At 40.0% G+C, this 144,179-nt stretch overlaps 3 protein-coding genes across 3 annotated transcripts; 2 read left to right on the top strand and 1 right to left on the bottom strand.

Moving 5' to 3' along the window:
• Positions 1-5,159: 5,159 nt before the first annotated feature.
• Positions 5,160-92,417, bottom strand: OXCT1 (3-oxoacid CoA-transferase 1). The gene is made up of 17 exons (XM_074166867.1): positions 92,148-92,417; positions 89,183-89,291; positions 87,736-87,826; positions 71,965-72,100; positions 69,640-69,789; positions 67,791-67,897; positions 63,012-63,072; positions 44,632-44,739; positions 41,865-41,976; positions 41,284-41,378; positions 40,603-40,651; positions 37,691-37,763; positions 36,849-36,924; positions 22,593-22,682; positions 17,401-17,481; positions 15,385-15,486; positions 5,160-8,978 (listed from the first exon to the last, which is right to left on the bottom strand). Exons 1-17 carry the CDS (start codon positions 92,229-92,231, stop codon positions 8,943-8,945), a joined length of 1,560 nt encoding a protein of 519 aa, XP_074022968.1. The 5' UTR covers positions 92,232-92,417; the 3' UTR covers positions 5,160-8,942.
• A 14,469-nt stretch (positions 92,418-106,886) lies between these two features.
• RIMOC1 (RAB7A interacting MON1-CCZ1 complex subunit 1) lies at positions 106,887-110,750 on the top strand. The gene is made up of 6 exons (XM_074166360.1): positions 106,887-106,995; positions 107,541-107,641; positions 108,053-108,199; positions 108,577-108,708; positions 108,893-109,007; positions 110,292-110,750. Exons 1-6 carry the CDS (start codon positions 106,887-106,889, stop codon positions 110,555-110,557), a joined length of 870 nt encoding a protein of 289 aa, XP_074022461.1. The 3' UTR covers positions 110,558-110,750.
• On the top strand, positions 110,666-117,250 carry FBXO4 (F-box protein 4). The gene is given in 9 exon segments (XM_074166358.1): positions 110,666-110,689; positions 110,692-110,835; positions 110,838-111,092; positions 111,225-111,460; positions 113,176-113,396; positions 114,282-114,357; positions 114,853-115,031; positions 115,929-116,104; positions 117,161-117,250. Coding segments are annotated over 9 exon segments (1,401 nt in total).
• Positions 117,251-144,179: the final 26,929 nt, after the last annotated feature.

Consider the following 144,179-nt stretch of genomic DNA (forward strand, 5'->3'; position numbering starts at 1 on the left):
GGCTGGCTCTCCTCCTCCACAGGCTGCAAACAAGTGGGTCCTGCTGGAGCCAAAAAATCCCTTTCAGGCCGGGATGCCTGTTGTCTGCCTTCCTCCAGCCTTTTCCCCTAAACCCATGCTCCCAGGGGACCCCAACCACATGCTTACATCTTTTTAGATTTGAAGATATGCTTAAACTAAACACGTGCTTGTGGAGATCACCCCGAAGAGGATCCCATCCAAATCAGTGACCTCTGGTGGGTGGGTTTGCTGCCGCAGGACCAGCGATGCCATGATGGGGGGCGTGGGGCCATCTGCCTGCGAGCCCCCGTCTGCTGCTCCCGGCTCACGTTTGCTGCTCCCTGGTCCCTCTACCCGTTTCAGCTCTGCCGTGAAAATAAGCCCCCGCATACCTGAAATCCCCATAGAAACAAGCTCTCAGGTTGAGACATTCTCAGAGGGATTGTTTTGCACAGGGCCAAACAGCTTGTTAGGTAGAGATAATTAATTACCAGCCCTGACCCCTCCCACTTTTTAAGTGAAGCCATGAGTGATTCTCACCATCTCTCAGTTTCCCTGTGACAATATAGATTACTTCTAGGTTTTTGTCCTCATTAACATATGGAGACTTTTCTCAGATTGGATGAATTTTGCAGCTCCAATCCCAAACTGGTCTGTGACGTTTTCTTTGTGACTGTTCACCTCCCAAAGTACCGAGAATGACTTTCCTGCACAACTGAGGGGAAGTACTTTGGAAATTATAGATGGGGTCTTGAGAGGCTGTGGTTTATTTTATATTGACCTGCAGCCTCTTCTCCTCACTGCAGCAGTTAACATGCCTTAAAAATGCTGAATTGCTCTTAATGAGAACATGGATATGCTGTTGCAGGCTAATTTCACCATCCTTCAGGTTTATAGCTAGCAGATTCATGCAGCTGGCTCCCCCCCACCCTCACCCTCCCCCAGGCTGTAGGTTGCCTGAAGAAGAGGAATCTGAAAATGTCAGTATTAATCGATACAGCAGCAGAGGATCAACAAATACCAGCCTGTAAGCCCAAAGCAGACAGAAGTAACACCAACATTATCACAAGCATCTCTTTGTGGAACTGAAACATTTTTTTTCTGTGCCTTTTCATCCCCAGATCTCAGCCCTGCCTTTTGCCCTGAAGAAGTCCTGAGCCCTCCTCAGCCAAGGTAGATGATGTGGTGGTACAGCCATGTTCCCTCGCCGCTGTAAGTGCGGCCCATACAACGAGCATCCAGTTTTTGAGGAGAGCCATGTCCAAGCCTGGTGTCTTCCTCCTCACCCTGGCGGGCATTGCAGCCAGGAGTATGCCCAGGGCTTGGGCTAGCCAGCCCCCACTGTTCAGAGAATCATAGAATCATTTAGGTTGGAAAAGACCTTGAAGATCATCAAGTCCAACTGTTAACATAACACTGACACGTCCACCACTAAACCGTGTCCCTAAGTGACACATCTACACATCTTTCAAATACCTCCAGGGTTCGTGGTTCCACCACTTCCCTGGGCGGCCTGGCCCAATGCTTGACAACCCTCTTGGTGAAGAAATATTGCCTAATACCCAATCTAAACCTCCCCTGGTACAACTTGAGGCCATTTCCTCTTATCTTGTCACTTGTTACTTGGGAAAAGAGACCAACCCCCACCCCGCCGCAGCCCCCATCGCAAAGATGCACCCACTTCACAGGAGAGCCTTATTTTCATTTTTCAAACACAAGCTTCCACGTGACCTCCAAGTTGAAATGGAATGAAAAGCCGGGAGAAGAACATACCACGCGTCCTTTCTTTTCCCGGCAGGAGCTGCATGAGCAGCAGTGCATTGGAAACAGGCCGGCAATCGGGACTGGCAGCGGCTTGTCGGTAGCTCTGTAACGCCGACCCCCGGCACCACCTCTGCCCACGCTGCCCCCCCAGACACCTTTTCTCTGAGAGCAGCCAGAGCGAGCAGTGCCCCCCAGCATCCATACACCAGCCCCGCTCTTCTGGTCTCGGCTGTCCCCCTGGCACGGCTGGGAGGACGCACGGACACAAGCTTCTACCTTCCCTCCTTCACAAGGAGAACAAGCCCAGACGAGCAGGAGGAATGGTGAAATCTGAGCAGTCTTCCTCAGGCAAAGGGAGCTTTAGGATTAGCAGGGTGCCAGAAGGACGAAAGCACAGGTGATGGGTTTTATTGGAGCAAGTGGAAGATGGAACCAGACAGAAACGACTGTCAAGCCAGAGTGCCTGGTTACAGCTTTAAAGTTTTTATTTTTAGGGATATTTATTGGACAAGACAGCTTTGCCTGCTATAGCCTCGCACAGCTTGCTTTATTCTTGGACAGATCTGAGAGAAAGTGTTAATTGCTCATACGGCCAGATTTTCCAAACGGGTGGGGGAAGCACTATTTTGCAGGATTTGGGCAGCAGATCCAATTTATAGTCTTTATTCACACACCATCTAAACCGATGAGACTGAATTTGTCCTAGAATTAATGTATACTTTCTGTAGGTGGTACCAATGTGCTTCTTCTGTGGCTTGCCTTTATTTTCTTAGGGTAACATATAAGTTTGCTTTTCATGTTGCTTTTGCTCAGTTTATGCAAACTAATTCTCCTCATGGCTGCAGATTTTGTGCTTCTTGTAACACGTTTTCCCTGCATTTACAAGTTTTCAATTCCCTTTTCTGCCTATGCATTACGTACTTTCCAGCTGACAGAACCAAAGGGAATATTTAGGAACTCAGCCAAAAAATAGAAGTAACTGACATAGGCACTTAAAAGAGGATTTGATTGATTTAGGCAATCTAATCTTAAAAGGGAAAAATCCGGCTCTGTAGCCTGCTTGACCTGCCAGTTCTGTAGGTGCCTCCGGGGTTTTGTTCTGTGCTTGCCCTGGGACACCTGGCTCAGTGCAGGGGGGTGTCTGCACGCAGGGGAGCCAGAAAGTTGCTTACAAGGTCTAAAGCCCATGTTAATAAAACAAAAGCCGTTCTTCAAAGGACAACTCGGGCCTCGCCACTGCTGGGTGGAACAACTTGACTTACACAGTAGATGACCGTCTCCTGCTCCTTCCTGACTTCTCAGCCTCGAAGCCCTTGCAATCCTGGCTGCAAAGTTTCCCCCAAAGCTCACCCCGCAGCGTGGTGGGGCGGGTGCTCTCCTGGGACGAGCGAGATGTGCTTCCAATCTGCCTGGGCAGAGCTGTCAGGAGCTGAACCTTCACAAACACTCTCCCTGCTGGGTTAACACGGGCAAAGCATCATCCCCACGTTTTCAAAGGAGCTGTGGCTGCGCCTCTTCTGTGTTGAGAACTGCCCGAGGTGGATGGACACCAGCTTGTGCGTCTCGCACGGGCACAGGCTTGTGACAAGCATGGCGATTTGCACTGCAGCAAGGGCAGCACTTCCCACCCCCTGCAACGGCAGCCGTGGCAATGCCCAGAAACGCTGCAGCAGCTGCAGCCCCAGCATCTACCACAGCCTTACACAAATTTAACAGTTTTTCTCTGGATTGCATGCTCAGGGGACAGCTCTAAGAGCATGGAAATTGAAATCCTAGTTTTAGACTCTGCTGCTCCCACAAATAAGCAATGTTCTACTCGCTTTTGCCAGACATTGCAATCAGAAAATACAATACAAGAAAATATATAAGTACCATGGGCGGCAGATGGAGAACGCACTGGCCTTGAAGGGAAGAATTTCCTCCATCCTCTTGCTGCTTCCAAACATGTACACAAATATGTGAACAGCCCCAGCATCTACCACAGCGTTACACAAATTTAAGTTTTTCTCTGGATTGCATGCTCAGGGGACAGCTCTAAGAGCATGGAAATTGAAATCCTAGTTTCAGACTCTGCTGCTCCCACAAATAAGTAATGTTCTACTCGCTTTTGCCAAACATTGCAATAATAAAATACAATTAAAAAAAATATGTAAGTACCATGGGCGGCAGATGGAGAACCCACTGGCCTTGAAGGGAAGAATTTCCTCCATCCTCTCGCTGCTTCCAAACCTATACACAAATATGTGAAGCAGGCACGGCAAGTTCTCACAACACAAACAGGATAGCTACTTCTACCTTTGCTGGAGCCTCAAAACCTGATGTTACATAAATACGTTCAGGAAAGGAATTTCCCACCATGCCCCGGGTGTGCCCTGAAGTTGTTCCATCAAAACCTGCCCCACATGCTGCGGTATAGGTGTATTCAGACCCCTGGTCTACAGGAGCAGATGTGTATGGGCAGAAAAGGGGCTCTGAATACCGCAATACATGCAAGAAATGACGGGATATTGCAAAATAGGCAACAACAGGAGATAACACAAGATAGCACAAAACTGCCCAGATATGCCTGTAACCAACTTTCTCCTCTGGTCAGAGGAAAACTTTACTTTCTACATTTGTATGAGTGGATTTTGGAGCTGCAAGACTGTGTATTATCTCAGTGTTTTTGGCACTTACCTTGTAACCCCCTCCACAGGGGTGACAGACCGTTGGATTTTGACCACACATAAATTACTGAAGAGCTGCATTTCAGAGCGAATCATCCAGGTTTTTTTCTGGGCCTAAACATTTTTCTTCACGTTTATCAACTTGCTTTCTGATGATACTGAAGATAAAGCGATATTATGACATATTTACTCATGACCTTATGACACGTATGGGAGGATGACCCCACTATCCACAGACAAGCATTTTCATCACTTGGCCACCATCTGCTTTGTCATTCACCAGGTGGTTAATGGAATTTGTCTTCATGTGTCACCTCGCACTATTTTCAGAGCGTAGCCATACACTAACATCAATGATTAACATCTCCAATGCTATCGTTTCTACAGCAGTTTTAATCAAAAGGTAAAAAATCACTTCTCTAAGGACTACATATGTAGTCCATTATTTGACTTGATTGAAAAACACGTAATTACAAAAATGAATGTGATAATTATGTTTGAGATTGACCCAGCAGACACCAGTGAGAAGAGAGAACATGGAGAATTCAGCTGTTACCTGAGTTTCAAGCTTCATTATTTCTGTTTATCAAATCCCTCCACCCTCAGCCAAGACCCTGAGGTTTTTGCGTGTGCTTGAGGTGTGATGTGCTGGTGTGAACACAACCTAATCTTCTACTGGTCCTCATGGCAGAACAGAATGCCACGAACAAAGTAACAAGAGATGAAACTCAAGATTTTTAATCTTTATTTTATTGATTGTTTTGCAAATGCATAGAAGGACTTTGAAATTTAGTTTGCAGAGCTTACAGTGCAACTACATTTCTATAATATTTCATTTTTCTGCTTTTTCAGGGACAAAAGTCAATAAAATAGAAACTGAAGTAAGTCCAATGTGATAATATAGTAGAATCTGCTTCTTCAGGACAAAGAGTACCCACTGTCCCTGTCTTGTGAAGTGCTGTCAAGCAGGGGACGATCTCAGTGATGCCCCAATAAAACTTCATGCACACCATCAACCACTAAAGAGGAACAAGAAGCTCTCACCCCTGCAACACCAATCATTGCAACTACTCCTCAGAGTATACCTTACCTATGAACCACACTTGGGGTCCACAGAAAAGGAAATACTTAGGAGTGCTTTAATTTCTAATCCTACTTTACAAATCAAAAAGTGGAATCACGGCTTGTTGCAATTAGCTTGTGCGGATACATGATGTTTTCATAACAATACCAATACTCTACCACAATATATTGTCCGCAAGATAAAAAAATTCAAGTGTGACATACATATATTTGCACCACTGTTGTATACGGAGAAAGCCTGTTCTCCTTTTCCTCCCCGGTTTTCAGCATCATATTGACTTTTGCTCTCTTGCATTAACAGACACGCATAAAAGAAGACACAGAACTCAAATATCCAGCATGTATAACAATCTTCAAGTACTATTCCATACTCTTGATTGAGTGTGATCCCCAAGCTGAAGAGAAAAAATGACCTGTTGTACAGACCTTAGCTGGTTATTCCCCACAACGTCCCTGTGAGGTAGGAAGAACAACATCCCCTTTTCAGCAACAGGACAAGGCAGAGAGCACAGGTGGCATTTCCAAAGGCAGTAAGTGGAGAACTAGAAAAGTTGAAACTCAGGAGTTTTTGGCTCCTAATTCTTTGCTTCAGAAACCAAAGTGCTGAACTCCCAGACATTACCAGGTCATAAGTCTTTTTATAGCCATACATTAGTGACAACGATGGCTTCTGTGCGTATGCCAGCAAAGCGTAGTTCTATGGCAGAAGCAGCAAACATGTGGTGCTGCCCTCAGACACTTCTATGGTACTTTATGTATGTTCACTGTAATTAGCTCATCAGTCCTACAACTAATGTTACATAGGTAATTGCAATAGATCAACATTTCATTTATAGGTTTCTTTAAGACATCTCCAGCTATTTAATCATGTTATTTTTTCTCTGGATAAGTTAACAGTAACTCCCTTCCCCTGTGTAATAGTTCTTATGCTCCTCCCTCTAAAACCAGAATCCATTCTGGGTACTCTGTATGAGAGCTTTGAGTGACAACAAGAAGACACCCTTAGGGGTCGCACCCGTCCCCTCAGGGTAGCTCTTCACCCATCCTTGGCCCTGAAGGCATAGGTAGGCACCTTTTGCTGTGTACAGCACCACAAGGGTCAGAATTGTCACTGAAGTGTCTTTATGGACTGGGGAAGAGGCCTCTGGGCTGCTCTGTCCAAAACCAAAACTGTTTCACACTGAGCTAAAATAAAGTCAACTTTTGTTGTATAGAGACTTTAAACCTGCAAAACCTCTGTGAGCAGGACTTCAGTCCACCTCCACAGCAATAGAAATGGCCAAACTCTAAGAAACTAACTTGTCTGGAATGAGTGAATAACATAGAGAATACACTTAAATAAAGAAAACAGGTGAAAACTAAAGCTAGGTAAAAACTCACTTGTGCTAATCCTGGGTTAAGGTATTCTGAGACACTTTGATCTATGTAGTTTCATCTTGCATGCAAATTAGATATCAACCACATCACTGGTATATGTTTAATCATTAAATTAGCATTAGTCTTTGCACAATGCTTTTCTTTCCCATGGGTTCAGCATCAGGTCTTGCCTATATATGAAGACTATACAACCGCCTACCACCCATTAGCATGTGTGAGTTCAAGTCATACAACCTAGTATTATGGGAGTACTTTTGTACCAGCAAAAAGGTGCTTACAAAGGCATTTTGTTTATTCCTTTGTGGGAAGCAGGATAACCCATTCTGGTATTGACAAGAGACTATCAAAGAATTGTTTAGAGTCAGTGCAACTAAACAAAATAATCTCTCTAAGCAAAACAGTTTTACTGCTATAAAACCCGTGTGCAGATCAAGACAAATTGTATGACTGACCCATAACAGAGATGGAAAAATGCAGTACAAAGGCGAGTACAGGAGCTCAATACTGCAGGATTTTCCTGTCTGGTTCCTTAGAAATGTGTTACATTTCTTCTGCAACATATACCAACTATGGTGAATACCTCATTCATCAAGTATTAGAATGTCCTTCTATACCATATCCCCACACTGCTTATCACACGTATGATAGGCGCGCATATATATATATATCTATCTCTCTATCTTTATTTGTGCATCCATGTTTTACGTGTTTTTCAGTCACTTAATCTGCTCTGGTCCTGATGTCAAACATTATGTCAGGAATTATTTTAACTGAAGTGTTTTACGTGTTCCTATTTATATGAATGACAGAAACCACTATACTTGGACAGAATACTGTATTTTAGTAAATGCGGACTTCCAGTAAATTTTCATTGTGTATAACAAAGACACACTGTGTTGATTTAGGATGTGAAATCCAATACTGTCATATTACCTATTTGCAAAAATAGCAGTCATTTTGTAATTAATAACAGGGAAAGGAAGATCTTTATCAACTAGCAGAACCAGCATGAAAGAATGACTTTTCATTTTGATTGTCTTACGTCTTCATTCTAGCTATCGTGAGTCCAAACTCTTTAGTTTTTGCCAATGCCTTGATCAGCAAGTGGGGTAAACTTACTGCTTTTACCCTTAACAAAGTATATTACCTCCCAAGTGCCCACAACATTCTCTTCCCCCATTTCTCTACGTAACACTGGAAGAACAGACCTCACTCCAGAAACAATCTGCATTTACCTTCGAATGGGGGCTGAGGGGGAGAATTATATTGAGGGAGTAAGAGTGGTTCATGCGGGACAATTGTGCAGCTACCAGTTGCCTGCATGGGGAAAGAGACTTTTTAATATTCCTCCTTCATATTAGCTTCGTTCTAGTTTGTATGATTTAAATAGAAGGAGTCAGAGTTGGACTTTGGGAGGTGTAGGCTTCTTAATGCCAACAGACACACACCATGGAAACAGCATACATTCAGGCCTAAAACATCAGTTTTTTCCACCAGTATAAACAGTTTTGTCACAGACTCATTAAAAGGTTCAGGAAAAGGGAAGTCCATATTTCTGATGTCTCTCCACAGCTGTCTATGTTTGCTATAGATCACTCCAGAAAAAAACCCCACACCTTTACAGGAGAATGGACATGGTAAGTGCTGTAGTTCCAGAGCAATAAAGTGACTTGTAAGTTTAATGACATCAGGAAAAGCAGAGGCAATCATAAGTTTTGCATGGTCATTTTCTGAATCTATGTAAAAAATGTAGTATTTGGCAGAGACTACAAGGCATTTTTTGACCATGTTCATTAACATTTTAGTACAACATTATTCAAAATTCAGGGAATAAATTCACCCTTCCATTAAAATTGGTAATGTTATGAAAGTAAAATACAATTTAGGCTGATAGTCACAGTCTGAGTTTAACTGCCTGGAAACTACTTACAAAGCCCTTAAAAAAAAAAAAAAAAAGACGTAAAATTGCAAAACAGTCATGGATTTCTCTTCGCTGAGCTCCCATTTGGAAACAAGCCTTCTGGCAAGTTAAGCTCGGTCTGTATTTCACGTTTAAATCTGCCTCATCGGTATTAGTTTTGGCGAAACCTAGCAAGAAGGAGGGAAAAAACACAACAGTTGGCATACAGATATAGCAGTACAACACACCGTTCAATTCCACCTCTATCAACTATGTGCCACTGAAGACTAGAGACACTGTATTTATTTAAACTGATATATTTGCAGCATTTCAGACATAAACACTCCCACAACTAAATTTTCTGATGCAGGAATAGAAAATATGTGCGGCGCTAGTAGCTAGCCTCGAAACTTCATTTATTTTGAGTTGATTTATTGACTTAAGAATGCAAGCAGATTAAACTTGGACAGCCAAACCTCTACTTGCCCCTGCTAACTGCACGGTTTTCTCAGATGGCTTCCAATGCCAGCAGAAGGGACAGCTGAACTCTGGTGAAGCAGCTCCTCAATTATACAGCATCCAGGATGGCATACGAAGGCAAATCACAAATAGGCCATGGCTTAGTTAATGTACTGGCTGATAAATGGTCATAGTTTGGGTACAGTGGGGCTGTGCTTGCCATGAACAGCGATAGGAGAGACAGCTGCAGATAGGCAACAGCTTCAGCCATCACCTTCTAATCCCCTTGCATTCACGCATCAATAAACTGAATGATGTAGAGGCAACAAAACAGATTATATTCAATATACGATTGATTCGCCACTGCAATATTAGCGTGCCAAGGAATCTTAAGCTGCTGATTCCCCTTCTTTGATCAACAGCCAAGATCATTCTGCTTTTCCTCCCCACCCACCAGGAGATAGGATGCTGTCTGTCAATGCTGGGTCTGTACAGAAGTAGTCAGTATGTTTTGGAACATACATATTAGCAGGTGATATACAATTAAATGTTTACATATTATACAGATACTGTACCTACAGTATATGTATACATTTCATTTGATTATTTGTTTGATGATTATATTTCAATACTTTGTATTAATTAAATGCTTATAATTTTACCTATTTTTTTTAAATTTGCCTTCTTCCGTTCACATTCATTTGACTTGTTTAATGATGATATAGTTTAATACTTCTAATTTTACCTTTTTTTTTTAAACGTGGTTTTTTCCATTCACATTCATTTTTGTGTGAGGACATACTTATGTATTCTATTGTTTTAATTCCTTATACTTGTAAAAATCAACTAGTGGTATTATAAGATATCCAGCAGACCAAAAATAAAGCACAGTAAGCCTAAATAGGAAAGTATATGAGGAAAGAAGGTGTAAATGGGAACAACACGCAGAGAAGACTTTAAAGAGTAGCAACAGTTAACATCTGGTTGAACCCTGACTGCAGGTTTACACAACTATTCTGAGGAAAAGCTCTCCACAGAAGATTCAAGCCTCGTTAAGTATCTCCTGTTCCCAGGAATATCCTATCTAAATAGGTGCCTCAAGATGAAGATCAAAAATAACTCATGAGATCTTACTTGTTCAGGGTGAAAAACAGTTCCACAGATAGCCTGGCTCCTGGTTGATTACTGTGTCCCACTGAATCATGTAATGCATTCCCTCTGCCTCCTTATCCCATCTTTTTCACTTAACAGTACTGAACAAGCTAACTCGTGAAAGAATGATATATAAGGGCCTTTCCTAGCATTAAAGCCTCTTGCTTTTAGAGGTACAGGGCTGTATTTCCTGTACCAGTTAAGAGTTCTACGTTATCCTTCCTCTAGCCACTGTATATCATCATTTATAACCCTATGAGAATAGCCACCAAGGAAAGCTTACTTCATGAAGCATATGTTTACTGTATCACATGTTAATGAAACATTTTCAGTGGATGGAAACTGTTCATTGATTTTTCAAAGTTGTGTGTGAACTAGGATAATAAATAGATGTAATAGGTACAAGTGTAGAGGAGCTGGAGAAACTCCATGAGTGCACCAGCATTCCTGGTCTAGCTCCAGAAATGTTTCAATGTTTCTGAACTGCCTACGTGCCTCACTTAATTTGGGCCTATTTCTGCCTCACCCAGGGATTGGTTCCATTGAAATACAGGCAAAAACTGCAGGATGAAGATAGCACCATTAAAATCTGTATTCTGCAAAAAAAATGACAGAAAGCCATTACTGGAGGAGATTATTGTTTTTCTGCTGCCGTAAATTTTGGTGCCATCAAAACCTCAAGTGTTTTACATTTGAATGAGCATTTTACGTTAAATGAAATGTCTGCACATCTGATGCTAGCAGCTGTCATTTGTGTGTGCCACTGCCCGCTTCGGAAGGGGTCCGATCTCCCTGAGCGCTGAAGCGCCACAGTGCCCGCTGAAGATAACAGAGGTGGCGAGAGCCCAGTACCACTCAGAACTGGACCCAAATAGTGCTGTTTGCTCTAAATAAAATGTGATTAACTAAGCAGAAAAATGCTAACATAGCAAAAGGGATGGTTTGTGCTTAGAAAACAAGGAGTAATCAAGTTTGAAATGCAGAAAGCCCCCTGTGTCCACTGCTTTAAATCCCAGTAGAGTCAGCCAATTTGGTAACACCCTGTGCTAAGAGCACAGCATTTGGTAAGGGTTGGATGTGTTTAATGAAGACTATATTACGGAACAGTTTTCAAAAGAAAAAAAAAAAAAAAGACCACCAGTGTTAGCATATTTGTTAAAATAATAAAGTTGTTTCCTTATTAACTCCTAATCATTTGAAATTGCAGCTAAAAGCAAAGCACAATACCAACATCGGCTTTTGTACCAAAACCTGTTCCTAATGTGACTTTTGCAGTGGGGGTGATTGATCAGGAAAAAACACAACATCCATTTAAAAATTGACTCAATCCTGCAACAGCCTGTTTCCACGAAGGAAAATGTACTTCCAGAAAATAAAACCATATCCTCTATTATTTTGTACTCACTGGCTTGAACCTGGACAGTCAATTTCTTTTTAAACGTAACACTAGTCAATTGCTATTAAACTACCCAATGTTTCCTTGGCAGACGCTTTTCCTAAAAGGTAACATGGAGTTTAAGATTATTTTGTAAAACTGAACTTTTACATTAAGAAAAAAAAAAAGAGGGGGGGAATAAGTAAGAGGGGGGAAGCAGTTTTTGCCAACAGACTTATCCTGATTTATTTTATAATGAAATACATCTGCAAAAGTATGGTTCTCGATCTGTTCTCTTATGGTCTCATCAACGGTATAAGCCAGTACAAGCCCAAACAGATTACCTGCCAGGGTGATCGATACGCTAGGCTACAGCAAATCTGATTTAAGCATACAAGATAAGCCAACACCTTGTCTTCACAGCACAGTAAAATTGAGGGCAAATTGTTTATTTTTTATATGATGCCAGTCTATAAGGAAGATTTTTGACTCTAAGTCACGTTTTCTTTGACATTTTGTTGTCGCAAATGTCCTTTAGGAGATGTTTTTCCAAATAAGCAAGCAGGCTGTGGTGAAAATGAGACTGTATAGCCAAATGAGTATCCAAGAAAGCTGTTTAGGCTATGAAGTTCTCTCCTCCAAAAAGGAGTAATCTGCATGGGGACGGATAGTTATATATAAAGGTACAGCCATCCCTTAAAATCTCACTTGTAATGAACCTAGAGAAAAGTTTGTTTTAGTTCAGATCATTCACTGCATCCACTGAAAAAAGCTGCTAGGAAAGGGGTCAACTCCTCATTTTCCACCCATTAGCTCTGCTTCAAACTAGCAAAACATATGATCCAAAAAAACTGCTTTTACTGTAGCAATACAATATCACTAAAGTTCCTGTCATCGATATGAACAGGAACAAGATGTCTCATTCAGTGAACATAAATAATAACAAGCACAACTGCTACTCTTGCAAGGAAGTCTGAGGCAGAGTCTTGAAATGTAGAAAAAGGGACTGAGGATGCTGCTCTCTGAACAAATGCCTACTGCAATGCTCAAATCTCTGTTTTCTGAACTCCAAACCTAAGGAGCTGTAGGTGTTCGCTGTATATGAAAATCAGGCCATCAAGGGTCCAGTATTACATAGCAGTGATCACAGATCACTGCTGTCACAGATGTCAATAGAAGTTTGGGTAAAGATTTCAGTGAGAGGAGAACTGGGTCATTGTGGCCTGGGAACATTCTTTACAGGAGGCAAAAAAAAATTAAAAAGAAGAAGGGTATAGCCAGTGCTCTTCTGTGTCACAGCTTTAACAAACAAATCACTGTGGTTCATTGTTTCCATCCGCAGCACTACAGAGATTTCAGGCACTTTTGGAACTACCAATCAGCCAGTAACGCTGACCCCTGCGCATACCTTGGCAGAGGTACATGCTTTGCAAGCATTTATGCAAGCCGCGTGCTTTCAAGGTAAGTACATGAAAGTGCATAAAGCAAGCAGCATCTACATTTTTCATGCCCACATCTCCCTTAGTGCAGCTCAAGATTCTGTGCATGACCACAGCAGCCACATGAAGCAGACCGCGCTGGAGGTTGCCTTTAGGAGAACTAGGAAGCGGTGCCTGTGAAGTGTCCCTTCCTGATCCCAGCGAGGCAGATCCCAGGGACCCAGGTGGTGGATTGCTGCAATACCTCTCATCAATTGCTAACTTCAGGCTACCCTAATGATTAAAAATTTATACTACTCGTTTGTAAAATCTACAGGAAAGCACTAAGGGACAGTGGGTGGTGCTAATCTTTTCTTTGGTCCTAACAGTCTTGCTCTACCATACCCACCATGCTGCTACAAAGCTTAATCTCACAGCCCATCATTTTAGGCTTATCCCTTCTTTTTCTGAATTCTTTGGTTGCTTCTGCTTTCATTGCCTTGAGCCTAGGCTGCTGGACTTTACTTTGGGTAACACACTCTCAATTAAATACGTATCTATTGGTCACCAGAACCGAAAAGAAACAAACTCCTTCCAAACAAGCAAGTTTGGAACACTTAAGGACTGGTGTCCTCTGACAACAAAAGTATTTTCCTGTAGTTTCAGTCTATTTAAATACCTACTAAACATGGCACCTTCAAATTCATCATGAAGTTAATCCCAAATTAAAGAACAAAACAAAGTGACTGACTGCAAAAGATACGAACCTACAAGGTCAATTTATGTTTTAATTCTGGACGCTAGCTGTTTGGCAGGGCTGATCAGCCAAAGAAAAAGAAGTTCCAACATTACTGAAGTTTTAAAAAATTGATCATTTTTTCCTAAATCAGAGTCAGAGGATGAATGAATAATTTCTTTTGCACACAGAATGGCTGAATATGGAAGGTTGTTTCCACTGTAAATTAAAAAATCATAATGACTTCCATAAAAAGTTACATGGAAAATTAATAATGGAGCAAAGTGATTTTGTAGAAGTTTCCTGCACATTGCAGTTGCAGGTCACTCATCTTTAACCGAACAATTTTTCTCAGATAAACGACTGTATTTTCAGAATTGAACAGCTCTCTATTTAAAATATTTAAAACTCCACAAGAAGAACATACACTCTCATATTTAGTTATCAGAAATGCTCCTTATGGACACAGGAAATGAATGAAATTCCACAGGCTGATTGCTCAGAAAGTTTTACTTCCTGCCAATAGAATGTTTAAAGCCTTAATTACAAACTCTTTCACATACTAACTACTCTGCCATCTTTCAGTAATGTGCCCTAGCTCTGCCATGAAACTCTGCAAAGTGGAAGAGCATTGCCCTTCATTACCAAATATTCCCCAACTATTTTTACAGCACAATTTGTATACTGTCATACTTGCTGTCCCCACGGAAGCAGGGCTGGCCTGCCCCAAAAGACTTCAAGACACAAAAGAAAAAATTTCATAATGTGCATGTAGGAGATGGCCATGAAGAAACTCTATGTTACCAACCCCACATATGCAATCAGTTAAAACCTGATGCAATACAGTTCTCTCTTAATAAGCCGGCTTTGTGTTAGCATTAAGTAAGACTTAAGAACGAATGTGAAGATCAAAAGGCAGCGGATTTCCAGATTAATGCTGAGCCTCAGTTTCATTTGTACAGGGCAATGAGAGAGAATAAGCAAAGATATCAACAGCAGAGCATTTAATTGATTGGCACTAGTGACACAGAGTGGACACGTGTAGTCACCCTTGTTGAGAAGATTCACAACCCCACCTAAACATAGCATGAAAACTTAGCAACAGAGAGTTAGGTAAATTAACTTATACAGTGGAAAAATAAATATTCACCTACCTCTGAGATATGAATCAGCTCCCCTCTTCAAAACATCATAAAAGTTCCCTTTCTACATTGTCCTTTCAGTCATTCCCCATCTCCTCTGTTTTTCCTAGCTTCTAATGCTTCCAATATAATCATACTAGGTTAGCCCTAAATTATCTTCTCATTTTTATTGTAAACTCTACAGACAATCTAACTCAGCCCCCACCTACGAGGAGGAAGAAACTTACTGCATTTACAAGTCTTCATGTGATATTTGTGGAGAATATTTGTTCTGACACCAGACTAACTATATTTGTTCGTAAAATGACTTACTGTGAAGTCACAGCCAGTGCTTTTCTTGATATCATCCACTGTCAGTCCTTCCCAGATTTCCACAAGGGTCAATCCCTTCTTCTTGTCCACATCAAAAACAGCCTGTCAAATTCAAATAGCACACAATTACTTTTTATTATCAAAGCAGAAAATGTAAGCAGAGGATGTAAGTAGTAATATTGTAACAAAATGGTGTGCTGAAGTAGGTAGCCTTGCCTCAGTAAGAAAAGATGCCATTATCCATTGCCATTCTCACTTTTCTGACTGACCAATAGAGATTTCTGCTACATTTATCTGTACCTGAAAGAACCTAAAATATGACATGTGTTAGTTTTGTGGGAAAACCTGCAACTGTTTTTCATTGCATGAAATGAGGACCATGCCTCCTGCTCCAATCTGGTGAGAACTGGAGGTCCGAAGGAAAGGGCTGAGACGCTCTTTGCTGCAAGACAATCCAAAGTAGGGCAGTACAGAGATGTTGTTCACCTTCATCAGATTATAAGCTTCTCCAACAGCTATTGCACACCCAGTTCAAATTATAGTATTTTCAGAAGCTAACAACGAAAGGCAAGATTTCTTGTTGTATTTTTAATAGAAAGCCTGGGAGGAAGTGGCTGAAGGAGCAAAGGCTCTTCTTTCTGATATCCTCATAAAATATGCTTTCCACTTCCAGGGCTTACAATCGCATCAAATAAAAACACCTGTAAAACAATGTGCACTTTTAACGGTGCCTACCAGAGGGAGACACACAGGTTGCAAGCTAGTTGCCAAGGAAACCATAAGGTCTATAGTAATTTTTTTTGGAAAAAAAAAGAAAAAGTAATGTCAGTAGCAAAAGACCAGTGAAGACTGACCTTGAAATCAAAGTGAAGTCTTAAACTCATCACAAAAGTGTACTAAAGTTCAGCTGTCCTCTAGGCACATGAGACTGATTTATGGGACCGAAAATGACAGCTCTTATAAATCTTAAAAGAGAAGCTGGCCATAAGGAATATACGCACTAGGAAGCTAGTATGGAAACAGAATTTGCAACGCTATCTAAGTACTGATGTGCATTTGTGTCATCTCCTAATAAAGCACCCAGATCTGAAAAGTGGTGACTCAGAGAAATTTCTGCATGTTGTTTATTTTCTATCAGTCCTTGTTCACTCTCAATTTTTTGTACCTTACATTTGTATGTGGTCAGTTAGTAGAGGACTGGAAAAACTTCCACATTTTCATTTATTTTCCCTTACTTTGTGGAGAAAAAAATTCTTTAAATTACAGTAGCAATGTACCACCAGGAGAAAGCAAATTCTACATCAGCACCTTTGATGCATTCTACTTAGTATGATAGATGGTTCACAGAAGGACTACTCTAAGCCCTTAAAAATGTAAACACTGATAATAAAAGGAGTATGATTACAGTAAAAACCTTAAGTTACTTATCCTTTGTTGAAAAGATCCACTAATGTACTTTGAGCAGCAGCAATATGAGATGCTCACATGTACTTGCACTGGAGGGTAAATTGCTTCACAAAGGGAATCAAGTAAGGACAAAAGAGAAGCCCTGATACAGCTACAGGTTGTGTTTCTCTGAAAGAGTCTGTAGCATGCACCAAGGAAGATGCCAACTGTCTGACACATACGTGCTATACAGTTGTTGCTCTGCTGGGAAAAAAACGAGCCGTGATTACAGCTGTATTTGAGGATTTTCAGGAATACTTTGGGAAAAATAAGGAGATACGCACTTTGCATACTTCTCAAGCACGGCATCTTCGTTCTGAAGGTGCCTAAAAGTACAGTCCAGTATGCTAGATGTCAATGGTGAAAGCTTTAAAAGGAAAAAAGAGCCCCCAGACCTCTGGAATTGAACTCCAAGGTAATCTTTGCCCTTCACTGGCAACAGATACTAAATATATCTTTCATTTTTACTAAGTTTTACTACTTTTTACTAAGCTTTACTACTTAACTGAGTGTCCCTGCTCAGGAGTAGAGGAGGAAAGTATTGACAAGGATTCAAGAAAAGTACTTTACCTTCTCTGTAATGATGCGGTTTACACATTGTTTCCCAGTAAGTGGTAGATTGCACTTTTCCAAGATTTTATGGACGTTGCCCTGTGTTTAACAATACACAGACAAACATTAATTTTCAAAAACAACAAAGCTTACTCAGAATTCAAATATGTACATGAAAATCACAGCTGTAGCCATTTGGTGTTATTGATACATTCACTGTACTCAGAACACTCTTTGAATTCACTTCTGTTGCAGATTACGTCTTTGGTAATTTGGGACAGTTATTACTTAAATCCCACATATAGGGAGATGACTAATAAGAATCTCACTGTATCACTGAGTGGGCTCCTGAGTTTAGAAGTTCTGCTTAATAATTTGTCTTTCCAGCTGCAATGTGAGTATAAGAGTTACATGGGACCTCACTGATGACACATAAAGGAGAAAAACTAGGGAAAGACATTGCGGGCACAACATTTCTGTGTCTTACACTTTATAACAAACAGTATGTGCAGGATCAGCCATACAGACAGGCATTTCAAATCCCCAGGGTTCAAGTGCATACTAATGCTCTGAAAATAATAAATCCATTTTTTTTAACCACATTGAATTCCCATTCCCTCCATCTCTCCAGGAAAGCCCAAATTCAGACTAAGAGATGATTACAATCATCTTCAAGCACTACACAGGAGTTACGTTATCTCTGTTTTAGAACAGATCAGCATGCAAATATAGAAAAGAATGCATATACAGAAAACATGATTTACTTTAAGGCACTTCCTTTTCGGGAGCTACTCTACCTTTTCTGCCAGCTACTCTAAATCCTGGGAAAAGTATTACCTAATGTGAAGCCATAGCTTCTGACATGAAGCTGGGCAGGTAAGGTTTGGGTAGTGAGATCTGTTCTTTTTTTTTTCCCCCTTTTTTCTTTTCTTTAATTTTTTTAATAGGAGTTCACAAATGGCATTAGATCCTGCTAAATGAATGTAGGCTGCAAGAGCTCTGAATGGATAAAAGAGATGGATCACTACATTTTTAGTCAGTATTTGTAAGCGTTTTACAGAGGTAGCATTAAGTGCACATTTCTCCCATTATTACATCCTTTTATTTTTTGTCTAATTATCAATTTTCAGTTACACATTTCAAAACTCTCAGAGTATTACATCTCATTTAACCATCTGAATGCAGTACCTTTTAAATTTACAATCATCAGTTTGCCTTAAGGCTTAATACAAACTCAGGAACCACCTCTCAGACAGTTTGACTCCTGAGTGATAACAAAATGAGCAATCCATGTGCTTCTGAATTTATCTTTTTCTGTGAAGAATTATTTCTTCATTCTAATTCTAATTATACCGGCAAAATCGACATTTGGTATCAAGGCAACTACTCTGATGAAACTCACTCACTCTTAATGAAAATAATGACTTGTGACAGAGTTATTTTCAATTGATCTACTTGTATCTTGTCCATCTCAAGGACCTTCCTATGCACTTTGCCTAACAGCCAAGATTAATGTGTGCTATTTGTAATACCTTCAGTAGCATATCAGGTATACTTCTCAGTCATATGAAATGAAGTGTCTCTTCTTGGTACCCAATTGAGATTGAAACGCATGGACTTGCAGAGGTGACAGCTTGAATGGCTCCTGTGACCCTGAGAACTGATGCATTCCAGCCTCTTAACACTTGAACTGAAGATTATTGTATTACTGCTTAGTATTAAAGGCGACTTTTTGAAAACATCCATCAGGGCACTATCAGAATAGGAATCCAAACGGAACTGCATAAATTTTTACCCTCTGAGTTTACATGGGATTTATTCAGATAAAGGAAAAGATTGTTGTGTAGATACATAAAACTTTAAGGTGTTTCAGTCTGCTTTAAGTAAAAAACTCTGTTGTTGAAGAACAAAGATATCTTTAATCTTCCACAACACATTAAAATCAAAACTATTCACAATGATGGAAACATGTTTTCAATACAGTGCTCCATGGTTCAATCACATCCAGATCAAGTACGTAAAACTAGTCTCCATTCTACTTTTCTGAATGGTGTAGCAACTCATTTCATAACACGGAACAATTACCAGCCAATGATGTCAATGATGGTATGGGCGTAAGAACTTGAAGTTTATTTCTCTTACGCAGTATTTAGCAGATTAGGCACAGGTGCACAGTGACTGTTTAGAGATTAAACAACAACCTTATATTCTATTATTTTTCTTCATGGTTATAAACAAAAAAGTAGCTTAGCAAAAAATACATTAAGAAATATTACAAAGAAGGAGACTTAAGGTCCATTTGCAAAGTGTCTCATGGTGGCCTAAGCACATGGAGCAAAAATTGAGGCCCCCCTTCCACAGAGATGCCCTCCTGGCATGCTGCAATGTATAGACATCCCAAGCTAGAGACTGCTTCTGGGCAATGCTACTTAATTGCCACTGATGAACTTAACCTCATAAAACAGTTCAGCCCCCTTCAAACAGACTTAATTATCTGAGCTCCTCCATCCTCCTGCTGATCACCCACAACTTCATTAGCTGGCTGTGAAAAATGTTTCTTGTTGTTTTAAACATGCTGGTTGCTAATTTCAGTTTGCTACCCCTACTTCTTTTATAAGATGCCATTTTGCATTGATCTTCTCCATGCTTAATATTTTGTGTATTTCTATGTTGCCTTTCCCCGATAGAGTTTCTTAAGCTGAAGAGTCTTCTACAAAACTCATTTCATCTTCTGTCATCTTTCTTCTGTATCTTTTGGTTTTCATTACATGTAAAAATTTAAGGAATTAAAAACTGAAATAATTTGAGGCACAGTGTATTTAGTTTTGTTTGTAATATATTGCACATCAGAATTTAAACAGAGGAAAATTATTTGAGTATTTTTTGAGTGTTAAGACAGATACTAGTTTCACCCTCATAATTAAGTGTAAATTATATTTTGCCTGCACTGCAAGGACTCAGCCTATTGTTATATTTAAGAACTGCATCATGTGTACTGAAAGGAGAATGCACTTCTAAATTCTTAGAAAACTTTAATGTCTAACAAGCCATTACTATTACACAAAAACACTTGAAAAGAATTAAAAGATCCTTCACAAGATCACAAATCAGACAAAACTGACTGCAAGAACTACCTATAGCAACTTTTGAACAAGTCCATTGAAAGTGTTGTGTATATCCCATAGCCTTCCACTGTATTTCCATCCATCAAATCTTGACTGCTGTTGCTTTGGCATCTAATGATAGATTTCTTATTATTTATTTGGAAAATAAGGTGACAAAAATGTCCCCATACGAAAAACCCAGCAGAGACAGCAGACTGTCACAGTACACGCAGATATTTCTTTCACTCAGTAGCACACTGGGCTTTGAGCAGGATGAAAGATTGCTCCTCTGACGCAGAGATGCAGATGGAATAAGTTTGTGAGAAAATCTTTGGTGTAAAGAATTAAAGAGCTGTGAATATAAAGTCAGTGCTGTAAGAAGCAGTCATACCAAAAAAAAGCTTCTGACTTTCAGAAGCGGTCTTATGGGTGCTACATTTGTTGTGTATATTTAAAAAAAAAAAAAATTGGATTTCCGTATTTCATCATCTTCACTTTCATACAAACACAAAGAAGAAGTATGAAAACCTCAAAAAGAAGCTAGGTAAGAGGAACAAACATAGTATAGTTTTGCAGTGCCTTCACACAAAAGCAGAAGTATTTATGAAAGCCTGTAACTGGCTCTCTTAGAAGTGCACACCAGGCATCCCATGTACATAAGAGCCCAAGTTACATGTACGTACGCCAAATATAGTAAGTCAGTCTATGCCTGGACTGTTTGTAACAGTGAACCTATCTGTGTTTCCATCTTTTTCAGGTTTCAGAATCCCTACCGACAAAAAACCAACTAGCAAACAACTTCCAAGCAGTGTACTGAAAAAAGATACTGGTAATAGTATTTTTAAGAGAAAAACTGGCATGAATAATTACACTGTGTGTGGACTCTGAGCTTTAACCAAAATCTACAGTAATTAGAAATTTAGCATAAATATTTTTTCAGATCACATGAATACCTAAGTGTGTGTCTGAGCAAATGGATAATTGTATATCACAGTTTTTGGGAGGCTGTGCTAGGGATGCGAGCTGTATAGATGAATTTGCTTTGTACTTTCATTTACTTATTTACATATATGCACACGAAAAATATTTGGTCAGACTCAACTCTGTTACTGAAAATGTGCCCCTTGAGATCACAGCTTATTGTGAACTGTGAAACTACTATAGTTTTCAACAAATTTTTTTTAAAGGTTAAATTTTTAAAATATTTTTTTAATGAGAAAATTCATTCTTCAAATCACAATTAAAAAACATAATTATTAATATATTTAGCTTTAATATATACGTATTTACTATAGCTTACCACGCAAATCTCTTATGCCTACAACTTATGCATTCTCATACGGGTATTATCTTGAGCAATATGCAACTAATTCTCATTGCAGACATACAACAAATTTGGAATAACAGAAACAAAGAAATTAAACAAAAAGTTCATTTTTAAACATTTGATATAGTTCCTTGAAAATAGAAATTTTTGTCCTCCAGTACATTTTTCTCAGTTTGCACAGTCCCATTTTAGAAGTTTCAAATGACAAGTTTCCTATGAATTTCTGTGGGAGATGACTGTTTATATCTATAAAACTTACCTCACAAAGAAGTCTCTAGATTAACTTCTATCACATAATGATGTAAGGCAGCATGCATCTCATCATGCCAAAAAGATCTATTCTATTAAGCTGTCAGTACCAATTTGACTGGCAACTTCAAAGGTAAGTATCTTTCCATCATAACAATTATTTAACTATGGGGAACCTCACTTTTCAAATTATTCTGAGGCGAAGAGTAAAACCTCTGCAGTAGCATCTACTGTGGCTCTGGCAATTGCCACTCATTAAATTTGCATGAAGTAACTAAAAACTGTGTGCATCATTTAAACATCAAGTTAATATTTCATTTTTTTCCATGGTGAATGATTCACGTACAAGAGGAAAGGAACTCCTAACTAACTCCTAACCTCGCCCCCTGTTGCCCCTCCATAGCTAACAGCAAAACTGTCAAATCCTCGTGAAGTAGAAGAATGAATGTAAGATGTCTTTTTTTTTTTTCCTTCTTCCTCTTTTGGTACAGCATAAAACACTTATTTAGAAAGAAGCAGCAGAGCCTTACCTTGGCTGAGTGCTCCATGGTGACAACCACTTTGGTCTGTGCGCTGGATACCAGGTCCATGGCACCCCCCATTCCTTTCACCATCTTGCCCTAAAATTAAATTTTTAATGGAAATGTCACATTTTTACAATTTAAATCCTGCAGAGAAAGCCTACCTATTTCACCACCACTGTATTCAAACACTAGCAGAGCTTCATCAGAGCCACAGCAGCTGCCTCATTCTAGGCTCTGTACGATGCAAATAGGAAACGAATGATGAGTAGAATAAGGATCTACTGCCATGGCTGGTGCCCTGGGGTGTAACTTAAATCTGAGTAGTACCATTGGCTTAATGGAAGCCCTGACACTGAGGAGCAATGAATTTAGTTCCAATGGTTCTGACACTAGAAAAGCAAAGTGTTCATTCTTCTGTTGATAGAAATGTCATTAAATCCTGCCAAGGCAAGGAAAACAAATCTTTGCTTATGAAATGTAGCAACAAGAACATCTGAGCACTCTCTACCTGCCAGTGTAGAAACCCATGGCTCATATCACTGTATCAGCACAAACTGACCTTTTTGTTCTATTCCAGATGTTTGTGGATGTCATTTCAGAATACGGGCAAATAAATAAATGTGGATTGGTGTTCACTTCTGTTTGTCCCTCAAACCAAGCAATGCTTTCTGACTCTGTGACTCATTCAAGAGTGTCAGAATTGCACCTGTATTACAGCTTGGTGTTCAGATACCTCTATTTTTATTTTCCACAATGTTACAGCATTCAACCCTGGCCTGCTTCCACCACGGCAAACAGAAAACATCTGATCTTGGAAGGTAAGAGGTCCAGGCTTGGCAAACTTCTGACAGGAAATGACCGTAAGTACAAAGTTCTATCAGTATGAGCAGAGCAGTCATTTTTGGACAACAAGCACTAAACCCCAAAAACCAAACAAGGCAACAACCTCATATGCCACTCAAGAGCTGGTGAGGAGGGCAGAAAGGGGCGTGGAACAACAAGGCACCTGCATGATAGGGGAGGTTAGTAGGAAACACGAGGCAAGGAGTTTTACAGATTAAAATAAATTAATTTCTCTCTCAAGTGTCTTGTATTTACTCTCTTTTGACTGGCTATTAGCTGTAATTAAAATAAATTATGGAAAATAACACAATGGATGCTGTTTTATACATAAAACCTAAAAGCATATGGCTAAATGACTGAAAAACTTACTAGCATAAAACTTTTCTCTTATCCTTCTTTTTATTACCTATGTGATTCAGTACCTTACTAGTATCAGTACTTAGGGCCCATGATCTAAAACATATGGAAAATTCTTGTCTCATTAAGCTGCCAGGCCAGCAACTTACTCGTCTCCTGATCATTATGGCCTCTTGATCATAATGAATGGAATATACAACCCCTTCCCCCTCCAAAAAAATATCCTATTTTCTTACTGTTTGCACAGTGAAGAATAAATCACATCTTCCTATATTTATAAACAACCCCTTTAGAATTTCTCAGGTCAGATTAATATTTAATATTAATGATGTTAACTAACATTACTACTAAATATTTCTTTGCAAATATAAACCTGAAAGGGATCAGAGGATTTACCTCTGTCCTTAACTTCCTGGCACTGCTCAGATCATTCTCCATCCTACCTGGAAATACAGAGCTCGTACAGAGACTGCAGTGAGCTCTCACCTGCCTGCTGGAGGCTCACTGACAAGATAATGCAGAGTAGCTGAAGATGATGGATAATCTCCCCAGTAACTCAGAATGTGTTTGCATGGAGGACTTAGCTATCAATATACCTGTCCTGACCATGCTGTTAGTTCATTTTCCAGCCTTTTAGCTCTATTAAAGACCTACAACAACCAGGAAATATCTGAAGTAAGCGCCAATGAAGGACAGCACAAATCTACTGCTGGAGAAGTTGTCATACAGGACTGAGAGAACAGACTTCATCCCTTTGCGTAGTACGCAGAAGCAGGAAAATTCAAGTTAAGTTGAAAAGAAGGACTTAGGGGCCTTTAAATTGCTACATCTGCTCCTCCTCTTTAGGCAAACATCACTGTAAGGTGCCAGGTAAAGCAAATCAATTAAGCGTTAACTAGCCAAGTAATTACATGCTTTTATTTTGAGGAATATCCAAAGCATAAGAGCCTTACATTGCTCTCAGTGCATTTACCAAACTCTCACAACTTGCACTTTCCTCCACACTGTACTGGCATAGGGGACAGCTGCATCCTAAATTTGAATTAAAATGCTTGAGTCTGAAAAGTGATTCCCAAAAGACTTTTTGTTCCTTTTTGCCTGGGATAAGCATGCAAACCAAAACAGTTCTGAGATTTATAAACACTGCACATTTATAAGCAACAAGCCATTTCTGTTTCTTTTTAATTTTAATAGCATATTTAATTGCATTTGACATGTCAGGCTGTTTTATTTGAATACTTTGCATGTAAACTGCAGTCTGTCTATTATAAACATTTTCACCTCCTGAAGACCATTTGCAACAGCCACCTCTGCTGTGAAATCTCTGAAAAAAAATTAAATTGAGTTTACAGTGCTGGACACCCGCTGAAGTGGGAACTATACCTTTCACTTCAATAAAATCCTAGTTTTTATTTATTTTTGAATGAACAGGGCAAATTGCAGAAGGTAAACCTGTTCACTCTTGGTTACTTGATAAGGCATTTAAGTGTAATGTAATAACCTGTACAAAGCTCAAGTGTTTTAAACAATTCATTAACCCGCCCACCCCACCCACCCCCATTTATGTATTTAAGATTATTTTCGTTAGTTCCCAATTACACTGGTGCTGCTAGCTTAAGAAACCAGAAGGAAAGATTTAGTTCAGTGGCAGAGCACTGGTAATTTGAAGCACTATTATAGCGCCCACTTCATCAGCAAGAGCTTGAAGCAAGAAAAGCTTTTTGAGTTAGCCATATGCTTCCTGGGAGGTCCAATGTTGGTAATATTTATACAGAGGGTTAGGCAGAGGACAGAAACCAGCTGAGTTTCCTTGTAGCTTTGCAGTTTCCATAAAAGGTCCACATTGCAGAGAGGAATTCTGCTTTTCCCGTAGTGCTTCGTCAGCAGTCCTCACTAAGTCTCAGCCCAAATAATCTTGGGATGCAAGAGGTGGACATTCATGGACCTGATCAATTTTATTTTATTTTTTTTTAATTAGGATATTCAGCTCTTCTGCTTCTTCACAGCCATAAACCCACACAAAAATTATGAAATTTCTTATAATGCCTATTTATAAAAAAAAGAATTATTTTGTTATTGTGGTGATGGGGCATCTTTAAGAAAATATGAAAGAAGGGTACAGATTTTCTCATCTGATATCTTCATATTGGAACATCATTTGAGTGGTCAAAATGTAACATTAAAGAGCCTGAGAACATAATTTAGCCTAATACTAATTCCAAAACAGAAACATCCCTGTTGTTCTGGACACTTGTGGCATCCCAGCAGAAGCTTGTGAGTACTCCAAGGTGCACAGAACAGTCAAGATATGTGTTGGTTTGGGGTTTTTTTTTTGGAGGGGTGCACATTAGCACAGATCTTAGCTTTGTACAAAAAAGATACCAATCAGAAGGTAATATTAAAAAAATACATATGCATAAATCTACTCTAACTACACAAAAATGTAGATGACAATCCCTTGCCCATTGCTAACAGTTCAGTCCAGTGTTTAAAGGAAAGGTATGTTTACAGTTGATTCTAAAATGAAAGGCACAACTTTCCCAGATTTCACTTTTTGTTTCTTCAGTGCAAAAGACTGGATGAAGGATGTAACAAAAAAGATGGATAAAGGTGAAGTTCAAGTGTTTTGAAATGTACTTCCTTGTCCTATTTTCCACTGACTTTACGTCCTTATATGGCACAATTACAGAATTATTGCAATTATACTGTCAAGTATGACAGCTAAATTAGATTTTAGTCTGAGAATAAGACTAAATAAACATTACCAAGAAACACTGGGAAATCATTAATGGGATTTTTGAATCAGTAGAGTTGATAATGCAGCAACACAACAAAGAGTTAATACTGGCTGGATGCAACAAAGCTGAGCACACTCTACAAGCACAAGAAGGTGAAGATACATGTTAAAGGATGTCCAAAATAAAGATATAGTTGTATGGCTTAGCTATACAGAAAATGACCTGATTTCCAAGAATGCTAAGGATGCCAGGCATCTCCTAACACATACATAATGAAAGGAAAAATTAAAAACTAAATATAATTTTCGAAAGAATGGAACATAAGTTCTTGAGTGACTGATACTTCTTGGCAAAAATTTATTAATAACTCTTCCCTAAAATGTAGCATACACAAATAAGCATACTAACAATATGTATATTGTTACTTTCCATAACCAGAAAATTTAGGCTATATAAAATGCATGCAAAGAAAGTTGGTTAAATTTTATTCTTTTGTTCTCCCATAAAACTGACTTGAAATAACTGTTGGCAACAGATTCAAATGACTTAATGAAATTCAAATGAATACATTGAGAAACTGAAACTTAGGAGCAACTCAAAACAGTCTGTGACGTGGTTCATTGAAATGGATTTGCTTTACAGCAAAGAACATTATTTCAGTGTAGTGGGACCTTTGCATACTGTTTCCAAAACACACAGCATAGCATGCAATAATTAAATATTACTGCCAACATAACACTAGTCTTACTTGAAAGTGACGGTTCCATACTACAGTCATAATTGTTACCACTAACCCACAGATCAGGAGTCTTTAGACATATGCATATAATTTTAAGACAGGCAGAATTTCTTCAGTTGCGCTCATTATACAGATGCCTAATGCATAGCTGCCAGTTCCCACACTGAAAATTTAAGAGAGCATGAATAAAACACCAACAGTGAGCTCTTACATTCCTTCCATGCAGTCTGAAGATAAATAAACACAAACAAAATGGATAGAAAGATCCCTGAAAAGGGTGAAAAAAGTAAAGCTAACACAATACTCTCTCCTTTGAGGCTCCAGGACTCTTCCTATGGTGTTAATTACGTGCTGCCAGGGCTCTGTAGGGCTTCCAGGCACATGTTTGTTGGCAGCGAAGCAGTAAGCTGATATACTCCTGTAGGCTTCATTCCAAGATGCGTCCACAAAAATATAGTATCTCTTCATATTAAAATAATACCCCATTGAAATGCAGACTTCCAAGGAGACTCTAGGTAACTGCAGATCCTGTACTTCTCCTTTGTTCAGCTACTGCTCTAAAAGCCGTACTCAGTCATGCCCTAGGTATCAGTCAACTTCATATTACTAGTAAGAGAAACCCAGTCATTGAACATAATTAACCTGCATACTTTCTATTCATACAGAACTTAGCTAATTTGTAGCAACAGGGCTCCATGGAGAAGACCTACAGTGCTCTCAGGCATTCAGGGACACGTGTCCTTTCTCCCATCATTAAAAATTGTAACTTCAAGTCAGAAAAGCTCTTGCTGTGGAGCTCTCTGCTCTCAAAAATAATAAATAAAAACAAAACCAAACCCAAAAATTCCTCCCACAGTCACATACTCAGCTGGCCTATGCCAGTTTACTTTCATTTAAAAATGTCTTTACCACCGAACATGCAGTTCAGCTCGTGGTCAAAGTGCCCCAAACTGCACAAAAGATGTACTTTGAAGGCCTGTAGGAAAACTACCAATAACATATAAAATCATATTCCTAACGCTTTAGGTTATACTGGCCTCTACAGATGGTAAATTAAAAGATTTATTACTAAATTTTAATTGGGTTTCCTCATGTCTTCCTTTCAGATAATCTTTGATAAAGCTTAAAATTCTTGTATCATTTTCTTTCAATTTATTTCATCATTAAGGCTTTAATACTTTAGGTTTGGCTACTCCAAGTCACAGCATTAAAAATTAAGGCTGTTGCTTCTAAAAATCAAGGATTGCTTATTTATTTTTTCCAAGAACGATCCAGCTTTATTTATCCAAACTGCATCATCCTGAACAAATTACATCACCCTCTTCCTCAGCCCCCTAATTGCATTACCTTAGCTATCAAAACAAAAATTTTATACTCCAGCAGAAGAATATACAAAGCTAGAGTTAATTTCCTTGCTCAAAATTGTATTTGGTTTATATTGTTTGTAGGGAAAAGAGACATTAAATATTATCAGTCCCAGTACCATCCCTGAGGCTGCTACTTCTTAACTGAACTGCTGGCCACCAGGCTTTGAGCATGGTGGTTTAGGACACCACCAGCTTTCTGGGGCCCTTTGGATGTATCCTGTCTGCCCTCGTGGACTTACACATGCCCATTTTTCTTAATCAGTCCTCAGCCCTCTTCTACAGTGGGTACTAGCCATCCTCCACAAAATTCTACCACAAGCCATAAGAGGCCATGCCACTAAAGTCCAAGGCAAAGATGCTGAGTACCTCAGCCTTAATACTGAACCGTGGAATCATAGAATCACAGAATCATTTAGGTTGGAAAAGACCTTGACGATCATCAAGTCCAACCATTAACCTAACACTGGTGTCAAAACCACCACTAAACCATGTCCCTCAGCACCACATCTACATGTCTTTTAAATACCTCCAGGGACAGTGACTCAAGCACTTCTTTGGGCAGCCTGGTCCAATGACTGACAACCCTTTCAGTAAAGAAATTTTTCCTAATATCCAACCTAAACTTCCCCTGGTATCACTTGAGGCCATTTCCTCTTGTCCTGTTGCCTGTTACTTGGGAGAAGAGACCGACACTGACCTCACTGCAACCTCCTTTCAGGTAGCTGTAGAGAGCGATAAGGTCTCCCCTCAGCCTCCTTTTCTCCAGACTGAACAACCACAGTGCCTCATAACACTTACTCCCTAGACCCTTCATCAGCTTTGCTGCTCTTCTTTGGACACACTCCAGCACCTCAATGTCTTTCTTGTAGTGAGGGGCCCAAAACTGAACACAGTATTTGAGGTGTGCCTCACCAGTGCTGAGTAGAGGGGGACAATCACTTCCCTTGTCCTGCTGGACACCCTGTTTCTGATACAGGCCAGGATGCTGTTGGCTTTTTTGGGCACCTGGGCACACTGCTGGCCCATATTCAGCTGGCTGTCAATCAACACCATTAGGTCCTTTTTTGCCAGGTAGATTTCCATCCACTCTTCCCCAGGCTTGTAGCGCTGCATGGGTTTGTTGTGACCCAAGTGCAGGACCCAGAACTTGGCCTTATTGAATCTCATACAGTTGGCCTCAGCCCCTTGATCCAGCCTGTCCAAATCCCTCTGTAGAGCCTTCCGACCCTCAAGCAGATCCACACTCCCACCCAAATTGGTGTCATCTGAAAACTTACTGAGGGTGCACTCAATCCCCTCATCCAGATCATTGATAAAGATATTAAACAGAACTGGTTGCAAAACCAAGCCCTGGGGAACACCACTTGTCACTGGCCACCAACTGGATTTAACCCCATTCACCACCACTCTCTGGGCCTGGCCATCCAGCCAGTTTTTTACCCAGCAAGAGTACTCCTGTCCAAGCCATGAGCAGCCAGTTTCTCAAGGAGAATGCTGTGGGAAACAGTGTCAAAGGCTTCACTAACATCCAGGTACGCAACATCCACAGTCTGTCCCTCATCCACTAAGCAGATCACTTTGTCGTAGAAGGAGATCAGGTTAGTCAAGCAGGACCTGCCTTTCATAAACCCATGCTGACTGGGCCTGATCACCTGGTTGTCCTGCACATGCCGCATGGTGGCACTCGAGACAATCTGCTCCACAACCTTCCCCAGCACCGAGGTCAGACTGACAGGCTGTAATTACCTGGATCCTCCTTCCAGCCCTTCCTGTAGATGGGTATCACATTTGCTAACATCCACTCCACTGGGACCTCCCCAGTGAGCCAGGACTGCTGGTAAATGATGGAAAGGGTCTTGGTGAGCACTTCCACAGCTCCCTCAGTGCTGCTGGGTGGATCTCTTCCAGCCCCATAGACTTGTGTGTGTCTAAGTGTTGCAGCACGTTGCTAACCATTTCCCTTTGGATTATGGGGGGTTCATTCTGTCTTCCAACTCAGCGGGTTGGGTACACCAAGAACAACAGGTCTTACTATTAAGAACTGAGGCAAATAAGACATTAAGTACCTCAGCCTTTTCCTCAGCCTTTGTCACAATGTTTCTCCCACCCCCACATCCATCAGAGGATAGAGATTCTCCTTAGCCCTCCTTTTGTTGCTAATAAACATTTTTTATTGTCTTCTTCGGCAGTAGCCAGATTAAGTTCTAGTTCGGCTCTGGCCCTCCTAATTTTCTCACTGCATAACCTCAAGACCTCCTTGTGGTCCTCCTGAGTATGCTACCCTCTCACTAATGACACACTTCATAGTTTTTTACTTTTCACCTGAAATAAGTCTCTGCCTACTGAAATGTGATGTCACACATTTAATCCATTTTGCTCTTGCAGATTCATCAACTTTCAGCTGCAAGGCTCCTTCACCACTGGTTCAATGTTTTTTTCTGCTGGTACAGCATGTCAGCCATACCAGCAGTTACATTACTAGTGTTGTTTAATGGCTAAGTGATGTTCAAAAATGCATATTAAGATGACAGAGGCCTTGGTGTCACAGAGGAACATACCAGAAGTTCTGGTGATTTGTTTTGACTTATGCCAAGCCTCTGATACATGTCACAATGACAACCAGAGTCATGGACCTTCCATTAGGAAGGCTGTAGAAAATAAAGCAGTACTTTGTTGTAAGGTGTAGCCACCAGAAGGGCAGCAGGAACTGTTCAATAAAATGCTCCTATTCTGAGAGTCTCAAAAAGTCACCAGTAGAAAGGAACCACAAACAAAGCAAGTACAGGCAGGGAGACGTGTAGTCAATCCCACAACTTTTAAAGTCCCAAGTGAGACAACTTAAACTGTCACAAGAGCCAGGACTGCTGTGACAGTGCATGCTTGTGCTGCTGCTCTGTAGATGCAGTGAAACTGCTCTACTAGCAGCAATTTCTGACAGTAGCCTGAGAGACAGATAGGTCAGATACCATGTCTTTCACTCACGAAATGAAATGTGGCTCCATCCAGTAGCTCCCAGCAGCCATGGACTCCCGTTTGCTCTGGCCTGTCTGCCCTACTCCATGGCTGTGTCCTCAGCGTTTCACTTCCAGCTCTCTTGGCCACCTTCTCCCAGCTGCACTGTGTTTCCAGGTGCTCCTCACAAATTTGCTACCTCCTTCTCCTCTCCCTCACCAGAAACCCTCTTATTAGTTGAAGAAATACCAAAGGGAGGAAGACAAAAAGCCATTAAGTAGTGGTGCTTAATGGAGTAAAACTATCAATAACTGACAGTGTTTAAGAAGCAACTTCTGCCTAAGCAAACAGCATTATTTACAGCATGTGCTTAAAATATTCTCACCCTCTTCTTCCTTTACGCACGGGATTTTCCTCTCCATTAGAAATTAGCAGATGAGAGCAGCAGAGAAGAAAGGGTTGCAGTTGTTGCAATGAGCATTCCTTAGCTCAGTTCCTAATAAGTGCAAGTAAATACACACATGCACACATTACACCTCAAGTGTCATCAAGCTCTTGTGGGACAGAAAGGATAGCATCACAATGGTACTTATACAAAACACAAAATTCAGAGTTATTACTTGCCTTTGAAATAATGGTGAATACCACCAATCCAAGAACCTAAAAGTTACAGCATGTAAGAAATACTTAAGCCAAACCTAAACACAAAGCTAAGTGAAAAATTTTACAATAAAATACAGCTTAAGGTTCCCTTACGCTATGAGCTTTCAGCAAAGTCAATCTTTCTATCACCCCACAAAAACTTGTGACTGAAAAAAGATGCATCTCGCTCATAATTCAACTTGACATGAATGATGGTAACACATGGTCTCGCAGGAAGATCTCAATGCCTGCATGCTGGTTAATCCCATTTTAAAAATCTGTACTGTGGAATAGTAATAACACATCAGTAAAGTGGATCAAGAATCATCTGACCAACGTACCTCAAAACAAAGTAACCAAAGGGAAATGACTGCTGATTGTGAAGGCTCCTGGCTGGATTTATGGAGTGTCATCAGGCATATTTACTTACAAGTAAATACAATCTCACTGAAAAATAACTTTGCAGACAGCCAAAGGTTAATAAGAGGGGCAAATGAGGATAGCAAAAAGGCACAGGGACCCATGTGGTATATGCTAGTAGAAAGGTATACCTCAAAGGTAACAAAAAGACAAATAAAAGCTACTCAAAGTTGTATTTTATACTTTCCTGTTTTGAAATCATACCTATTATTCATAAATTTGGGGCTGAACAGAATGAAGAGGCATCGTCAGAAACAAAATACGGAATTCCAGCTATGGAAAATAATGCCCTTGATATGGATGCAAAACTAAAATCAGCATCTTCTAGAGAACATAAAGCATTGAAGGAAGGAATATGTAAACCTGCACAGTTTTGAGAAAAACAGAATACAATCTAAGCTTCAATGTTTCAAGAAATGTGTTTGCAAATGAATGTGTTTTTTAATGCAAAATGCTGGCTTCATCTTTTGACAGTTTAGATCTTGAAAGTCAAGTCACAAAAACTGTCAGTGAAAGAATTTCACCATCATCAGAAAAATGAGTTTAACTTCTATGCGGCAAAAAGTACCCTGAAAGAAAGCAAAAAATGCACTAAACTACTGGAAAAGTGAATATTACTTAGTCCCTGAAAGCATTGTGTGGTACTGTAAGTATTATTTGTGCCTGCAGCATCTCTGAATGCTGTGCTTTAGTTCAGTCTAAGTCTAGGACAAAAGCTGAAGTTGAGTTTTGAGAAGAAGTTCAGACTCTTAAATGTTTTACTTAAATACAGATGTTACTACCAAGTTGAAAATACCACAAAAATAATACCAATAGTCTCCAATTATGACATAACTTTGGAAACTGATGCTAACAGGAATCAAACAAGCTCTGGACAGTCAACTAAACGCACTGGGAAAATATCTTGATTTTGAAGTTTACCTAAATACAGCAAAAGTTAGATTTTCACCTCTTTCTCCAAAGATAAATGTGTATGTACCCTGACTAAAACTTACATTTTTGATTCAATACTTAAACAACATCAAAACATACTTTGTTGTATGAAATATATATGGTTTATCAAGCTAAGAAAATGCTTGTTAGGAATGACTAATTTTGTCAAACACAGAAAAGACAGAACTATGAAAAACAAAAGTTGGCATCAGAAAATGGCAATACATGTAGACTTTAACTGCAAGTTTTAATTTAAAAAGAAAACTTCCTGCAGCTCTATTTACAAGTACTATAATGAATAACAACCCCGAACACTGCTTGCTAAAAAGCTTTGGAACACAGTAGGAAAGTCCTAGAAAAAGCCAGTAGGAGTGGAGGTCAAAATAAAAATAAAACTGGCAGTATAGCACAATGGGCTTTTTTAAAAAAAGAAAACAAAAAAACCCACCCCAAGTAAAATGAAACCAAGCAAGAAAACAAGTGGCAAATTGCTCCAGCTCATGACATTGTTTTTCAAGAACTGTCTAGTGAATAGCTTTTAGATTCATCACAAATGCAACTGCATGAAATTTTATATCCTGACATACAAATAGGGTCAGTTGAAATTACTGGGATTTTTTGGCATTAAAATCAATGCACTGATGATTCAGGAGTGCCTTTTTTCAAGCACTTCAGCTACGTGAGCTATCCCTAGTGGTGTTTTTTTGCTGGTTTACTAGGAATACTTTAGAGCAGGAAACTTTATTTATTACTTGTTCACTTGGGTATTTTGAAGAATAATTCTCTTGCTGCTTCAATTTACAAAAGCAATGAAAATGCAAACCAAGCAATTCTTCCTACCTAAAATACAACCCACCCCCCTTCTGCTTTCTAATGGGCCTTTCAGAAACAGCTTGAGTAAACAGAAGGCTTTACTAGGTGCAGGAAAATTTAACACTGCTTTTTCAGGACCAAAGGATTGTCAAAGAATATAATCTCCTGAGTTCAGTAATCTTGAATATAAAGGATAGTCTAGGGACACATTTATACAATGACTTTCATTTTGCAAAAGAGAATGTCACCCTGAGGCAATCCAGCTAAACAAAACCAGGAATTGATCTAACAATTGAAATAAAAAGATGTATAGATTAAAATAATCCTGAACTGTGCCTGTAAGAAAATCTCTAAATATTATTTATGAAAAAAAAGTTTATACTGTAACAACTTACCTTTAAATGTTTTTTCTAATCCATCTTCAAAATTTTCAGAGAATGTAATAATTCAGAATAATTTTTAAAAGCCACTATGTAAGCAAGTAATTTCTACTTGTGTAAGACATCACAGCCACCTCAAGTTAATGAAGGAAGTGTTTTCACAAAAACAGACTCAGACTGACATGAAGGAAAAGATATCCCGCTCAGCTTCTCAGTGACATATACGTGCAGTACTGGACTGACAGTGTAGATCAACATAAATAAATGAAAGTAATCACCTGAAAGAAACTACAGTTCACTAAATGTATGGGTTTTTTAAGTTAGCTATTTAAAATATATAAATTGTCTTTGGGTGATTTATCATACCTTTGAGATACAGAGCCATGGACAAAACAGGTGAATTCCAATATTAGTTACCTGAGGTTTCAACTCCTTTAAAACTTACACTATTGTACTTTTTCCATGGCTCAAACAGCAAACCTAGGGTTAAAAATGGAATGTGATTTATCCCCTACATTTCAAAGTGTGTGTGGGTTCCTCCATAGAGGCTGGTTTCATTATTTTGGATTCTAGTGACAAGTTCTTGAAACTCTCAACAAAAAAAATAATTTGGAATTGGATAATGCAAAGCTAACCAGCGTTACCTTAATGCATGTATTACTTGGACTCCTACAGTACATCTGACCATCAATTTATGTTTAAAACACGGAGTTCTATCAAAAGACATAAAACAGCAATAGAAGAGCACACACAGGATCCCAGAGTGATGCACTAGCAGCAGCATTAACTTTCAGACCCCATTTTTCACAATTTAACTGGACGACACTGCAAGTAGAAACAGTCTTGAAAAAGCTAGCACTTGTATGAGTAGGGATTGAAAAGATGTTGCCAGAACTAGTCCGTCTGTTCTCAGTTGTGTGACCATAAAACCAGGCTGTGCCGTGAGAACATCTAATGAAGACTGTTTTCTTATGGATTTATCTCCTCTGTGCCATATTCCAACCTACCCAAAACCCCTTCACATCCTCTACAACTGCTCACACAGGGTTATCTGAAGGGCAATTCCAGGTGTCTTTCTCCCACGTCTGCCTGTACAGACCCTGTCTTTGTCCCCTCTCACTAAAAGCAGCTTATGCTCCAGCCACTGCTCCACGGCTTGTGCTCTCACAGGCCTGCCTGACAGGAGAAGTCACAGAGACTCAACTGGGCTCAAAGAATGCTTCTCCAAGAGACAGGACCTTCATTTGGGTGTTCTTCCTCCTCTACCCAGCTTTCAGTTTTCAAAGACTTTCCTGAGACCTTTAGCACTGCCCAGACAGATAGAAATATGCCTCATTACCTTAAACTAGGCTAAAATTTGTTTCTAGTCATCTCTGACACAAACCGTATCAGAAAGTTCCATATTGAAAGCCACTGAAAATATCAAACTTGTAAACCAGGGGAATGATACATATTTTTTTTAATGTTAAAACATAAACTGTGTTAAAAGAATGGCTTAATGTTATCTGCTGCTTAAATAAAACTGGGATTAGCCTATATTTCTATAGTTGAAACCTGTAGGACTGTTCGGGTAAATACAATAGTACCGCTTCCTTCTAGATGTATTCAAAATGGCAATCCTATGATCCTTTGACAGGAACACTGAGAAAAATAATGCAGACCTTTTTTATAATTTTACAATGAGCTACCTGCTATTTTACACCTTACTTCAAGTTCTTGCTCCAGGTACAAGGGTTGTCACTCTCAAGAAAAAGCATCAGTCCTCAGCAAAAAAATGTGACATTTGAAAGGCACAGACTCAAGAGGAAGGAAAAATGGTTACATAAATCATGTTTAGCTTCTCGAAATGCTTACTATAAGCATCATTATAGAGGGCTGACTCCTGATAATTGATTGCTTGGTACCGCTAGTACACAAGAAAACGTGTTAACCTTAAAGCTGCACATATCCTCTATTTTAATGCTCTGAGCTTCACAACCGCTGCTCTGCTTCAGAACTTTTCTCCTTTGTCTGACCCTCAGCTACATTTGTATTATCCTAAATACAGTGCGCTGACAGTAGTACAAACACCTACTTACAGGAATCATCCAGTTGGCCAGGTCACCGTACTTGGACACCTGCATAGCTCCAAGCATTGTCAGATCAACATGGCCTCTGGCAACAGAAAGTGCGCAATTAGCATATTACGTTCAAGGAACACCCCACAAATCTTAACAAGCTTTCGTTCGCATTCTCATTACATCAATATAAAGACGGTGGCATACCACAGAGGTTGCAACCATTTTGTCACACATGAAGTTGGGGTTTTTTTTCCTCTCTAGATGTATCGCTAATGCAAATTTTTCTGTCTGCCTACTGAGCCTCACAAACATTATTACTTTTGTCTGGTTTTGGTTAATTGCACGCGCAGTCAATCAGCTCTGAACTGGTACTTCTGAGTGCACTCCTTCACATATTTACATGCACTCATTATCTTTTCGGAGCCATTAGGATTTAGTGTTTGTTTGCATCCAACCTCCTTCCCGAAAAACAAATAAAAAACAGGTGCAGACGGTGAATTTCCATTAGGGAGGTGGAATGAGGATCACAGTTGCAAGCTGAGCAAAGAGAGTATACAGAGTGCAAGTACAGATTAGATACTTGGAAATGACCAAAAAGTAGTTGTTAAAACATAAATGTGTTTATATATGGCCAGGTGGTGGTAGACATGAACATCACTACAGTATCTATTAGTTACAGTGTTTTTTCTACTTCCAGTTGCTAGACCTAATCCTCTGTAAACCATCCCTGATTAAGTCCATGATCATTTTACAGGCTGTTAAATGCTAACCACATTTCAAAGAATTACTAATGAGTTCAGTCACTGACTCAGTTTATTCTTTTCACGTTTCAAAAGATCAGGGTTTGTGTTGTTACGTACCCTCTTATCATTGCAAATGATTCATCGCTAGAGAAATAGGAGGAACCTGGAAGAACAGTGACTGTCTCCTTACCTGTAAAAGAAATAAGCTATAGTATGTGTATATATATATATAGTCTCACATCTATTAACCAACAAATAAGGGTTTTTTAATCAAATTCCTTTGGATTCTGTACAACTATGGACCTGATTACACTTATTATGTCACATGTAAACCTCAACAATCATAATGAATTATGAAGCAGTTTGTTACAGTTTTTAATGATAGGATTGCCCGCTCTTTGATCACCAGCAGTTCCAGGAAAGACATCACTGACACTAGAGGCTAAGAAATCTCTGTGTACTTCAGCTTTCTGCTCTAGCCACAGAAAAAGTGAGAGGTAACTCTCCTTTGAAAGAGAGAAAGAGCATCTTCAGGAGACAGGGAGGTTGCAAGAAGAGCAAGCAGACCACATTGAACAGTCTGGAGTGATAACAATGTAGAACACCGTAAAATAAACCAGAGATCTAGTCTACTCTCGTTTTGTTAAAGTGCACAAGAAAATGTGCTTCTGTGTGCTGTCCTGTTCCCTGCACAGCGCTTGGGACAAGCCATGGAGCACACATGAAAGTATCTCATTTTGACTCTGCCCACTGCCCTCTCTTTCCTCTCCTGGCAGCACATTGAATCAGTCTAGGCAACAGGGTGCCTCTGGAAAGGCATAAGAAACACAGCTGAAGATGAAATTATAAACCAAGCATGGGAAACTAACAAGAAAAAAAAAACCAAAACTTTAATACCAGATGACATTTTGAAGAAAATGTTAGTGTTTCAACAAGGGGATGAAGAATGAGACATCATTAAACAGTTTCCAGGGTAAAAGAGACAATAAGAATAATTAAGAGGATGGGAAAAGGGAAAGAAACACTGCAGGAAATTTAACATGGAGATCTAAGTTACCTGTTTTAATTTATTGAGTTCACTTGATGTGTATTATGTGCCGAGATATTGTATGGAAATTAAATTTTGACACACAAAATAGTACAGAATTGAGGTCATACAATCAGTCTTGCAGTCTGATCACAAGAATTTAACAAGAAAACATCCAGACCCACTGAGACTGCCTGAATTGTCCTTCCCTACCAGGCACCCACCCAAGGGAGCAGGAGAGATAACATGGCCCACAAGCAGCAACATGGAGTGAGAACCTTGGGATAAAGCGACAAACGAATGCAATGCTGAGAAGAAGGCGGCACAGGCTGAGAACCACAGAATAATGTACCAAGAGCACTATATTGCCCACTTCTTGAAAATGCTCTCAGGAAGTCAGTACCTGTAAATATTTCTGCTGTAAGGCAGAAATCTACCTTCCAATTACAGAGAAGATAAACTTCATGTGAGACATCAAGAAAATGGGACAACCCCCTCGCCCCCTATATTTCAGAAAAAAGCAATTACGTGTGCAGATAAAAAACTGGCAAAAGACCGCACTGGGAGTATATTTGAAAATGTAGACTTTGGGGGTTGATACTGTACCATTCCAGTCTAGGAATGCACACAGAATTAAATCCTATTCCTTTTGCCATTTGCATTCTATTTTCTTTATTTTTCTTTACATTTAGCTGGAAAGCACCTGGAGCGGTTTTAATCCAACTAAGCATCAGATGGATTTAGCAGGTTCTGTGTGTTTCAAAAATGATAACAATAATACTTCTGCTGGTAGAGCTGAGGTTCACCTATCCTGTGCCCTGTCTACTGCAGCTTCAGACGAAGATGTGAAGGTGCCTAACAATGAAGAACCAATACCAGAATAATCTGATTTTCACGTTGCATTCTAACCTCTTTATCCTAGCTTCGTCTCTGCAAGATTATCTCTTCAAAAATATTTATCAACTATAAACAACAATTCAAGATCATCTTGACATCCACATAAAAGCACAGTGATTTTTCAGAGTATTTATCAAGTTCTTGGATATTTTTTCCATCATCATTCTGTTAACATGTTCATTTCTAATGCACCCATACTAGAATTTAAGTTCTAATATGTGTGCATATAATTTCACATTTTATAGTAATTTTTTTTATTCTAAATATTTTTTTGCTTTCCAATGACACCTTCAGTAATTTTTTTTTTTTTTAAAAAGCACCTCAATTTCAATTCAAGAATTAACACAGCTCTCATGTGCCTCTGACATTTTCCTTCATACAGTGTTTCACAACAGTTACCTAGCTACTGGTGAAATGCTGGACTCAACTCCTTAGAATTTCCTATTTCAAATCAGAAGATGGTCTTAAATAACTGCCTGTTTAAAACATAACACTGAAACAGGGGCAATAATATAGCAGTATGATAACAGTATCAATTAGTCAAGCCAGGTAGCAAGTGTCTCAAGTCAGTGAACAATTGCTGGACTGCACCTGATATTAAATTAAAAGCTTGTTTGATGTCAGTGCACTGCCTCCTTTGACTTTTCAGCGTTTAATTGTACTTACTAATAGCAGCTGAGAAAAGTACTGTCTATAGAGAGACATATGTACATACCCATACATTTTTGTATATGTATGTATATGTATACATAAATAAAAAATAAAAAATCCATAGGTTTTCCACACCAAAAAAAACCCATATATGCATATAGACTTCACAGAACAATCTCACTTCTGAAAAGGAAGATTTAACTCTTTGCTGCCTGGCCTGGAAGAGGGTTTCCTTCAGTAGCTACTAAAATGCATCAAAGCATAAGCTCTCTAACTGGAATACTAAACATCTCCATTGATCAAAACCAACCTTCACTTAAAAGAAGACAAATACATCAATATGTATAAGTAAATAAAACAGGAGTCTGGGTTCAAATACTGAAAGAAATGACATTTTTTAGATTAACAATGAATAATCACTTTCCATAAATTAAATTTATTTAAAAGATTTTACCTGCATTAATCAGATCTGGATCTACTTCATTTTCAAGTGGATAAGGACCCTGAGAACAACACAAACATATGTCAGCTTTATATTAAAATGTCTTTGAGATACAATTCTTAACTGCTCTATTATATCTAATGCTTATTACTGAAACAGATCATCACAGACATGTATTTTTTTATCTTTAGCAGAATAACATCCCTGACAATACAAGCCACAATTTCCATCAACTACCATACTGATGGACATATTGTTAGAAGCTTTTAAAATTATAAAATAACCATGAAGTGGGGAGTTTGTTTAGTTTGAGTGACAGACATTTTTCAGAAAGAGGTACGCAGGTGCAACTTCATAAAGTCATATGACAGTGAAAATAACATTCACTTTAAGCTCTACTTAAAATTATGTTTCATAAAGCTTACAAGGCTTGGTCTTGCAAACTACTAAGGGTTCTGACTCCTTCCAGCAAAACATGTACTTAAGAACATACTTAGCAAAGTAGTGCTATAATGCTGAAATAAGCATTTCCTTTAAAACTTCCCTTCACTGCAGTGAGAATTTTATGCAATACGGTATATATTTTAATACAATTTCTAGTAAAATTATAATCAGGCTGGGGGTGGGTAGGAAATAAACCCCATGCACTGCAAGGTAAATACACTGCAGTAAGTGACCAAGATATATTCTTACCAAACCCAGGACTCCATTTTCACTCTGTAAGTGAACAGTTATGTCTGGACTGATGAAGTTACTGGCCAACAGTGGGATTCCAATACCCAGGTTAGCTGACGATAATTGGTTAAGGCACAAACAGGAACGCACTTACTGCAAACTAGTAAATTAAAAAAGTTATCATTGTACTATGATTAGATTAGAACTGTTCTCTTCACAAAAACTTTCATTTATAGTTAGATGCCTCACATTTGTGATGAATCGTTTTGTCATTTGGACTGTCTAATTGCATTCTGTCAAATACTTTATATGATGAAAAACCCACAGTGCAAGTAAACTTAATTTCCAATGTATGTAACTCTTTAAAGAAATCCTTGCAAAACATTCAACTGCTAACAAACTCTCCAGATATGCCTGGATAAAAACACCAGGTACCCTATGCCTTAACATCCAACGTATTTCAATAAGTTGTCAATAAAATGAGAGAATCTCAGGTTCTGGGAAAGACGAGCATGGTAATTAACCTGTTTTAAACAAAGCAGCAGCAGTTGTTACTGTAGTGAGTCCTCACTTTAACCTACAGCACAGCTGAAGGATACCATACATGCCATCCTCAAACTCCAAAGCAGCCCGTCTAATGATCCTCTCCCTCACATTGTCTCCTTGTTTTTGTTTGGCTTTTGAGTCTTCAGGCTTTCGGATTGATAAGCGCTGCAAAAGAAGAAGTAATCATAAGAAAAGATGAGAATCCAGATTCTTGCTTCTCAAGATACAAAAGCCTGATTTGTGATTGCACTGACATACTTGGTCTAAGAATAATGTTATTTATGCACCTTCTACAAAATCGACCTTTTATTCTATCAGTTCAAGCTTATCTAAGCCAATGGAGTCATCAAATACCCCCAATGATAGCCTTAGAGCAAAATCTTATTTCTTTGTCTGTACTGCCGAGGCTGAGAGGGTACGTGATACATACGACAACTAGTTAAGAAGGCACCAGGCATTAGTGCAAATACTAGCAAGTTTGAGATTCATTACCCCAGAGATACCTAAATAGACTTGTAAAATATCAGCCTAAAATACAAATACTGCTCTCTTTTTGCATTCTTTCAATTCAATGGTGCTATTCTAGATTTATATGCTTGAGACAGACAACTGCCAGTCATCTAGAGACACTGACACCTAAGCAACTAAGTTTTCAGACGTAAATCTGTATAATCTTGCATATATCTGCCTGAACTTGTTTTCTGAGATCTTCTGGCCTAAAGTCCGTGCTTTCTAAATCACACGTAGGTGAAAATGCCACGGTATTCAAGAAGTTTGTAAGACCTTTTTTGTAAATTACTGTTTACATAGATTGTGTTCTTTGCACATCTCTTTCATGCATATAAAACTGCTCTGGGCAACCTCATGTCTTGCACCCCCATATATCTTTCACATCCTCTCCTACTTCAGGCTATAATAAACACATCAGGCAAAATTATCGTCTGTTCCTTTTCATCACCACAAAAGAACCTCTGCAGCATCTTTTTTCCCCGCGTTGGGAGTCACTGTCCTCTTAGGCAGCCAGAAACAGTCAATATCAATCCTCTTAAACTTCCCAGAAACTGTATTTTTATGCCTTGGCTATTTTCCCTAGAATTGTTTCACTTGCAAGCTATGGGAAAAGTGAGAACAATCACAGAGGGTTTCTCTGCATCAAAAACAAGGTTGGGTAGAAAGTACGACTTGCACTAAAGGGACTAAATTTCTGCCAAATTAGGCAGAAACTGCTATGTAAAGCCAGTAAGGGTTATGACAGACTACATTCTCTTTATTCTCTTCATTCCTCATCTCTCCTCTTACCACTTATCATACTGAACACTTTCCTATGTACAGCCACTTCCTTTATATGTAATCTTTTATGGATGAGTAAACACATCTGCTGTTTCCTTTCTATACTTCTATTAATGAGAGGTGCCAGTGCCAGAATTGCAAAATTACACAAACAAAATTAATCTCTGTTACAACTTTGCTGTGCAGTTTAGTGTAGTTTTTGTTTTTCCCCTCACACTTTCTTTTTTATGTAAGTATGTAGGGAAGGGGGCAGTTAACTAGGTAGGTGTATTTACTTAGGCAGACAACCCAAAAAAAATCAAGTGTTTATATAAAAATCTTCGCTTTTGGCAGTCACGACTGCTGAACTGCAGTAAGAACAGCAGTTTAATAAATGCAAAATGGATTTCTCTCATGAAAGCTAAAAGGTTTTCTGTGAGATATTGCATCCATTCAGAAAAAGGAAACAGGCCATTAATTGCAGTCTAACATAAGATGCCCAAAGAAATAATAAAGAAAAAAAAACAAAACAGAGGTTTGACACATCTGTTTCCAGTCAAATACTCAAAAACATGCAATAAGCTTTTGTAGAATGAACAGATGGAAGGAAAAAGAAAGCTTTTTAACCTTAACACTCATAAAAGAGTTTACTCAGAGAAAAGGCCTTATATGACTTTCTAGGACTTTCTGACTTGATTTTAGTAATCAAAGTTTAATTATTACAATTCCTTTCTGCACCTTTATTCTCAAGACTTTTTTTTTTCTTGTGTCATATATCTCCCCCTCCACCAGCTCTTCTGATGACATTTTGAATAATTCCCACCCCCAGAGTATGGAGACACAGGAGAAATACAGAATTTCCAATTGTGCTTTAAGAGTATTGCCACATGACCAAAATGAACACAGGGACATAGCCTGACTGAGGCAAAGCCACAGAAACAAAGAACAATTACATAATCATCATTTTTCTTGAATGTTTTCAGAGATAGAATATTGTTGCTGCAATTTTTAATAGCTATTGATATTTTTTATTCAGACCAGAAATGCCACTGGCTAAAAAAGGCTCCTGACTAAAGAAAAGGAAAGAAAGGTTCCAGGACCTTTGCAATGTAATGTAATTCAATACACAGAACAAAAAGGGCTGAGACTGGCCCCATGTGACCATGTCAAAAGAAAAGTATCTAATTGTCAAAGTCAACTCTTAGTCTAGGTGTCCCCCTTGTTGTGGCTACAGAAGGTGAATTGAGAGAATGAAGGAGAATGAAGTAGCATTTTCCATCAAATTATCAACTGCGTTAAAGCCATCCACAACTACAGGCAGCTGCTCTAAATTATTCAGGGACTGAACCAGAGAGTCTGAGGTATAATAAAAAAGGCTTAATTCTCAGGCCCCCCAGTGCCTACCTAAACTCCAGCACTTAGCAAAACTTCATAGGTCTTTCTCACACTAGTTTCTCAGTGCTAAGACTTGGTGGCTAGAGTAAAACCCCTGAAATTCTAAAATACACCCCAAGCTGAAATATGTTGTGACCAAGAATCTCAGCCGCTTACTTCAATTCTCTTCTCAAACTTCTCTCCTTGTATCAGACGATCAACATAGATTTTGGGAACATGAATGTCTTCTGGGGCAAATGCTCCTATATCAACAATTTCTTCCACCTACAGAGAGAAAAAGGAAAGTGAAAATATTTAGAAAAAAGTATTCAATGAGAGATTTTATTAGTAATGATGTTTCAGATATTAAATATACAGTGGATCAAATCAAGAAAATTAAGAAATTGGCAAAATAGATATACCCTTTAAAACAGACTATTTTAGATGCTTATCTTTCCTCCTCTTTCAAATATTTCTACATACACATTAGTTTTCCTACATACAAAGTAGTTTCTGTTTTAACAGCCCAATTTGTATGATCACCTTGAAGAAATATACCACATACAGTTACATCAGAGCTGTTTGTACCTACAAATAATTTCCATCTAAAGCCAAAGAAACAGTATGCTGGTAACAAAATGTCAGAGTACAAAGCAGAAGTATGAATTTTAAGGGTACAAGCACAGAAGCTGGCCTGAAGTTTCTCCATAGTGTACTCAAAAATAAAATGGAAAACATTTGAACTGTAATAATTGATTGCAAGAAAGATGTGAAAATTGGCACCGATCCACAAATAGCATGTTTTAAATGTCACCTATTTGGAACATCACAGACATTAGGGTTTTCCTTCCTGTTATGTCTGGGTTCAGGGTGATCTAGCTGGAGACCCTGCTATAAGCAGATGCCTGCAGCACAGACTTTCAGTGATGGCTGGTGCTTTCCCTGACAAGACTCAGGCGCAGAGAGCACATCTCATTCTGCCACCAAAGAGACACTAGTGTTAGGGATGTACCTGCATCCAACTGAACAGAAAACGTATAATGTTAAAGCAACAGGTCAAAGACAACATCAGAAACAATATACTAAAAAAGAAATTAATTCATTGCCAAACTGCTTTATCACCAGGAACTAGTTAAACTTTCAGGAATGTCCAAAGTCTAAGAACCTCAAAACAAGTCCCAGGGTATGACATATCAGTAGGGGTACATCACTTAGCAGCCATCACCAGTGAAGCAATGTTAAAGAGCTTAGAATTCAATTTGACATCCTAGTGTTACCGCACAACGTGATCAATAATAAAATCTATAGTACATCTGATTGACAATTACCTCCCTACTGTGCCTTGTGGTGTGACAATAAACAAACAAACCCACCCTAAACGCAGCAGAGGGAGAGGAAAAATTAGCCATCTAAAGACTATGGGATCAGTTTCAGACGATCCCTAAAAAAACCTCTGGGGCAAACAGACAGGAAGAGACACACTGCAAAATCTGTAAGGCAAAGGTGGTAAGGGAAGAGGCAGCAACAGCCCCAGCGACACCAGCCTCAGTGTTCATGGAGAGCAGAATGACACATCCAGAAAGTCCTTATCCACAAGATAAGGAGAGACAACCAAATTAACATTTTAAAAATTCACACTACTATATACAGAAAAAAAAATTGGTGCAATCGCATCCAAGCCCTATTTCACTTTATTATTTTATACATGAATTTTAAAATTAATATGGAGACCAGGCCAAACACCACAGGGTAAAATGAAAATATCCTGAAGCACGCAGCCGAAGCACACTGCAGTCTCGGTGCAGTGACTACTACCAGAACGTGCTCAAAGGGGAGAAGCAGGAGACAAGACTTTTCATTGAAGCCATACGCAAGCAGATGATCTGCCACCAGCAGAATTCTCAAATTCACCTTTCCTAATTACATTTGTCTTCACTTATCAGGTGGAAAATTAGGCCTGGGGAATATTAATTGCTACTGATTTGAACTTGCTCATAGAAAAACTACATTTACTTACTATAAAACCACAATATTTGCTGGCACAATTCAACCAACTTCAAAAGAATTATGCTGTCATAAAGCTTGACACACTGTATCTCTCCCCCCACAGAATACACAGAATAAATAGTTTATCCAACAATAAATTGTTGGATTTTATTAGCCACCCATTCCTTAATTGGCTAGTATTTTGTCTCTTTGGAAACAGCAGCCAGCATGATAGCTTTTCCTCATAAGAACCATCAACATAATTATTTATTATTTCAGTATATTATCCTGCATGAACATACCACAGACAGCATGTATTTTGTCCTATGGATTTCAAATGAGCCTAAGGATCCCTGTAGACCGGAACACCTTCATGTTCACAGGCAGTACACTACTATTCTTACTGGTGTTTCACCATTTCCATGTTCTACCATTATGCAAAATAATAATCAAATTTAGTTAGAATTAAGTATGTTAAAATATCCATATGGCAATAAAATGGAATTTTGGGAAAGGATTACAAATTTGCATCTTACATCTGCAAGAACACACATCATCCAGTTCTGCAAGTAAAATTAATCAGCATGCTTATACGAAAAAGAAAAAATTTGCATAGGGGAAGCAGAAATTTCATCTGATTGCTCCAACTCTCTCTCTCAACTCTGCTCACAAGGAACTAGATGACACTCCAGCTGAGACCCTGTAGATGGGCTGCCAGCAGCCCCATCAGCACTGCCAGCTCTGCTACCACAGATGAAGCGGTGCCAGCCAAAGTCAAACCGGGAAATCTGATTGCTATGGGAATCTGCAACTTAACTTTCTGTGACCACTGCAAGATATAACCCAAGCACCTTTCCAGATAAGAATGATAACGCAAAAACAAATAGTTCCATAGCTGGGCCTATTCATTCGCCTTTCAGGTTTCATACTCATTTATGAGTCTTTTCTATAACACATCCACAGCCTAAACCTCGATCACCCGCAGACATGCAGGAGAGCACTTATATTAATAATTAAAAGGATCTGTGTGAGTTTTCTTCCTGTTCTGTTCTCCATCTTATCCATCCTTCTGTTTACTTACCTTACCTCAGGCTTTGTCATGTACAGAAGAATCCCTATAAACATCAAAAATCATCATATGGCATCCCACCCAAGAGACACAAAGTCTGGCAAAGCATAAAGAGGGGAATAATCAGGGAAGACCACCTCCTGCACTTTTTTAATTGGCAAATGAAAATACCTTGGTACAATTTAGATTGTCTTGATCACATGTGTTCATTTTAAATCTTAAATTCACCAACATGCTAGAAGAGAGAAAATCTTTATATCTTTGCAACACAGGTAAAGTTAAAGAGTAACTTTAAGAGACCATATGGGCTGAGGTCCTTCTGGGAAGGCTCTGATGCGCAATTCAAAAATCCTTTCATTGTTTAAGAAGTTTCACAGTATTTCTTTTCTTCCTGGGTATAAATGTTCTTGCAAATCTTGTCTGATTGCTGACAATAGGAGCAGAATGAATAAAGTCAATCATTTCTGAATACTGGTTTATCTGCAAGTACACCCAGAACATAAAAGCTGTTCTCTGCTATGATTCACAAGAGCCTTCTGCCATTCCTTTTGGTATCAGCACTCATAGAATCAATGGTCACTTGTTTTACAATATCACTTCCTTCCATAATTTACATCTACTTTTCCATTTTTAAAGTAGTTTGATTTATTTTTGCTTATCGAAATTCAGCTACTCTTCTACAGTTTTATCTCAGAATTTCTGAAGGCTTCCAGAGAGAGAAAGAGAACCTTGAAGGTTATGGACTTCCAGTAAGAAAGATGAAAAACTCTGTTTCTTGACCAAAAATTGGCAAGGAAATTACAACGACACAACTATTCATGCCAAAACACTTGAAAATAAAAAGGCCTTTCCTTTGAGTATTTACCTTTTAACGTACTTCTGCAGCCTAATTAGGTCCTTTATGAAATCTTTATGAAATCTTTTCAGCTGTTTTAGTTTTAAATCTCAGTTTTCATAAAACTGAGCTATAACCAGAATTGACAAAATAATTCCTTATTATTGGAAAAATTCAAAAATGTGCATGTGGGTGGGTGAGAGAGAGATAGAGATTGGGAGGGAAAGAGCACTTAACCAAACCTATGCATTTTTAAGTAGCTTATTTTTAAACTGGCTTTATTTAAATCTCTCTTTCCCTGTCTTAATTATGCTCATACAGTTCAGTTCTTCAAACTGAAATAATAACAATAACCAGCATGACATAAGTAGAATACAACATTACAACTCGCCAAATGTCGAAAAGCAACAAAAGAATGAAATCAAGTTTAGACTCTTAGATGCTGAAGACAAATTCACTAAAGCACTTCTTCAGTTCACTACTGTAAGAGTCAGGGTGTCACTGCAAAATTCATTGCAACAATTAGACAATCATAAGAAGTTAAAAAAAAAATAAAATACCCACACAATAAGGGCTATGAGAAAAAGTTGTATGTGTCTGGTTCACTCAAGATCACTGAAACTGTGATCAACCATTCCCCATGGCTAATGACAAACAGGAAAAAAACAAACAAACCAGTCTTCATTTTAATTGTTTAAACTGAATTCCACAAAAAGCTTTGATATTGTAAAACAGTGGAATAAACTCTGAAAAGAGGTCACTAGAAATTAAGAACACACCATCCAAACTTGCTGGGCCACAGGAAAAAGCAAAGCAGGTTAACATTTATTCAGTTCCGCCTGCATGAAGGGAGATGAAACAGACAATCATCTGAGTTCAGTTCGGTCCTTTTCTGACTCCAAGATCAGCCAGACCAAGTAGTCTGATAAGGGCACACCTTGGTCAATAATCACCACATTATGCTGACATCAGACTTGGACTAAATGTCTACATAAGCCTACTAAGGGACAGGGAAACAGGAAAGATCTGTAAAGTTCAGATGTATTGGAGAACTTTTAGCCTAATGAGACTGATCTGAGTCACACTGAAGGTCCATTTAGCCGAGTAACCCTTCCTCTTGGCAAAGAACAGCACCTTAAAGACAGCATGGTTCTTTTGGTTATAGTCTCCCAGCTTCTAAAAATGTTCAATTTAAGGACATCCTTGGTCAGAGGCTGGACATAGACCACCTTGCTTCATAGCTTCCAACAGACCACGAACTTGTCAAATAGTTTACTTGGAACTCGAAAGACTCTATCATGGCATTTCTACAATTTAACTAGTATGAAGAACATTTCTCATTATCTCCTGTAATTTCACTGTGTGCTTCCTTCTCTTTGCAATACAGGAATAGCATGCAGCTGTTCCTTATTTGCCTGTTCCATACCAATGGAGATTCTATGTACCTTTATATTTTTTCCTGGCTTCCTTTAGACTGTCATCCCCTGTGACCACCACAGAGAAAAACAGTGAGGTATGTTGCCAGTATGTCATATCTGATCATTAGGGAAGCAAAGCTGGCATAAATCTCCTAGGTTGTCTGCAGGTTTTTCGTCATGGGGCTACAGATCCTCATAATTTAGGAGCCCCTGCTAGATTATACTCATTTCACCTTTGTTTTCTCTGCTCTAAATCTCCTCAATTACCTCCACTTCTAGTTGCCTCAGGCTTAATCTTTTCTCTCACACTTCCCTGCACCTGCTGCCTGTCTCCTCCAACCGTCCCTTTCTGCTCCATGCGTTTAACCTCTTCCTCCGCGCTGTACTGCTGACAGCAGAGAAAAAAAGACTGCTCTGAATTACCTGCTCTAGGTACTCACGCATAGCAGTTCTGGGGTAACAACTGCAAAGAAAAGAGGAAGGATACTTGATTATCTGCAAAAGCTGTCTATATGTAAAGCTGTGTGCATGCATGAAAGAATATGAAAAATTTAACTGTCAGCCTCTGAAAAAGTTCTATCATGTACACAGAACTACACTTCAGAATTTTTTTAAGCTAACCACATTTTAGCACAGCCAGGATACATGATATTTTTAAGTTTCAAGATCATGTTCAATATCAGAAGACACTAAAATTTCTCAAAGGAATAATCCTAAGAAAATAACATTGTCAAAACAATGTATTTTCATGTCTTTTTTTTTTTTTTTTCTTATAACTGGGTGGTTTTAGACCCCAAAAAACCCTTATTAGGCAGACTCACTTAAATCACAATGCAAGTGATTTTATAAATGAGTAGCTCCTTCAATAACAAATGCCTGCTATCAGATAGCCGTGCCTATAAATATGGACTTCTAGAAGTATAAACTGAAACTCACAGGTTTTTCATCAAGATGTACGCAAAGAAGATAATGAAGAAAAAAGCAAAGTCTGCGAACTATTATTGGTTACTGAAGATACTCCATTCAATTGATGGAATTGCTTGTTTGACAACTCACACGAGTAGGTGTTTATAATTCTGTATGCATCAAAAAGCGAAAATGATTAAATGATAGCTGTTGTCTTGCTTTCTTAAATTAATTAATTTGAATTCTGCATGATTCTCCTGCTGTAAAATTACCTGAAAAGTATGAGAGATTACTTTTAGGTCCAGCAATCTACCAGTCCCAGTATTACCAACCAACCCAGCCTCCTGCCGCACACCTGAGGAGAGAGTGCTCCCTCAACTCTTCTTAAAATCTGTTGTTTTGATGCAAGGCATCAATGAATCCACGCTAGTTGTGATCAGGTTTTCTGACTCGTGCTTTCTTGATGAAATGAAGTAATTTCATAGTGCTCAATGCTTATTTTTACTACACTCAACTGGATGATAGTAGTAGCAACAAAAACAGGAACATAATTATGTTCTTACCTTTTAATTATAAAGTGCCCAATTTGTAGTCAGTACCTAAGTTCTCAACACAAAAAGAAACATAACCATCCACATGAAATACATATGAAATTGCTTTCTCAGATCCAGAAGAGGCAATTTTGGAAAATACTTTTTTAGATTACATTATGTAATTATTTTTCAATCAAATAATTAAAATAATGGGAGACGTGCCAGAAGAAAACAAATAAAAAACCCAGAATCCATGAACAAAGTTTTAATTTGTTAAGGGCTAGCTAACGGCAAAAGAACCCGCTTAACCTGTACTAGGTACATCTGCTGAATAAGGTAACTGACCACATCCCAAACGCTTCCACTCCAGAACAGAATAGCTGCTAATCATACTAACTATACTGGAATGATATCATTTAATATTTTTGCAAACAAAATGTACATTGTTTTAAATACATTATTCCTGTACTTTGTTGCTTATTCTCAAAATCTATTAGATTGAAACCCTTTGAACTGATTAGAAGGTACAACTAAGTAACTGACATTTTTTATTAAAATTATTCACATATTATCAAGAAGAATCAAAACATAAAAAGAAATTAGCTTTAATCTCAACAGAAGATTTTATTTTCTTACTCATATCATAGAAATGACAAATGAAAAGAGGCTGAAAGACATCTCATCTCCTACGCATTCAAAGAAATGTAACAAAGGCCAGGAGATAAATTTAAGCTTTACCTTCAAAAATGAACTAAGAGGAATTTAAGTAGTGAGGGGAGAGGTTGAAAAGCAAAAATAACAAAAAAAATAAATCAAAGATTTAATTGCACTACCCAGGAAGGAATTCTTTGTATTTTTCCAGGCTATACAACTCCAACTAAACCACCCTCAAACACAAGGAATACCTCTAACTAACGACCAGACGAGAGCACGCAGTGCAGGAGATACAGGAAGGTAATCAGGGTAAAACAAAGTATTAGCAGCTATTTTCTAACAAATTATGTTGCTGGTTCTCTCTGGTAAGAAACCCCTCAGGTGTTTCAAGATAGGCAATCAAAAGACACATCATCTCAAAATGGCACTTTATGTGCACACAGGTATTAGTTATCCTCCTTATTTCACACCTTAATTATGGGCAGCGGTAGTTTACAAAGATTTCTGAAAACTACTTCATATGCTACCATTTTTTCGTTCTCAACGAGGGATCATTGTGGTCCATTTCACCTTGAAAATCATAGCAGATATCCCCAAATCCCAAAACATTCAAGATCAAGAAACCTTTTCTGCAGCGTGAAGGAAGAAGGTAGTCAGAGTATTTTTCAAGGAAAGGACTGGAAGAAAGAAAAGAACTGATGGTAGTATGTCATGCGGTTTAGACATTTTCAACAGATTAATCAGAAACCACAGGAATGTGGGTATCAAGAGATTGTACAACAAATTTTAAGAAAAATGAAACTTTTCTTACACTTAATCATTATTCTTCCTGAAAGCTGCCTGGAAAGGAGAGCACTAGGCATGCATGGACATAAAAAACAAGCATAAAGTCCTGAACAGAGCCAGAAATATTATTGGACACTGAAGCTGACAGAAATATGGTAAATCAGTCCTTCACAGCATAAAAGTAAAGAAGTTTTTGCTTATCACAGCCTAACAAGGAAATTCTGATTGCTTTCCCTCTAGCAACGGTGAAAAATTGTCTTTAGCATATCTGGTATTCAAAGTCATAACAAGTTTGACCTCTAATCTCCTGGTCATACCAAGTTTTCTCTTTTGCCTCTGGATTTATTAATCAGGGGGAATAACCACTGAAGCACATTAAACCAATACCAATTGGCTTAAAATTCCCAATAGAACTCTTATGCAACTTAGTTAAACTGTTTTTTTTAATGTCTTTTGTTTTGGTTTTTAACCCTTTCCTCCCCAGCCCCCTCAAAATAGAAACACACTAATGACAGGTTTTTTTGCTGCCTCCGATTCCTCTGAACTGTTGAAAGAAAAATTCAGTGCACTCAGAAACCTTCACATTCATTTAGAAATTTTTGTTCTTCTTGTGTCTGAAAGTCTAGACAATGTATTGAAGTGGGTGGTTGGGTAGCCAACTTCATATAACTCGTCTGGTTCTCCTCCTTCCCAAAAGCCTCCTGGCAGACATCTAAATCGGATACATTTTGTTAGCGTGTTCAACCTTCATGGAATTTGATGGAATCCATCACAAACAGCAGTTCATTCCTACTTGTATGATGGCTTCATTTGGTCTCTTAATATCTGGAGTTTCTTAAAATGTCTAATTAGTTCTAATTTCGAATGAACGAAGTATATCTACCATCACATTTCTGTAAAATTTAAGACTTAAAACATTTAAAGATAGGTTTTCTCAATGCATGAACACCAGGAGAAACTGAACGCATACATAGCGTGGGAAAATCAAGGGATAGTCTACTTCAGTGTGCATGGGGTGACAGGAGTCTTTTCTAATTGCTACAACACACTTGAAAATACAGAACTAAAAAAAAGCCACCAAAGAACCCCAAGAGCACAGAGCAACAGAAACAAAGGTGCGTAAGAACTTGCCTAATTCACTTAAAAGAACAAGGGAGAACCATGAGACATCAACATAACTTCCATCAGCCTGGAATTGAAATACACAAAAATTTTGGCATAAAAACACAAGTGACTACTTCAAAGGTACTATGGGAAAAAACCTGGTACCTGAAACTATCTTTATTGAGATACTTAGTTTACTTAAAAACCTAGTTGCTAGATTTGTCTGTAGCTTCAATCTGCAGCTTTTGACGCTCAGAGCATTTGAGAAATTCAGCACTTTGACAGCCTGGGGGGCACAAACGCTCCTGAGAGCGCATTGCTTACACAGCCAATTGGCCACATACCTCCCCTGTTTTGACCAGAAATAGACCCCAGCTTTCCCCTTGACTTTTCCCTGCTTCTTTCAACAAGAAGAAAAAAACTGATATAATACATTTGACGTATTCCAAAGGCTAACAAAAAAGGGAAATGTGCCTGTTTTTCTAGAATAAAAAAAAACAAAAACAAAAACAAACCAAAATATCTGTTTAAACACAAAGCTATTTTAAGATTTGTTTAGGTATCGCTTTCTCCACATTAATCACAAGTATCATTCTATCTTAGTATTAAATTCATGGGAATATCAATGGGAGTGCATTTCCACATGCAGGACTTCATGAATGCAGGTTTTCTGTAATGCAATTTAACAGGGTTTTGGGAAAAAAAAAGGAAGACAGGTGACTTTCAAATAAACACCAGGAAACTGGGAACAAAAATAGAAAACTAGTCTATGTTCCTCATCTGTTCCGTTACCATCTTCTGCAGCCTGAAAAAACAGCATGATTTGAAGTCAAGACAGTCTTGGTATCTCAATCCTTCAAATCCTCACTTTGTTCACTGAATAATACTATTCTATAGCAGTTGCAGGGAAGGAAGCTGAAAAAGAAAGACTAAAATCTGAGCTACTGATTCATATGATTACCCCAAAATTCTCACTGCAGCAATAGGTACAAGGCTGGAGCTTTTCAAATCTCAGTATTTTGATCACCTGAAAAAATGCATTTGTTTCATGTCAGTAGGCAATTACTCACATTGTGAATTGTTTCTAAGATTTCAGTTTGAATGTCAAATCTTCCCATTTTGTACTAGAAATCTCCATCAGAAATGACAAAAAGTTATTAATAGCACAGAAAAAAATTATTGCTTTAAGAGACATAAATCAAAGTATGTATGCATAGAAATTCCTTGAATCGTGCCTAAAACACTCTCTGCACCATCATTTCACTGATATAATCATGCGTGATTTAATACGCACAGACTGATAAATCATGGATTCGTTGATTAATGCATCTTACACAAAGCAGGGCATAAGAATTATCATTAATTTATTGTACATATTAGTCCATATAATGAAAAGTTACATCTATTTTAAATCCTGTTTCAAATTCTGATGATACAGGACATGAGTACTGTTAGTGAAAAATACTTCAAATGCACAGTATATTAAGCTCTCTACAAATTGTTATAAAAAAACTCCTAAATTTAGCTTTAGGAGCAAACAGAGGCTTTCCATCATTTCCCCAGCACACTGACTTCCTGGCAATCTGCAGTATCTACTGATCAACCATGGACTTGCTTTAGCTTGTTCCTTTTGAATGTCATATTTGTTCTTAACATATGTGACAAGGATAAAAGGATTTTTTCCATTGAAGATTATATTCACATCTGCAATGAACTTCTGAAGCTGAATGCTGAGAAAGCTCATGATACTCATTCAGGAAAGTATCAGTTTAGAAAGGAACAAAATATGAGACAGATAAAAGAAAAATAAATTCAAATATTCCAGCACAATGTTGTGTGTAGGTAAAACTACGTGAACAGCAGTCAGCAACAATCTGATCTGCTACAAATTTTAACCACCTAATATTCACTACTCCAGCAATGAAGTGCCAAATCTGAACCCACATAATTCGAGTTTATACATAATGAAAAGCAAACATAGGAAAAAAACCACAGCAACAAATACATAGCTAAACTAACTATTAAAGAAGTTTATTCCCCTGAAATTCAGAAGCTTGTTAACTAAATGTATAAAGAACTACCTTATGAACTCCCTTCTAGCTCAGTCTATTCCAGTGCTTCTCAAATAATCATAAGATGGTCTGAACAATAGCTGTAAAAATGTTTTCTTTTTCTGTTCTGTCTGTTAATAAACACATGCACACACAGAAATAAGGAATCAAATCCAATGAAGGGAAATAAAAACAACAAAAGAGCATTCAAGTCTGGGGGTGGGTTTCTTTTTGGCAAACTAAAATTACTGTGCTAATTGTGCAGAAATGTTTCTAGGAACTGGTTTTCCAAGTCAGTACTAGTATTTCCTGGATTTCAGATCCAATCCTTCTCTGACGTGTTCTTTATCCATCTATGACTGGGCCATAATAGCCACCAAACTGCTTTGTAACATTGCTAAATACTGAAGAAGAAAAGGTATTAAACAGTTCAGCCTTCTTTGTACTCTGCATTGGTAATTTTACTCTCTTCATTGAAGTATCCTTGGTCTCCCAGCCCACTATGTATGTGCTCTTCGAAAAATTTCTTGGTGCTTTCAAGTCTTCTTTATTTTGTACTGGGCTGAAGATTTGAGTTTGCTCCTATGTGCTTAAGCTTTTTTGTTTGTTTGGGGTTTGTAATGCTTAGCCTCAGCCATTTGACCTTGGTCTCACTTTCTGTCATTTTTCTTTTCTGTGTTTGCGATTGCAATGATTGTGATTGAGGTGAAACTCCTACTGCTCTTCCAATGCTTTCTCCACTCTGGAAAAACTTATTCTCAAGCTCTTAACACAGTCTTTCCCTAGCTTCACTTCTTCTTAGCTATACCTCCCAGAAGACTTAGTCTACCAAGTCTTTGAGCTCACAAAATCAGTCTTCCTGCCTACAGAGGCATTCCTGGTATTTTGATGTTTTCCCTTCTGTGCTTTCTAAGGATCATGAGCTTGCATTTCACAGTTACTCTCCCACAAGTGCTCACTCAAATCTTCTATCTAAGGTTCCTTTGGGAAAGGATATTGTAATGTCTACACTTATACAATTGGTTTTCTTAATTCAGATTCAAAAGCATCTCTGATTCAGGATTCAGCCAAAACCTAGGCATGTAAATCTAATCATGCAATCAAAAGCCCTGACTAACCACCTAGATGTTTAAGATGCAAAGACTTCCATACTTATAGTAACAATATATATTTTTATATGTATAACATTATATTTTGCATATATTATACTAATATATTGTGGCAACTAAAATTCTACTGTCACTTGTGCCAAAAGCTGCTGGTAAAGTGGCTGGACTAAGCATCTCAGTGTCCAATCCCAATCCTTTGGGATTCTCAAAGAAAACGTCCCCTCCCTACAGATCCCTGGGACACCCCTTCAGGAATCATCCCTTGAGCACACACAGAGTCATCACTGAGCAATTAATATTGAAAAAGTCTATAGCAACATGACAGTTCAGTGATTACAGCATTTGCACAGAAGGACCTCAATTCTGTATCCTTCTTGGCCTCAAATCCTGGTCCGTTGTTTCCCAGAAACACATCCTAATGCAAAGTCTGTGCTCATCCCAAAACCAGAACTGCTTCCTGTACCAGTGTTCAGTATTGAGTTCCATGGCTGGGGCATCTTTTAGATTACTTTTCCACTTTAAAATAGAACTTACAGGCTTTTTACAGTAAACTGTCACTGTGCAAAAACCTTGAAGAATTCCTCACAACAGAGCTATGCATCTGAGGAAAGTTTTGCCATTGTTAAAACACTTGGAGGAATAGACACCAAAGAAAAAAAAGGTTCATTTTCCAGTTTCCTCAATAAAACACAATGCCATGATTTAGCACAGATAACAGGATACAAATAGCTTATTTCAGTCTGCTTCTGTCCCTTAGTGCAGCGCAGTTCATTGTACCTGAGATAATGGCGCTCACTGACGTGGCTGTGTTGTTACTAGGCAACTAGAGATAAAATGCAGGGTTTAATGATTTTTATTTAATGCATTTTTATGAGAAAGTACACTGTCTTTTTTCTTCCCCTGATATTATTTGAGGTGGAAATGCTGTTTACACAGGGAGATATATTTAGCCATCCTCTGCAATCTGAACAAGAAAATTATTCAAACTGGATATTCAAACAGCCAGTCAATAAATATTTCTAAACATGTTGACTATTATCACTATCAAACACTTATATCATGGCACTGGCTGAGATCTCAAACCACTTCTCCAGGGACAAGTATTCAGTAGGTCTCACAGCAGAGAATAACCATGGCAAGAAAACAACAGCTTAAGGGCATTTGAGGCTGTTATGGATGGTTACGTACTCCTCCACGGCAGGCAGCAAGAGCCCAAGCCTATATCCCCCTTTACCTCTCCGGTGCTGTCATGACACCCGCACCTGGCAAGGTCACACCATGTTTTTTCCTGTGGCTTTGAGTTGCCTCAATTCTCTCCAAAAAAAAAAAGAGGCGTCATCATCAAAAGCTGTCCCCCCTGGTGGGGCTCTGCTCGCAGGAGCCTCTACAGGAAGATGCACATCTTGGTAGGTGTCCAAGTATCACAGCCCGTGCCCTAGCAGTCTAGGCACTCATCCGGGAGGCCTCCCTCTAACTCCGCACTGCTACGCATTTCATTTCCCATCACACAATTCCACACATCTGTCGAGGGGCCTGACAGCAGTGCTGCCTGCTGAATTCAGCAGACGTGTCCTTCATTCAGCAGAGAGGGTTGGAAATATTACCGCATATATAAGATCACACAAGCTCTCAAGTTTGCTTATGTGCCAAGCCCTTCCTCTGCACCTTTACAAGGGCTGGTGGCTCATATATAAGTTATGACCGCTGACTTCCTTTTAGATCGGCTGATTTCCTGACTCTCTCATCTTTGCAATAGGAGCAAGAAAGTGTTCATAGGTCTTAAAATCAACTGAAAGCCTCAGGCTGAGTGCGTGCGTGAGGGCTCACATCCAAACAAAGCTACAGGTCTCACTGCATACTTAACTCCTGCAACTTCTGCAAGATAAAGTGAGAAAGAGATGAGCAGAGAACTTCTTTTAAATGCAACACTGTAGAAGAACTAAAAACCAAATAAACTCCTGTATCATTTTGTTTTCACATGTAGATAAAGCCAAACTAACTAATGCTGCCAATACTGGATTATTTAACATTTTTTTCCACAGAGGTTACCTTCCAAATAACAGGCATCATGCAATTCAGTTGAAAACTTCTTTTTGACCATTAATACTGGTCATCTTTAAATTAAAGCAGAAATTCCACTGGACTCAGCGCAGTTGGCTCTTTACAGGCGTCTATCTGTGCCTCAGCATACATACTTATTATAAGGAACATTAGCAGGTTCTACTTCCTATCACTCAGATAAATAAAAGAAATGATGTAACAGTGCAAAATATTTATGCGGGTCAGTAACACCTCTTGCATTTCATTAGGAGTTTACAATCAACTTATTTCTGATCCTGAAAAGAGTACTGAACAGCTACTTCTAGCCATTTGCATAGTCAAAATAGACAAGGTTGAGGGTCAGACACTTTAATCTGAAATTTGTTCTGTGTGCCACAGACATAATTGGTAATGGTACAGCCTGACTTCCTCCTCCTTCGAAGCCTCTCTACGCACACCAGCCTCGCTCCTCACAACACAGAAGAGTTTTTAAGCAAGGAATAGCTATCAATTTGTGGGTTTGTGAGGCAGGTTTTTTTGTCTGTACTCTTATCCTCCACATCCACAAATGCTGCCAAATTCTCCCACCTCTGAATTGTTACAGAAATTAAGTGTCTCTCCACAAATTCAGCTAGGAGAGTGTAAAATGCCACACTGATAAACTGGAGAACAGCAGCTTTACTACATTAAAGAAAAAGGTGTCTTTTACTGTGTGTGCGTGTTAGGAGATTTCAGAAGCTCCTCAGGTTAACTTAGAGGGACAGGTTAACAGATGCAGTTGATTCCCAGCACACTTCCCACTTTCACCAAGTTCACAGATACCTTGACACTGGATTTCCAGTAGTTTATACTCCCGTTGGTATGGAATTTACTGTGCAAGTGCTATTCCGTATTTTTATCAATGATCAGAAACTAAAATAAACCTGTGAAAAGATTTGTGAAATAATAAACCCTGAGGAGAAAGCACTAGTACCAAACACAATATGTAAACTGGGTCTATTCAAATATAACATGCTTCATAACAAAAAAGTTAGGCGTCAGTGATCAAGAAATACCTGCCACACTTACAGAATGCATGTTGGAAAACACGGATTACACTTTTTCTAAAGTATGCCAGAAATGGATCAACAAGGTGTAAGCAATTAATGCTGTAGGGCCCCCTTTACAATGACCAGCAAAGGGTACCAGACAAGGAAGCAGCAGGAACAAAGAGTGACTTTGCTTTTCAGGTGGCATTAGCGGCAGCAGTGTTACAATGCTGAATATATTACAGTTGGTAATATTTGTGAAGTTTCAGAAAAAAAAACAGAGAGGGAAGGACATGGACATAAAAAGGATAGAAGAGCTGAAGAAAATGTCTTCCAGTCAGAATCATTAAGACCTCAATCTGTTCATCATATCAACAGCATTGAGAAGTCATTCAGTGGGAAAGAAATGCCAATTTCAGAAAGGTTTTTAATCTAGCAGAAGCGAGTAAAAGCACTGAATGGAACCTAAAGCCAAAGTAATTACCGTAAAAAGACATATTTCCACCAGTGAGGGTGATTAACCACTGGAACAAGCGCAAACAGAAGGATGGGCTTTCCGTCTCTTGCTTTGTTTGCATCAAGGCAGGATAACTTTCTGATCAAACCTGTCTTCCAAAATTCAAGTTATATTCTGACTGAATGTACTCACTGAGCTTAACAGTGACATAAGCGAACAGCCTAGCACCCCTCCTCCTAACATGAAAATTAACAAATGAAGTCCTGTTCCTGAAAAAGAGATTGCTTCTAAAGGACTGGATAAAACTAGATGTATATAAATAAGCAGAAAAGGGAAATAAATAACCCATCAGAATAGCTACAAGGAACAACTCTTCTTTTTCTGTGTATTTAAAGCATTCATTTTAAAGGAAGAATTTCAACAACTCAAAAATCAGAAACACAGAAGGATGTACCTCTAATTTTTGGCTACTTACCTGCCTCAGCTTGGTGTTCCGTGCTACAGAAGCAGATGTTGGCAGCATAAATCTGGTTGCATAACAAGTACAAAGTTTCACATTCACAATCAGGATGAGAGTGCCAGACTGAGAAACTATAATCCTGCCAATGCCAATTAATCACTGCATGACTCTGAAGACAAGTCTGACCTGTAGCTGGGTTGATGGAAAGGAGGAGGGATGGCTTCAAATCTCTACTTCTAGGACTGTCTACTTAAATTAAACAGTCAGTAGGTGAAAAACAGCAACAGAGCTGGGAACAGAAACCAGAATTCAGAAATCTCTGTTGCCAAGAGAGTGTCTGAATTACTACTCTACATAAACCTTTTTCTTCTCCCTGTAAATGGGATTGAGAATTTCACACTTCAGCCTTGAACAGCATTAAATAAGGAGTCAGGCAAAACTCTTTTCAGTTGCCTCAGTTCCCTAGTGATCAGCTCTAGACACCTTCAGGTTCATTACTAAGGACGTACTAGATGTCATATTGAGGTATCTCCTTCCGATTCCGAGTTTGAACTCTTAAATGCAACACAACATTCTGTATTCCACTTTGGGAGAAAGACACATAAAAGTTAAGCCAATGAGGCATTGAATTTGGCTCAAAATACCTATTTGTCCTAAATCTCTCATTATGTGTCTTCACCCATTAATTTGTCCATAAAAAACTAGAGTTGTAAAGTAATATTAATGTGCCATCTTGCAAAAAGCTTGTCAGTTTTTAAATGGTATTGAAAATGCAACAAGACTCACGATGGACACAGTTCACAGCAGATCTACTAAAGACTGTTAAGTGGAATTATAGCAAGAAGGATATCACGTAATTGCTGCTCACTGACAAGAAAATTCTACCCTATCACATGTGGATAGAAGAGCAGAAAGAGAGAACAAGATGGAATGTAGGTGGAAGGCTTTGATCTACTTAAATTGTCTAAATGCCAGACTGAACAAAGTATGAAGGGCAAGTGACTAGAAGGAAAGGGAATGATGAAAGGTTCTTTATTTCATTTTTAAATGGAAAAATATTTTAAGCCTTTCTTGAAAATCAACTAAGAAAATTCATGTACTGTTGCTGAATTGTCACGACTTTAAGTCGTGTGAAAAATTCTATGGTACTTTTTTCCATAGTTCTTAATACACAAATAAATAAATCAAGTTCCTAAATGTATTATCCAGAGACATTTATATAAGAAATATATTTTCTAGATAAGATTTTACCAAAAACCCCAAAAAATCCAAACCAATATCCAACCCTAAAACAAAACCCCAAAACAAAACAAAACCCCTGAAGAAACACAAAGCTCTTCCATTGAGAATTTACTAGAAATACACTTGAAGAGTATCTCTTGATCTTACTGTCAAACCATATGTAGCTTCTATTAGGCATATAAAAGAACCTTTGTACCAGAGAGTGATGAAAAAGCTAATAGAGCAGTCTGTCTTATAGAGATTACTATGCCTTAGCAACTCTCCAGTCACCAATATATTTCCAGTGTAGGCAACTCCATGTTTTTAAACATTACCATTTTAGACAACAAGGAAAAAGGGCAAAAAGATGGGAAGAAACTTCTAGATCATCTACTCCATCCTCTTTCTCAAGGCATAAAAAAAATATCTATACCTCATTCTGGACTGATATTTATATAATTTATTAAAATTCAGAAACTGCAACTGTGATAGCTCCATAATTTGCTCAGTTTATATTATTACATACTTATTATCAGGAAGTTTTGCATAAGGTCATACGTGAATCTTCTCAAGCACAGTACAAGCCTACTGTTTCTTTTTTCATCTGTATGCTATTTTATTTAACAAATTTGAAGGCTGTTGCCACGTTTTCCTTTCAAAGACTGATCACAGTGAACACGAACTCCTGGCCAGGATCAGATGAACAGTAATAAACTGAGGAACCATGGTCAACAAATCACTAAAACAGAATTTAGGATTAGGCAATCCAAGGAGACAGGTTAGACCACTGTCTCCAGTATAAAATTCCCAATAAGTCAAGAAAAGGAGAACTCTGCCATGCAAAACAAAGGGATTTGTTGACTACAGAGGTGTAGGGCTTAATATGTTTCAACTCCCTACCTCTACCACAGTTGTCTTGGCAGCTTTGCACATAGGTTGGTTGAAGTTTCTTGCAGTTTTCCTGCGGAACAAAAGAAAATTAATAAATATTAAAAGCTGTATTAGTATGAGGAAAGATTTTTCAGAGATAAGCTACTACAAGCATCCCTGTAATATAAACATCACAAATCTTTTTGCCAAATAGCTAGAGGACTAATAAAAAAATAGGAGGGAGGAAAATTATTATAGAATTTTGTAGATGCATATGAAATTAAATCATATTTTGCTACATTGGAAAATACTTATTACAGCTCTTCTGACTTTTAATCAGCACATTGTCTAATTGAAATCGGGTATGCTACTGATATCTTCATTTATTGGATCCAAGAGCAGCAGCAAGCTGGGCATTGTACAATGTACCTTCCCATTATTTCACTGCACAAAGGATAAAATTACTCTCCACAGGAGGGCCAGTACAGGGCCTAACAACCTCTCAAGTCCCTCATATGCCTTCATAATTCAGCCTAGGACTTGGGCTAGCACTTTGCACAGTTGTAAATTTAATCTAATTCTCTTGATTAAAAAAGCTGTGCCAGTTTTGGCACTCAGTGCAAGACTCTGGCATTCATCCTAAGTATTCCCATGCAGTATTTCTGTAGCAAGGAAAAAGAGCCTCTAGGGTAGGGAATAGAAGTAACACATGACATGTATAACCATGCTGGGATCTGCACCCAGATCCTAGTTGGCATAAGAAAAAACAAATGACCTGTGTCAGCCCCTCCCAGTATTTTTCAGAAAGCAAACAAATCTGTGACAAAGCATTTAAGAAAAATTTTGTATACTTTAGCGGGGTTCCACTGATAGTTCCTCAGAATTTTTCTCTTTTAAAAAGTAGAATTCTTGAATATTTTTCATCAAAATGCATGAAACGAGGGTTCAAAACAAGTCAAAACCACCTTTTCCCCCATCCACTCTCCACAGAAGCATTTTTTTTTCTGACCATCCTTATTTCCCAACACTGCCGCCTTTCTTCACTCTTTCGAGTGAAGACCATGCCTAGTGCTGTAGGCAAGCTAAACTTTGGGATGCTGCTGCCACCTCGTGGCTTTGGGGGAGGTAGAGAATTGAAACAGCCAAATCCTGAGACTACCATGCAGTTTTAACAGCATTTCTAGTGCAGAGGCCTACTGAATCAAAGCTATACACAAAGACACATATCTTGGGGAAATCCTGTTCCATTGGCAATAAACAGCAGCTGTGAAGCCTCTAACAGAGGCTACAGAAGGGACAATGTCTTTTGTCCGTGGGTCTCCTCTGTGGCCGTATAAACACAAAAGGATGTAAGAAGAAACCATTAAAAAAAAACAAAAAAACACAACTAGAATTTATATTTTTCACTTAGTGCATGAATACAATACTAGCTAGTTATGATTTAGGGAAAACTACTCTAAACTGGGTAGAGTAGAAAATAAGAAGAAAAACAGTTACAAAAGCTGAATTGAAATAGCAGGGGAATGGATTACAGATGGGAGAAGGCAGATGTGGAAACAAAGAATTCAGTATTTCATCCCAAGCAGCTACTTTTCTGTGGGAAATGCTTTCTCAAGATTGTAGTGGTTGGTCTGACAGTAGAAGAAACTGATATAAAATTATTTTTACATAAGGGAAAAAGTTACAAGAAAACATTTCAATGTCAAATTAAGAAATGCTGACCCTGTTTATAAAAGCCTATGCAATTTAGAATGTTCTTGGGTTAGTAAAGTTGTTTCAGAAGCAGCAGTCTTTTACAAGATCAAAGTTCTTATTTCTAAAGAACACATCATCCAGAAGAAGAAAAAACAGAAATACTCTACTTATTTTCCAACACAGAATATCGTTCAGGTTTTCGGAGTATGAAATCCTGAAACTAGCTAGCCAACTCTGCCTTTTTATTTTAAGATAGCTTTCTGAACATCTAGACTCAGCAATGTCTATAAAGTCCATGGTTCCAATGATGGATTCCCAAGCCAACCCAAAGGCATGACAACAGCTTTACTCCCAAAAGACAGCAAACTAATTTGTAGTAGACTAAACCAACAAACTACACCTGCTACACACCTAGTGGACAGAGACGAAGGGACACCCCAGATATGAGCTGAATTTACGTATTGCAGAACCACTTGAAGCATAAAAAGATGACATGACATGACATGACACGACTGTGTGTGACAGCAGGGACTCTGAGACTCAGGTGATCCCTTTTGTCAAGAGCATACTTTCATGGGCACAAAACCAGTTACACCTCTGCTTGTAAAGGGAAAACATATTGGGTTAGAAAAACTTGAAAGCAGAATGTTCCCAGATGAAAAGGGAAGGGAGCCAAAGGTAAAGTATTGGCACTCTCTGCTGTTGTCTCTGACGAGCAAAGCTCCAGGGGAGCTTAAGACCTGGAGGCAGCCTGTTCTACGAAACAGAACTAGTACCTGCATCAGACTAACAAAGCACAACGCCTATATACGCATCCTTTCAGCTAGCACAGGAACAAGGTAGGATTATTTCACTATGTCTGAGGGAGTCTGGGATTATTTGTCTTGGTAATGGTGCACTATACCTAATAGTTATTATCTACTGAGTCAGACACTGGTCTTGTTAGGCAAAAGCTGTGCTGCCAAATAGTAGAGTCAGCATAAAGATGCCTGGAAGGGAAGTAGCCACAGCATGGTGTGTGGAACAAAAGAGCTAGGGGACGTGAAGTATCACGAATAAAACCCTGTTTAAAAAATTGCTTTCTAAAGGAGCTGGGGCCATTCTGGCTCCCCAAGAAAACAGTGTAGCTTCATGTATGAGAAGAGACAATAAAACACACGCTGGCCTGTGGTCCAAATAAGTCTACCTAAAGTAAATCCTTTAGATTTAAAAAAGCTCTTAGCTTGAGGGTGATTAACAGTTTGGCAGACACTTACTCCATTCCTGTTGGCTCCACAGATACCAGAGTCATGGAAAACACAGTGTGAATAGCACACGCTGCTGTGAAAGTGGTGGCAGATGTGAGTAAACACAGAGCCTGTGTCTAGCTAGGCATACCTCAGCAAACAAAACCAGAAGGCACATAAATCCAAATTTAAAAAGTATGGAAGGGTCCCACTGGCAGTGAATACATACTCAGTATGTAGCACAACGTCAAAAACACATTTTCCTTTTCATCCTGTAGATCACAGAAATATTACTTTTATATTCTATTTTGTTACAATTTCCTCCTCTGTTGTCTCCCACAGGCTACGAGATGAGCCTGTGTTTATCTGTTGCAGGCCATGAGGTAATCTGTGTGTCATCCAAAACCAGAATGGGTGACTGGTTATTATGAGCAAATTCTTTTAAGCCAGCAATACTCTACATGGAATAAGACACTGGATGATGATGTGTCCATCTTTGATTAGCTACACTCGAAAGAAGGAGTCAAGATTTTTAGGTCTCAACTGCAGATGGAAGTAGTATTTGGTATCAACTGTATTGTGTGAATGTGGGAGACATATGAAGACTTCTGAAAGGAACAGGAGGTAGAGGGAAAGGCATAAAGAGAGACCACAGGATATAAAGGAAGCGGGGGAGAAAGGGAGAAGGCAACCAGTCTGTTTCTGTGGAGAACAAAAAAATTTTTCAGAGGTAAGTATTCATCAGTAGATTGATACAGGGTAAAAACACAGACAGTAGAGGCTCAAGATTAAACAAAGACAAGCCCAAGGGGGAAGATGGTTTCCTGTATTCCATGTCCCAGAGCCTAAGTAAAGCAGGTTAGCAGCCATCAAACTCATTTGCACACACAGAACAAAGTTCAATTTTCAATAAGAAACCATCTTGTCTTGCCAGTGGGCAAGCCAAGATGTCAAGAGTTTGGCAAAATAATTTTTTCTTAATTTTCAAGTATTTTAATATTATTATTGTATCTATAGGATATATAGACAAAAATTTACGTGAATACAAGTTTATATATACATATATACACAAAAAAGCATTATCGGTATTCTTTTATTTGCATATTTTTCAGCTGCTTTTTCAACTCCTTGTTTGTTTTAATACATACAAAGACAGACTGCATCATTCAGCATCTTCTTGTAGTAAACTGCAAGTGATTACCGTAACACTTACCTTTTCATCTGATAGCCATAAAATAAACAAATAAAAACCAGACATTAAACATACGCAAACCTCTCCTGCTTCAGTTCAGGTCAAACCAGAGCACAAATATAGCAACTCAAATAAATGATGTTATCACTAGTGCAACACCCAAACTTTTCACTACAATGGATGTTTAAGTTCATATGCTGCCTCTCCCTACACCACTGAGAACAGATTGACTTTAAACACACTTTTCTGGGGGCATAATCAAGTTTTCCCATCCCTGACTGGCCAGGAAACTGACTCGGCTCCCTTCTCTTCTGGCATACATGAACCTGCAATTCTTGGGTTCAGGGTTTTCAATTGCACAAGGAAAAGGACCCAAACTAACATGAAAATTGAAATGAACAGAATGTCACTACATTTATCCACCATCATCATAATAGCAGGCTTTGGTCTGCTATGTCTCATTTTTAACTACTAATGTTTTATGTCACAGCTATGTTTGGATTCTCAAAAGTCATTAGAAAAAGAAATTATATTTTGTTCTTTATAGCAGTATAATTTGACAGTAGGGAAAGGCAACATGAAAGAAAGTGAAATCAGTAAAACGTTATTTTGCCATCACACAAGAGACAGGATTCTCCTTCTCTTCCATTATCTAAACCATTAAAGAATCTTTTCCCACTGGTAAACAAGTCATACCTGAAAATTATGTTTCCTGCACGATCAGCCTTCCATGCCTTCACAAGAGCAAAATCTCCTGTAATTGACTTCTCCAGAATAAAGTGCCGGCCATCAAACTCTCGCACCTACAGAGAAAAGTACACTATTGAGCTGTAGCTTTCTTCAAAAAGATCTCCCATGCAAAATTTATTTTATGAGGTTAATTTTACAGATTATTATATTTAGACTTCTTTTTGTACTACATAAAGTTTTATCTGAAAAACTGTACCTCAACTGTAAAATAACAAAGAAGTATGGAAAGGCTGTAAATCCCTGTTTTATCATAGTGTCTATTTGGTGAAACAGAACGAGAATCAGATCCATATTCCTGCTGCTCCATCTACCAGAATTAGACATGCTTATTTTCCTGCACATCTACCAGCTAACCAAAAACTGAAGTGCTAAAGCAGAACTGTTGAAAAAGTTCATAATCACTGCCCACCACCAGAAACACCAAATCTAAAATGAAGTGGATTTGAGACAGAGTACTGAATTTCAGTACTCAGGCTGAATCTGAGCTGACAGGCTGAATTTCATTTGATTTTCTCTGCATGCATGATCAGTATTTGTAATGATACTGTGCCTTGGCCAGAATATGTAACTGACAAATAGCTAGTATTTTAATTCTATATAGAAACATGAAACAGCATTTCTTTAAACAATGTAGAAAGCTGGAGTATACACAAAAGTTACTTGAGAGTTATTTAAAATTTCTGAGGAGGACGAAGGGACAGAAGTGCATCAGAAGTCATTTTTTCAATCCTGTAAAAGGAGATCTGAGCTTTTATAACATGACACTTGTATTCAAAATGGATTTGGAGAATGGATTTGAACATATCATGCTAGGCAGGTTATTATCCCCCAAAAAGACTGAGGAAAGTAAGAGACTTTTTCACAAATGTTCCAAGTAGAAGAAAAACGTTATCAAAATTATAAACTATTTAATAAACAAAGCATTGCTTCAAATGGTAAAACATCATAATGACATATTTAGTAAGACAATTAAGCAAACAAAAAGACTAGGTAATGACTGTGTATTGAAAATAGCCATGTACAAAATACACAAAAACCATGGAGGGGGGAAATTATCTATACCCAGAGATGCTCTTGAGGTAGAATTTAATGCCATTTTGCAGCCTAATTGGAACATACAGCATTAGCCCCATCCATTTTTTCAAGTACAGTTATGGCACTGAGAAGTATTTTCCCTTCTCCAAATTCTAAATCCAATTTCAATATGAAGCCCTTGTTTCTCACTTGGAAGCCACACTCTCTTTCATTTCTTTGCAATTTCAAATACTCAGACTAAATTGCATTTCAACTGTTGGCATTTCCTGAAAGTTTGTGTCAAGAGAGCTATTCCCTGCTTAACAGGAAAATGTCCCATCCCTTCTAATGCTAAATCTTCACGTACAGTGCAGGGCTGCTTTCTCCGTACCACAGTATTTAAGGAGCACCTGCCCCATGAATAGGTGGTTGTTCTCAATCCGTACTGTGCACTGTAGCAGCCTGGTACAAGACTTTGTCTCAATACACAGTGAACCTGGTCACAGAACTGTCCAATGAAGAGTATACTCAACAAGGTAGGTCTTCACCTGGACCAGTTCTCGATGCTAAGTCAAGTAAAAACTTTTCTAACTCGTCACAGAGGACAGAAGTGAGCGGTGGGAGGAAAAGTAATGTGTCTGGTACCACAGGCATCCTGTTAATCCAATATACCAAGATTAAACTTGGTCAGGAGGTGCTTAAACTACCGTTCAGCTTGGAAATACATAAGAAATTCAGTTTTCACTACAGAAGGCTTCCTAGTAACAAATTGACATCTTACCTCTCTTGGCTGGCTAGCAATGGCAATGGTGCCATCCTTGTTGTATTTGATAGGTGCACCCCCTTCCTGCACCAGTGTCCCATAGCCGGTACTGGTGTAAAAAGCTGGGATTCCTGCTCCTCCTGCCCTAATACGTTCAGCGAGCGTACCCTATGGGAAAACACATTTAAGAACTGGTCATTTGGGAAGAACAAATCAAACTTTGATGAATATCTTGCATGAACTTATTTTTATATCCTGTCATTCGGAGCTTTTCCTTCTGAACTCAGCAGACCATCACATCTATTACTTCCTCCCATTTTAGCTCTTCTTTGTGGGATTGGTACTGGATATGGCGAGAAATGCTTCACACACAGCCATAAATTGCTCAAGAGCACACTGTCACACAATTCGTTGTCAACCCCCATCCCCAGCACTTTGCTGTGCCTCCTCTCCTTCAGCTTGTTTCCCAATCCATTACTCTGAGAAGAGTTCAACATTCTTTTTCTCTTTCCCACCTGCCTACATATGCTGGAAGGTTTTTCTCTTATAACAGTCCTATGCATTTATGTTTCATTCTCCAGCATCTTAAGAAAAACTTCATACCTCACTCCAAGTTGGAACAGCCATGCATAGCAGATCGAGAAAGGAAGAGGGAGTCCAGTGATCTGGGTTGCCCATGCTAAGAATACCAAGAAGCTGACAGAACAGCATTTCTATTCTATTAGACCATCCTATCTGCACTCTGCTCTGTGTTCAGCTGTTTCACAGATAATAACAGCCCAAATTCCTCATCAGCCTTAATTACAAACTCTTGGCCAAAGACATGTCTGCCTTCTTTTCCTTACTGTCCTTTCCCAATTTTTTTTTTTTTTGGTATTTTTTTTATATTCAAAGAAAGACAAGACCATCATGGTCAATTATCTAGCTTGACGGCCTCCAAAACACAGGCTGCATTTTCCCCAGATATCCTGCAAGAAACACAATAACTTCTGGTAGGTTTACAAAATGGTAGTAAGAGCCAGATGGCACAATGTCTGGTGTTCCAAACAGCCACAGCATTTCAAGATCTCACTATGACCTCTCCTTTACTGTATAACAAGAACGCAACAGTTCTCCATTTTGCCTAAAGTCATAACAAACTTGAAGAGAAATTTCCAAAAGGCCATTTTATCTTGACACAAATATTTCAAATCCCCACATCTCCTAGCAAGTCATTAATTCACCTTACTGTTTAACATTGCACACTGTAGACCCAGTACTTCTATGCTGGATCTACATAGTTTGTTTGTGCAGTCCACAAAGCCAATTACGTCTGAGGAGTTCAAGTTCTTCCAGATGAAAGCAATGAACATTAAGTAGGAAGAAGGAAAAAAATGAATTGTGAGATGACAGAATGGTGAGATTTGTCACTTTTGAAACATGAGAAGTGACAAGTGCCTGGTTATTTCCGCATTATCTGACTGTGTATAAAAGGAGCTTTTCTGCCCATCTCTGAGATGTTAAGAGACATTTCCAAGAGATGGAGCCCAAGACTCCATATAAACTTAATACTGTTGCTTTTTCAAGAGACTTAAATCAACAGTGCTTTAAAGCCCAAATGTTACGTGTTACTGTTCGAAATGCCACACACTAAAACACTGCAGGCTTTAAAGTTAAGAGTACTAATTTCACAAAACTAGATCTCAAGAAAATATGACTGATACTCATGGCTTTAGGATCTCATTGCATGCAGGCTATTTGCATAGCATGGCAGTGCTGGAACAGTTAAAAATATGATACTAAAAATTAAAGTTGTAATTATGGGCTCTTAACACTGTGCAGAGATTAATTATTTAAGATTTAACAAACAAACCCAAAACAGTTATGTCTCACAATTAACTGAAATCTCCTAATTTGATTCCTACCCACTAGGTGGCAGACACTGCACACACAACACCTCCAAAAGCACACACCAGCTGCCACCAATACAGGAATTCAGCAACTCCCCGACTTCTTTCCCCTTATATGCATCACAGTAACAAGCATACTTCATGTGTTTTTCTGGAATCTGGGAGGAACTACCAAAAATCAAACATTGTACAATAAAATAAACACATATATATTATATGTATATAATGTAAAAGCCATAAAAGGAATTCACAAAATGCAACAAGTCAGTTAACAGACCAGTTGCAGCCTACAGCCTGTGATCCTAAGATTGCAAGTGCCATCTGTCTTTACTGCACATCTGCACACAGGCGAAACATTTGGATTGAAAAATACTTTTATAAGAGCACTTAAGCATTATTCTTGTTAGTGTTCTAGATGGAAAGAAATCACTGGTCTCCTAGAGACACTCCTTACCTGAGGTGTAAGTTCAACTTCAAGCTCGCCAGATAAATACTGGCGTTCAAATTCAGCATTCTCTCCAACATATGATGACACCATGCGTTTTATCTGCTTAGTCTGAAGCAGAAGACCAAGTCCAAAATTGTCAACACTGTGTAGAAAAAGTCAGACAATACTCAGCACTTGCAACAGAGCTTTGTTATACTCAAAGCACTTGATAAAATGACTTACCAACAAAGTTATCTCCCCCCACTTTAGACATAAGGAATTGGAGACAAAAGTTAAATTCCAGCTTTTAGGAGAGAGAATATCAAAGTTAAAATTTAGGAGTCCAGTGCTCAGACCTTATTCCTTCCAAGGCACTGAAAACATAAAAAACTTAATTTTAAAGACATTTCACATGTAATAGCTACAAATACCAGTTTAACAAGTGGTGTTATTTTACATATCTGCTCCTTTAAAAAGCCTTACTAATTAACAAAATGTCACACATGACATAACCTGGCTTTGAGTGAACAAAGACTTACTTTTTGTTTAAACTCTTGCTCACCAGAAAAAGGTGAGTGATTGCTTAGCAGCTCAAGGAGAAAGGCACATTCACATTTACAGTCCTGGTTTGTATATAAGGTAAGATAATAATTACTGTTACTGTAATAAACGGACTCTGTAAAAAAAAGCTATTTCAATTTGAAAAAAACATGAGGTTAAAACATAAAAATGGAAATAAACAGAGATGATATTACAAAGACATGTTTCTTTCACATTTCCAACACATTATGCAGGATATTGGCAGACTGGTACATGTGTGTCAAGCTCCTCTGCATTTATGTTGGTTTCTGCAATATATGAGTGGAGAACTCAGACCTTCTACTACCACTATAAGGAAGATGTCATGATCCGTAAGCATCTCACAGAAATTGATGTTTATTTGCCTCTAGTTGTTTCGATTCGGTATTGTTTAGTTGTCCACACAATGGCTTGAGATTTCAGGATAAGAAATCTTGAAAAATATTAAAAGAATCCTTTAAGAAAGCAAACCCAGTATCCAGCACACTGTAATTATGTGAACACTATGAATTATAGCTAAGTATATCCCTTAACTCTGGCTTTATAAGAATGTAAAGGAGACATGTATAAGTACTGTAATACAAACCTATACTCCCCATACAAAAAACACTATCTTAAAAAAAAGAAGAAACAAAACCCAACAACTTAGAAATCAAGTTATGATGACGAGTGAGCTGAGATGTATTTGTTTTGCACAATAAATCTGTGTAGATCAGAGGAAATAACCTACTGAGCCAAACCTCACCAGATGTACATTAACACTCCTCCACTTCAGGATCCATGTCAGACATCCCAGCTGTTACCTCCTGGAATCCTTCCAAATAGCCAGATTCAAAAAGTTTGCTATTATATTATACAGTATTCATTTTCAAATGTAAAAGTGGTAACGATGAACCCACGTGTACAACTGCACCACTGTCCTCTTGCTCGTCCCACAGGCCACACTGCAGCGCCCCGTGCTAAGAGAGAGGGGCTGAGCAGAGCAGTACCAGCACCAGCTCTTCACCTCCTGCCACAATGCTCACAACAGCTGCATGGACACACTTCTCAGCTGCATGCATAATGAGGACTATTTTAAGGCTAGCACTATTCTAAGAAGAAAGCCCACTTCTATGCATACTCAGGCATTTTGGAAACTGCAAGATGGGAAGTGAAACGAACTTCTCTGATCTGGTTCTCTGAATCTATTCTATGTTCTCTAGATTTAAAGAACTTGACTTACTATAAAAGCATTCTCCACTCCCCTACTCTGATCCATTAAAAATCTAACTCTGATGCAGCATTGCAGTGCCAAAGCCTTGAGAATCAAATGTGCACTGCCTGGAAGCAACCTACTTGCCCACAAGAAAAACTTCTGCCCACAAGAAAAACTTCCAGCAGTTGGAAAAACCGAAAGAGCCAGGAATACGGTAGAAAGAGGAGTCTTGTGGGCAAAGACAGGGATTAAAAAGAAGACTAAAAATGCAAATGCTAGAATTTCCTGTAGAGCGTCACTCAAAGCAGGACAATCCCTCTCACAAGAAAACCATCAAACCCTGACCTCTTGTAATAAAAGGTAGTAAGCAAATGTAACAAGCCAGACAATATCTGATGGCAGTTTAATGGGTTTGTATAACTAGAGTAGTGTGTAGCAAAAGTACTGATGTTAAACAAAACTGTGCAGAGCTTTGTAGTGCAAGAACCAGCAGGGCCAGCTTGAACTGCTTACAAACCAGTTTGCTACTTCTGCATATCATTCAGGTGGTTAACACAGCTCTTACCATTGCAAAACTTGCAAGCGATCAAACAGAAACAGGTAGACACAAGATCTCTGCAGGCAGACACAAAATTCTTGAGTGCACGTTCACATGAGAAAGGGGTGGCAAAAGAGGGTTAACAGCAGATTTGTAGTGGTTAAAGAAATTTGCGCCTCATTTCACTAAGATCTGTAATCCTTCCTCCTACATTCTCAGAAGCTGGGCTGGAGCACATTGTCCTTCAGAGGATTTTGTGTATCATCCTGCAGGATCCCACGCAGAATCCCAAACAGATACACTCGATTCCCTCATCTGCTACAGGAAGGTTATCTTCTGTCAAACAAAAGTTTGTAGTTACAATGTTCCCTATAGAAATTAAATAGAAGAATTTTGTGCGATTTTCTGTCACACTCACCCTAAGTTGTTCCTCACATCTTAAGTCACTCTTTCTCCTCACCTCAAAGACAGTCATTTTATTCAAAAATAAAATTGCAGTGAGGATTAGCCACTGAGCACACAGGTCATACAACCTTATTTCCCTAGCACAATGACAAGAGATATTTTACCTTCAGAAAGTCATGCACCGAGAGGCTCTGCCTGCCTGATAACACAAAATTGCTTCAATTCCCAGCTGCATTTCATCTTCAGAGCAGCATCACAAAATCCCATTGCTGTTATTCATCTTCTGTGTTTATTTTAGATGTAAATTTCTTAAAAGAAATATAGTGCTATCCATCTTTTTTAAGGATGCAGTCTGAATTCAGGTTACCAGCTGAAATAACCCTTTTGCTTTCCATGCACATTGTTTTTACTTTCATCTCTCTCCAAAACTCAATTTGAGCACTTCAGCCTATTTTACATTTCCTATGCACACAGCAGTGAAAATACTGTTCTCACTCCTATACTCGCTACCGTTTGCTCTTTACTTGACATCTCTATCCCAGAATAAAAATTAAAAAATTAATTTCTGGTCTAGGGAAATTTCTCTCAATGTAACATTTCAATATATTATGTCTTATGTTACCTACTTGTTCTCCCTTTCCATATTTTGCTGCTTTCTTGGTAGTTTTGATTTAGTCACAAAAGTTCCTTTGAAGTTTTCAGCTTAAATTATGTTTATGCTGAAAATGTTAACCCTAAAATACCTGTCTTGCAGGCAATATCCTTCATATCAAACAGTAAGCATAAAAAGAAAAAAAGATCCTTTACTGAGTCGATGGAAAGAATACATCCTGCATACCTACTTTAAAAGCTGTGTTCAGTCCTTCAAAAATTTAAACAAAGGTAAGTGCAATAAAAATGTGTTGCTCTAGATAGAAAGGAAAAAGGTGTGGTGAAAGCTGATATAGTTGCTATGTATGCTGTCAAAAGTGGGAAAGTACAGATTAGTGCTAGACAGAGAATGTGTTCTTTTGCCCTCAAAATTGTTGAGATCTCTAGAAATTTCTCCATTCTGTAACTAGGATGAAATCTGAATCAACAGATCAATGAAACACATGTAGGAAGAGAGATCTAACCTGGCACTCCTCAAGAACGTAGGTGACGCAAGTTCCCCAGTCTACTGATGCGGACAAGAAAAAGTAATCACAATTAAGGAGGTCTGGTTGTTTAGCAACACATTATTTCCTATTGTTTTATCACTCTCAGACCTATGAAATCTTCCTCTCAAAAACTACTTTCTGCCTTTTCTAATTAAAAACATGGTCAAAGACGACTCCCGGCCAGACATAGCCCACGTATCTCAAGTATACTGGAAGCAGCCAAAGGCAACGTGCCAATGTTGCACTCCAGGTGAAAGGCAGTTTGCAGCTCTCAAACCTCTCTCTTTGGTGGCTCAAGGAAAATAGAATTCTACAGCATGACAGAGAAGAAGAGATTACCTAAGTTTCTAAGCTGATAAAAGCTTCACAGGCCAACAAGCCCTACACAGCCTGATGAAGTAGGGAATAGAAACTTGCATCCTCATGCAGAAAAAAGGAGACTTGGAAAGTCACACTACTCTGATGAGAGACAAAAGATGGCTTTTTTGAGTTTTTTTTAATAAAATGAGATCATTAAACTCTCCTATAAATAGACATTTACAGGTGTCTAAGAAAAGTGGGGGTGGTCAGGACAGACTGGCTGCCTTCCTGGGAATACTGGAAACCGCTGGTAAGCAGCATCAATAAGCATGAAGGATTCATTCTTCAGGGATCTCCTTGGTAGATCACCATGGGATAAAGCCCTGAAGGGAAAAAGGGACCAAGAAACCTGGTTAATATTCAAGGATAACCTCCTTCAAGCTTTGTTGGGTGCATCCCAACAAAGAGAAAGTCAGGCAAAACTGCCAGGAAGCCTGCATGGATGAACAAGGAGCTCTTGGAAAAATTCAAAAACAAAAAGGAAGCCTACAGAGGGCAGAAGCAAGGTCAGGCAGCCTGGGAGGAATAGAGAGAAATTCTCCGAGCAGCCAGGGGTCAGGTTAGCAAAGCTGGAGCCCTGATAGAATTAAATCTGGCCAAGGACATCAGGGGCAACACAACTAGCTTCTATAGGTATGTCAGTCATAAAAGGAAGACTAAGGGAAAATGTGGTTCATCTCCAGAAAGAAGCAGGATACCTGGTTACCTGGGATATGGAGAAGGCCGAGGTATTCAATGACTTCTTTGCCCCAGTGTTCACCAGCAAATGTTCTAACCACACCGCCCAACTCACAGAAGGCAAAGGCAGGGACTGGGAGACTGAGGAACCACCCACTGCAGGAGAAGATCAGAGCCATCTAAGACCATCTAAGGAACCTGAAGGTGCACAAATCCATGGCAGTCTGGTGAAGCTTCTGCTGACTGGAAAAGGGGAAATGTAAACCCCATTTTTAAAAAGGGAAGAAAAATAAAGACCTGAGGAACTACAGGGAGGCCAGTCTCACCTCTGTGCCCGTCAAGATCATGGAGCAGATCCTCCTGGAAACTCTGCTCAGGCACATGGAAAATAAGGAGGTGATCAGTGATAGCCAACACAGCTTCACTAAGGGTAAATCATGCCTGAAAAATTTGGTGGCCTTCTACAACAGGGCCACAGCGTTGCTAAGGGACTATTTACAAGGACAAGGGGTAATGGCTTCAAACAAGAAGACAGTAGACTTAGATTGGGTACCAGGAAGAAATTTTTCATTATGAGGGTGCTGAGGCACTGGAACAGATTGCCAAGGGAACCTGTGGATGCCACATCCCTGGAAGTGTTCAAACCGAGGCTGGATGGGGCTTTGACCAACCTGTCTAGTGGGAGGTGTCCCTGCTCATGGCAGGGGAGTTGGAACTAGATGATCTTCAAGGTCCCTACCAACTCTAACCATTCTGTGACTCAGACTACCCCTCTTAAAGAGAAGTCTTGCTCTATACTTGATGTTCAAACATTCTCCAGGACCTGTGCTGCATATTCCTGGGAGATCTCACCAAGACCAGAAGTCACTGGTTATGAAATATTAACATGAATATCTGAATTTTGGAGAATCAAAACAAGTTGGCCAAAGAGGAGCTACATGATGCCCTACCTAACCTTTCTCCTCTCATAATTTGGGGATTGGAAGCACAGGAGGCTAACTACCTCACCCCTGAAGACTATGGATTGAGAAAGGATTTAGTAAGAATCCTGGGGCAAGGCGCCACTTCAGGGAGAAACTAGAGTTTCCTGCAACTTGCTATTGCTGCAATGTCATGGCTTGGGCTGGGCTGGCCACTAAGCAAATGATAAATGTTTTCTATTATCCCCTCTCCCTTGGAGAGAGACTTATGAGTTGAAGAAAAAAAAAAAAAAAGAAACCTAAAACAGATAGGATGGAATATCCCATTGGTCAATTTTGGGTCACTTGTTCTGTCTGCTCCTCCCCCCAGGCGCAACCTCTCTATGCTCTTCCTCTTTTGACCCTCCAACTTGGTACATAAAAAAATTATCTGACCTTGATTGTTATAGGAGTAAGTATGATCACAAGCCTCTCTGCATACCATTCCTTAGTATTAACTATAAACATCAGACATTACCACTGCCAGAAGTAGACACTGCCTGAAAAACATACTGTTAATTTCAGAGGGTGCAGTCAGTTATCAGAGACTTAACTGAAAAGTAAAAGTACTGAAAAGGAAAATTGGTTTTGTTCTATCTCAAACCACGACACGCAAAAAAGCATATTTATGGTTGGTCCTAGTCCTGGAGAATGCTTTATGCAAAGACATTAGTCAGCTTCTGGAGATACATGAGCAGTCTCTCCAGGCATTCGGCAGGTCCAAGTATTACACAACTACGCCTGAAACTTGATAACAGATGGACCTGTCCCAGAGCTAGAAATTTTCCTGGCAAGAGGCTAGGAGTGTGAGAGGGAAACAATTTCCTCTGACATTCACCACTTAAAAGACGCGTCATCTCATCTGTTTTACTTTGTAACATCAGCTTTTCAGTCCTCAAAAGCATCTTCTCCAAGCTACATGCAATGACATCTTCCCGATAGGTCCACACTTCTTAGAGAAGCCCATGTATGCTCCCCCCAACTGAAAGGGATGCATCGATCTACCTGTTTGGCACCTCTTAGTAACACAGCCTTAAGCTTGTAGGTTCACAGGGGTGCCTAACTACGGCATGGTATTTTACCAGCATGAAAGAAGGTATGTGGCTGAAGACACCACGCGAGTTCTCAGTGAGGCACATTCAGAGGTCCACGAAAATAATCACAAAGTATAAACCTGGCAGCACCAGAAAGTGCTCCTTTATATAGCCTTTGTGCAGGAAATGAGTAGATGCCTACTGATGCTTACTGAAGATGGCACTTGCCAGAAAACACTGAACAAAAGTGAAGGCACACTAAGGGTAAAAAAAAAACAAACAAAAAGGGTTAAAAAAAAAAGAGTGGACAATCCCTCATACAATGGTTCTTGAAGACTAGTCCTCCCCAGTCATGTAGCTGGCTCTTAACAGTAAGACTATGTCCCACAATAATTCCCCATGCATTACACTGGAAGATCACTAAGGAGACAGCTCAGATGATATTCTGTTTCTGTGTACCAGCAGGGTACACAGAATGAGGGCAAGATGAGGAATGGGAGTCAACTAACAGGGAGAGGAAAACAGATTCAGCTCATAGAAGGTAAAAATCGACAGGGGCATGTGTGTTCGTTTGGCTTATCAATTCTTGAGACACTGTCTGCAGCCACTGTTTTTTCTTTCCTTTTTCCTAAGACATTTTCCCATCTGTCCTAATGGGACCTGCTTAATGGAAAGCCAAAAAGACACATCGAAGCTCTCTGAGGGAAGGTGACTGAGAAAAGAGGAGGAACAGAGACGTATGGGTGCTGCTGTATGCTGAGGTAGTCCTGGTCAGGAGAAGGAAGAGTTCAGACAAAAAACAGGGCAGCGGGTCACCGCTCCCAGAAACTACAAAAATTGTCTCGCCACCTTTTCAGCCCATGGCAAAGGACAAAAGAAACAGTGCACTGAATCTCTCTCAGCTCAGCAGCTGGGGACTTCTTCCACTTTGAGGGCAGAAAGAATTAAGCAAGGGAGCCCATGGCTGCCAGGAATCACAAAGCCCTGTGTGCAAATTGGCACGACTGAGCCCTAAGCTCCCTCTGCTCCTCCTCTGCAGTGTTTGCACTGCACTCTTCTCCCTCCACTAATAAAGCCTTCTTAGGGGAACCCCATCCTCTCTGCTCTGATAACTTAATCTCAGCTCCAGCCTCGCAGCAAAATGGCAGCATTCTTCCTCCAAACGCTCCACTCCTGCAGGAATGATGGATGCAGACATACAGGCCAAGTCCATCAAAAGACTGCAAAAGCAGGTAATTTTTGAAAAGGACAAGTACTGTACATTGCATGGGTACATCAGCAGCAAGGTCTCCTCTTTCCACATTCCCTTCTGCTATGAAATGGCATATTCTGTTTTTATTACAACAAATAAAACCATTTTGTTCAGAACTTTAAAAATTTACCATATTTTTCCTTCACAATGAAGTTATATGGTAGAGACAATCCAATAAATACTTTAATTTCATCATGACTGCATCATACTTCAAAAGTCTTCTGGCTGAAAGCCAGGTTTAACTTTTATTGTCACTTTTCTAAAACCAAGTTAACACAGTTCCTCGACCACGCTGAGTTCTATACCTATTTTGTCTTCCTTAATTGTAATCACAACCAGAAAGTCATATGCACAGCCAATTTCTCAATAGTTCCATGCAGTGCAAAGTTTAGTACAATTCGCCCTGCCAAAATCCTAAATAACCTCTACAGTAAAATTAGCAAGATGACCTCGTCAGATCTCCAGGGATTTGCAGTGCAGACAGAGTCACCAATTTAACAACTGTAATAAAGTATCTAATTAGACTCTTTATAAGGAATAGAAATTAATAAAAAAAAGGTAAAGTGTTTCAAATAATCAACTCAACACTGAAGATATCTTACACACCTTGCTTCATTATTTTGACAACTTGCTATGTGCAGGATCCACCAAGTGAGATAAGAGTCACTGGTGACCTTATATTTAACTTCTGAAAGTATATTTAATTTGGGATGTTTAAAGAATTTTCTATGCATATACAGAAATGACACACAAAATGTAAGATACTCTGAGCATCACCCTGATCATATCTTTATGTACATACAAGCTTTCTTCCCAGTACCTCATAGAATTTTTCAGTTGCATTTTAGTTCTGAGTCAAGGGAGTGTTAAATTCATGACACCTGATACTATGTGAAAAAAATTCTCAACTTTCTGTGAATTTGGAATGCAACTTTCACCTCCCAGTATTTGTAATATATGTAAGTAATATATGCAAGTATATGTAACATACATATGTACAACAGTAATGATAAGGATGGAATTAAGCCATAGGAGTTACATATGCAAGAACAAACAGGGAGTCTGTGGCAAAGATGTCAGACATTTTGTTTTTAACATACAATTCAAAACACACAATTCAAAGCAATGACTGAAAAATGAGATAATCTTAAAACTGTAACATACATAACATTTATTAATCCTGCCTTAAATTCAAAATATTTAATTGCTAAGAATATACAAATAACTATTGTGCTTCAGAATATGAGGTGCTGTAAGCTTACCATTGCATCTGATGCCACAGAGTAGTGCCTTATCTGGAGATTTGGCAACTGCAAATAGCCCATTAGGAAACACAGGTATTATGTTCAATAGAACTAAATAACAATGCACTCGGGCATCATGACCAACAGTTCAAACATTTATCTCAAAGCTGTTTTCTCCTTACTAACGCGTAATATTGTTAGCACAAAAGGAACTTCTTCAAACGGAGCACAGAGACCAAAGGTTCAAAATCCTGGTAATGCCTTTTCAGCAGACAGTCTGAATCTGTGATAATCTGACAGCATGCTGTCAATCTCCTTTTAGATGATTACCCAGGTGATTAGTAATTAAGATATTAACTGTGGCTTCTCTACTTTTACTGCAAGTAAACATTCAAAAAGAATGCACATTTAAGTCTTAAAAGCAGACAGAGTCCAGAGGGAAGTAGCTCATTTCATGCAGCAGTCAGACCACATGTGCAACTACTACAAGTAACGGACTTCATTTTCACCAAGTACAGATTCAGCCTATTGAGGTGGTAGAAACAGAATGAAAGTGTTGATTTCAGGATGTGATTATACCAAAAAATAGTTATCTATTTCACTAAGCAAAATTAATTAAAAATAATAATTTGGTGCCAACTTCTTAAACTTTCATTTTAAATATTAGGCTGTGTTGACAAGAACATAGTTTTTGTTGCAACACAGAATCTGAAAAAAATAGGTCTGCTAACCTGCATCTGGGAAGTCTTAGCGCAAGCTGACCTGAAACATCCAAGTCTACTCTAGCTTGAAATTAGTATGCAACAAGATACCACGAAGTCACAAGTAGATGAAAAAACAGCCACGGGCAAGAAGGTACTGTATACTAACCACAACCATGTCAGGAATTTACTGAATCAAGTTTTAAAATAAGGACCTACTGGTGTATGTGGAGTGAACCTAACTGGAACAATAATGCAGCAAAAATTTAAGAAAATGGATTTTAGTAGCTTACTGAGACAGAATCCTCTACATTAAAGGGCTTATAATAACACAGTGTAAAGAAATACTTAAAATACAAACAACATAGGCAAAACAAGTTATAAGAGAAGGTGTGAGAGGTTGTATTTTAGAAGCACATCCACCCATCATGGTATCTTTCCCTATCTCCCTCGTTCACAAGCTCACTTCCCCTGCAGCAAGTTGAGCAAACACCAGAGATACTGGATATTTGTACTGCTTCCCTCTCAAACACGTTCCCTTGTTTGGCTTGGCAAAAGAGTAACTACCCTTAACGGTGTCACTTCACTAGCTAGCACACAGCACACGCACTAGCAGGATGCACAGCAACAGGCAGTAAGTCTAGCAGTACAATGTTTCTAACTAGGGTGCTTGAGAGCAGCCCATACACTACCACGCAACCTGTCCTTGGCAAGCCTTTCACAGGCCAAAACAAGGACTTTACCCGCCAGCAACTACGTGACTTGAACAAGGATTTGCAGGAGGAATCTCCTCCTGCAGCACAGGGAACAGCAGGGTGTGAACTTGTGAACAACTACTCCTTTGAGGTTGTTTCCAGACACTGCCAAGCATTTCTAGACTTTGCTGAACCTTCTTTCCAGCTGAAAGAGAGTTGGTAAGAGTGCTTCAGGACCTCCTAATTACTACTTTGTCCTAGATGGAAGTGAAGCGCTGTCTCTGTTGTTGCTATTTTAGTTATAAACAGATAGCTCTGTAATACATTTTGTGGTTCATGCATATTGAAAGACCTGTACCTTAATCCATGAAGCTGCGCTGTTCTCCAGAACAGGCTGCCTGTCTATGTACTTGGCTCCTTCCCTGCTCCAATTACAAGTTGCCTGCTAGCCCCACTGCAGGATAAGAAAACCTAACCACACCAATTACCTCCTGTTTGCTGGCAGAGCTGGAAAAGAGAAAACAGCTGCAGTCAGAAAGATGAAATACAGAAGGGCATCATCAGCGGCAGCACAACAGAGCCAAAGCAAAACACACTGGATTCTGAGGCATCTTGGGAAGTGAGAAATTACTCGTCCCACAAAATACCTGACACGTTGAGACTACAGGAACAATTCAACCTTTGAATACTACTGCTGAGGGGTGTATGATTGCTGGGCTACTTCAGTTTTCAAATCTATTTATTAGCATTGCAATACTCGATAATATGGCTATACTTTTGACAAGAAGATGTTTAAATGGTATCACTGTTATGAGGATTCTCACTTTATTAATGATGACATCTGTGCTTTAGCCTGATTCCCAAACTCTACCAAACTATAGAAGGCTAAGTTCCATATAATAGTAATACAATAAATAAAAACAATTAAGACTAAATTTTATTATTAATTTAATTTTAAAAGAAATTGTAATGTTCAGCATGAGAGCAAAACCAGGATTTTTAACAAACTAGACTTATGAAAAGCCTACATGCCCTCGGGCATTTTCAAATCATTACACTGTTCTGTGACAAGCTTACCAGACTCCCATGAATGTTCATGGAAAAATAGTTTCAAGAAAAAAATAATTAAATTCTGCTTTCCCACCAGCAACCAAATGTTTTACAGTTATCACTCCAGCCTCAAAATCCAAGGAATTTTCAGGAAAGTTAGCATTATTTTCAGCTAAATTAATTCTATCGTTTACCAACAACAACTATATGCAGAACACAATACAAAGCATCATCTTCTCCATTCTATTCCACAATGTTTCTCTTCTCACTTTTCCTCACCTCCCTCCCAGGAGCATCTGTGCAATCTCTTCACCTACATAGATGTGTGTCATTCAGAAGTAAGAGTATGAAGAAAGTGAATGATTTCTACTCTAAGTGATTAATCTTTCCACTCAATTATATCCATCTCTTTCTCTCCCCTTTTTATCATCCAGTGGAAGCTCTTTCCCACAAGAGTCTAAGGAGCTTGAATATGACTATGTGTGTGCCAAATACCAAAACAAACTATATCTGTTACCCAGTGAATGTGCAATGGCAAGCATGAGGCACTGGAAAAAATGAAGATCAACGTATTGTGAACTTTGGCCTCAGAAGTTTGGGGGAGAGAGAGATAAAAACTAAATCTGTAGTTTTTGAATGGTATTCTGGTTTTAACTTATGTTAAATACAGTTGGGTTAAAAACAAAACAGATTGGGATACAAATCTATGGACAAAGCACATGGGAGACGCAAAGATGCAGCTGAAAAAAGCACAAAGCATTATTAGATAAATCCCACCTAATCCACTTCTTTGGCAAGGCTGGAGGAATTGAAGGAGCAAGGTTTGACATCTATTTTCATTTCGTATGAAGAACAAAGTTCTTTATATCTAAACAACCTTTCTGGCTCACATAAACTTGTCTCTCTTTTATTCTAATGCAGGTACAGAAGAAAACAGTTTCCCAGTGATTTTTTTCCCTCCTTAAAGGCTCTTGTTGTGAAATTGGATAAAGGCTGAGCTTCTACAGAACAGATGGGAGGCATACAACCCAAGGAAAGGGCTCATAATTGCAAGCATTAATGAAGTTCCATGAAAACAATATGAAATTATTAGTTCATCACAAATACAGCATTCAAAAGTAAAGTTCACAAAAAATATACCATTTGCTGAAAGCAAGCAACATTATAAAAGATTTAAAAAACAAACAAACAAAAAACCCAAACAAAAAACAAACTGAAAGAATGCTCACAAACTAAATTCCTTACCAACTGGGGTGTGCAACCCCAGTAGAATCATAGAATCATAGAATGGCTAGAGTTGGAAAGGACCTTAAAGATCATCTAGTTCCAACCCCCCTGCCATGGGCAGGGACACCTCTCACTAGAGCAGGTTGCTTAAAGCCCCATCCAGCCTGGCCTTGAACACTTCCAGGGATGGGGCATCCACAACTTCCCTGGGCAACCTGTTCCAGTGCCTCACCACCCTCACTGTAAAGAATTTCTTCCTTATATCTAATCTAAATCTCTTCTCTTCCAATTTAAAACCATTGCCCCTTGTCCTGTCACCACTCTTCCTGACAAAGAGTCCCTCTTCAGCTCTTCTGTAGGCTCCCTTCAGGTATTGATAGGCTGTTATAAGGTCTCCCCGGAGCCTTCTCTTCTCCAGGCTGAACAACCCCAGCTCTCTCAGTCTGTCTTCATAGGAGAGGTGCTCCATCCCTCTGATCATCCTCGTGGCCCTCCGCTGGACCCGTTCCAACAGGTCCATGTCCTTTCTGTGTTGAGGACTCCAAAGCTGGACACAGTACTCCAGGAGGGGTCTCACGAGCGCAGAGTAGAGGGGCAGAATCACCTCGCGAGACCTGCTGGCCACACTTCTCCTGATGCAGCCCAGGACACGGTTGGCTCTCTGGGCTGCCAGTGCACACTGCCTGCTCATGTTGAGCTTCTCATCCATAAGCACTCCCAAGTCCTTCTCCTCGGGGCTGCTCTCCAGCCATTCTCCACCCAACTTGTATTTGTGCCTGGGGTTGCCACGTCCCAGGTGCAGGACCCTGCACTTGGCTTGGTTGAACTTCATGCAATTTGCACGAGCCCACCTCTCCAGCCTGTCTAGGTCCCTCTGGATGGCATCCCTTCCCTCCAGCGTGTCAACTGCGCCACCGAGCTTGGTGTCATCAGCAAACTTGCTGAGGGTGCACTCTATCCCACTGTCCATGTCACCGACAAAGATGTTAAACAGTACTGGTCCCAGTACCGACCCCTGCGGAACACCACTCGTTACTGGCCGCCACCTGGACATTGAGCCATTGATTGTAACCCTTTGGATGCGGCCATCCAGCCAGTTCCCTATCCACCGAGTGGTCCATCCATCGAATCCATGAGTTTCCAATTTTGAGACCAGGATGTCGTGCGGGACAGTGTCAAATGCTTTGCATAAGTCCAGGTAAATGACGTCAGTCGATCTGCCCTTGTCTACCAAGTCTGTGGCAGTATTGTAAAAGGCCACCAAATTTGTCAGGCACGATTTGCCCTTGGTGAAGCCATGTTGGCTGTTTCCAATCACTTCTTTATTCTCCATGTGCCTTAGCAAGGATTTCAGGAGGATCTGCTCCATGATCTTGCCAGGCACAGAGGTGAGACTGACCGGCCTGTAGTTTCCCGGGTCTTCTTTGTTTCCTTTTTTGAATATTGGAGTTATGTTCCCTTTTTTCCAGTCAGTGGGAACTTCACCAGACTGCCACGATTTCTCAAATATGATGGAGAGGGGCTTAGCAACTTCGTCCGCCAGTTCTCTCAGGACCCGTGGATGGATTTCATCAGGTCCCATGGACTTATGCACCTTCAGGTTATTTAAGAGGTCTCGAACCTCGTCTTCTTGTACTGTGGGTGCTTCTTCATTCCCAGAGCCCCTGTTCTTGCCCTCCGTGACTTGGGCAGTGTGGTTAGGGCCCTTGCCAGTGAAGACTGAGGCAAAGAAGTCATTCAGTAGCTACAGTACACCTAGCTGTGAGAAGACTCTTATTTCACAAGACAGTAGAGTTTAGGATGAGCTCCCTAATCAAAGATAATTTGCTAAAGAAAGTACAATTCCATCACGAGACACCAGTCTTCCAATATTCTTTAAATTCACAGTGAACTAAATTACACTAGTATTATTAAGTTGCTGAAGGTGATATTTAATAAGATAAGTCACCAAACCCAGGTTAGGGCCACCTGCAGATGCTAGTCTTTCAATAATACTCCAAGGAACAGAATATCAGTTTTATTGACCAGGCTAATTTCAAATATTCTGAATATCCATATTTTTATTTAATTTCATTTCTATTTTAACAATGCACTTCAACAGAAGTGGCTGTAGTTACTTCTCTATATGAATCTATATGATCATTAGGTATTGTGCAGTCTACTAAAATGAATAGCTTGTGTAAAAATTAGCACTATTATACGTAAAAGAATTATTCTCTCTGTCAACTCCACATGAATTTCTTAATGGGCAACCATTTAAAAAAACAAATCAAAAATGCCAAGACCCATTAAAGAGGCTCTCCATTCTTTCATCATAATTTCCACTTTCGTTGTGTTTGGAGATTTTTTTAAGTAACAGAATTACAATAAGAGGGTCAGAAAGCACCAAACTGTAGTTAAAAGGATATTCCTAACTACACACACACACACAAAAATCACCAATACTACATTTAAAGCATCTAAGTCAGAATCTTCACTTACTGTCAACCAGTTAAGTATATATAAATATACATAATTCCAACTGTCTACAACAGTGACAACTGCTCCCTGACAAAGCTGAGTATACATACAGTACTGTACTTTCTGGGCTCATTCCAAAAAATAACACTTTCAAACAAAGCTGTGTGGTTAATATGAGAATTCTTATGATAAAAAAGAAGACTTTTTCATGCATATCAACCTTTTCACATGAACAGAATAATTAGTCTGTACTTATTAAATCACAGACATATGAATACCTACCCTGCATTATTACTGACTGCTGTTATTCCCTTTACTCCAGTCTTCAGTAAACCTCCAATGAGGTTTTCAGGAATCCCACACAATCCAAAGCCTATGTAACATGAAAGAAAATTGAATATGTAACAAGTATTTGAAACAACACAGATTAGTAAGAACTCTGAGAACATGCCCTGTTTAATTAAAAATCTTTTCCCAGCAGCAGAAGTTCCCTAGTTGATTAAATAAACCAACACTTCTGGGAAGAGCTGCACTCTAGTATTGGAATCTCCCAGTCACTAGATGCTGCCCAGTTTGGATAAAAGCCATTCAATCATGACAGTTCTGCTCACACACAAGTTGCCTTTGGAGAAGGGCTCCAGGACCTTGGCTCTCCTGATATGTCTCCTAACCACTGTACTTATTATTCCCCCTTCCCTTTCTACCCAACTAACCTTCAGTTCTTTGCTGCACATAACAGTGTCAAACAGGAGGACCAAGGAGCTCTCCCATACTACCTAGCCTATAATTAGGTGATAAAAATCTGGGAATCATAACGCTCTTGGGAAGACTAGCAGAGTAACCCAGATCCCCAGCCATGCCAAATTGCCTGACACTCCTACCTATTATGCTTAAAATGAAATTCCATGCCACATTTGAGGTGCCTAAGTCTTAGGCCAGGCTCTAACACTACAGCTACCACCATTTCCTTCCCAAGCACTTAGCCTCATATCTTCTTTTGTTACAGCAAGAGCAAAAAAATATAATAATTATTCCTGGAAGAAATTTTGCCTCATTACACATTTCCAGTGAGGTTTCCCATGTTTTACAACATTATATTCATTACTTCTTCAATACTAAAAATCACTTATAACCTACTAAATAGAAAGATGGACTATCTTTCAGTAGATTGAACGGCATGAAATTGTGGGTATCATCAGAAAATTCAAAAGCTCAAGTCACAGTGAAAGTCAGTATGACATAACTTCTTGACTCTTTTGGAAATGCTACACGTAACCATTTAGTGTAATGAAGATAAGTGTTATCTTCAGTTCCTACAGCTAGGAACAGGTTAGGCGATTTGTTCAAGGTCAGAGAGACCCAGCAACTAGGCAGTTACAGAATATAGAGAATGCTACCATAAAAATAATCAAACCAGATTTTATTTCTTCACCATCCGAAATAATAAGGCAAAGACCTTGAAAAAGCTCAAGGTGATTTTCTGCGTTCAACCTGGCACAAATAAAGTCAAACGCTTCACTAGTGGGCTTTCTCCCTCAGCCAAGGACACAAACTGGGATTTTCTCACTAAAAAGAGTCTGCTCCTCATTAGCAGAGTAGGAATTCACTTGTTTAAAATACCCCTACATGGATTCTTGAACTAGTTAATATTAAAAGAAACACGGTAAGGGTAAAAGGTATCTCATTAATAGAACGTATGATTGCATCCATAAAGAATCTAAATATTTACCGCCAACAAGTATAGTTGCCCCATTGGGTATATCTTTTACAGCTTCAACAGGATCAGTATAAAATTTGGTGTTGCGATGACAGCTGGTAGAAAAATAGTATCCACAAATCTGGAACAACATTAAAAGAAACACGTGAATCAATAAAGCATTATATAGTAGGTTTATAGTGATGACCATCGCTCTGGCTAGATAAGGGGGAAAATATGTGAAGTTAAGATATTGCTACTGTAAACACTAAACACTAGGGGGTGGGGAGGAGAGAAAGGTTCAGGTCTTCAAAACAAAGACTCTATTTAGTCTCTCTATCCCCCAAGTCACCCATATTTTAGGACATTCATACATATTATGAAGGTTTTAGGCTTAATGTGAGCTGCCTCAATTTGACAATATTCAAACAGATTTTAAATTTCTGAATTCCATCCTAAACTGCTGGCAAATTGTGACTTAACTGTGAACAGAGTCACCAATGCAATTCCTCAGCACAAGTCAGAGCAACCCGAAGACTCCTCCAACCTGTATATTGCAACTTGTAGCTTCAAAGATAATCCAGAAACTAAGCATAACCAGAAATTGCTGAAACAGATAGCCAATACCACCACAAAATTTGAGTGGAGGCCAAGGAACAATATGAAGCACAGCCTGGTGCTGGCACTGTAGTAAGCAGGGACACCTGTCAACAGACTGAACCTTCCCCCAGCTTTCTAATGCAGTCTTAGAGCCCTTTGTGCTGTTGACGAACAGCCCAGGGTCAGGGAGATTCCAACAAAGTGATGAAATAGGGAGGTCTAGAGGGAAATCAATACAAATCCCACCCCCAAAACTAGACTTCACAGTGCAAAGCCATTACACAGTAACTATCATAACTCATCTACTATATTCTTAGGTCACAGTTACCATTTCGTTTTCATCTTCAAGTATTTCTGGCTAATACTACCATGGATTAATACTAATCTGGTACTGTCAAGGCAACAAGAGTAATTGCTGTTTAAGTCATTACATTGACCAAGTCTCCATAAATTGAGAGTATTTGGAAGTTAAAATACTACCTACTGGTGTTTCCACTTCTAATTTAACAGTAAAAATGAAAAATTTTAAACTGGGAAAGAAGGAGAAGAATGAGTAAATAAATAATAAACACGCTAATCTACACACATTTTAAAGACAATAGCCTAATTCTTCCCTACAGAGTTGCCTTAAGATCCAGTTTCAACGTTGGCAATAATTTTTGGCTCAGTTTCAAGATTGCACAAACTGCCTTCTTTATAAAACTAAGGCTACAAGAGTTTATATTGAATATTAAGAAAACCTTTTTGAATGGAGGTTTATCTCCTTCCCAATGGAGAAACTGATGTTCCTCTGTTCTGATGGGTTAAAACAAAAACAAAAATGTTCCTCTGTTCTGATGGGCTAAAACAAAACAAAAAAAAAAACAAAAAAAAAAGGAAAATCGGCACATGGGTCATAAGGAACAGTGCCAAGTGAGAAAAAGACCCTTCCCTATGCTCAATTATACCATGACTATTTATTTCAGAAACATTTTTTCATAATGGCAGTAAGACTGCAAAAAAGTGTCTCTTCTGGTCGCATTCGGTAGGCACATGACAAATTGAGTATGAAGTGCTGGCAGCCTCGGCAGCCCCAGTACAACAGGGCTGCAAAGCAGGCAGGAGGGCCAGGGCTGGAGGGAGGCCAGGCCACTACCATGCCCCCGTACCCACACATAAGAAAATATTTTGAAGAGACCACATGGCACCTTTTCTTTAATCTTCCCAACTGGCTGTAACAGTGGGGAGAAGCACGTGTTACATATGCATGCATTCCCAGGTTGGGTGTCTCCAATGAGAATATCTGCCCTTCTATACCAAATATGTTCTTTTCAGTCCCTTTCCCACCCACTCCGCTGTTTGAGAGCAATGGGCTTTCAGGAAACCAACGTGCCAGGGATCATCCACACTCCCCTTCACACTGGGGCAGCAAGCTAAGACCTTAAGAGCGGGCTGCAAGTTCTAGCAGCCCAGTTTCAACATAGAAGTAACATGGGGACAGATAAGCTCCTAAAATGATCAACAAAAGCAAACTAAATTTTATATTAGAGCAAAATACAGCTTAGCAAAACGAAGACTGAAAGAGCTATGATTATTTGTCCATAAAGACATCACGAAGAGTAAACACAGGCAGGAGAAGGAGAGTAGACGAGCTGTTTCAACTAAAATAAGAAAAGCCACAGAAGCAATTCTGGCTGAAGAGACATAAAATGAACGTGGCTATGGTGACACGTGGGCTGGAAACCATTAGGTCGGTGAGGTTTGGCAGCGGCTCCCCCCAGGAAGAGCGAAGCAAGCAGGGCTGAGCTCGGCACCGCTATGAATGGCAGCGGATGGTGGGGCTGCCCGGGAGCTCTGCTCGACTCCCCCTGCCCGCACCTGCAGCCCGCCTCTGGGGAGAGCAACACTGAAATACAGGGGAAAGGACGGTCATCGTGCAGCGATTTCAAACGCAGGGGACGTAAATAAAGAAATAAATAAAACTAAGCCTCAAAGCCGAACCTCCGCTCCAGTCCCCCAAGGTCATTGCATCCCAGCCCGCCGCCAAGGCCAGGCCCGCCCCTCCGCCCGCCTCCCGCGGCCCGCCTTAGGGCCAAAACCGCCACTTCCATAGGAAAAAAAAAAAAAAACGAAGCCCATCACGCTTCCCGCCCCCCCCCCCACCCCAGCAGGGGCGGGTAACGCCAGCCGCGGGGGGGCCGAAGGGCGGCCACCTGCCTACCCTCGGGGTCCCGCCCGCCTCGCCCGCCCGCGGGAGACATCAGCCCCCGGCGAAGGCGGCCCAGACCCCGCCAAGGTCACTGCCGCCCAGGGGCGGGCGACGGCGGCGAAGGCCCGTCGGGCAGAGGGTCGCTGTGAGGGAAGACGGCCGAACGGCGCTCCGGGGGTCTCCTGCCCTCGGGCCGCCGCCTCGCCTTACCTCAGCCCCGGCGCCTCGCGGGCGGGCGGCGGGAAGGAGGATGCGGCGGCTGAGCGGCGGCAGGAGGAATTTGTACGCCGCCATCTTCGCGCTGCGCGGTGCTCGGGGAGGGGGCGGCGGACTGGGCCGAGGCGGAGGAGGAGGAAGAGGAGGCGGAGGAGGAGGAGGCGGCGGCGGCTGCTGCTGTCCGACGCCGAGCGAAGAGGGGAGCGAGGAGGAGGGCGCGTGCCGAGGGCGGAGGGAGGGAGGGTGGGGGGCTCGGCCCCGACGCCCACTGACGTTGAGCCTGAGGCGGGGACGAGGGGGAGGGACGAGGGGCCGCCGCCTGAGGGAAGCCGGGGGCCGCCGTCTGAGGGGAGCCGGCAGCCGCCGGGGCCCCGGCGGCTGCCGGCTCCCCTCAGACGGCGGCCCCGGAGAGCTGTCCAGCCCCGGCCCGGACGCGGTCCCTTGGTGGGGGGGAGCAGGCCCCAGTCCTGGAGCCTCGGGAGAGCAGAAGCAGGCCCCACCACCACCACTTCCCACCCCTAGACCGTCAGTTTTGTTCTTATAAACCCCTCAGACCCGCGGAAAACCGAGGTGGACGAGCCCCTCCGTGTTACGATCGTAAAGGGGGGGTTGGGGGGGTGGTGGTGGGATATTGGGTGGTTTTTCTTTTTTTAACTCTTTTCCTTCCGATGCTCCCAACTGCTTCCACAGATGCGCCATTGCCGATGTATCCCTGCGAAGTTTGAGGTGGCTGAAATTCCTGTCCCAGTCCCTGGAAGATCACGAGGATGAAAGGACGGACAGAGGCGTTGAACGGTTAAGTTTCCACCACATAGCCCTCGGGGTGAGCCAGGCTCCAGCTGGCACATGGTCTCCGCAGGGCACTTGGATGCTATGTTTGGGTGGGAAAATGTTACTGGAATAGATGTAGGCTTGTTTAAGCAGCCACGTGATGTGAACTGCTGGAATTTCTGCTGCTGCTATAGAAGGAAAATTCAAAGCATGCCTCTGCCATTATTTGTGCTTTCTAAAAATACCCCAAGTGACCAGTGCATGCCCTAATGATGCCCAATGGAACAGGATTCACAGAAAAATGTAGAAGCCATTTAGAGGCAGGAAAAGAGAAATTCCCCTCACACATATGACAGGAGGTCACACTTCTTGCAGGTCACGGTGCTCCTCATCTTGTTTCCAGGCTGTCTCCAACGCAGCTGCTGGCCTCACTGTACTTAGTCGTCATGGTATGAACGTGCAGCAGGATGATTTACAAGGAGGAAGCCAAGGTTTTAAGCACATGCTGCAAGTCTCCGAAGTGTTTGTGCGCTCCCAGTCCATTTTATTCTGAGCACTGGTCCAGTCTTGCAGGTGCTGGTCCATTTACCCTGCCATGCCACCCCACTCTTACGGATTTTCTTTTAAAATGGTGGTAATTACAGTTCACATCCCAGGCAAACCTTGCAGAGCCAGTGAAGTGTGTGGGAGATATCTTCATTGTTGGGAAGGTTGTGGGTTGGGTTTTCTTCCTGGATATCCACCATACTTAGCTAGTCAGCTAAGTCTGGGGCAGTTCCAGGTGTAAAAAGCTGAAAAATATAGGGGGTTAGTGAAGTGAAAAACAGAGTAACAGCACAGCTTGTATTCTTCCACAGCTAAGCATCAGCAGAAAAGTTTTACAGGACTGGATTTCTGAACCTGGGTTCTACCTAAGTTTCATTTAGATGTGCAAATTCCATAAGTCACGTTTCCTTTCATGAAAAAAATTCCATAAGCATTGAAAAATTTGTCTAAAAGAAGCTTATCTTCTTCAGTTTGATAAATATCTTCCTTTAAACCAACGGTATGCATTCTCAAACTATCAAAGTGTTCACTCTTGAGTACTTGTTACATACCCAGCCAGCATTTATTTTGCATGGGGCTTGTACTATTTGGTACTCCAACAGTGTTCCTCTGCAGCTGGCCCTCTTCCTCCAGCCTGCATGCAGTAGGTATAGTGCATGAGTGTTATTAATACCTCCTTGGAACATCTATTATGCAAAGCTGGTAATTCTACTTGTATAAATTACAGTTTTTGAAGTAGGAGATTAGGGGGGTATAACTTTCCTTATCAGGTGCTATGGATTACCTAAACCCAAAATTATTCCAAAAAATTGTGCAAAGTCCACATGCTTTGGACTGCCTCTTATTTTGGCTTAGAAAAACTCCAAACATAACTGAATGAGTAGATAAAAGAATTTTTAAGATGTCTTCAAGCTCTTCATACAACAAGGGCTACAACTAAGCAGCCAATATGAAACAAGTCTATAAAATCAGAGAATCGTAGAATGGTTAGAGTTGGAAGGAATCTTAAAGATCATCTAGTTCAAGAATATTTTTGATAGGATCTTATTTTCTTTATTGAAGCAAATCGCTTAACAGTGGTAGCATGCAAGTCAAATACTGTTCAAGTTCAGCAGCATTTACAAGTGAATAGTGGGAGAGTTTTGAGCCCTTGGTGCCAAAACCGAGTCAGCAGGTAAGCATTCTGGAGCTACCACAGGTTAATCATTATATGCACCATATAACACCAGCTTACTTATATTAGTACCAAGCATAGTAAGTCATCAAAGTCAGCACTCCCATACAGTGAAATAGTATTTCCCAAAGAAGCCACCAAAGAGTTAGCAGATAGGCAAGCTATTTTTATATGTTTGATTTACCTATACGGGGGAAAAACCAGAACTTTTGAGGTGAACAACTTTGTTTCTAGACAAATTTCTAAAAATTTGTTTATACTTGACCCAGATTGTAGCTAATTAAAATCAAGCAATTTGCCTTTCTTTCAGATCTATTGGAATTCAGCAAGGAAATTAATTTACTGAAGTGTGAAAATCACATACGGAGCCACACAGAAGGGAAAGCTCATTAAACTGTGCAGCAATTAGAACACACACAGAACACCTAAACTTACCTCCAACATGTTAATAGGTCCCAGTTCTGAAACAAGAGGTTGGTGTTTAAGTACTTTTGAGTATTACTCAAAATACTAAACTATTTTTTAGATTAATGATTTAAGAGCACTTGACACTCATCTATGGGATGGAAAGTCAAAGAAAATTAAAAAGTCAAAGATTATTTCATAGCATCTACATCTTCTTGCACGAATGGAGTATTACAGGGAAAACAAATAAAGGAACGACATAGAACTTATAACGCAGACCTAAAGACATTAGATAATTATAAGTATATTCCAGCTGAGAACATAAAAAGAATTACAACCTCCTGTGCAATATATTCAACAATTTTAAGATCTACTCATAGGTTTTACAGGAAATACATCTAACTTGGAGAAATCAAAAGGGCTACCACTCACATCACCAATGATTACGCTAGTAAGCCATGTGAACTTAAATATTCAACTTATTAGCAAGGTTCAGGTGAAAGGAAGGTCATTACAAAGGAAAATGGATCCTTACAGGTCTAGTGAAAACTATACATGTTAAAAATCAGCAGGGATTTGGCAAATGAAAGTTCATACATAATTGAACATAAATACCAAAGGCAAAACTAATTTGTAAAGCAAACAAGAAAAAACAAAAAGCCATCTTCTAGACAGTTACGGAAATGTAAAGCAAATGAGAGAACCCCAGAGCCAAGATTTTTGAAGGAAACAACCTGTGGAGCTGTTGAGGAATCCCTTTGCCAACTAACTCTGGCAACATTTTCTCTTCACAGTCCTAAGCTTATGACCAAAGGGGATACCAAACTATGAAAGGATCCTGAAGCTACATAATAAGGAAGAATCAACAACCCTTTGGCAGGAGCGGTTTCTTATCCCTGAAGGACCTCTTCAGCAGACAACAGAAAGTCAACACATATTTTTGTTACAATGAGCATCATAGTATAATTCAGGACCTCACTTAATTAAGAAAATAATAAAAAAACCCCAAAACTAATTGGATGAGGAGGTCTATATTGTGAAAAACAAGCTGGGGAGATTTTTTTGTTTGATGGTTTCATACTAGTCCAGTTTCCATTATAGCAGTTTCATATTTTAGGCAGGTTGCCCTGCTTTTATATAAATGATACAGATGTTTCTATATCATGTCAGGCTATCATATCATTATTACAAGATAAGGTAAGCAACTAGGCAGAACATCTTAGAAGCCACCAAACATTTGATAGTTGGTCAAAATTGGAGAACTAAAGTTACCACAGCAAGTTATTCAATTATTAACCACGACAGCACTGACAAATAGCCACTGAAATTTCAGCAGCTAAATCAACAGTTAGTTAATTCAATTCAGTAGTCTTAAAAATTCAGAACTTCAAACTTTCTGACCATTGCGAATGCTGCACCTCGGTTCAAAACCACAGTACTTAAAAGGTGTAATTATACAGTACTTGAAATGAAGGTATCATTTTTGTTTAAACAGAACCACCAAGTCTGTTGTTCAGCATGATCCTTGGCACTTCTGTTCATGTTCATATACTGCACGCTCACTGTCATCAACACTGTCTAAATTAGTTAAGTGTAATAACCTTCAACAGTGGCAGTCAGTATGTCTCCTAGTTCTGGAGAAAGGATAAGTGACTTATCGTTCCTCTGCAGCAGGAGTGAGGAAAAACCAAAATGCCTGTTCAGCAGGTATTGGCAGACATCAGCTGCATTCCTTATGTTTGTGTTTTGATATATATATATATATAGGAAGGCTGGTTTAAATTCTTATTCATAAAACCTAACTAATCTCTTACTCCTCATTTTTACCAGGAATATTTTGCTGCAAGAATGCAACAGAACAGGAAAGTCTTTCCCCCCACCCCTCTCTGGCCAAGCTGAAAGAATGGGGTTCTTTTACACTCCATACTGATAGTGTAAAAGAGTAATGGTAAAGATAACAAAAGGAGCTACAGAAACAACAAACTGTAAACAGGAATCCTGAGCAGCTGTCACCCTGCGAGTCAGCTCATGTTTGGTAGCACTACTGTAACAGGCTTTTCCGGATCCTGCATTGCAGCGTTACATTAATAAGCTGCACAGGGTACTTTCAGGTGAACCTCATCAGCAACAGACTGTACGTTACACTCGGAAGCTAGGAGGGCTTTGTAAAACTACTAGTGAAGAAATCGTTTTCCTTGTATTTGATACACAACTTAACGGAGCCTGGAGGTGATAATGCAGAGCTGTGTTTGCAGACGTTGCGCACAGTAAACAGACCGCACACACACACACGCCCCCCAGTACCCCACTGCGGCTTGTGCTGCACAATAAAGCCACAGGACAGCCGCCGGGGCTGGAAATGGAGAAAAGCAACACCTGCCTGGTCTGCAAGTTTCACCAGTAACTCTGGTTTCCTCTTTGAAACTTGGACTTTGCCATCTATTTAATGGGTGTGGAGCTTAATTGGCAAGCACCATTTCTTGGCTACAAGACACTAGCATGCAAACTCATGCACGCAATCCAAGCCCTTGCAATTATTTTATCATCCACCGACTAGGGAGCCAGTTCCCTGCGTGCGCTGACAAAACCAGGTGCCAATCCATTCTCGCCTGAATCGTTTTGCCTAATTCTTCTAGTCCATCCAGCTGCTGGAGGAACAGCTGTCTGGAGTTCAGAACCGCTTCACCGCTACAGTGGGCAGCTCATCAATGCCTTGGTTAATATTCTTAGTGGTCCAAAACTTACACATCTAATAGGAAAAGCAGACAGTCATTTCCTGTGACATTTAATTTCTCAGTTGCAGGCAAATGAATAGAAGAAATGGTAAGGAAGGTAACACAACTTTCACATGGGATATATGCCAAAATCTTAAACTTTTGTTGTTAAATCTTTATAAGGTGGTTTAAAATGAACCCTTACCATTCACTCATCCATCTTTTTAAAAAGCAGTTAATCTTAGAATGTCAGGTTTTCCTTCAGGTCTGCCCTGGTTTTGGTAAAGTATGAGTGTCTGATTTTAAACCCAGTTCTACAGATACTCAAAAGGAGCCTGGAAGCCTGCTAAGCCTCAGCAGCAGGTTCCCTGTGACGCGCGGAAACAAACCCTACAACTCGCAGAGAGTTATAAAGCAGGTATATTTATTGCGGCGCCGGGTGCAAGGGGGATCGCTCCTCCAAACTTGCACACCGGCTCGTAAAACAAGCATCTATTTATGATAAAAAACATACATATTCATTAATGTGGGCTGGGTTATTATAATTAATTCTAAGAAAAGGCATTACTATTCTAATTATTTCTAGGAACTCATAAGTCTCCTCCCCTTGCCGCATGCATACTGTCGCCTGGTGGTCGTGGGCCAGGGTCTTCTGGAGGAAGGCTCATAGTCTTCTTCACCGTGTACTTTTACCTTTGGCTTAGAATGCTGGGCTGGCTGGACCCCAAACCGCGAAACTGGTCCCGACCAGATGGACACTTTACCCAGACAATTGGGTTCCTCCTTAGCATGCAGGCTGTTCCTGCTATCTTATACACCAGGCCGATTCCTTATCTTGGAATGCTGGGCTCCTGTGCTCCGAGCTCTGTTCTTTGCCAAGCTGTACTAAATCTACACTAACAACCTTTAACCATTCATTCTCTGAATCACCTGCATTTACCAGCACACCACAGTGGCTTCTTGCAAAGCTCTCGGGCCTCTGTCTTTCAATTTCTCCAGCTCCAAATATTCCTTCAAAGATTCTGATGGTTTGTTTCAGGGAGAACATTGTTCATTTGAAGCCATACCCTAGCAGTTCACTGAAGACTTCCATGATCTGGGTTTTGCAGAATATCAGGAAACACAATCATTTCAGATTGACATCACTACCACAAAACACCCTCCGTTAAAAGCCGGACTATTCTAAGCGCACTGGTGACACCCTGTGGCAACCTGCTGAACCCTCAAACAGAAAGGGCTTCGAGGTGTTGGTCATTTATTTGTCTTCCTTCAGCGCCAACGCCTGTCCTCACTTAAGACTAGCAGGACCCAGCAAGGTGCTACCTCTGTAGCAAGTTTGGCACGGAGATCTTTAAGTACCAACAGTAACCAGAACGACTATGTTGAAACTAATTACTATGGGAATGGCAAAAAGATTCCCATGTAATTTTAAAGAACCTTTAGAATGTGTAATTCACAGGACTCTAGATTATTTATCCAAGTAATAAACATGATGCTTTTTGGTTGGAGAGCACTTAAATTGTTAATGAATTCCAGTGAGCACTTCCAGAATTCCACTTACCTTGCAAGTTATTCACAACAGGAGTCAGAAAATTTGTCAACAATCTTGGATTTCCCATTTATCTCAGAGAGTAAAATCTTGATTACCCTTATGGTGGTTTGCCACTACAGCAGTTGTGCACCATAACAGAGGAATTACCTGTGACAAGAACAGATCTTCAAAATCAGTATGCTTATATTTATTTTCCTATGCTTTTAAAGGATAGGGTGTTTGGTTAAACATCACTTCAAGAAGGTAGTTTCCGCAGTCACAGCCCCAGGGAGCAGGTTTCCAGCAACCCAACCAGAACACTACAGACACTTCACATCCTACTCCAGGCTTAACGTACAAAAACCACGGACTTCTTGCCCCAGCAAGGACAGTACAGGCATTTGCATGGCTGAACATTCAACTGTAGCACAGGAAAAGGGGTGGGGAGGCTTTTCACACAGATGAGCTTCCCAGCCGTGTTCATCTGAAAGACACAACTTAAAAGGCAGTGTCAGGATGAGTGGTAAGATAAACGAGCACTCCTCCAAGAGAAACGCCTGCCAAACTAAGGCATGACACCTCTGTCTTGCATTCTCAATTACATGTTACATCTTATCCATCCCATGATCCTTTCAGGAATGTTTGGGGTTTTTTCTCTCAAGAGAAATCCCAGAAGAACAGGAAAAGCTTTAATGCTAAGTGCTACATAGATTAATACAATACCCCAATTAGTAGATCTAATTTTGCTATGATCCAAGGGAATTAACTGTATTAAGCCTCTTACGGTGGCACAGAAGTTTACTAAGAGCCAGATGAAGGTTCTCTGAGGGTACCTTACACATTACAATTCCAGAAGGAAGTTACAGTCTCAGCTTATAGCCATCCAGATCAGCTTCATGATCCAACTGCAGACTAGTGTGTGGAAAAACTGGGCAGCACTCAGACGGATAAGTGAGGTGACCTCACACACCAAACCGTCACATGACTCCAGGATTAACACAACTAAAGATGGGAACATGCAGTTAGGGACATGTGCCTAGCCACTTGTTTGACCAAATGACACTACTTCTGCCTTAGTCAACTGTGAAGTTATACCCTAAATTGCATACATAGTAATCTGGGACAGTTGGAGACTGAGGTGAAGACTGCTGAAAGCAAGTCCTCCCAGACCGACACGTTCAGGAGCCCATACATGAGATGTGGCAGGCACAAGTGTTCTTCTGGATGAAGAATCCACAGCACATACCGTTGTTTTATCATTAACCATATAATAGAAAAACACAGGTTTCCTTGCCTGTTGCAAGTAAACTGTTCCATTCCTTTACAGAAGATTGTACATTTTATATTTGCTTTTTAGAAAGAAACTACTTCAGCTCTCCTTCAAGCAGCAAGAAGCAGTTCCTATTTGGCTCCCTTCTTCTAGGGAGGTCACTTTAGAAGACAGCAGTTCCAACATCAAAGTTCAGTGAATACCACTCCTAATAACCAAAAATCAAACAGCTATATCATCTTGTATGTTCAGACTCTATTTAAACGCAAACCAGGTACCATGTCGTCCAGGTTGCAGGTGACCACTTTATAAGAAAGCAGCTTGTTTGTATTTTGCCAGGGCACCACCTGAGCTATACACAGAGCAGAAAGCAGGTAGAACAAAGAACGGTAATGCAAGGTTAGGCAAACAAAAATATGACGCACCTACAATGTCTACTAATAGTTGGCACAAACATACCTCTCCAGAATAAATACTTTTCACATCTATTGACACAATGGTAAATTCCATTCCAGATCCTTGAGATATTCAAGGTGAAGCTCGACGAGGCCCTGGGCAACCTGGTCTAGTTGGGGGTGTCCCTGCTGACTGCGGGGAGGTCGGACTAGATGACCTTTGGAGGTCCCTTCCGGCCTGGACCAATCTATGAATCTATGAATCTATGAATCTATCACCCTCATGCCGTGATTTCACATTTGGCATCAAAAGTATGAATATTAAATGCTCTGAGTTGCATATACTTACTTCAGAATGAATACACAGCCTTATTTTAAGAGGACTGACTGAATTTGATACTTCTTTATTCAATGCCGTGACATTATCCACTATGACACCGAATTCTGGAAATCATTCCATAGTGCTTAATCCCATGAACATGGAGAAAATCTTTGGCAACTATCTTCCACTTTCTTAGCATTACTCTGAATAAATTCCAGTTTTACAGCCCTTACATGGCAACTGCAAAGCCACACACTGGAAGAGAGAGAGAATGTGCATCTCCTTTTGTGAATCCAAGGAACATTTGAAAGGTGATACCATAATATTGACCATCTTTCTTACATATATTACTAGATACAATAAACTCATGAAGCTCACATACAATAAATAAAGACCCTTAATAGTTTCTGTGCATAAATACAAATATTTTTTGCTTATTTTCAAGAGCAGAAATATTTGCTTCAAAGAATACAGTGATGAAAAACATATGAAGGACCAAATATTCTATAACACATTTTAGTAAAATCAGTTTCTCTAAAGTATTTATATAAACCCAGTATCTCTTATAACCCACAATTAACACAGCTTACGGTGCAAGTCCAACACCTAAGACTGGGTGCAACAATCCAGTTGTTCCTGAGGCAGCTCTGACCAGGTGAGCCACAGAACAGACTGTGAAGCTGGCACATGCCTCCAGTTCACCTCTTTGCTCACTAAAGCTCATCAGTTGGTGCAAAATGAAACAAGATGGATCTGAAGCAAACCTCAAACTTATTTTGAGCTATTACTCGAACCCACAGCAGACAAGTATGACCAAATGTTACTAATAGATACAAATAAGTAAAAGGAGCAAGTACCTTGGATTAATTTTTATAAAGTGCTGCTTAGTTACTAGAGGCACACCATATCAGAACAGCACCATTTCTAAGACAGCTAAATCGGCATGCCGCTATAAACAAAAATTAGCCAAGTACATCTGTATTAATATCCATGATGTCTCCCCTGTTCAGTTCAAATACAAATTTTGACCACAGACTCTAAAAGTGTTAGGAATCTGCTAGATAAGGGATAATGTCTGGCATCTTTTGAGTCTTGTTTGGTTGGGTCTAATCTAGTTTTTCCATCTCTGTCTTTCCATTCAACTTTTCCATTACTAACTACTTCCACCTCCACACATACCCTTTTCGCCTTTCTTTTTTCCCCTCTTTTTTTTAAACATTAAGAGTCAATTCATAAGCAAAGCAAGCAGTAAGTAATCCAGTAATCATCACCAGGGCTAGTAACCTCTGGTCAGAGGACTAATTTGCTGAAAGGAAAGTCTCTTTCTTCCAGCTTTCTTTCTAGAGATCAACACAGCCCACAACCAGAAGGCTGAGGGGTGACCTCATGGCCATGTCCACCTTCCTCATGGGGAGCAGCAGAGAAGGTGCTATCTCCTCTCTCTGGTGACCAGCAACAGGACATGAGGGAATGGAACTGAGCTGTGCCACAGGAAGTGCAGGTTGACCGTGAGAAGAAGGTTCTTCACTGAAAGGGTGGTCAGTCCCTGGAATAGGCTCCCCAGGGAAGCGATCCCGGCCCCAAGCCTGTCAGAGGGCAAGGAGCCTCCGCACAATGCTCTCAGTCATGTGGTTTAGTTTTAGGTGCTCTTGTGAGGAGCAGGGTGTGGGACCTGATGATCCTGATGGGTTTCTTCTAACTTGAGATACTCTGTGAGGTTAGGAATATATACAGTTCACTTGAACCCAACAAAATTTCTCTCTTGGCTGCTTTCTCCAGGAATTATTATGAGCTCATTATCAACCCACTTAGGTGCCATAGTTCAAGAAAATCTGCACAACCTGCACAACTTAAAAGATCTTGAAGCTGCCAGTAATGATAAAAGTGCATCAATCATTGCTGTGCAAAGCTTCTTTCTCTAGACAATTCTGTATTTTTGCTTAAAGCTAAAAACATTTTCCTCGTTTGGGTGATACTAAATGTACAGAAGAACAACACACTTGTGTTTAAGTATTATTTCTTTAACTTTCAGAAATAAAATACATGACAGAACTTTTAAAGCAAGGTAAATTATGTATATCCAAGACATTAGCTGTTCTAGTAAGTTCAAAGTTTTCAGGTGTTCAGAGATGTCAGGCTCACCCGGTTTCACAGTTACATATATCAGGACAGTTAGTAAGTGTTGACGGAATACCACGGGACAAAAATAATCCCAAAGTGTATAGTTACAACCAGTCTGTTCTCCAGCAGCATACGCATTTACAGACACAGATCTCAAAATGACAGAAAGAGGATGTCATTTGGAAGGAAAAAAGCAGCAAGCTACAGAATCTACTTTACACCATATTCATTCACACCATACATACCTACATGCACATACACACAGAGACACATTTATATATAAGCCCAAAATAACAGAAAAACAGTTGTGGCAATGCCATATTCTTGGCTCTGAAGGACAAAATCGCAATAGCTTTCCCTTTTCCATCAACCGCAACTGTTTACACCACAACACTCTTCCTGTTGTGCTTCCACCAGTTTAGGAGCACAGCCTGTCTCCAAACAGCCAACACCTTACCCCTTCCCTTATTAGTAACAGTAGCCTTAAAAACAGGGAGTGCTAGACACTGAAAAATCACAAATACCACGTGAATCCCTTCACCTGAGATCACTTTACCATACTGGAACTATTCCCTAAGGCGAATACCGAACAAAATGACTTTTTCATTTCAACATAATTTATATTGAGTCACCCAGAAAATTTTTTCTTAAGCATGGAAAAATTTCAGAAAAATACTGGGTACAACTTCATCTTTGTGTGAAGCTCTGAGAATTTGAATTTTAAGATTTCCCAGCCCTGAAAAGAACAGTGAAAGTCAGCAAACCCCAACCGCCGCTCTCTTAGAAATATCTGGCAGGGATTTTATCTAAACAAGTTCTAAGCAAAAACCAAAATATAAGGCAAGCTAAGGTCACTATTCTCTCGAATAGTCAGACACCTAGTCTTTCACCAGTCTTTAGACCAAAGCACTTTGCAAGGTGTGGGAAGAAGACTGGCACAGCAGCTCCACAAACTACAAATGCAGAGTTTAATGCCAGAGGGGATACAGCTTGAGGAAGGGATGGATGGACACGGGGCTACTCAGAGACAGGCAGAGCTCAGGGGAAGGTGAGGGCTTGCCCACTGCAGTGGGGCAGCAGCATCCCACCCGGCTCATCCCAGCCCCTCTTCCAGGCTCTGCAGTCCCTCAGGTCTTTGCCCGAAAGTCCTGCCGCCCCTGTTCCTTGCAAATCAGCTCCCAACATGGGAGTATGTAGGAATAAGACAAGGAAAATGTTTGAAAGCCACTAGAGATATCTTCTGACCCCTCCCACATTTCGTGGTAAAATCAGGTTGGGAGGAAAACAAATAAATAAATAAATGCACAAAAAATCTTCCTCAGAGAAGTGGACATGACCCCATTTTTTAACATTTGTAGCAGCTTCTATATTACCAGTTTGGCATTAACAAAAGCACACCTCTTCCATCTCAGCCACTAATGAGAAAGGTCAAAACCAGATTCCACTGTGTATTTAAAGGAAGAGTGAATAACAATTTCTGGAAAATAAGTCATTGCATATACATCTAGCTTTCAAAACAGATACAACCAAAGTAAGCTGCAGCAGCGCCAGAAGCACAGGAAGGAAAAAAGATACCACTTCCTTTATCAAGTGAGTCAGCAGAGAACTATTTGGGGGAGTTGTTTTGTTTTGTTTTGGGTTGGGTTGGGTTGGATTTTTTGTTTGTGGTTTTTTTGTGTGTGTGTTTTGTTTTTGTTTGTTTTTTTTTACAAGATGCATCTTGAAAGCTGGATCTCCTTCACTGTTGAGGGCTGACCCACCTGCCCACTTGACTAGTTATGAAGAAAGCAACTAAGAACAACAACAAACAAAATCATAGCTGGGTATTGAAACAGAGAAGTAAAGGCAGGACCAAGCAAAAAAAGGATCTGAAGGAGGGAACTTATTAATGCACAACCATTCTTCAGTCCCAAAACTGACAATATGGAAAGCCCTGTATTTCACTTAAAACATGAAGCACCATCTTATCCACTCTCAGGTATGATATGGTTAACTACCATAATACTTTTGGTATTGTTAAAACAGCTGTTCCTTAGATGAAAAATTGGATCTGGCTACGGACTATGCAGGAATGAATGACAATATATATCCAACTAAAACATTAAAGATTTCCTTTAGAAAGAAACCCATTTCTGGAAGCAAACACAATTTTGCCTTTTAGGTTTTACTCTTTTGTTGTATTTAATGTTTGGCAATTCTTTCATAAGACATAACACGGGCAACAGCAAAAACACCCCTTACAGTAAGTAGGCAGTGTTACAGCCCTGAAGTACCCCAGTCAATAGCACTTTCTTCTGGTGTTTTTTTTTTTTTTTTTAAAGTGCTTCGGTGGGACACAGACACTAACAGAATGGACACTATATGACTTGAAAAGTAGAAGATGTCTTTAGTTAATTATTCCTTTAAAATATTCAAGCTAACAAAATCCAGAATATCGTGTGACCATGCTCTAGTGCCTGAGATTGTTGGGGTTTGGTGGTTTTGTGTGTGTGTGTGTGTGTTATGGTTGGACTCAATGATCTCAAAGGTCCCTTCCAACCATGAAGATTCTGTGATTCTGTAATGGGCACTGAGATGTAAGCTTTTCCCAGGCAGGTGGAGAGATGGAAAAAGCTAGAGGAGCAATATAGTGAAAGACAGCATTTTTATAACTACACAACGTATTTGATGATATACTGTGGGGTAGTAGCCATATTTTGTTAAAACTTACTGTTTCCCCTTCATAGCGTGGAAGCTTTTAAGCACTTCTGAAGTTCATGAAGTGTGCTGAAGTTGGACAAAAAATTGGACCCCAAGTCTCATTCCGCTAACCGAAAGTATGCGGCTTCAAGATGATTTAGCTGTACTTTTACAGTTGCACGTCTACATGTTAAGTAACCCAATACTAAAATATAAAGCCACCAATGTATTTATTCATAAAAAGTATGGTTCTGGCCTTATAAAACCTCTCTGCCTTCCAGCATCCGTTTCAGTTCGCTAACGGCAGCAGCGATTTCACAGGGCAGCTGGAGAGCATCATTTGACGGGGGCAACACAGGGGACGTGCCAGGGACTCTCCCTGGGGACACAGCCGCAGAAGCCATAAATGTCTGTCCTAAAGAGCTTTAAATCCCTCATATAAGCCCCTCATATAAGCCCCTCATATAAGCACAACTGCAGTCCCAGCAGGCCCGGCCGCCCTTTCGCTGCACGCCCGCTCCGCCCGAGGCATCCCCGGGCCGCCCTGAGATGCCCCGCTCCCCCTGCCGCCTGGGCCCGGAGGCCCGGCGCGGCCCATGGAGCCTCACCGCCGCCGCGGTGGTGGCAGGCCCAGACGGCCGGGCAGGCCACCGGAGCCGCCGCGGCCGACCGCCCCCCGTCCCGCCCCGGCGGGCTCGGCGGCGCGCACCACCGGTGCGGGCGCGTCCCCTCAGCGCCTGCGCGCCTCTGCCCGCCCTCACGGCCGCCCCCGACCGCCGCCGCGTCGCGGTGCCGGGCGGCGGCGATGGCAGCGGCGGCGGATGCCGAGGCGGGGGGCACGGTGTCCGCGCTGCGGCCGCGGCTGGCGGCGCTGGGCCGGCGGCTGGGTGCGCCCGGGGGAGCGGGCGATGATGGTGAGAGGCCGGAGGAGGGAGGGGTCGGGGCTGGGCCCCTGCCCGCCGCTGCCGCCGGCCCGCTCCGCCCGCTGCCGCCGGCCCGCAGCGCCGCGGGTGCCGGCCGGGGGGCGTGGAGACCCGTCCCCGGGGCAGCTGCTGAGGGCTCCACTTCTCCCGCCGCCGACGGGACGCGCCCCAGGAGCGGCGCGGCTGGTGCCGGCCCGGGGCTCTGTCTGGGGGAGACTTCCCTGTGGAACAGGGCGGCCGAGGCCTAAACACTGTTCCTGGGCGCTGGCAAGGGGTGATTTTGGTGTATGGGTTATTTGCAAATGGAGTATGTGGAGCTGGTTTTGAAACACCGGACCCTAAGCATGGACGCCCTGAGTTTAGTCGTGAAAGGTGTAGTTTAACAGGATAACCGGCCTGCTTAAACGCTGTATTATTCTGCTGCTGTGGTAGATACAGCAAGGATAGATAAAAGCGTATGAAGTGGGAAGGGCAGGTAAGCAATGCTCTTGCTGAGTGCTTGTCAATGCTAAGGAAGTGTTGTATTCCTCCTTCAGATACCTTCTTAGCAAAGGGCTCTGCTGCTCTGGACAAACTGAAGGACCTCTGTAACGAAGGGAAAGAACCTCCTTCCGCGCTTTTGCAGCTCTATACGCAGGTAGTATATTCAAAGCATTAAGAGCTCCCTTTCAAGAAAACCGACTGTGTAGGGTATGGGAGAGGGTTGGGTACAAGAAAGAGGGTGTAGCAGGAAGGGATCTCTTCACACACTTGGTATGTGCGGTCAGCACCCATGAAGTGCAGGGCAGCTTTATTCTGGATTAGAAGACGATTTACAGTCGATAATAGCTGTGCAGGTATTGTAAGAAGAGAAACGGGTTTGAGTTTACACTTAGTGTCAGCAATCTTAAAATACTTTTCACTTGCAGCTTTTGTAAACTATATGTTAAAAATTACCTTAAAATGGTAATGTTTTGTAACCAGTAACAAATCTCTATGTTACTACACATCACCATTTCATTATTTTGCTGGTAGCGGTTTTACACTGTGTATCTTCTTGTTTTCATAGGCTGTCTTAGACATTACATATTTTGAGGAAAACCAGCTTGTGGATGAAGATTTTCCAGAAGAATCTTCCTTGCAAAAAGTTAAAGAACTTATTTGCATTCTTTCAGAACCAGAAGACCTAGTGAGGGAGTGCAACATAAATGAAGAAGTGAGTACTAATGTTATTCAGCCAGAGAATTATTTCATTACTTAAAAATAAAAAATCTGAAGCAGTATAGTAGTATTTGTATTTTTGATGGGCAGAATTTAAGATCTTTTGAAAAAATTTAAAGTCTTACTTTTATTTAAATTCCTGAAAATATTTTTTCAAATAACTTGTTGCATTCTCAGATTTTTTCTTGCTAACATTTCATGATTCGCTGTACTTTTGGCAGTTTAAATCCAAAGTATTGGGCTTGTGTCTGCGACTGTTGCTGTTAAGTACAGCCTCTAAAGTTACAGACTTAATATTATGCATGAGTGTGTATATAAGTATTTCAGATGGCTTACTTTTGGGTTAGCCCAGTTTGTTGGATTTTATTTCAGCCCATCAACATCCTTGGTGCAGAGTTGTTAGAATGCCTTTACTGGAGAAAAGGAGCCCTGCTTTACATGTATTGTCACACAGCAAAAGAAAGGAGTGAATGGCTACGAGAAAACATTGCCATATTTAAAAAGGTAAAGAAGATTAAAAAGTTACAGGGTCTTGAAGCTTGACTCTTCACGTTTAAAATATAGCTTTTGTTTTTCCTTTTAAATAGGGGTTTGGGAAATTCATAGCGAGAAGTATTTCTGGCTGTCATTAAATTAATCAGAACTAATCTAAAAGGATTTTTTCCCCTCATTTTTTAACTGTACTCAGTGTCTTAATGATGGAGTTCATTACTTGATGAAGATGCTTAGCTTGAGATGCCCTCTTCAACTAAATGAAGATGTCTCATTTCAAGATAAAGACACAGCTAGATTACTCAGTGAAGGTAAAAAACAACTCCAGAATACCCACAGCACACTCCTCTTAATAACTGCTTCACTTTATGAAATGCTTTATTGTGTATTTTTGTTGTTTGACTTCATTTGTACTCAAAAACTGGCACTTTTTAGAACAACAACAACAAAGAGATGAGGCAGATAAGCAGGCAACAGTGCTCTCTGCTCCCCTTCACCTCTTTTTGACTCATGGGTTTTAGGAGGTGGCACTGCTCATTTTCTTCATGTGTTTGAGCTCACTGGAGGAAAGTGAACTGAGGCAATGGGTGTTTTATGCACAGCGTGTGTGTTTTGCAGCCATCCAGTTGTCAATTGACAAGTGTTGAAAGCACAAACATGACTGCAGAGGGTGCTAGAAGACCACGTTTGTCTTTCTCTTTAGCTCTAGGAGAACGTGAGTATGAACACAAAATCACTGACTTCACACAGGTAGAAAGTACATGCAGAATTGGTTAGATTTGGCAAACTTTCATTCTGTCTCCACTTGACGTAGCTTTATGTAAGTTGCATTACTATAGTACATGAGAATCTGAGGCTGCATCAGTGTGACACAGTTAGGGTCGTGCAGCAGGAGGGGATTTTTCAGGTAAGACAGCTGGTGCTGAGGACATGAGGTCCATGTTGTACATACTGAAAACTAACTCTACTGTAGGTATGGGGGGATGGAGCACCTTCTTGCCTAATTTCATCTGAAAGTGGATTTGCTCCAGTTCAGCTCCACAGTGCAAAGCCAAATTCAGTAACTGATTTGTAGATTTATCAAGCAGGAATTTTTTTTTTTTTTTTCACAGTGACACTGGACATATGTGCCTTTCTGTTCAAATACTAAAATTTCTGCTGGCTAACCCGAGTTAAGATGATGCTCAAACAGCATGTCTTTTTAGGCTTAAATTGTGGGCGGCACACTAGTGTTCTAAAATAAATATGAATAATCATGCCTTTGCTTAAAAAAATACTGAAGTTCTCAAAGATAAATAGGCAAAGACAACTATGAGAATAATATTTATGTGGAAATCTTAAAAGGTTTTAGCATTATGGAGGGAAAAAATGCATAAAGTAGTGAGCAAGGCCTTGATCCAGGTTCTCTTCTGGGCAGTGTAAGTCATCTCATGGTTAGAATTTTTTTTTTGGGGTGTACCTCTTTAATAGGCTTATACTGCCTTTGGGGATTTTTTTTCCAGTGTTACTGAAAAAAAAAAAAAGATTGACGTTAACAAGCTGTGTACTTGCTCATAACAGAACAATGAAGTACTTGATGTAAATTATTTTTGCAGGTATATTTAGTGACACTCACTTACTGGCGATGATGTACAGTGGAGAAATGTGCTACTGGGGACTACGACACTGTGGAGAAGGGAAGCAGGAAAGCCTCAAGACAATAGACTGTGACCTGGGCTGCAGATCACAGAGCGTGGCACTGGATTTCCGAGAAACAGGCAAAAACTTGTTAACAAAGTATGTGGCTGTATGCGAGGGACCTTTAAAAGGCCACGGGTGGAGCACAACAACTGCAAAAGAAATGCTGTGTTACTTTGTGTGAAATGCCATCACTCAAATAGGCTGCTTTGGCTGTGCTGAAAGAAACCTTGCTGCCTGAAAAGCACACTTTTAGGGGGGTTGATCTCTTGTTTCAGTGCTTCTTATCAAAATGTATACTTTCGTTGCATTAGAAACACGGCCGTTCAATGAACTGGAATACAGGTCCAAAGTCTAATCGAGTATTTCTAGGGGGTAATAAAAAAAAAAAAAAGAAGAATTAAAAAAAAAAAATAATAAAAGTGACTGTGTCATAAGCTCCACGCAAGGATGACTACGTGTATCTCTCCGCCCCGCTGGCGCCGGCGCGCTGGGTGTGAGGGGCGGCTGTGAAAGCAACGGGGCTGGGTGCCATGGCGGCCGGCGGAGTGGAGGAGCGGGGCGGTTTGGAGGCGGCCGTGCGGGGTGGCCTCCGCATCCTGCGGGAGCGATGGATGCGGGGGACCCGCGAACGCAGTGGGACCGCCGCGTTCGCGGGTCACCCGCGTCCATCGCTCCCGCAGGATGCAGAGGAGGTGAGCGCCCTGCAGGCGCTGCCGGTGAGTGGGGCCCCCACCCCCTCCCCCCCTTCTCCCTGGGGTTCGGGATGGGAAGCTGGTCATCCTGCCTTTTGCCATCTCTGCTTTTTTCAATTCCTGGGTGGTTAAACCCCTGCTCTGGATGGTTTTCAGATCGACGTGCAGCTGAACATCCTGTCCTTCCTCTCACCCCAAGATCTGTGCCATTTGGGAAGCACGAGTTGTTACTGGAGGGCGGCTGTGCAGGATCCGTTGTTGTGGAGGTATTTTCTCCTGAGGGATCTCCCCTTGTGGACATCTGTGGATTGGAAATCGCTCCCAGATGTGGAGATTTTTAATAAAGCCTTCTCGGAGGAGAGTGATAACGCGCTGTATGATTACATGGCAGCGTAAGTATCTTCCTATTCTCTTACAAGACACAGTCTCTCTAGTGCAGTAATACTCAGCCCACAGGCATATTTCATCTTTACAGTAGTAAAGCCATGCTGTAAGCTGCTGCTTACATTTTGATGTGTCTCAAATCCATGGTTTATTTCGTAAATACAGTTTCCTGTTGTTTAACAGTTTGCCAGCTCTTTCTGTTTGGAATTCAGGAAGAATGTAAAATGTTGTGGAAAAAAAAAAAAAAAACCTTTTAAAAAATCAGAGCTTTTTGTAAGCTGCATGTCTGCTATGCCACGGAAATACAGTCATCTCAGAAGCTGTGCTTACTGTTGATCTCGATAAAAATGTGTTCTTTGTCCTCAGTGCAATGACAAATGATTTCTTACTTTAATAAAAGCACTAAGGAGTCTTCAAACTACAGCAAATGAAATGAACCTTCATTTTTTTCCTCTTGGCTGAAATGCGGGGGTAGGGGGGGGAGGGAAGTGTGGGTTTTTTTAATGTGCACAGAATAACAAGTAGTATTGCTTTAGCTTTGGTCAAAGGCCACAAGACCAAGACTCCAGTTTCAGCTACTGTGGTTAAAAAGCATAACAACACTCATAATGTGTTTGAATAACTGAGAAAAACTCTTAAGACAAGCAAGTTATTCTGTGGGATTTTTTAAAAACTTCATTTAATTCCCTTAATTAATTTGTGGGCTTGTTTTAGTTTGGTTTGGTTTGGTTTTTGTTTTTAATTTGCAGTTAAATTTTCCAAAGGTGATTTCACGAAACTGTTGCTTCATGATGAGCGCACTGTTAACCTCCCCAGTCTCTGTTCCCTTCATCCCCACTTTACAGATGGGAAGGGTGCACTCAGAGTTTGAAGTGCTACATATCTACTGATTTTGAACATTGGATTTAAATCACTGTAGGTCTGAATACTTCAGAGCATCAGTTATTTGGAAGCACCTGTCACTGACGTCCATTCTGGCTGTGAGCACTTTGTGGTTTTGCTGATCTCAACTGTAGCCTCTCAGTTTAGTTGTAGCGGAGCACACATTTAATGTTTCCTTGAAGTGATTTGTCCAGCAGCAGCCTACCATGACCACGGCAGGAGACACTGAATGGAAGGAGACACATCCCAGCTTCTCTGGGAACGTTACTGTTACTTCTTCCTCTTGATTACCAAAGTCTTTTTATGCTTTCAAGCTTCTGCATCAAATGAGCACGGACAACACCTGTCTCTTTTGACAACATGCATTCTCTGTGCCTACAGGCGAAATGGTCCTTTTCAGGTGGAGTTACCTGCTTCATAGTTAATAAACACAAAAGTGGTCTAATTAATGTTTGAAATGCTCTCAATAGTCTCGCGTTTTTTGTATTGTATGTGGCTCATCAGCTTTGATGTTATTTTACCAATAGTGCTTGTTCAGCAAGGAAGGGGGAATTTCTAATTTTATTTTATTTTATTTTTTAAAGCAAACTAAAGGGTACATAAATAGAAGCATACTAAGGTCCAAAAAATCAGTATTTGTACTTCAAAAACGACTGATGCCTTTACGTGCTTTGTACTGGTGCTTGAAACAATCTGTTTGGAACTTTATAATTTTTGACCTGTGTTGGAGTTGTACTGTAACAAAGCATGAGAAGTGTGGGATCAAAATCAGTTTATGTTGTTTGAATAATACCTCTCTTGTATTTTGTGTTTAATTTCTAGTTGCATCTATTTTACACAGATACAAAAAAAGCTGTCCTCAGAGCAGAAGAAGTTTGAAATCAAGCCGTCCCCGGTATGGGGCTGTGACTTCCTTTTTGCAATCACTGGTCACTCAGACAGAACCTCGCTTTGCGATGTTTGGGCCAGGATTGGAAGAGCTGGACAACTCTTTAGTGCAAAAGATGATGACATGCCCAGAAATTCTGCTAGTGGCTGGCCTACCTCAAAGACAAATTCACGGTAATGCTAGTTTTGGATTTTGGCTTTTTTGTTTTGTAAACAGATCTGGCACAAAAAACATTGGGGGAGAAATAAAGAAAAGGGATGCTTCTTTCTCCTCTTGAAACTCAATAGCACAACGGTTAAAAATAATATTCTCTCTCTTTGTGTTTATTCAGGAGGATAAATGGAGGGAACATTTGGGATAAAGTTATAGCTGCAGTGAATTTATGATTAAATCTGCTCAATGTCAGAGGGATCATTTTGCTCCATGTACTTCTATTTTGACCCTAAATTCCATGCCACACCTGCTGTTGTAGTGGACAAAGGCAGACAGAACTTTCTTTAGATACTGCTTGTAGTAAGTGGCTAAAAAACCACACTTGTGTTTTTATACAGGAAGTCAAGACTCCTTCAAGTGATTCAGTCTTGTGGTGTCTCTGATTTCACTGCAGCCCAAACCAGAGATAAAAAATTATTACTTTTTAACTGATGTTTATTTCAGCACATCAGAATTGGAATAATTAAATTGTATTTAGAGAAAGTATGAAAATATTATTTCTTATTGTTGTTACCTTTTTCTCTCTTATGTCCTTCACAGTTTCAGCTAATGAACGCAAGTCTAGGTCCTCTCTGACTTAGGTTTCTAGGTTCAAGTCTAAGTATCAGAAACATGAAAATGCTTCCTTGTTTTCTTTTAATACTATTGAATTGATTTTAGTTAAGTTAATAATCTGATCAATTAGAGCATGTATAAAATAGTAAATATGCTACACCCTGCAGCAACACTTAGGCTTGGATGTGCCCCTTTTATAGCACCACTGGAATTTTCAGCCTACCTACCACTTAGTTATATTCACTAACCAAGTAGTTGTAATCTTACATATTCTTTTTTTTTCCCTGTAGGAATTGGATCAGGAGTCAGTTTTCAGTTTAATAACAATCAAAAATTCAATATTCTGACATTGTATTCAACTACCAGGTAAGATTTGTTCTCCACCAAAAAAAAAAAATGTACAGTTTCTCAATTAGTTCATACTTTTCCTCATGTTTTTGTCATGTGATTTTTATGCCTGCATTCACATGCATAGGTATCCCTTATAAACTGAAGATTCTTTACTTTTTTTTCTCCAACTGCTAAATTTTCATGGGGAAGTAATAAAGCTTTTCCAAACATTATACATAGCAATTGTGTATGACAAATACATAACAGGTGCTTCTGCTCCTCTTGATACCTTGATTGATTCCTTTTTGAAACACTATATAAACTCATTCTGGGGTATATTTTCGTATGCATCTTGCAGATTGCTAACCATCTGTATATGTACACTAGAAAAGAAGCGGGGGTGGGAGGAGGCGGGGAGACATGAAACTGTTTTGCTTGCTGAGGTCATTTTCCTGTGCTGCCTAGACTCCCAAAATTGAGTTTTTGCATTCTCAATTGACCTGACTACTGAAATATTGAACTCTCTTTCAGTGTGGAAAGGAGGAGAGCAAGGGAAGAGCAAGCTGTTGCTGTGAATAAGATGTTCTACCAAGAGAACAGCATAGTAGGGAATCAGCAAGCCATGCACTACAGTGTAATAGCTCAAGTTAAAAAGGTGTGCGAAGTAGTTGATGGATTCATTTATGTTGCTAATGCAGAAGCTCATAAAAGTAAGGGGTTTCTCTTTGTTTTATTTATTCATTTTTTGCGAATGATTGCAAGGTCATAGAATATTGCGAAGAATATGCAGTACATCAAAATCTATGTTCTTACTCTTTCAAAATCTGCTTCATTAGTGCTATTTCTTCATGGCCGATGGCGTCCCCTAATCAAGTCACTCTCCCTCATCTCCCTGTTAGGTGTTATAACCCCCTTCTTTCATTTATGGCAGATACTGACATGGTTGCTAAGCTTCACATGGGAAATTATCTGGATTTAAAAACAAACAAAACAAAACAAAATCCCTGGGCATAGGTAGAAGAAGCCTGAAATGCCTTGGTGGTGGTGTAATAGCCTGGAAACAGAACCTTCACCAAGAAAGCTGCAGTAAAAGATGGAATTAGCCCAAATTAGGATACCAACCCAAATCAGGATACTAATCCAAATACCTACTATGGTAATTGTCTTTATATTCACCAACTTTAAATGGAAGGAAAATGCTAGCTCAGAAAAGAAGAGGGTAAAATAAATTTGAAGGGATATTCTAAGGAGAAAAGTATGGTCAGTAGGGAAGGGCTGCCGACTGTACAGTGTGTGAGTATTTCTTAATGGCTTGCTACAGTTTTGATCTCTGTGAGGTACTTGGAAAATGCTGTCATGTTAAGAACTGGAATACGCTGCCTGTAGAATCTATGGAGATCTTCAAATAAGATCTAGGTGTGACGTGAATATCTGTGCGATGTGATCCTCCAGCCTTGTGATAAGCAGAACTCAATAATTTGGCCACATCCCTTCCAGGCCTCTGTTTCCTCACCTCTGAAATCTTAAATATTTGAATAGCCAAAAAAATAAGTTCTCCTTGGGATTTGCATACATTTAATACTTATGTATTAAAAATTGTTTCTTAGAGCATGATCGTCAAGAGGAACTGGCCCGTATTTTGGCAATGACCGATCCAGCCCTTGGGCCTCCGAACAGACCTCTGCTAGTTTTGTCATGTGTCTCTCACGTTGATGTGAAAAGAATTCCTTGTGTTTACATGGCACACCAGTTGCAACTGAATCTGCTACATCAGCCCTGGATGGTACTTGCTTTTAAACCTTTATTTTCTGTTTCATTGTGGATTAAATTTAATTTCGGATTATGGCAGTTCCTGAGCTGTACCTACCTACGCAAGTGCGCGGCTTTCAACACTAGTACGTGAGCTCTCCTCTTAAGTGAAGAATTTAGTTTCTCTGGTCCTCTAAGGTGAAGCATTAGCCTGCCTGGACATAGGGGAGCTAAGCAGCATGCCCAGGAGCACACAAGAAACTTCAGATGGAGCCAGAATGTAAGGAAGGGTGAAATGCTGGTCTTGAAGGGAGTAAGGAAGCTTCAGTTAATCTGAATTTCCCGAGTCACAACCCAAGGCTGTGGACACAAGGTAGATTTTCAGCCATTTTCAGGAGACTTATTAATTGTCACTCACTTGATGTGATGTATTGAGTTTTTGACAAATCAGTTTTTTACCTAGCGTGTGAGGTCCTGAACCTATTATTTTGTGCTTGCCAAGCACCGTATATATCAGTATGGGTCAACCATACATAATTTATTTTTGGTGATGTTGTGTAGCCAAAGAATAATACTTAATTGGAAAAAACAAAATTCTGATTTGAGATAATTCCTTTGCTTTCATAAGGAAAATGTTTACAGGCTATTTTTTTTTTTTAAATACAGTTTATAATAGCCATTTTATAATATATTATAAAATCTGAGAATTAATAATAGGCATTGAATTCTAAAGCTAGCAGCATTTTTGCTTTGAGAGTTACAAGAATTTTCAAGTAGATTCTCATCCTTTAAGTAAGTGTAATGTTCCAGAATAGCTGATGGAAAAATTAAGATAAAGTTTACCTTGATACCGAGAATGTAAGGGTTTCCTAATGGGTTTTATAATACATTTTGTAAAGAATAGTATTTTCTTTTTGTACCTTACTCTTAAGAAACTTTTTTTGTCTCAGGAACCTTTAAACTGGTGATAAAAATTTAGACTTGATATGAGTAATACTGACTTTAAGGATAGACATGGAGTGATGCTAAAATGCTCTTAGATCCTGTTACCTGTTATCTCTCACACATGAGCTTTTTCTATTTTTTACAGGTGCAGGACACGGTAGCTGCAAGTTTAGCTGGATTAATAAATGGAATTGAGTGGCTCCTGGAAGAAGCAAATTGTAAAAATGCACAGTAATGGAACCATGCATTGTTTTACTGTATAGGGACTTTGGTGTTTTGCAGTTGAGATGAAGTGAGAATCTTGTCCTCAAAGAGCACTGTCAGAAGGGAGATTTAAAAGACAAACCTGCGTCTATTTCATGGCACATACTTTAATAATTAACTTCCTTCCAACTGTATTCCTGAATTAGAAGTACAAGTAGGATTGCCTGGATTCCAGCAGCTGATGAAGAGCTGCGTTTGGTGGGCAGTCTGGGTGTTTTGGTTTTTTTCTTTCTTTCAGGCTGGGGCCTTTAGGGTGCAATCTTTTCTCAGTCTATCTGATAGTCTAATCTCTTCTGTAAATATACCTAACATTAGGTTAGTTTATCAGCACAGCACTATGGCACACATCACACATTTCAAAAGTATATTCAGTGGAGATCTTGACAGTGACGGTTCCCAATCAACGTAAATATACTGTACGTTGTACGGTAGTAGGTTGACAAAAAGCATCTCTTTCAAAAAAGTAAGTTCCCCGTATTTTTTCCAGAAACTATGCCTAAGCAAGAAATAGCACCTCTGGGAGAATTATCAGCCCAGACCAAAATTCTTGGAAGCAAACAAACAACCTGCATGTATGAATTGTTTGTTTCTTGTTTTTGATATTATTTATTAATCATCCACAAAAGACTTCAGCATCTTCTGCTTTCCATTGCAGTGAAATTATTAGCTTGAACTGGACATACCTCTGATGTAATGAATAAATGTTAAATAGAGTGATTGTTACTTCAGAACATTTTTGAATATATAGAACCTATCAGTTACTCAAATACTTGTGGCCATTTACAGATGTGAAGTGTACTTGGCTTGAAATTTTCTACACAGTAGCAAGTACTTTTATAAAAAGGGAAAAAAAAAACATTTTAGAGCTGGAATTGCATTTTCTATATTAATATCATTTGGGATAGTCCTAGTCTTCCACCTTTTTAATGTTTTTAATTATTGGATGAATGTTGAGAAATAACTCTTGGATTTCTTTCCCATGCATGTATTTCTTTCGTTCTAGGGTTTTGTGGTTTTTTTTCCTCTCTCTCCACAGAAATGTGGTAGTCTCACAATTTTTTTGTTTTGGTGCCTAGATAAATGACTACGTGGTGCACATACAGATGTAGCTGCTCTCAGTCTGGTATATATGTGTGATGCTCAACAAGCTGGGTCAGAAACATTCCATTTGAGAAGTTTTGTTTATTTTTTAATGAACTAGGACAGACATGGGAAATGTCTTTTATTTTTTTCATCTTTATACACAATTAACTCAGCTTTCTAGGTATTTTTATATATTTTCTAATCTGAGGGAGTTTCTAAACTTTGGGAGTTTCAAGTGAAAACCCATGGGAAGCGTGATAATTCTGTGGTTTATCCTTTTTCTTTTTTTTTTCTTTTTTTTTTTATAGAGTATGTGTGCTTTGCCCATTAAGATAGAGGAGACACAAAAAATTTATGAGTATTTGGGGAAAATTCCATGCTTTGTGACTGGGTGTATGTGACTTGCCTATTAGTCATAGTAATTCCACAGTGAACTATCTGTAGAGGGTTGAATGCAGCAACCTGTTGCTATGTTAGCTACTACAAATACGTGGTTTTTTATGCAAGATCCTTGTTCTGCTTTCTTCATAAGGAATAAATTATTTTTTAAAGAATGACATTTACAGTCTTTCTCTGTGTGTTAAGCCCCGCCTCATGCATGCACATATGCATGTGCGCGCGCACCCCCCCCCACATCTGCAGTCATGCTGTCATAATGGATAACAAATTATCATTGTCATCATTAGCTATTAATGAGCAATGTTATTGTATGTTATCTGTTTAATTAACAGATATTAATCACTGTCATTTTGCAAGGTCAAGATAATGTAGGGGAATACAATTTTTCATAACCTAAAGAACATCAGTTTTATTAACTTAAAGATAGGATAATTTAAGAATTACAGGTTTTAAGGGTGCAGCCTGGGAAACACACAGTGGGAATTAGCAGTCCATGCAGTCACAGAGCTCCAGCATCACAGAAATGGCAGAGCTGGTGGTGGGGTTGCTTGCGTGACTGAGCACTGTGGTGGATCAATACAGGCTGTGCAAAGGAAGGTACCTACAGAGGCACGCTCTGGAAGAGGCAACCAGCCTCTTGAGAGTTCACATGCCAAATGGTTGCAGAGATGTGCTGCGGATTTCACTTAGCGCTGCCTTTTAGATTTCATCTGAAATCTTCCCACTATTTAAACTTCCCACTATTTAAATTCCTGAGTCTGCTGCGTTCAGAAGCTTAGTAAGTCAATTAAGCTCCAGATTTAAATTGTTATAAATTCAAAAACATTTGGATATGGAATGTTAGAACATCACAGAATCACACAGAATCACAGAATAGTATGGGGTTGGAAGGGACCTCTGGAGATCATCTAGTCCAGCCCCCCTGCCAAAGCAGGTCCACCTACAGCAGGTTGCACAGGAACATGTCCAGGCGGGTTTTGAATGTCTCCAGAGGCAGAGACTCCACCAGCTCTCTGGGCAGCCTGTTCCAGGGCTGTGCCACTCTCAAAGTAAAGAAGTTCCTTTTAAGACTTTTTAATATAAAAACCTTTTTTTTTTATTTATTTTTTAAATCTATTTGGTTTTTATTTATCATAGTAAACGCAACTGGATGGGTTTGTGAAAAATAAAACCATCAGGATCTGTCTCCCAGAAATCTGGCTCCCCTGCATGAGGGATGGAGGTTCTCAAAGTGCTTGAAACTGACTGAGGCAGGATGTTTATCTAAACAGTGGTCACAAAATAAAAATAAGTACATGTGATTTGTAAGAAAATTCAGTTACTGAGGCTACCCCTGGGCAGCTTTCCCAAAAATAAAATGGCTGTGGGGATGCTAATTTTCGCGTCTTTGGAGCTGAGGATAAGGAGAACGCCGGCTGCCAGCTCCAGAGCAGTACCTGAGGGACCTGCCAGGCTCGCAAGACAGAGGCGGCAGGACACTGACAGCGTCCCCGTAACTTGCTGGGTGTCTCGCAGTTTCCTCTGACGGAGCGGCCCTTGGTGGCCAGGGATGCTCCAAGAGGGAGCGGCGGCGGGGGTGGAACCTCGGCGCCCCTGCAGCTTCAGCGGGGAGGTGTCGCTCGCTGCGCGTCCCGCTGGATGGCACTGCTGATCCGCATCAGCCACCGGCTGTCCGGGCGGCATCCCTGCACCTTGTGCCAAAATCGCTTGGAGTTCTGTTTTACTCCCTTCTCAGAAGCGCCAGCAAGCAGATGCAGTTATAGAGAAGCCTGTGAGAAAATCGACGTGTTTTTCAAAGGTTTATAGACAGGGGGTATGCTGCCTCTTCTTTCAATCTGGTGGGTGTCAGTATCGATTTGTGTGGTGGGATGAGTATTGCAGCTACAGAGAATAGCGGGAGCTGCTGTCAGGAGGGTGTATGGAAATAATTGCTGGTGTCATTGCAAGGTGATTGTCTGTGATTTAGTTTGTCTTTTGTGCCATTTTAGCACTAGTGGTTCTGCTTAAGATACTCTCCTTAAGACCAAGAGTAAAGAAATAATACTTTTTTGGCCAGGTACAGAAGGTGATACTATAGCTAGGGTTTGTGCTTCGGTCTCAGTCTGGAGGATTTTTGCACACAGGCTGCTCTCAGTTCCCTCGGAAGGGTGAAACTACAAATCAAGAATGTAGGTGGGCGTATAGCAGAGATGTTCAGCGGGTGAGACAGAGCAAACAACAAAACACAGTGGGTCTGGATAGAAGGGTATACTCAAGAACCAAGAAGATTAGATTAGCTCCCACGCTAGCTCACTCCCTCCCCAGCAGTACGTTTGCTATGTCTGCCCTTCCCAGCAGGGAGGTCACAGCTGGCCCAGGGTCAGGTCCTGTCTGTTGTTGTGGTGCAACTGCTCACAGGTACCGGTCAGGGCATTGCTGGCCCTGGGCAAGTAACCAAGCCTCTTAAACCATATTAGCAGCCTTTTTCTGGATTCTGTCTGGTTTACATCTCACATACTGCAGGCTTGAAGCTGGACACCCTGCTCCAGATTGAGACCCGTAAGTCCTGGGCGGAGGGGAATGAGCACTTGTGCTCAGTGTAGCCCAATACGTGGTTAGCCTTCATCACTGCATGGGCACACTGCTGAATCCAGGTCCACTGGTCCACCAGGAGCTCAGGTCCCTTTTGTAGAGCTGCTCCCAGACCAGTCAGTCCCTGACCTGCCCTGATGCATACTGTGTTCCATCCCAGATGCAGGACTTTGCGTTTGTCTTTGCTCAACATCTGGAGGTTCCTGAAGTACCTGTTGGCCCATTGAATGCACACTTGCAATATTTGTGGCTGTCCTTGCACAAGGAGCTTAGCATCTCTGGGAACCCTGGCCCTGCACATGACAACATGCAGAACCAGTCACCTGATGGGAGAGAAAAAAGGCATTCAGTCTTTTCATGAAATCTGAAATCAATCAACCCATCTGCTCCATCAAAGAAGTTGAACAATACTAGTCTTAGAGCCTTAAAATAAATTCCTCCATAGTTTGGCAAACTGGTGGGAGATGGGAGATGGGAATATTAAAGGCTGATATTGTCCCAGAAGTACATTTCACCAAGCTGTGAAAAGTATTGCATTGTGAAATGATCCTGGTGACAACCCAGAAACACCTACTGTATTCATTAAATTATTTAATACTACTGTTCGCAAAGTAATGACAATAACATAAACTCTTCTGTTTGTTCTCAGGAATGACAATCAAGGAACTGAGGTAGGTAGAGAGTAACCAAGGGACTGAAGGCTGTATTTAATCAATAGTGTTCTGCTGATAAAGGGATATCATTTTGGTGTGGCATCTTTCATATCTTCTCCACAGACTTGAATTTTAAGGCAATTCCACAGCCTGATGTCAGGGGAGATGTGTTCCACCAATGTGGACATGTAAGGGCTACTCTCCAAGAACAAAACCAAGCCTTTTTCTCTACTTTGAATCAAATCCAGCTTGTCTTTTATGAAAGGTTTTTATACAAATTTCATAAACAAATGAATCTGGAAACAGCGGTTGCTTAGAGTTTTCTCTCTTAAGACTGATAGTATTCGCAGCCAATTACCTTTGAAATTCAGCTTCATCTTAAATTTTGTGGAAATTTAAAGAAATGTCCATGCTTTCAATTCATGTGACGATAGTTTAAATTTGACCTGCATATGTGCTACACATTAAATTCTGTGGGATAAATTTTTTGTAAATTTTGTCATGATGATAAGCAAACGAGTTGCCAGGGAATCCTCTTTTTTGTCTAAAACCTTAATTCATCACACATCCAAACCTTGCCCAGTATAGCACTAGGATGCACTGATACAGCTGCACATTATGCTTCTTTTAAAAAGCACAAGCTATTTGCAAGAAAATAAATGCAAATTGGAAGTTTAACTAACAAAAATATTAAAAGAATCTTATGTTTTTTCCAAAGTCAGAGACTCAAATTTTGTAAAACCATAAATTATTGAAAGCAAATAAGCTAATTACCTGATTACTACTACATTCATATAAAATGAGAGGGACGACTCTGAGTATAATCAACATGTGGTTGATTGAATTCAAGCACCTTTCAGTCTTCTGTTGAAAAGAATTGCTGCTGAGCCCGTATTAATATCCTTCTCTTCAGCTGATCGACTTGAACTGCTTTTGGACTCACTAAAACCAAAAAAGTCTGCTACCAAGCATTTATGCTTTTCACCACAGGAAGTGAGTTGATATAAGTCAGCTGGTGTACACACACACAATGGGATATTCTCCCCCCAGCATTTCTCTGATCACTGGTTCCAGTCACAAGTAGCTAATAATTCAGAAATAAATCAAAAATTAAATAAGTTAGAGAAAGTATTAAAGATTTTTAGGGCTGGTCTTGGTGTGCCTGAGGGTGAAATAGTTTGAGGGGCCCAGCTTAAAAGAAGGCATTGGAAACTGCTGCTACAGTAACAAACAAGATTCATGGTAGGCACCCAAAATCACCAATAATGGAAAATTCTGGCTAACATCCAAACCCCCAGTACTGATATTTCCACAGTGCCCATTGTCTATGGCTGTCCTTACTGCCACCTGAGTCACCCCCTCAAGTCTCACAGGCTAAGCACGAGACTCACAGTCGGCTTCTGCCTTACTTTCTTTCCCCCAGGGGTGTATTCCCTGCATCTCTGATCTCTGCTCAGTACAGCACAGCAGTTTCCTTCCTGCTCTGTTATTTTGTGCACCAAATTCAGTCCATTGGCCTGACCTCTGGTTTGCCCAGCAGATGATTCTGAAGTCAGGGTGGAAGAAAATGCAGAACCGTGCTTCATCCGGAGCCTCCAGCCGACAGGAGATTCTGCACTCAGAGGTGTAGCCATATGCTAGGCACCCTCTCCTAATTCTAATCACATCCCAGGGTGTATAAATTTACCCCGTAATTGAGCACACAGAATTGGATACACTGGGAGAAAGGAAGTTCTTAGAATATTTGAGCTTCATTCACAGAATTTCAACAGTTATGACACAATACACTGTGAAATTCCTAAAATCATCAGATATTTCTGTGCATTTGTATGTTCCTAGTTTGATTTCTTTTTGTGCAGATCAAAGTAGAATGGAGATATTTGGATACCGGAATATCAGTGTTGTCACACCATTCCCTGCAATGGCAGAAAGGTCAGGTTGCTCCAGAGAGGCGCTTGCAACACACCCAGAGATTGCCAGGCTGTGTATTTATCTAAGTGCAGGTAAAAGCTGGCATTTCAGCTAGGACACCGCTTCTCAGAATGGGTATCTTCTTCTTGACACCTCTGTGAAATATCTAAACAGGCTGTATACATTTGAAAGTTGTCTCCAACTAGAGAGTAAGTTCAGAAAAAATTTGCTATTCTTGAACAACTGCAAGCAGGGCCACTCTTACTCTAAAGTAAGAGTACTTTGTTCACTCTAAGTGGGTTGACCTATACCAGAAGGACATAATCCTGTTCTGGGAAAAGAGCATCAGCCCACCAGATTTATGCTCAGGGATAAAATGTCATGAAACAGTTCCAGAGTAACTTCACAGAAGGTAAGACTTAAATGATAATGTCCTGTAAGATAAACAAACAGTTTTGGTTCCAAAATGTAAATACAGTGAGTTAAATATTTGAATTAAGCCTTTTTATTTCTTCCTGGATCATTGTTTGACACACTGTGACCACGGGGGCTCTGTGAAGTGCACATCCTGGCCTCAGGAAGCTGTGGGCCACGGTCGCACTGTACTGCGGCTGCGGCACATCCCAAAGCCATGCACCATGGCTCTGTTTGCACCTTGACAGCCCTGTGTGGTTGCTTATTGCCAAGAGAGTGAGTGCATTGGGAGTTGTATGTTTCTGGACCCAGAGCCACAAGGCACAGCGCCCACAGTCCACCCAGGCTGGCAGCAAGCCGTGACAAGGAGTAGCGTGGGTTTTTCTCCTCTGAGGTGCCAGTGTACTGGGCCCCACCCAAACCCCAAAACTTAGTCCCAGTCATATCGCTAGTGAGCTGGAACAGTTCCTAAATAGAGCACACGTGTAGCCTGAATCCGCTAAAATCACGTTCCTGCTGTCTCAAGTTAAGAGAGGGTGTAAGATGCTGCTCTAGATCAACGAATCCCTAAATAGTGCACATCCCCCAGTATTTATCACCAAGGTTTCTAAAGATAGGTTTTCATCATACCTCTCCTTAAGGGCATTTAAGTAGGGTGCTGTGGGGAGTATCTAAAGTTACAGTCCCAAAGTTCCTATACAGAAAGAAAGAGCAAGAGAGAGATGTAGCCCCAGAGAACATTTTGGAGATCCTGTGTTACTTTGGCACGTTGCAACATTATTGCTCCTAAAGAATTTGGTTTATGATATTTAATTCTTTTTTGTTTTATCTCTTTGAGGCAGCCTGAAAGTCTTGGATAAAAAACATGCTGGAATCTCTCCCAGCTAACACTCTGCTTTTGTCTGGACACTGGCAATATCATGTCTTGCTCCTTGCTATCAATCACACACAGAGGTCACAGTGCTGTTCCCTCCAGGAAATTACCCCATTGTTTGCAGAATAATAAGAGCTTCCTGTACAGACTGTTTATTTTAAAGTCTAGGACATCAGAGTGTGTTTCTGACATAAATGTAATAGGGTCAGTGCTATTACTCCTTTAATATGCTTAATATACTCTAAAATCTGACTACAGATTCAGATCCTTCAAGTACTGCTTATGTGGCAAGGGTCGTGAAAGTCAATAGTTCTCACATGCCTGAAATTTAACATGAGTCTTTGCAAAATGAGTGTCTTGCAAGACAATTGTAAAGGATATGTAAATGTAGATGTAACAATTCATTCAATTTGTTTCTTATTCAGTTGAGGTATTTTAATCAGACTGATTTTGAAGCTCTAGATTTATTTGACTGTAAGGATGTCTTGGTTGATTTCATTGTGTAGAAACTAAAGGACTGCAGTTTATCTAGTCCTGTGCTTGCCAGATCACCTCCGTACAGAGCAAGAATCACCCTTTGCTTACTTTGGGGTTACTGAAGTGATTTTCCCTTATTTAACAATATGCTAAAGGCCTGTGGTTCAGTTGGTTACTGGCGTAATTCAGAAAGTCTACAGCAGAATGAAGAATCTCTCCAACCACAGGAGGCTAGAAGAGTCTCGTTTCATGATTAAACAAAAGTGAATTAGAAGTATAGTTTTCTGTCAAAGAAACAGACACCAATGAATACCAGTAAGGGAAAAAGATCTATGGAAGTCACTAGTGACTATTTACTTTGTTCAAGAGACAGATGGATTTCGTTATACTGCACAATACAGTACTACACTACTACCACTTCCTGGCAACCATCATTCTCCTCTTCCTTCCTCCCAATCCTGCTTGCAAAGAGTTTAACAAGAATGGACAGAGGTGCATCTATCTCCTCACATTCTCCATAACCTCAGCATATGTACTGTTCCAACACTCAACGTCCAAGGCATTGCACCCGGCCTCACAACTCCTCTGACCTTCTCCTTTCTCCCATGAGACCTAATCCTGGCCCCCGAGTCACAGAGGGAACTTCGGCTCTCCATTCCAATTCTCCTCTCTCTCCATACAGACTAATTGACTTTTCAATACCAAGAGGGGGTGAAATCCAGCAGGGTTTGACTTGCCAGTCCCCACGCCCTCTCCCTCCTTCCTCAGATATCCTGGTTGTTTTCCAATTCTAACAGTTGTGTTTTAGCTTGAGCTCTCATTTTCTACCATTACCTGTACTTCTCAAAATTGCACCTTCCTGGGCTTTCCAGAATTTCCAGTCCAGGACAGGTAGCCTGGGAGGAATATAGAGAAACTGCCCAAGTGGCCAGGGATCAGATTAAGAAAGCTAAAGCCCAGATAGAATTAAATCTGACCAGGGACATCAAAGGCAACAATAAAAGCTTCTGTAAGTATGTCAGTGATAAAAGGAAGACTAAGCAAGATGTGGGCCCTCTGCAGAAGGAAAAAGGAGACCTGGTCACCCGTGATATGGAGAAACCTGAGGTACTGAATGACTGTTTCAGCTCAGTCTTCACTGGTAAGTGCTCTAGCCACACCGCCCAAGTCACAGAAGGCAAAGGCAGGGGCTGTGAGAATGAAGAACTGCCCACTCTACGTGAAGAACAAGTACCAGACCATCTAAGGAACCTGAAGATACACAAGTCCATGGGACCTGATGAGATTCATCCACAGGTCCCAAGGGAACTGGTGGATGAAGTTGCTAAGCCATTTTCCATTATATTTCAGAAGTTGTGGCAGTCTGGTGAACTTCCCACTGACTGGAAAAGGGGAAACATAACCCCCATTTTTAAAAAGGGAAAACAGGAAGATCTGGGGAACTACAGGCCGGTCAGTCTCACCTCTGTACCCAGCAAGATAAAGGAGCAAATCCTCCTGGAAACCCTGCTGAGGCACAAGGGAAATAAGGAGGTGATTTGTGACAACCAACATGGCTTCACCAAGGGCAAGTCATGCCTGACAAATTTGGTGACTTTCTATGATGGTGTTACAGCATTGGTGGATAAGGGAACTTATCTCTGATGTAATTTACCTGGACAAGGAAGGTGATTCTGCCCCTCTACTCTGCTCTGGTGAGACCCCACTTGGAGTACTGCCTCCAGCTCTGAGGCCCCAAACATAGGAAGAACATGGACCTGTTGGAGTGAGTCCAGAAGAGGGCCCCAAAGATGATCGGAGGGCTGGAGCACCTCTCCTGTGAAAACAGGCTGAGACAGTTGGGGTTGTTCAGCCTGGAGAAGAGAAGGTTCCAAGGAGACCTACAGGAAACCTGGAGAGGGACTTTTTACAAGAGCTTGTAGTGACAGGACAAGGTGTAATTGTTTCAAACCGAAAGAGGGTAGGTTTAGATTAGATATTAGGGAAAAAATTTTCACTATGAGGGTGGTGAGACACTGGAAGAGGTTTCCTAGAGAAGTTGTAGATGCTCCATTCCTGCAAGTGTTCAAGGCCAGGTTGGATGGGGCTTTGAGCAATGTGGTCTAGTGGGAGGTGTCCCTGCCCATGGCAGGGTGGTTGAAACTAGATGATCTTTAAGGTCCCTTCCAACCTAAACCATTGCATGACTCTATGATTCTTTTCCTTCTCTGACTGCTCACCACATCTCTCTCTGTTTCTTCAGTGTCTCTTAGTCATTTATATAAGGTCATCAGAATGGCCGTAGTGGGTCAGTCCACCATCTCTAGCAAATAGATCCATCATCTACAGTGACTGGACATGAAATGCACTTTCCTGGCCCCCAGCAATAAGTTTTTCAGACATTCTGAAGCAGTCATGACTATTAACACTAATAATTTCTCTTCCTTGCCCTTTTTTTTTTTTTTATGTGGCTTTCTCATTTCTTTATACATGTTTTTGAAGCCAAGCTCATCCATCATCTCTTTATCTAGGTGAATCATGGTATCTCTTTATCAAAGTCTGTGGATCCATATTTTATTTTTATTTCTGCAGCACCTACTTTTTCTCAGCCAGAGATATGGAAGCAATTAGTGCAAGCTACTGTTCAAACACAAAGCAGGAAGATAGATCTTACTTCATTGCACTCACCAATTAATTATAAAATGAGAAACACAAGTGGGTGAAAATAAATGGGAGTGTTTGGATAGGATGAGAATAGAGGGCTCTACACAGTGATACAGGCATCACAGTAAAACAAAGTGTTAAAGACAGTTTTATTTATTTACCCACTTCCTTTCTTATATTGCTTCAGATAAAAGTCATCTTCCCTATATTTCAGGTTGTTCATCTGCTTCTCATCCTCCCAGTTTTCTTGTCTGCAAAACCAGATTGTGTAAACTTTCACTGCTGTTTCTTCCATTTTATTATGAAGAATCAAATATTCTTTTTCCTGTTCAAATTTACTAAATAAGGGGGAGTGAGAAGAAGTTGGAAAATCTATCACCTAAAAAAAGTTTTTGCTTATGTTTGGTAACTGAAGAATATCTTTAGAAATGTTCTATCTGAATAGCCCTTTTACAAATTCTAAGTCCCAGTCTTTTATGATCATCAGTTTTACACACTACATGAGGAGAACCTTTTCATATGCTGCCCTAGATAAGAGCTTGTGAGTTTCTGGCCATGCAACAGTCTGCTGGCTAATAGCAAATAGTAAAAACTGAAGCTGAAACCTAAAGTGAAAATATGAGCTGGAGACTGGGAGAGAAACTGGATGATCTAGACATGTTTTTCTGTGGTGCTGCTCTCAGACCTGCTGAATTCTTAGAATTTAAAAGGCAAACAAAATCAGATATATTTCAATGCGTGTCTTAGCAGATTCTTCCCTCTTAGCTCAGAATCAGTTCTCATAAAAATATCAGACTGACAGTCTGTTACTCTGTGTTTGCTCCACAGGTAAAAATTAGGAAATAAATTCCCATTTCCAGAAAAATATGTGAGCTATTTTTAACAATTGTACCAAATGTGCTGTTTTCATATGAAAATATGCAACTTTAGCTCTTTCTTGAACACAAGAAAAGCACTTTATATTGTTAAAAATAGCTGTTATACTCCTCATGAAAACTTCTCAGTAATGAATTACAAATTTCTTCTTATAAGCAAGCACACATAAATTTGTCCTTTTGATTTTTTTTTCCCTGTTTATTTTGTTAGATCCAGAGAAAAACTGAATAAATTATTTTGTGTTTTGTCATTTTCCCCAGAAATAACCAAACAGGAAAAGGGTGCAGAAAATCTTGGAAAATTAATTTTAGCTATGAGGTAACAATTTCTCCATTGTCTGCAGGCACTGAGATGAAAGTATAAGTATCTCCAAAACTATGTATGGAAAATGGAGTATGGAAATGTTGGGGCAAACTGTAACAGCAGACAGCACATCTCAAAGTCAACAGTCTGGTCAACAGCCAGACATCCACAGCCTTGCTATATTTCTAACAGAATTCTACACAGAATCCTCAATATTTCTTTCTTTATGACAATGACAGAGAGTATCACTGCTGCCTAATTAGTTCTTTATCTGCTGCAGAAATGACAGTGGATGTGGTTGTCACTGAGCAAAGAGCAGAAAGCACTGAACCAAACAGCTGCCTCTGTGGTGACACAGAGCCGTGTTGCAAAGGGAATACTAATAAGCCCGAACGGTACATGCTGGAGAAGGGAAGACTTTGTTTGTATTTCACAGTGTACTGTAAAAAACAGCCCCAGTACTTGAGAGGGATCATTAAATGTATGATAAGAGGTAATTCAAAACCAGCTCTGCAGTGCTCATACCAACTATTTTCTTTCATTTACCTAGAGTTAAAAAAGAAACCTAAACCAGTTTGAAATTGGTATGCTTACTACTAAAGGTAGAAAAAGCAGAGAGTGCAACAATGCTGGGAACATTTTGCGCTCTTTTACCCAAGTACAGCTGCTCTTACGTGTCTAGTGGCAGAACTTATAATAAAAATAGATTTAACTGCTTTATGAATGCCTACTACCTCATGTTGATTACCAGTGATTTAAGCCAAAAGTCGCATGCATTCCACCAGACTAATGAGTATTATTAGAGCCTAGAATTAGCTTTGAGTGAAGCTTACTACATACTTCCACACTAATAGAGAGACTTTTCCCACTTATATACTTACATATATACATATACATGTATATATATGTGTGTATATATATATATGTATGTATGTGTGTATATATATATACACAGTTATATGCAGCCAGATATGTTAGGCAGAGTGTTAATTCCAGTTGTTATTATACTGTTTAGGCAATTTGGGAAGGCTAAAAATAAGATGAACCGGAAGATGGATGAAAATAGTTTAGTCAACTTTTCTCATAGAGGAGGAAGAATTAAAGGAATACCCTACCTCCAGCAGGATGTATGTTTGTTTGTTTGTTTTGGATGGTGTTATTCTGTTGTTTTGTTCTTAGCTTTTAGGTGTGGAGGTGCCCTGCAGCATTATTAATGGGAAAGAAAATGCATACATACATAAGGCAAGAGGCTCAGTGTCATTCTGCCCTCTCAAGAGCACCCTCCTTGTTTTGTGTCTTTGGGTTCATAAAGAAACTCAGTACCTGAATGTTAAAAGTCAGTGCACCAAGGATTTTTGTTACTGATTTCATATGCATCATTAAGTATTTCTCTACATATTTCTCATGTAGCTTTATCCATTCTAACTGTCACTAACATGCCCACGTACCTCAATAACTAAGGGGCTGTTATGCATCACTGTGAAATCCCGTCATTCAAGAAGAATACCCAGTGTTTCAGTCCTGACTCTTAACTAAATCACACCTGCTCTAAATTCAGCACATTATACGGGAACACTGCAAGAACAACGACTTGTAATTTAATACCAACATTGTAAATAGGCTACTTGACTGCAGACAATGCTGTAAAGTCAATTCACACAAAGATTTCCTGAAGCACAAAAACAACAAACAAACTTAATAATCTGAACAATATAAATTCAATGAATAATCACCTCAATCTATTTCTGGAGGTCTTCATTGACAGTAGGATGAAAAAGGAAGGGATTAAATGGAAAACATGAGTTTTAGCTTTAAGCTGGGAGAGATGGCAATGGCTTCTAGATATAATGTATTTTCAGATTAATTTGAAATTTTATTTATTTGATGTGAAAAATAAATTCATAATTCTGTCTCCACTTATTTTTTTAAACTTTGGGAAAAGATATGTTTGGAACCGTTTCATCCTGGTTGGATCCAGTGGTATTTTCTTCATGCAGTGTCACGTAGGCACATCCGAGCTCACTCAGAAGTAGCTGAGGCATTTTTGAAATGGCACTGCATGACATGACCTTGCATGTCTCCTACAGTTCTCAGTTCACATACATATCTCTAGGGCTGCAAGCACGTATGGCTATATGGCAAGAATTTATAGAACTTGCTTAAAGGGTTGAGCCAAACCTCTCTTTTAATGAGAGCTTTGGGCAGTTCCCTCAGGAGCTGGAAATCTGAGCTCAAACCAGGCGTTCAACCAGGCAGAGAAGGAGTTAGAATTTCTGTTTCTTCTGAAGACTGGATGGACTTCTTAAGGTAAGCTCTATACTGTGTAAAAGACAGCAGCACCAGCTGCCTTTTCCTCACCTATGTTTTTCTGTTACAGCCTAAACATTTGAAATATTCTGTTATGGAAATTATAAATCAATTGTTTTGCTATCCTGGGTATTTCTTCCTTGTTTTTTCCCTTTGGCAAATACTGTTTACTGAATTGTCACCACTGAGACTGACAAAACGGTTGTCAAATTAACTATGCCTAAATGGCAGTTAAAAATAAAAACCAGTTTGTCTAGCCACGCTTATCTGGCAGCATGAGGCAGATTTCTCTAAACAACTTGTCATGGTTTCAGCTGGCATAGAGTTAATTTTTTCCTAGTAGCTGCTGTGTTTTGGATTTAGTATGAGAATAATGTTGATAACACATACTATTTTAGTCATTACATTAGCCAAGGACTTTTTCAGCTTCTTATAGAAGCTGAGAGGAAGCATAGACAGGACAAGTTGGCCAAAGGAATATTCCATGCCATAGCTGTCATGCTCAGTACATAAATAGGGGTTGGCCAGAGGGCAGGTACCCATGATCACTGCTCTCAGGACCAGCTGGGCAACTGATCATTGGGTGGTGAGAGCAATTTGTGTTGTATCACTTTAGTTTGTCTATTATTATTATTATTAATTTTTATTAGTAGTAATAGTAGTATCATTATTATTATTATCATTATCATCATCACCATTCTCTTCTGTTACTGTTCAATTAAACTGTCTTTATCTCAACCTGCAAGTTTGGTGTTTCGGGGGATTTTCCCCCCCTCCTTTTCTCCCTCATCTCCCTGCCCTACTTTGGGGATGAGGAGGAGGATGTGAGTGGGTGGCTGTATTCCTGGTTGCTGGCTGAGTTTAAACCACAACAAAACTGTACTATTCACAGTGGGTCTCACAAACAATTAAAAAATCTGGACATGCATGAAATAAGTTATTTCGGGTCCATCACCAGCATGCGTGGCACAAACAGCAGCTGTAAGATCTTCAAAGCAGTGATACTCAGCAACAAGTCTGGAGAAGAAGTCTTATGAGAAGTGGCTGAGGGAGCTGGCGTTGTTTAGCCTAGAGAAAAGGAGGCTGAGGGGAGACCTTATCGCTCCCTACAACTACCTGAAAGGAGGGTGTAGAGAGATGGGGGTCGGTCTCTTCTCCCAAGTCACAGGCGATAGGACAAGAGGAAATGGCCTCAAGTGATACCAGGGGAGGTTCAGGTTGGATATTAGGAAAAACTTCTTCACTGAAAGGGTTGTCAAGCATTGGAAGAAGATGCCCAGGGAAGTGGTGGAATCACTATCCCTGGAGGTATTTAAAAGATGTGTAGATGTAGTGCTGAGGGACAAGGTTTAGTGGTAACTTGGCAGTGCTAGGTTAATGGTTGGACTCGATGATCTTAAAGGACTCTTTGAACCAAAACAATTCTATGATTCTAACCCTGAGAAGGCAGGGAAATACTTTCCAGCAGAGAGGGCTAAACGGGACAGAAGAACACAAGCCTGGGATTCAGAGTTTGACACCTCTTGTGTATTATACTGGAGACTTGCAAGGAGAACAATTTCTTTAGTTCAATGGTTTTGTGGTTATGAGATGTGTCCCAAAATGAGAAAGCACAGAGTTGACCCTCAGCATCCTGTAAGGACTTTACCCCAGGGCTCCAGCTTCACAGCAACAAAGTAGCCTGAGGTAGGGCAATCCACTGCAAGGCTAAGCCAGTGCAAAAGGAACATGAAATTCATGGCACCAAAGAGAGAATAACCAAGAGAAATTCTGGTTTTGACACTCAGTAGGAAGACTGTCTTGAGTTCTGTTTCTTGCTCCCAAAGCTCATTTATTCATCAGCTTTTAAGTGGAAAACACACACATGGTTCTCCCATAGGTCAGAAACCATGTTCTTTCTTTATTTACATTACAAGACAAAAGACTAAATTGGTCACAGGGTTCTTGCACTTCTGGCTGTGTATTGGTGCTTCCCTGCCTCCAGTCTGATGAGGAAACACACTCTCAGTCACTCTCATCTCAAGATGAAGGGACCTTGATCCTTAAACTTCTGTTTCCTTTGCTAGTCTTTTACCACTAAGCTACTTCAAAAAGGTCCTGTCAACATCCTCTTTCATTTTTAAGTGTTTTCTGTTTGAACAGGGTATGATCTGATGTCATGTGAGAGGGGATGTAGGTAAAGTATTTCTGAATTGCAGCAGAACTCAGACACAGTGGATTTCAGGCAACTTTGACACTTGGGTATCACTTGATGATCCTGACTCTGTTTTGCACCTCGTAGAAAGTTCCAGCAGTGACACCTGAGCATGGTCTAAGTTCGGTTGTGGTAGCACAGAAAGTCTGTAAATGGGCAAGATGGGCAATGAATTGAACCCACACTGGAGAGTTCAGTGACAGTTTTAAATTTTCAGTTGAAATTTGGGTAACTCATTGAACAGCTAGAGACAGTATGTCAAGCAAAAATTTTCAAGGGAAAATAGGTATCAACCCATAACGAAACTTTTCTTAGCTGCAAAGGAGATATAAACTGACACAATAAGAATTGTATTGCAAGTGTTCATATTATTGAAAATCCTGACACCAGCTGGTGTTCAAATTACTGAAAAACTATCTTTGTCAATGCAGAGATAGGAGATTAGTGTTATGGGAATAGTACATTATCAGTCCAATTCTCTGCTGTCAGCAAGGGTTTTTTCCCTCTGCAGTAGCATCCTAAATTGCCTTTCCATTCGATTTTCTAACCACACTAATTAAACTTCAGAATCTGATTTCATGTCCTCATCTGTGCAACTTCCTTAGCCAAAGGGGGAATGCTATACTATGTAAATGGCAGAAGAAAGCACGTATCACTGGAAGAGGACCTCAAACCTTCTTCTGCACCAGAGGTCCCATGAGAGACAGCCCAGAGCTGGAGCTGGTCACAGAGAGGAGAGGGACATGAGGGAGCGACCCAGTGATTCTTATTTACCAGTTCAAAGGGCATAGCGTTGTGTTGAGACAATCTCTACTGCCTGAACAAAAAGTTAAATGAAACCCCAAAACAGCAATTAAAAAAACCCAATAAAACCTGTAACTTCCCTACTCACAAAAGGAAAAAAACCACAGCACACTTTCTGTGCTTTACTACGCCTACAGCTTCTCTGGCAGAGGGACTGGAAAATTACTGTATCATCCTCATTTGACTTGCATGTTTGGCTATAAATCTTAATGATTGAGAAAACTACAAATAAAGAGAGGTAAAAATGTAATAAATTCCTTTTGGCCTATATATAGTGACAGATGCACTGAAGACTGATGGCCCCATTCCCATTTACACCACCGGACCTCGGCCATCCCTCTGGCAAAGTAATAGCATTACGCTGGGTAGACATTACATTCTATGGCTTTATGCCTGATTACAACAGGCCCTTTTCATTCAGCCCATAGAAGACAGCTGCCTCCTGGGTGCTCCTGCTCTGGGATCCGGGACTCCATGGCCCCACCCGCCATGTTTGGTTTGCCTCAGCGAGCCATGGGCTGGCTTCAATGTCCTACTGAGGCCTCTCCTTGAGCTGCTGACCCTGCAGCTGAGGGAAGAGGCCACACTTAAAAGACAAACAGTGTTGTGTTTTGGCTGGCAGGAGTGTTTTGTCAGGCGTTTTCACACAAGGCCTGTGAGTGGGTGCCAGACCTGGCTGCCCCATGAGGAGGCAGCTGTTGGCAGTGACAACATGGCACCCCCCAGGAGAGGCAGCACTGCTGCTGCTAAGCTCTCCAGGGCTTCCACAGAGCACAAGCGCCTTCAGAAACCCAGAGTATTAGCTGGCGTTGCTGAGTATCAAAGCAATGCAGCTAGAGAGCAGAGTCGTCCTTTTTTCATCTGTTTTGTCTCCCCTGATCTGCCTTTCTGCTTGCTTTTAAATGGCACCTACGGAAAGAGAGGGGAATGGAAAGGGGAGGAGGTGGATCTCAGCTCTTTGTACCAACATGTAATAAGAAAATTGAGAGATTCTCTTTGGAAGTGAAGTTCATGCAAGACTCACCTTTGGTGGTATTGCCCTTTTCCCTATGGCTGTAGAGGCTGTGGAGTCTCTTATTGCACACGATACTAAAATAAGTTGATATAATTTGGAAAAAACCACTGTGTGGGCTTTTCTTTGTCAGGAGTGAGGAAGGCTGCCTGTATACTGGGCTGCAGTGCAAGACAGGAGCCCACAGGCTGAGGGGAGTGGTGCATCCCTCCTATGCCGCATTTGGGAGGTCACTTCTGGAGCACCACATCTTGTTTGGGGACACTGATCCCAGAGATGATGACGAACTGGGGACCAGCAAAGTCCCATTCAGTGGATTAAAGGACAGCCAGAGCCTGAATTTATAGAGCCCTTGTAATTTGTTGTAGTAACACAGAAGAGCATGGACCCCTCAGTAGGGGTGGCTGAAAATGAGCACGTCACAGGTCTTTTACTAACTGCAATACTTAAAACCATAATGTTGTTTGCAAGATAGTTCTCAAGGCTGCTCTGTGCTTACCAGGTATAAAGCAAGAGGAGAAGGCCAATAAAACATCCTCAGTATAAAGTTGTGAAATACATCTCAGCAACCTCTCAAATCATCCAGACCCAATGTTCCCTTCTCCTTCCTTCTTCCCACAATGAGAGCTGTGTGTCTGGATACACCTCCCTCATCCTAGCCAAGTTTTTCTGCCACATCACTTACCTTGGCTTAAACTAATTACGAAAGTCTACAGGACAGAGAGCTGAAGGGGGAAAAGCAGCGCCACTTCTTGCTGGAGTACCTGTCAGACCACATGGGTATCAGAAAGCCAGAGGTCTCCAGTGAAGCCCTGACTTACATCCAACACAAATGTGTGAGATTAGGCAACAGTAATCAGCTGACAACCAACGTGGGAGCAGCTTGGCCCCAGGTGTGCTGCTTTCTGACAAAACTAAATATATTGAGGGTTTGGAGTAGGCTGAGTGGGTAGTGTTGTCTTCTCAGGGTGGATGATGTTTTGTCAGGTGTGTTAGCAAATAAAATTTAGTAGTTCACTAATTCGTTCATATCATTTAGCTTTAGCATAACGCTGTCTCTGAAATATTGGCCTAAGATCTTTGACATATGAGCTAATGAGGAGTCCTTGTGGGATTACATAAACTGCAAAGTATCTCTGTACCAGTCGATAAGTTCATAGGAAAGTGCTTCCTCAACCAAAAAATGCTGTAGTGTCTTAGGGTGAAATCTAGTGCAATCATTGTTGTACTAACTGAAAAATCAGTGGTAGGGTTTCTTTCATAGAAAATGGGTAGAACATCTCATTTATGTAATTATGCCACTGCAGATGGAATTATTCTTCTAAACAGAAATGTGTTTTTCATTTTCTGAAGTGAAACAGAAGATAATATAAACCAACCATTTAAATAAATTGTATGCATGTACTAATATACTCTCTTAGGCACTTAGTGTTTGTACTTAACATTCCTATTTGGATGCATATGCACATATGTCAATGGGACTGTGTATTATTTCAGGTACTTGATAATTTTCATGGTGTTTTTTTTCATTTATCTAATATTTTTTCAGGGAGGACAAGATCTTTTTTAATACTGCAATACCTGCATTTACTGATGCTGTAACACTACGTTGGAGGCATAATTGGTGTGTTGCCTCAGAAACCTACATCTCTTACTGGCATTACTAGGAAACTTTCACTTTTAAAATTCAATATTCCAGGGGAGAGGGAAAGCTTATTAAGTTGTGAAGAGATTGAAGTAATAAAACATTCATTAACAGATTTTCATCTGTATTTCTGGTTCCAAGAGACTAATTACTTCAGAACCTCAGATGCGACAAACAGTATTTTATTAGTACTAAAGGACTTGTGACATTTTCCACCAGGTAGGAAAGCTGGGTTTGGTTTTTGTTCCCTCCCCCATAATCCAAGAAATCTATTCTCTCTGGGTATAGTTATTTTATATTCTGGCACCAGCTGGATGTTCAGTCTGTATTATAACAGTGCCCTCTTTGTACTCTCTCCTTCAACATTGAAATCTAAAAATCACTGTAAACTTCACCTTTCATCACCAGTGAGAGCAGAAGCTAGCCAGCTAAAATCTTTGGAAAATTTCAGGCTCGTTTTAGCAAATTCATACAAAAAAGGCTATATCTATGAAATAACTTTTTTCTAGTGCTTTTTAAATTACAAATCACTGAAAAATATTGGGACTGGTTTGCACTGATATAAATAAATTTCTTCAAAGCCTGTTAGAGATTGCTATAATAAGTAGTTCTGAGGAGGTTGTGCTTATTACTTTTTGGTATTTTTTGAAAAAAATATTCACAGTACAGGAAGTAAATTCTTTGATGTCTTCACGCATTTGTTGTCTTTCAGAAACAGAAACAGAAGGATCTTTTTTTCACAGGTCTGCTATTGGACCTAACTTCTCATCCAATGGAAATCTTGCAAATGAAAGATAGTTTCATTTCCAGGGTCTGTTTGATAAACTAAGCAGTCATGTCAAAATTATTTCAATTATTTAATTAAGTGTGCATGTGACTGTAGGCATATCTGGGACTGTAGGCATATCTGGGACACATACACTAAACTGCTAATGTTAGCATTCAGTATACATAGCACACCTTCAGAAATAAGTCAAAATTATAACACAAAAAAAAAGGCAGATAAGACCTGGAGGGAAATATTTGTATACCATAAAAAATATTCAGTGAAATTTGTTGAACAAATGTGTCTTGTTTTGAAAGATTGCAAAAACAACAAAATGATGAGCAAAAAACCTACAAAACTGACAGAAGTATATAGGAAAGAGAAAGTATTACTAAAATAAATATTCTATGCTAAATACTTTTAGAAGACAAATGCAAGATAGAAGATTAATTTTTTTATTATGTTTTTATGGGTTATAAGAACACATCAATGGTAGATATAATTGAGATATATTGAGTTTAATTTTTGCTGGTCAAGGAGGAGATTCCAGTTTTATAAAGCTTAAGAATATCACAACTTCATATAAAAGCTTATTCTCTACTTTCAGTTTGCATGTGTAGAGAGAGAAGAATTTGCCTCTAATTTTTTATAGGAGAAAAGTAGTAGAAATATAAACAGAAGTGAAGAGTCTACATTTTCAGGAATCATAGAATCATTTAGGAAGGAAAAGACCTTTACAGTCATCGAGTCCAACTGTTAATCTAACACTGCCAAGTCCATACCTAAACCATGTCCTGAAATGCCACATCTACACAGCGTTTAAATACTTCTAGGGATACTGACTCCACCACTTCCCTGGGCAGCTTCTTCCAATGCTTGACAACCTTTTCAGTGAAGAAGTTTTTCCTAATATCCAATCTAAACCTCCCCTGGTGCAAGTTCCTCCCATTACATCACTTGTTACTTGGGAGAAGAGACCAACCCCCACCTTACTACAATCTCCTTTCAGGTAGTTGTAGAGAGCAATAAGATCTTCCCTCAGCCTCCTTTTCTCCAGATTAAACAACCACAGTTCCCTCAGCCTCTCCTCATAAGACCTGTGCTCTAGGTCCTTCACCAGCTTTGTTGCTCTTCTTTGGATGCATTCCAGCTCCTGAATGTCTTTCTTGCACCGTGAGGCCCAAAACCAAACACAGTATTCGAGGTGGAGGCTGACCAGGGCCGAGTGTAGGGGGACGATCGCTTCCCTTGCCCTGCCAGCCACACTATTTCTGATACAAGCCAGCACACTGTTGGCCTTCTTGGCCACCTGGGCACACTGCTGGCTCATAGTCAGCTGAATATGAATCAAGGCTATTCTTTACTTATTTGGCATTTTGCTCAATATACTTTCCATTTGAATAAGAATTCAACTCTAACTATTGAGAGAGGTAACATAAAATGCCTTTCAGGATAGCTCAAGTTTGTTTCTGAAGTCTTGAATCCTCACATTCTAGTTCCTTGAGATCCTCATGTAGAAGGCTTTTAATAAAATAAAAAAAAAGTTATAGCAAGTGAGAAGGATTCACACAACATGAGTGCTTTCTTTTCTGCCCTGTAGAAGAGTCTGGGTCTCTCAGTGTAAGTTTGCAGAGCAGCTCGTGTTGTTTGAGTCAGGGGTTTTATGGTGTTGGTTTTATGGTATTTTTCTAACGTTAACGAAACTACTACAGACAGTTTCTCTCCTTCCTCAAGTGCTAAGTTCTCAGAGCTCCTATCTGAAGTTAACCTTACCATATAATTTTCAGAATTTATATTCTTATTGCATTCCTAAGTGAATTTATGTTGATTTGAGTGCTACTATTTTTGCATTATTCTAAAACTCTATAAATCCTATTAGACGTCACTGTACGCATACATCTTAAAAATAATAAAGATATCCCTTTCATTATCAGTTTTCCCTGGGTACCACACATTAATTATCAGGTTATCTCTAAGACTTATGAGTTAGAATACCTTTGTACCTCTTTCCCTCCTCCCGCTAGTCACAGAATCCGTTTAGCTGCAAGTCTGTTAGGACAGCTTGCAGTGTACATACTCAGCACTTATGCACCAAAGGGCATGAAGGACAGAGCAGCTGTAACCCCAAACTGGCTCTTTATAACAGTGCAGTGTCAGCAGTTTTTCTCAAAATTGTTCTCAATGGTTTCTTCTTTATTGTCAAGCTGGTAAAGCTGGAGGAACTCCTTTCATTCATTTTCCCATGTGTTTTCAGACCACTTCTCAGACTTACACTCTTTCCTCCAGTGATCAATCTGTCCTTCGAATAAGAGTGTTTAAAGACTTCAAGTAGCCTAAACTCCTGATATGGAGACTACCGATGCTAGTTAAATTTCTAACCTGAGCTCTGGAGAAACAGACCAAAACTGGCACTGGTACCACTTTCGGCAACACCCACACCATCTGTATCTAATCTAGCCAAAACAATGCAACTCACTGGGGATAGCTGGTAAATACTGTAAATATGACCTATTCCTTACTGGAACAAAAAATGATCTTGGTGCTCATGAGGCAATGCATAGTCCACTTTTGGTCGGAATACAGGTACATGATAATTATTCCCAGGCCCCCTCTCCCATGCTTCCTACTTTGAGATGGAGAATTTGAGAACACCCATGGTAAAAGTCCCTAGAGTAGGTAGGGAAGGCAACAGCAAACACCCATGGGTGTGAAAGGGAAGAGTTTGGATGCATGACTTCCATTAAGTGTCTTCTGCAGTTACAGAGAAGTAGCCTGTTGGGCTCTTCAGAGATTTGGGCTATGTTTTTTAAGTGTGGAAACCTCTTTATGTATAAATTAAGAGACAAGATCGTATTTAATTTGATTTGATAATATTATATGCACCTGTGCATCTCCAGGTATACTGTATTCTTGGCAGGTAAACCCAGCAATAAGTCATTTTATTGAAAAATATTGAGGTTAGATCCTTGTTAATATTAGGCTATTCAAAACAAAATGAAAGTAAAGACTTGTGGAAAAGTCTTGTAATAATGACTAGGCACTACAACAGTAAATGAAATGCATTAACTCTAAAGTGATATAGATGGTGAAAAACAGTCCTCACTTCACATGAGAAGTATAGACTGTGAGAGTCCCTTTCCCTTCCACAGTTGTATTCATTGAGTGAGCATCCTTACTTTTGTAACCTCCTTCAGCAGAGGTTAACAGCACTTAGCAATCTCTTGCTTTCTCTTTGAAACATGAAGTCTTCTGACTAGCACTCAGTAGTTCAAGCACTTTGAAGCTCTGCAACAAACCTACAAAAATACTTAAATTTGTTTTGTGGCTAAAATAGGAACTTCATTTAGAAACCGGCAGATGCTTACTTGCCTCATAAATGTTCATAGCAGGCTTCTCTAAACGCTTCTGCTGTTTTTGAGTATCAAGGAATGCTACTAGTCATCTCTTCAGCGTAGGTGAAATTCTGACCTTATTCATGTTAGAGGATTTTGCCATTGCATTTCATAGAGCCAAAATTTCATATTTTGCTTTCAGATGAGTTCACTAAGTCTTGGTTCTGCATCCAGACGTTCCCGGTGTCTGGGATCACCCTGTGTTTCAGCACTGGGCACAGTTGTTTTCCTTATATTTTTTTTTAATCAGTGCAGAAACTTTGGAAAAATTTGCAGGAAGTTAAATTTTCAGAGGATAATTAAGTGTTAGGATGCTTCATGTCACAACCATTATTCTTACATACTAATTAATTATAGACTGTGTTATTAAAGGAGCTAATCTTGTAATATAAAGTGAAACCTTTTTTCCATATGGAGAATAATTGCAGTTATATGTAGTTAGATATTCCAAGCTGTTTCTATATGTTAAATTAAAAATTATACTCACGCAACTATAAGCACAAATAAAAGCATTAGAGTGAATGTCTGAGGGAGTTTTGTTTCTACTTTTACTTGTACCAACCTCCCCTATGTAACACAAAGGCCCCAGATGAAGTCAGAGCTCAGATGAAGTGGCTGTTGTGGATTTCCCATCTCAAATAATTTGCCATCAGATAACTTGTCAAAGAGTAGGAAATTTAAACTATTAACCCCAGTAATCTCCAACTGCTCATTAATCATAAAATTCTGTCAAGCTTCTTACTGTGTATTTTGCTGATTGCTGATTCATTAAATTGCATTGTACGTGAACAAAAGCAAAACTCAGAAAAAATTCAGTGACAGATTAAAATGATATGGTCAAGTTCATTAGTACCTTAACTAGAATACCCTGTAACTCTTTATATGTGGATCAGTTTAGTATTTTCTTTCTGACACATGGAATGCTGAATATATATCCTACCTATTCTTCAAGCTTTTCTGTTTCTAGCAAATAGTAAGGTGCCAAACGACCTGTTGTGCAGGTATTTAGTTATGTGTGTATTCATGACCCTCCTAATGTGGTTGTAACTTAAAGCTTGTATTACTGTTTATTCACAATAACGGGACACTCAGAGAAGTTAAGACTATAGGAAAAAAAAAATAAACAACAAAAAAACCAAAACCAAAAAACCAACCCTGCAACATTTTTTCCTCTCAGTATTGACTGTGTTAAAAGTAGCAGGGAAATTTACATCTGAATCCTTATCCAGAGGGACTCACCAGCGAATGTCTCAAACCAAAGTGCTGGAGAAAAGGCACTGGATGCAGGGACAAAATGAGCAGTAAGTAGAAGCCTAGAAATAATTTCTCCCAGTTCTGAAAGAGTTCAGGGGTTTAAATGGCTGAATTGCTAACAGTACTGTGTGGCATTATGATTGTCCTGGGACCCAGAGCTGCAACTTAAAGCATGTCACAGAGATCAGATAAGGCTGAGATTGTAGATCAGCACTGCTTTGACTCCTGTTTTATCAGAGGATAAATACAGAAATTATACCTTCACTAAAATTATTTAATCAAAAACGTTTTGCTATTAAGGAGAGAAAAGGAAACATACATAAGACTTTGAAAATCTGGTATGGCGCCAGCAGAATCAACTTGTATAACAAAATTACCTTAATTGGGGAAATAACGTACCGATTTACATTGTTACTCCTGTTTTGAATGCTGTGGCAATATCACATTGTCAGGAAGAACAAAATGTTCCTGAATTTATATGTTTGGATCTAACTTACATCTGGCCTTGTGCAAGCAAGTATTTAATTTAACCAGAAAAAAACCAGTATATGAAGTGGTTTGTTTATTCAGGGAAAAGAAACAATGTGACTTTTGATGCAGAGAACCTGTATGTCTAATCTGAAAAGGGTATTTGAAAGCTTTAGTTCTTTGCTGGTAAACACCTGTTAGCTTTTAGGCAAATGCACTTTTTGCCAGTGTTGGAGTCCTAGACGCATTTAACACATCTGCAGAGCACATCTGCAGAGCAAGGGCTTGAGTGAAACACTTGAGCACCTTCCTGCCCCCCAACTGCAGGAGACCAGGAGGATCTTTCTGGAAAAGAGGAAAGGAAAAGGGCAGCACTGTGGGCAGTCCTCAGACTCACACATCAGAACTTGAAAAGCGCTCAGCTGTGACAACGGTATGGCAAAGATGAAGACATCAGAGTTACATCTCTGGTAGCTGGTTATATCTCCCCTTGCCTGTCTCTGTTGTATTGTCCATCTTGGGAAAAGTATAGACTTACAAGCAAAGAGGAACCTCAGTAAACCAACTGTCCACCTACTTGAAGTGCTATTTGTGTCTCTCAATTTTTAGTAACTGCCATTGACCTACCTCTAGATGGCATATGAAAAAATTAACTTTTTCACTTACTCTTTTTTAATATTAATCAGTATTAAAGCACCAGGGAAAAACAGATCTTGCAGGATTTGAAGTAGTTCACAAATTATCTATTTTGGCTTCAAATCTCCAGCCTCTGCTCATCCCTTAAACTCACTGATCATATACGTATTATTTCTTATACTTTTTTACCTCTTCAGTGTTTTGTCCTCAGTCCTTTT

This window comes from Numenius arquata, chromosome Z, assembly GCF_964106895.1.
Source record: "Numenius arquata chromosome Z, bNumArq3.hap1.1, whole genome shotgun sequence".
NCBI lineage: Eukaryota > Metazoa > Chordata > Aves > Charadriiformes > Scolopacidae > Numenius > Numenius arquata.

Coding starts and splice junctions, on each gene's coding strand:
- OXCT1 (XM_074166867.1), bottom strand. CDS start 92,231: ATGGCGGCGTACAAATTCCTCCTGCCGCCGCTCAGCCGCCGCATCCTC. Junction 67,898..69,639: donor TTGCTAGCCAGCCAAGAGAG/GTAAGATGTCAA, acceptor TTTTCTCTGTAG/GTGCGAGAGTTTGATGGCCG. Junction 41,379..41,864: donor GTTTGAGGATGGCATGTATG/GTATCCTTCAGC, acceptor AATTATCGTCAG/CTAACCTGGGTATTGGAATC.
- RIMOC1 (XM_074166360.1), top strand. CDS start 106,887: ATGGCAGCGGCGGCGGATGCCGAGGCGGGGGGCACGGTGTCCGCGCTG. Junction 108,200..108,576: donor AGTGCAACATAAATGAAGAA/GTGAGTACTAAT, acceptor ATTTTATTTCAG/CCCATCAACATCCTTGGTGC. Junction 108,709..108,892: donor ACATTGCCATATTTAAAAAG/GTAAAGAAGATT, acceptor AACTGTACTCAG/TGTCTTAATGATGGAGTTCA.